Source organism: Pristiophorus japonicus, chromosome 1 (assembly GCF_044704955.1).
Source record: "Pristiophorus japonicus isolate sPriJap1 chromosome 1, sPriJap1.hap1, whole genome shotgun sequence".
In the NCBI taxonomy this organism is placed as follows: Eukaryota; Metazoa; Chordata; class Chondrichthyes; family Pristiophoridae; genus Pristiophorus; species Pristiophorus japonicus.
In genome coordinates this window covers 298,278,601-298,422,779 of record NC_091977.1, presented here as the reverse complement: position 1 = coordinate 298,422,779, position 144,179 = coordinate 298,278,601, and the positions used below count along the sequence as shown (strand labels likewise).

The following is a 144,179-nucleotide window of genomic DNA, read 5'->3' as shown; positions in this document are numbered from 1 at the left end:
ACAACATGTAGATGAGAAATAGGAGAAGACGAAGGATAGATCCTTGGAGGACACCAGAGGGAATGATACAGGGGCAGGAAGAGGAGCTGTTGCAGGTGATTCTCTGGCTACAGTTAGATAGGGAAGAATGGAACCAGGCAAGTGCAGTCCCACCCAGCTGGACAACTGTGGAGAGACACTGGAGAAGGGTAGGGTGGTCAACCGTGTCAAAGGCTGCAGACAAGTCAAGAAGGTCGAGGAGGGATAGTTTGCCTTAAAGGATTAATCACACTAATAGGGGTAGTCTGCAGACCACCTAATAGTGAAAGGGAGGCAAAAATATATTTTTTTGAATTTTTTTTGAATATGTTTTAATAGCGTGAAAAATAAACTTACCTTAATGGACAGAGTTTTAAATGTAAAAATTAGTCATCAATTTTATTTTTTCTATCTTTTAAAACACTTACACTGGTAAAAGCAGGCATTACGCTTGCTTTTACCAGGCATAAGTTTTAAGAACATTCTCTGGGTAGGAGTTGGGCAAATAGCCCAACTCTCCGCCTGCGAAGGCCTTTCACTTTCGCATTTGTACGATCAGTCAAAAATGTTTTTGACAGATCACAAGTGCCAGGTTTAGGCATATGTGCAGTGCACGTCAAAACCCGGAACTTGCGGGGCCTCTTCGGGCGCGTGCGCACATCGTACGCACCTGGAGAGGCCGCAATATACGGCCCATTATTAATACGCTTTAAAATAATAATTGGGAAGGACATAAGGACGACAAAGACCAGGGTAATAGATTGGAAAAAGGCTAATTTTGAGGGGCTGGGAATAGCACTTGGAAATGGACAACAATATTGGCCAGCAATGATGTAGAACAGCAATGGGAAGCATTTAAAACATGTTCAGCAGAATCCAGGAATAATCTATTCTGCTAATAAACAATAACAAGCTAAACACTAATGAGACACCATGGATGAATAAAACCATAAGGAATAAATTGAGGGTAAGAAAAGAGGCATACATTAAGTACATGGGCAACTGGGCAGAACCTGATAAGGGAGAATATGAAGGGATTAGGAGAGAAGTCAAAAAATAATTAGAAAGGTAAAGAGGAACTACGAAATTGAATTATCAAGGAACATAAAACAACATAGTAAAATATTTTGCAGGCACATAAATAAAAAAAGGAAGGTCGGGATGGGAATAGGGCCACTAAGGGATTGGATAATACCACAGGCAGCAATAGAAAGATGGCAGAGATTACGGGCTCAATTTTCCCCCACACTGTTTTTTGTGTCTTTGAAGAGTTACGCCCATTTTTTGGGGGGCCCAACTATGCCGAGAAAACTTTTAAAGTTTCCCCATTCTAATTTTTGAAATTGGCGCCGCGCAGCGTGCCCTTTAGCTTTGGGGGGTGGAGCCTAAGGTCTGCCCTGAAAAACGGAGGACCCCCCTTTTGCCCATGCGCAAAAAAAAAATGACGGTTTTTACGTGCCTAATTTAGGCACGCATGCCCAGTACACCTCCCGGTCTGCATTCCGCCATTTTTAGAGAGCCAGTTGTGCGTGAGAACTTTTATTCTGCGTGGAAAAAATTGGAGCTGCAATATGCAATGCGGCTCAAACAGGATGAGGTCCAATCAGCTGAGTTTAGGGAGCTAGGAGTTAAATTAAAAAGTAGGACCTCAAAGGTAATAATCTCAGGATTGCTACCAGTGCCATATGCTAGTCAGAGTAGCAATGGCAGGATAGCTAAGATGAATACGTGGCTTGAGGAGTGATGCAGGAGGGAGGGATTCAAATTCCTGGGACATTGGAACCGATTCTGGGGGAGGTGAGACTAGTACAAACCGGACAATCTGCACCCGGGCAGGACCGGAACCAATATCCTAGGGGGAGTGTTTGCTAGTGCTGTTGGGGAGGGGTTAAACTAATGTGGCAGGGGGATGGGAACCTTTGCAGGGAAACAGAGGGAAGTAGAATGGGGGCAGAAGCAAAAGATAGAAAGAAGAAAAGTAAAAGTGGAGGGCAGAGAAACCCAAGGCAAAAATCAAAAAGGGCCACATTACAGCAAAAGTCGAAAGGGACAAACTGTGTTAAAAAAAACAAGCTTTAAGGCTCTGTGCTTCAATGCGAGGAGTATTCATAATAAGGTTGACAAATTAACTGCGCAGGCAGCAATTATCGAATATGATATAATTGGCATCAAGGAGACATGGCTACAGGGTGACCAAAGCTGGAAACTCAACATCCAGGGGTATTTAACATTCAGGAAGGATTGACAGAAAGAAAAGGAGGTGGGGTAGCGTTGCTGGTTAAAGAGGAAATTAACGCAATAGTAAGGAAGGACATTAGCTTGGATGATGTGGAATCTGTATGGGTGGAGCTGCGGAATAACAAAGGGCAGAAAACGCTATTGGCAGTTGTGTACAGACCACCAAACAGTAGTAGTGAGGTTGGGGACAGCATCAAACAAGAAATTAGGAATGCATGCAATAAAGGTACAGGGGTTATCATGGGCGACTTTAATCTACATATTGATTGGGCTAACCAAACTGGTAGCAATACGGTGGAGGAGGATTTCCTGGAGTGTATTAGGGATGGTTTTCGAGACCAATATCTCGGAGAACCAACTAGAGGGCTGGCCATCCTAGACTGGGTGATGTGTAATGAGAAATGACTAATTAACAATCTTATTGTGCGAGGCCCCTTGGGGAAGAGTGACCATAATATGGTAGAATTCTTTATTAAGATGGAGAGTGACACAGTTAATTCAGAGACTAGAGTCCTGAACTTAAGGAACGGTAACTTCGATGGTATGAGATTTGAATTGGCTAGAATAGACTGGCAAATGATACTTAAAGGGTTGATGGTGGATAGGCAATGGCAAACATTTAAAGATCACATGGATGAACTTCAACAATTGTACATCCCTGTCTGGAGTAAAAATAAAAGGGGGAAGGTGGCTCAACCGTGGCTAACAAGGGAAATTAGGGATAGTGTTAAATTCAAGGAAGAGGCATATAAATTGGCTAGAAAAAGCAGCAAAGCTGAGGACTGAGAGAAATTTAGAATTCAACAGAGGAGGACAAAGGGTTTAATTAGGAGGGGGAAAATAGAGTATGAGAGGAAGCTTGCTGGGAACATACAAATTGACTGCAAAAGCTTCTATAGATATGTGAAGAGAAAAAGATTAGTGAAGACAAACGTAGATCCCTTGCAGTCAGAATCAGGTGAATTTATAATGGGGAACAAAGAAATGGAAGACCAATTGAACAAATACTTTGGTTCTGTCTTCACGAAGGACGACACAAATAACCTTCCAGAAATACTCGGGGACTGAGGGTCTTGCGCGAAGGAGGAACTGAAGGAAATCATTATTAGTTAGGGAATTGTGTTAGGGAAATTTATGGGGTTGAAGGCCGATAAATCCCCAGGGCCTGATAGTCTGCATCACAGAGTACTTAATGAAGTGGCCCTAGAAATAGTGGATGCATTGGTGATAATTTTCCAACAGCCTATCGACTCTGGATCAATTCCTATCGACTGGAGGGTAGCTAATGTAACAACACTTTTTAAAAAAGGAGGGAGAGAGAAAACGGGGAATTATAGACCGGTTAGCCTGACATCGGTAGTGGGGAAAATGTTGGAATCAATTATTAAAGATGAAATAACAGCGCATTTGGAAAGCAGTGACAGGATCAGTCCAAGTCAGCATGGATTTATGAAAGGGAAATCATTCTTGACAAATCTTCTGGAATTTTTTGAGGATGTAACTAGTAGAGTGGACAAGGGAGAACCAGTGGATGTGGTGTATTTGGACTTTCAAAAAGCTTTTGACAAGGTCCCACACAAGAGATTGATGTGCAAAATTAAAGCACATGGTAGTGGGGATAATGTATTGACGTGGATAGAGAACTGGTTGGCAGGCAAGAATCAGAGAGTCGGAATAAACGGGTCCTTTTCAGAATGGCAGGCAGTGACTAGTGGGGTGCTGCAGGACTCAGTGCTGGAACCCCAGCTATTTACAATATACATCAATGCTTTAGATGAAGGAATTGAGTGTAATATCTCCAAGTTTGCGGATGACACTAAGCTGGGTGGCGGTGTGAGCTGTGAGGAGGATGCTAAGAGGCTGCAGGGTGACTTGGACAGGTTAGGTGAGTGGGCAAATGCATGGCAGATGCAGTATAATGTGGATAAATGTGAGGTTATCCACTTTGGTGGCAAAAACATGAAGGCAGAATATTATCTGAATGGCGGCAGATTAGGAAAAGGGGAGGTGCAATGAGACCTGGGTGTCATGGTTCATCAGTCACGATGAAGAAGGCAAATGGCATGTTTGTCTTCATAGTGACAGGATTTGAGTATAGGAGCAGGGAGGTCTTACTGCAGTTGTGTAGGGCCTTGGTGAGGCCTCACCTCGAATATTGTGTTCAGTTTTGGTCTCCTAATCTGAGGAAGGACGTTCTTGCTATTGAGGGAGTACAGTGAAGGTTCACCAGACTGATTCCCGGGATGGCAGGAGTGACATATGAAGAGAGACTGGATCAACTGGGCCTGTATTCACTGGAGTTTAGAAGAATGAGAGGGGATCTCACAGAAACATATACAATTCTGTCGGGACTGGACAGGTTAGATGCAGGGAGAATGTTCCCGATGTTGGGTCACAGTCTAAGGATAAGGGGTAAGCCATTTAGGACCGAGATGAGGAGAAACATCTTCAGTCAGAGAATTGTGAACTTGTGGAATTCTCTACCGCAAAGAGTTGTTGACGCCAGTTCGTTGGATATATTCAATATGGCCCTTATGGCTAAAGGGATCAAGGTGTGTGGAGAGAAAGCAGGAAAGGGGTACTGACATGAATGATCAGCCATGATCTTATTGAATGGTGGTGCAGGCTCGAAGGGCCGCATGGCCTACTCCTGCACATATTTTTTATGTTTCTATGTTTTTGAACTAAAGAAGAATCATTTGCATTATTTATTCCATTATTAACACAACACAACATTACAGAACAGGTCCAAGCAGTAAACATGGTCCATTTGGAATTGTTGCCGCTGAGCCTTCAGGCAGCAAAGCATTCACGGCTGGCGCAAGACTTGAGCAATCGTTAAAGGGACACAACGGCCTGCTCTCTGACACTGTCATGCTCTGGGTTCAAGCAGTTGCATGACTTCCTCGTCCTCCTGCTCCTCCTTCTCCTCCTCCTCGTCATCTGCATCTGCCTCCTCATCATCAGCCACTCTCACCTCAGGTGGGTCTTCTACTATCAGCTGCTGCTGCCTTATGATGGCTAAGTTGTGTAGCATGCAGCAGACAACAGTGAACTGACCGACAATCTCAGGGGAGTATTACAAGTAGCCTCCGGAATGGTCCAGGCATTAGAAATGGTGCTTCAAGATGCGAATGGTTCTTTATATTATGCTGCAAGTCACAATGTGCGACATGTTGTATTCCCGGTCAGCTTCCGTCCGGGTTATGCATAGGGGCGTCATGAGCCAAGTGGCGAGGACGTACCCTTTGCCTCCCAATAGCCAGCTCTGCCCTTCTGTCTGCTGCTGAAACATGTCAGATATAGCGCTCTCGCATAGGATAAACACAGCATTGGTGCTTCCAGGGTATCTCGCATCAACTGACATGATGCGATGTATGTCGTCACAGGCGAGTTGCATGTTCATGGAGTGGAAGCCTTTTCTGTTTCTGTACATCTCAGAATCCTCCAAAGGTGTTCGCAAGACGATTTGGGTGCAATCAATGCAGCCCTGTACCTTGGGGAAGCCAGCAATCCGGGAGAAGCCCACAGCCCTGTCACACATTGCCTGGGCGGTCATGGGAACTTTATAAGAGCATAAGAACATAAGAAATAGGAACGGGAGTAGGCTATACGGCCCCTCGAGCCTGCTCTGCCATTCAATAAGATCATGGTGATCTGATCATGGACTCAGCTCCACTTCCCCACGCGCTCCCCGTAACCTCTTATCATTTAAGAAACTGCCTATTTCTGTCTTAAATTTATTCAATGTCCCAGCTTCCACAGTTCTCTGAGGCAGCGAATTCCACGGATTTACAACCCTCTGAGAGAAGAAATTTCTCCTCATCTCTGTTTTAAATGGACGGCCCCCTATTCTAAGATCGTGCTCTCTAGATCTAGTCTTCCCCATCAGTGGAAACATTCTCTCTGCATCCACCTTGTCAAGCCCCCTCATAATCTTATACGTTTCAATAAGATCACCTCTCATTCTTCTGAATTCCAATTAGTAGAGGCCCAATCTACTCAACCTTTCCTCATAAGTCAATCCCCTCATCCCCGGAATCAACCTAGTGAACCTTCTCTGAACTGCCTCCAAAGCAAGTACATCCCTTCTTAAATATGGAAACCAAAACTGCACGCAGTATGCCAGGTATAGCCTCACCAATACTTTATATAGCTGTAGTAAGATTTCCCTGCTTTTATACTCCATCCCCTTTGCAATAAAGGCCAAGATATCATTGGCCTTCCTGATCATTTGCTGTACCTGCATACTATCGTTTTGTGTTTCATGCACAAGTACCCCCGCTGTACTGCGGCATTTTTGCAATCTTTCGCCATTTAAATAATAACTTGCTCTTTGATTTTTTTTCTGGCAAAGTGCATGACCTCACACTTTCCAACATTATACTCCATCTGCCAAATTGCCCACTCACTTAGCCTGTCTATGTCCTTTTGCCGGTTTTTTGTGTCCTCCCCACACATTGCTTTTCCTCCCATCTTTGTATCATCAGCAAACTTGCCTACGTTACACTCAGCCCCTTCTTCTAAGTCGTTCATATAGATTGTAAATAGTTGGGGTCCCAGAACTGATCCCTGTGGCACCCCACTAGTTACCAAGCAGAGAATGAACCATTTATCCCGACTCTCTGTTCTCTGTTAGTCAGCCAATCCTCTATCCATGCTAATATATTACCCCCAACCCCGGGAACTTTTATTTTATGCAGTAACCTTTTATGTGGCACCTTGTCAAATGTGTTCTGGAAGTTCAAATACACCACAAGCACTGGTTCCCCTTTATCCACCCTGTTCGTTACATCCTCAAAGAACTCCAGCAAATTTGCCAAACATGACTTCCCCTTCATAAATCCATGCTGACTCTGCCTGACTGAATTTTGCTTTTCCAAATGTCCTGCTACTGCTTCTTTAATAATGGACTCCAACATTTTCCCAACCACAGATGTTAGGCTAACTGGTCTATAGTTTCCTGCTTTTTGTCTGCCTCCTTTTTTAAATAGAGGTGTTACATTTGCAGTTTTCCTATCTGCTGGGACCTCCCCAGAATCCAGGGAATTTTGGTAAATTACAACCAATGCATCCACTATCCTTGCAGCTACTTCTCTTAAGATCCTAAGATGCAAGCCATCAGGTCCAGGGGAGTTATCTGCCTTTAGTCCCATTATCTTACTGAGTACCACCCCCTTAGTGATTGTGATTGTGTTAAGTTCCTCCCCCGCTATAGCCCCGAGACTATCCACTGTCAGAATATTGTTAGTGTCCTCTACTGTAAAGACTGATTCAAAATATTTGTTCAGAGTTTCTGCCATCTCCATGTTCCCCATTACTAATTCCCCGGTCTCGTCCTCTAAGGGACCAATATTTACTTTAGCCATTCTTTTCCTTTTTATATACCAATAGAAAATCTTGCTATCTGTTTTTATATTTTGTGCTAGTTTACTTTCATAGTCTATCTTCCCTTTCTTAATCATTTTTTGAGTCATTCTTTGCTTATGTAGTCATTCCTCCGGGCATATAGTGCAGCAGTCACCTGCCGAATGCAGATATGTGTTGCATGTTGAGAAATGGTGCACACATTCCCAGTTGTGGCCTGGAATGATCGAGAGGAATAAAATGAAAGTGCAGCTGTAACCTTTACTTCAAACTGACAAAGCAGTCTTACTGACGCTTCTCGGGTGCAGGTCTGCTTTTATTAACTCACAGATCTCGGTTACAATGTCTTTGCGGAAACGTAGCCTTCTCACACAGTCTGCCTCATTCAGGTGCAGGTATGCACACCTGTCTCGATATACCCGATGTGGCGAAGGCCTCCTGCCCAGCATCCTACGTGCTTTGAGGTTCCTCAGGTGATGTTGTCTAATCTTCTCCTCCGCAGCACCATCATGCACCTGACTCGAGGGTCGGAGCGCCAGCTGGCAGAATCGCTCGCTCGCCCGGACAAAGGACCTCGGGGCTCGGCTTCTACACCCACTTCTTCCCCACCCCCTCCCCCGGACTTCTTTTGAAGCCGCAAAAAAATCATAGCCTAAGTGAATTACGCTGGTGCAGAAATTTTGGGGAAACTCGGAGATTTTTATTTACTCAAAAAAAATGGTGCACGCCAAAGAAACGGCGCAGATAAATTGGGGAATAATTGAGCCCATTATAATTACTTTGCTTCTGTTAAGTCTGTAGTGCACTTATGAATGACTCCATGAGGCAATGTGTTGTACTCAAACTGCAGTGACCTTGGTCCTTTACTCGTAATTCCAGGGTAAGGCACAAGCATGGTGGGCAGCCTTTTATACTGGGCCCTGCACAGCTATGCAGGTGACCTTCAGGTCTCCCACCGCAGTGCCCTCTGGTGGACAGCCTCTGCCACAGGGGCAGGAAACCCCGGTCTCCACCAGTTGCACCCTCTAGTGGTGCCAGCATAGTATATACACAGTGTAAACCTTATTGATAGTACATCAGATAACAAGTCTCCATCTTATGCAATTATACAGTGACTACACAGAGAGTATATCTCTAGTCTGCATATATAACATCACTCTCCCCCAAGTCCTTTGTGCCAATTACCTTTGCACTATGTGCTCTGGCTTAGCTCTCCCCAGACTTAAGTGCCAATGGCCCTTGCACCTTGGCTGTGCTTTGGCTTGGCTCTCTCCCTGTTAATCCCGAAGTCCTTTTGTCACAACGTTGGGTAGTGGTTACCAGTTTGGATGGTTCGATGATGCAGTGGAGATTCCAGTGGGTTCTGGGTGTGATCCATGTGTGTGTCCATGGCCACATACATCCAGTTCCCGCCCAACGCCCCCCCTCGCACAGCGAGATCATGCAGCTGGCCCGTTACATTAACATACAGGATCAGACACAGTGCAAGTATAAGGGGCCCAAGTTTCGGCATCTGTTGAATACGGCGCACCTCTGAGACTTACATGACCTGCCTGGGCTCGAAGGCGCGCCGGAATAAATTACAGCAATTCTCCGGTCCTCCTGGACCGTGGCGTGGCATGGCGTGGCGCAGCGTTGTCTTCCTGGGGCGGAGCAAGCCTATAGTACTCTGCAGGTGGGCGGGGCTAAGCACTTCCGTGTCTAAATATATCCGGCTTCGTTGCGCGTGCGCGTTGCAACGTGCGCGCATGCTCAATGGAAGCTCGACCTTGGCAATCGGCCATTTAAAGCGAGAATGTGGCACGCATTTAAAGCTGGCTGGGATTTTTGGTTGCAGGTAGGAAAAGGATTGAACATTATTTTATTGATTCTTGTGCAGAGGAGTGCTGAAAAGGTGCTGCATAGGTGCAAGCAAGGACATTTAAAGGGAAAACGTGGCAGACACTCATTTAAAGCTAGCTGAGATTTTTGGTTGCAGGTAGGAAAAGGATTGAACATTATTTTATTGCTTCTTGTGCAAAGGTGCCATATAGGTGCAAGCAAGGACATTTAAAGGGAAAACGTGGCACTTTGTTACAGCGAGCTGTGTGAGTTATGGGTGCAGGAAGGGAAGGAGTGAAAAGTCTTAACTGATTCTTGGAGTGCAAAGGGGTGCTGCATACGTGCATGCAAGAAAAGGACTGTGTTTTTAATAATCACTGAGTGGAAATCCAGTACCTGTACAGCAATGCAAGAACGTACAGCGAGAACGAAGAACTTCTTGCATGACGAAGTCGAGACACTAGTTAATGTCATTGAGGGGAGATGGCAGGAGCTGGACACCAGCAACAGAGGCCGCACAAAGGTGGCACCCAAAGAGATCCAAGCAGGGACCCCCCCTCTCGCCCCCCCGCCCCCCCCATCCTCTCTCTTCCCCTATCCACCCTTCTCTTCCCCTACACCCCTCTCCCCATGAGGCAGTGCACATGCACCGAGATGTGGATGAGAGCTGGGTGCAGCCTTTCTTTGCTGCTGGTGTTGATGTAGTAGATTTGATGCCACTGTTGGAAATGTTTACAAATTGAAATTGTGTACTAAGTTTTGTAACTGTACAAGTATATAAGTGATCATACAATTTTTAAGTGATCTTAGTAAGTTGTTTAAATTTACTGCGTTAAAGTTATCTTATGGTTGTTCAGTAATTTTGTTTACAGATTGAAATTGTTTACTACGTTTTCTAACTTTAGAACTATATAAATGTTTGGGGTTGTTAAGTGATCGGAAAGAGTCAAATCAAATTTGATATAACAATGATTTTATTGCAGTAAAGTACATTGTAAAGATTTCAATGAAATGTATTGTACATTGAGACAGAATCATGACAAGAATGGTTTTATTATTATTGCACTCAAGTAAAATACATTGTAAGCATATCAATAAAGTTCATTACTTAACATTACAACTGATTCCTGATCCATTAATATACCAAACATAATCTTTAAGGAACACCTGCAAAAGATAAACATCCCTCATCCCTTCAGTCATGCATGCCTCCTGCATCTAGCCATGACCGAGGGGCATGCTGGTGTGGTGTGTCGTGTCGTGGCTCAGAGATCTCTCCTGCTGCAGTGGGATGGGTGTCCGTGGACCGAGGAAGCCAGCGACTAATTGCACTACAGTATCTGAAACACACAGATTGGTCCTGCTGCTGGCTGCGAGGGGTTGGGTTGGGGGCTGGCGGGCTGGGGGATGGAGCGGGGAGGGGAAGAGTGCTGTTGGGAGTGCAGGAGTGAGGAGGGACACACGGAGCGAAGGGTTGGGACGTGGAAGGGGGGGGGGGGGAAGAGTGCTGCTGGGGGGAAGAGTGCTGCTGGGGGTGTGGGAGACAATGGTGGATTAGGGTGGCTTACAATATGTTACTCTAACAGTCAGTCCCTGACGGAGGCACAATGCCAAACAGTTAGTTTTACAAATGATGTGAGTCATTCAAGTAATAGGTTGGACTAATGGGGTATGATGATTTCCAAAGGATCAAATTAGCCATAATTAGGTGTTGATGTGCCTGCCTCAGCCGGGAGACTACACTTGTTTATTTATAAAAAGAGAAGCAACTATTCTCATTCAGCAGATATAAGGCAAGATATCATCAAAAGAAATTTTTGGACATTTTAAGTGATATGTTTAATGCTTCAGTCCTTTTTGTGTTTAATTCCCACTCCCCTCTCCGGCTGAGCCTGCACTGAGCTTACCTCTAGGTAAGGTTGTTCTGAACTTACAAAAGTGGGCACTTACTCCAGCCTAAGTTAGTTTGTAGTAAGTTTTCACTGCCGAAACTTGCAAAACAGGCCTGAGTGGCTGGACACACCCACTTTTGAAAAAAAAAATACCTTACCTAAAGCCAACCTAAACTAACTCAGTAGAACTGGAGCAAACTAATATCCGAGAATTGCAATTTCTAACATACTCCAAACTAAACTAGTTGCTCCAAAAAACTAGGAGCAACTCCACCCGAAACTTTGGCCCAAAGTGCCGATCCAAGCACCTTTTAAATGCGGTGAGGGTTTCTGCATCCACCACCCTCCAAGCAGTGAGTTCCAGACCCCCACAACTCTTTTGGAGTAAAACATAATTAACATTAAATCAAGTGCCCCCTAATCTGGGGAACACTCCAGCCACTTTTCAACTGCCCTTTTTTTTTGTGTTTTTAAAAATTTTGGGGGGGGGTTTTTTTGCGATTTTTTTTTGGGCAATAAAATCATAAATTTTACAAGTGCCGCCTATAAAAGGGGAGGGGGACACTAAAAATCCGGCAATTAAACAAATTAAACTTTAAAACATATAAAATCAAATTTAAATTTGGTTGCCGGGGGTGATAATGCACTCCAGTCCCTCCGGCGCCCACCTCTCGCGGAAGGCCGCGAGCGTACCAGTGGACACTGCGTGCTCCATCTCTTGGGACACCCTGGCCAGGATGTAAGCACGGAAGAGAGGCAGGCAGTCAGGCTGAACGACCCCCTCGACCGCCCGCTGCCTGGACCGGCTGATGGCATCCTTGGCCGTGCCCAGGAGCAATCCTATGAGGAGGCCCTCGGACCTACCCGCTCCCCTCTGCACAGGGTGCCCAAAGATCAGGAGTGTGGGACTGAAGTGCAGCCAGAAATTGAGGAGCAGCCCCTTTAAATAATGGAACAGGGGCTGCAACCTCGTGCATTCGATAAAAACATGGAACACGGACTCTTCCAGACCGCAGAAATTGCAGGCGGCCTGGGAGCCCGTGAAACGGCTTAAAAATTTATTGCACGGGACTGCTCCGTGCACCACCCTCCAGGCCAAGTCCCCGATAAATAGTGGGAGGACTCCAGCATAGAGTGTACTCCATCGGGGACCCCCGCCTCCTCCGGACGGCAAGATGGTACGCCATGGCGTGTCCGGACGGCAGACGAGGATGGCAAGGTTGAGAGTGTGCAGGAGCAGCCCGTACAGGAAACCCCTCCGCGCAGTCCAGACCCCTATAACCCTCTGCGTGAAGAAGCCCCCCCCCCAGCCTCTCAAATCCCCTCTGAACCTTCCACCAACCACCTTAAAGCTATGCCCCCTCGTAATAGACCCCTCCACCAATGGAAATAGGCCTTTGCTATCCACTATATCCAGGCCCCTCAACATTTTGTACACCACAATGAGGTCTCCTCTCAATCTCCTCTGCTCCAATGAGAACAAACCCAGCCTATCCAATCTGTCTTCATAACTAAGATTCTCCATTCCAGGCAGAATCCTAGTAAATCTCCTCTGCACCCTCTCTAGTGCAATCACGTCCTTCCAATAATATGGTGACCAGAACTGCACGCAGTGCTCCACCAGAGTATTATACAATTGAAGCATAACTTCCCTGTTCTTATAGTCTATGCCTTGGCCAATAAAAGCAACATTCCGTATGCCTTCTTAACCACTTATCCACCTGGCCTGCTACTTTCAAGGATCTGTGGACAAGCACTCCAAGGTCCCTTTGTTCATCTACACTATTAAGTGGCCTACTGCTTAATGTGTATACCTTTTCCTTATTAGCTCTCCCAAAGTGCATCACCTCACACTTCTCCGCATTATCAGCCACACTTTTAGCGTCATCTGCAAACTTCTTAATCATACTCCCTATATTCAAATCTAAATCATTGATATATACCACAAAAAGCAAGGGATCCAGTACTGAGCCCTGCGGAACCCCACTGGAAACATCCTTCCAGTCACAAAAACATCCATTAACCATTACCCTTTGCTTCCTACCTCCAAGCCAATTTTGGATCCAACTTGACACTTTGCCCTGGATTCCATGGGCTTTAACCTTTGTGACCAGTCTACCATGTGGGACCTTATCAAAAGCCTTGCTAAAGTCCATATACACTACATTGTACGCACTACCCTCATCAACCCTCTTGGTTACCGCCTCAAAAAATTCAAACAGGTTAGTCAAACACAATTTTCCCTTAACAAATCTGTGCTGACTGTCTTTAATTAATTGGGGAGGGGGGACGGGCGGGGAGGTGAGTTAGAGGATTCCAAGGCCCTAAAGACCTTCACAACATCAGCACAACATTACAACATCTTCAGCACAACAGCTGCACAACATCATCACAAATAAATGAACGATAAATCAGCTACTGAAAATATATTCCTACCTTGCCGACTGCAGAATGTACTGGCTAACCCTCCCACCAGGGCTAGGGGCAGCAGGCATGCATGACTGTAGGGGTAAGGGATTTTTACTTTTTACAGTTGACCCTAAATGTTGCATGGTCCTAATGGAGGATGATTCAGTTTTGATGCAAAATATCTTTTATTGTAAAGTTTACAGTGCACTACACGACACCAACAACAACAGCCACAACAGGAAAGAAAGTCTGCACCCATTCCTCACCCACATCTGGGGGAAAGTGCACATCCTCATAGGGTCAGTGATGGTGGTGGGGGGTTGGGAGCCCAGCTTGGGTCTGACCGGTGGTTGGTGCATGGAGTGAAGTGGGAGTGGCATGTGAGTCTCTGGCCTTTGTGCCCTTATTGCAGAAGCCAGCTCCCTCATGGCATCTGCCATCGTCTGCACACCCTCTGAAATGCCCGCCCTCACTTCCCATCTTAGTGCAGAGATTTCACCCGACAGTATCGCGACCTCATCACGCACCCCATTGACGGCTGCCACAAGTGATCCTGTGAGGGCATTAGTCTCCTCACCCAATGACAGAACCTGATTAACCTCTCCTGAGAGCTGCCTCTCAGGAGAGACTGGTCGGCTTCTCCTTCCCCTCGATATAGGTCTGCCTAGTGGCACCCCTCCAGTGCGAGGCGCAGGCTGGGACGGTGGAGGACTGGGTGTCCCAAGATGCATTTCCCGACCGCCACTCGGACCCACGACCTCGCAAGGTGTGAACCCATGGAAGGTTGCCTAGGAGCTCATGAAGGGTTCTGGCAGTGTGATGCCCTGTGATATGTCCTGATCCATATCACGGTCAGCATTCTTCTAAGCACACATTTCCATGGACCCCTCCTCCCCACACCTGCCTTGGTCTGGATCGCACGCATCTGGATCCTCAGGATCTTGAGGAGTGTCTTCTTCTTCTGCAAAAGACAACACAACAGTCAAATGGTTAGCAGCACTGGAGGGGGCCGGATGGGTGGCATGAGTAGTCTCACGCGTAGCAGGCCAGTCAGCAGGTTGATTTGAAGGGCGACTATGCATTTTAATGACTCACCCTCACCCTCACGTGTGGGTCCAGCTTGTGCAGAGCTGATTCTTTTTCTGCCGGTGCGAGTCAGCAAGGCAGCAACCCTCTGTTCCAGGGGTGTCAGTTGGTGCAGATTTGGCGGACCTCCTCCTGTTCTAGTTCTCGCCCTCTTGTTGTGGGCCAATTTCTTCTGCAAAGATGAAAATATTAATTGTCAGACATGGTGCGCTTCTGATGGGTGGGTCACATAAAGATGCTCACATTTTCCACTGCAATTCAATTTAAAGATGAAGATATTACTTACACTCACTACTTGACCAACGTCCTGCCATTTCTTCTTGCACTGGCTTCCAGATCTTGCGGTGTTGACCCCAGCGGAGAATTCTTCTGCAATGCGGTTCCATCTTTTTCTCATTTCCTTGGGGGAGATCTTTGACGGACCACTCTAGCTGATATCCAGCTCCAGCCATTTCCCCTCAATTACAGTCACTAATTTCTCCTCTTCCTCATGGAGGAGATTCTTAGTTCGTCTTGCACGCTCTTGTGCCATTCGTCTATTGGACTCAAATGCAGGTATTGTTCAAAGATCACACTTACACTTCTCTTACACCTATCCAGCACTCCTTTCCACTCCCTCAGCCACACAAAAATCAATATTCATACCTCACCATTATATATGCTCCATAACCAATGATTCAGAGGACGCTCTCCCTTTAATTGGCCAATTGCCAAACTTCCTGTTACTCTGCGGATGTGTGCAAACTGACCCGCTCAGTGCGCAGTGCACACTCAAACGGTCATGCGTGCCCCTGACGGCACTACACAACACGCTGGGCCCAAGCCCCGCTCACCCTCGCCCGCCCCCGCCCCCAGGCTCTGCAGCACGACGCCGATGGATCCAGACGACGAGGGAGCGGCCAAATTCAAAGGTAAATTTTTAGCGCTTTTTTCCCCCCCAGGAAGTCGGCGCACCACATCTAACTATGTCGCTCTTTGCGGCTGGGGAAATTTGAGACCCTGGTTTATTTCATCCAGAATTTCAAACTCCTCCTCGATAGCAGTATCTGCATTGCCCCTTTCCTTTCTGAAAACAGATTCAAAGTATTCATTAAGAACCATCCCAACATCTTCCACCTGCACACAAAGATTACCCTCATGGTCTCTAATAGGCCCTATCCTTTCTTTAGTTACCCTCTTGCTCTTAATATATTTATAGAACATCTTAGGGTTTTCCTTAATTTTACTAGCCAAGAATTTTTCATGCTCTCTCTTAGCATTCCTAATATTCTTTTTAATTTTACCTCTTAACATTCTGTATTCCTCCAAAGATTCTTTAGTATTTAGCCGTTGGTATATGACATAAGCTTCCCTTTTTTCTTTATCCTCCGCTGTAAGTCCCTAGACATCCAGGGGGCTCTAGAATTGTTATTCCCACCCTTTTTCTTTAAGGACTCATAGAAACATAGAAAATAGGTGCAGGAGAAGGCCATTCGGCCCTTCGAGCCTGCACTGCCATTCAATATGATCATGGCTGATCATGCAACTTCAGTACCCCACTCCCGCCTTCTCTCGGTAAGGGCCACATCTAACTCCCTCTTGAATGTATCCAACAAACTGGACTCAACAACTTTCTGTGGTAGAGAATTCCACAGGTTCACCACTCTCTGGGTGAAAAAGTTTCTCTCATCTCGGTCCTATATGACTTACCCCTTATCCTTAGACTGTGACCCCTGGTTTGGCCTGAGCCTTCCGGATCTCCTCCTTGAATGGTTACTGGCACTCAAGTGCTCTCCCACTAATATCCCCTCAACCTGCCCAGCTTCATTCCCCAAAACTAAATCCAAAACCGCCCCCTCTCATGCTGGGCTTTCAAGAGAACTAAAAAAGTTCTCTTGAAAGCATTTTAAGAATTCCGCACCCTCTCTACCTTTCACACTATATTTGTCCCAATCAATGGGCTCAAATTTCCCCAGCTGCCTAGAGCGGCGTAGTTAGCCCTGGTACGCCAACTTTGTGGGGCAATATATGCGCCGAAAATATACCTCCTAATTTGGCCGCTCCTTCATTGTTCTGGTCCCATGGCGTGGTGCTGCAGAGCCTGCGAGGGCGGAGCTTTGGCCGCGCTTGCTCAGTGCAGCTGGCGGGGGGAGCGGGGCTTGGGCCCAGTGTCTCCTCGAGTGCCAGCAGGGGAACGCATGTCCGTTTCAGCGCAATGGAGCAGAAAGCTTGGCAATCGGACAATTAAAGGGAGAGCATCATCAGTGCCTCAGCAGCATTGGCAATGGACCATATATAAAGGTAAGGTGTGAATAGTGATTTTTGGGTAGCTGCGGGAGTGGAAAGGAGTGCTGCTGCATAGGTGGAAGAAAGGTGAGAACTGTGATTTTTCAAGATTACCTGAGTGTAAGTCCAATACACCAATGATGCAAGAGTGTGCAACAAAAACAAAGAATTTCCTCCATGAGGAAGTGGAGAAACTAGTCACTGTCACTGAGGACAAATGGCTGGAGCTCGATATCAGCAAGAGTGGTCCCAGAAAAGTTTCACTCAAGAAAATGAGAAAAAGATGGAACCTAGTTGCTGACGAATACTCCGCAGGGGTGAATACCACAAGACCTGGAAGCCAGTGCAAAAAGAAATGGCAGGACGTTGGTCAAGTAGTGAGTGTAAGTAATATCTTCATCTTTAAATGGAATTGCAATTGTAAATGTGACCATCTGTATATGTCCCACCCATCAGAAGTGCACCATGTGTGAGAAGTTATATTTTCATCTTTGCAGGAGAAATTGGCCCACAACAAAAGGGAAAGACTGAGAACTAGAGAAAGGCCACCAAATCTACACCAACTATCACTCCTGGAACAGAGGGTTGCTGCCTTGCTGAGTCACACTGGCAGAAAAAGAATCAGCTCTGCACAAGCTGGACCCACATGCGAGGGTGAGTCATTAAAATGCATCATCATCCTTCAAATCAACCTGCTGACTGGCCTGCTACGCGTGAGACTACTCATGCCACCCATCCTGCCCCCTCCTATGCTGCTAACCATTTGACTGTTCTGTTGTATTTTGCAGAAGACAACACTCCTCAACATCCTGAAGATCCACCAGAAGATCCAGATGCGTGCGCTCCAGACCAAGGCAGGTGGGGGGGATGGAGGAGTCCACGGAAATGTTTTCACGGGAGAATGCTGATCGTGATATGAATCAGTCCATAGTACAGGGCATCACACAGCCAGAAACCTCCATGAGCTCCGCGGCGACATTCCATGGTTTCACACCTTCCAAGGTTGCGGGTCCCAGTGGCGATGGTAAAATGCATGTTGGAACACCCAGTGCCCCACCGTCCCAGCCTGTGCCTTGCACTGGAGGGGTGCCACTCGGCAGACCCACGGCGAGGGGAAGCAGAAGCCGACCAGTCTCTCCTGAGATGCAGCCTTCATCAGATGTTAATCAGGTTATGTCATTAGGTGAGGAGATCAATGCCCTTACAAGATCACACGTGGCGACCATCAGTGGGGTGCGTGACGAGGTAGTGACACTGTCGGGGGGAAATATCAGCACTGAGATGGGAACTGAGGGCAGGCATTTCAGAGGGTATGTAAAAGATGGCAGATGCCATGAAGGAGCTACCTGCTGCAATAAGGGCACAAGGCCGGATAATCAAATGCCACTCCCACTTCAATCCACGCACAGCCACTGGTGAGACACAAGCCGGGCCCCCAACCCCCCCACCGCCACCGACCCTATGAGGAAGTGCACTTTCCCCGAGATGTGGGCGAGGGATGGGTCCAGCCTTTCTTTGCTGTTGTTGTTGTTGTTGAAGTGCATTGTAAAGTTTCCAAGATATTTTGCATTAACACTGAATCATGTTGTATTATCACCACACATTTAGGAACAACTGTGAAAAAAAAACATCCCTCACCCCTACAGTCATGCGTGCCTGATGCCCCTAGCCTAGCCGACGGGCTAGCCGGTGCGTTCTGCAGTCGGCAGGGCAGAACTGCTCTATTTTCAGTAGCTGATTTATCTTTCTTTTATTTTTGATGATGTTGTGAAGATGTTGTGCTGATGCTGTGAAGGTGTTTAGTGCGTTAGAATCCTCTAACTCACCTCCCGCCCCCCTCCGGCGCCCCCCCCCCCCCCCCCCTGCCCCTGCCCCCAATCTCTGGCTACCTGCGCTGATTTCTTAAATGTAAGTAAGGTTTTTCTGTGCCTACAAAAGTGGCCATATACACTGGCCTAAGTTAGTTTGGAGTAACTTTTAGCTGGCTAAATTTACTTATATGGCCAAAAGAGGCGTAAGTGGCTGGTAACGCCCACTTTTGGAGAAAGAAACTAAACAAAAAAACACCTAACTAACTGACTTACACTGGAGCAAGTTAAATATGAAAATTTGCAATTTTTAAGTTACTCCAAAAAAGCTACTTGCTCCAAAAAAAGCAGGGTAACTCCTGGGGAAATTTGAGCCCAAAATTAGGACAGTTAAAATCCTCTACTATTACTAAGCTATGGTTTTTGGACTTCACAGTAATTTGCCTACATATTTGTTCCTCTATCTCCCTCCCACTGTTTGGGGGTCTATAATACATGCCCAGCAGTATGATCGCCCCTTTTTTATTTTTCAATTCGACCCATATGGCCTCATTTGATGATTCCTCTAACATATCAAGCCTTCTCACTGCTGTAATAGTTTCTTTAATCAATACATTGACCCCCCCTTTTTTTACACCCCTCTCTGGCTTGTCTGAAACTCCTGTAGCCAGGAATATTGATCTGCCAAACCTGCCCCTCTTTCAACCATATCTCTGTAATAGCTATAATGTCATACTCCCAAGTATCTACCTGTGCTCTTAGCTCAACCGCCTTATTCACTATACTCCTTGCATTAAAGTATATATCATTTAGCACAGGAAGACCTCCTTGATTACTATTTACTACCCTTATTTCCTCTATCTTACAGATTCGCTTTCTAAATCCGTGCATCCAATTTCTGCTTTACTTCTTTCACTATTGAATTTGTTCTCGGGGATTGGGGGTAATATATTAGCATGGATAGAGGATTGCTAACTAACAGAGAACAGAGAGTTGGAATAAATCGTTCATTCTCTGGTTGGCAACTAGTAGGGTGCTGCAGGGATCAGTGCTGGGACCTCAACTATTTACAATCTATATTAACGACTTGGAAGAAGGGACTGAGTGCAATGTAGCCAAGTTTGCTGATGATACAAAGATGGGAGAAAAAGCAATGTGTGAGGAGGACACAAAAAATCTGCAAAAGGACAGACAGGCTAAGTGAGTGGGCAAAAATTTGGCAGATGGAGTGTAATGTTGGAAAGTGTGAGGTCATGCACTTTGGCAGAAAAAAATCAAAGAGCAAGTTATTATTTAAATGGAGAAAGAGTGCAAAGTGCCACAGTACAGGCTGGGGGTACTTGTACATGAAAGGATAGTGTGCGAGTACAGCAAGTGATCAGGAAGGCCAATGATATCTTGGCCTTTATTGCAAAGGGGTTGGGGTATAAAAGCAGGGAAGTCTTGCTACAGCTATATAAGGTATTGGTAAGGCCACACCTGGAATACTGCGTACAGTTTTGGTTTCCATATTTACGAGAAGATATACTTGCTTTGCAGTTCACAGAAGGTTCACGAGGTTGATTCCGGGGATGAGGGGGTTGACTTGTTAAATGTGGATTCTTTTCCCTCAATCTGGTTCAGCTAATTCACTGAGTCGAATACTGTTACTGCTTATAACAAAGCAGACTTTATTACCGGCTGGGACTTTATCAGACAGAAGGAATGCTCTCTTGATAGAGCGCACCCACTTCCTACAGACAAAGTGAAATTACATTGTAAAGGCATAACAGTTATACATTTTCGGTACAAGATAACAAGATACAATTAGAGTGACATCCTAGTTCAGCCTATCCCTTTTGATCCCTCCTTCCCTTTGTCCACTCATAAGCCGACTTCAGTATGGTCTGTTTTTACACAAAGAACTTTCTCACACATTGCACAAAGAACTTTCTCACACATTGCTTGTAAATGTTACAATTTTACTGGCGTGACTAGTAACTAAGACTGTGAGAAAGTCTGTTAATGGTGCTGATGTTGTAATATTTGCAGTCTGACATTCTTTTAGTTATTTTCCATTATCCCTTTGTTCACTTCACTGTCTCTATTGCTTATACATTTTCCCACATTCTCAACTTCAATGTCTCTATACATTTTCAAACATTCACATTCCCCCCTTTTATCATTCCATGATAACCCTGGTGACTATTCCAGGAGTATCGCATTCAGCCATTCGCACTCTCTTTCCTGATCCTCCTTGTCGAGTAGGTCTTTAGTTTGCTGGATCATAACCCGGGAGCCCCTGGCCACAAGAGGGTTTGCTAACCTTGCCATCATGACTTTACAATAAAGGTTAAAGCAACCAATAATCAAGCAACAGGTAATTATTACTACGATGAGAATAATCGCTCCATGCATTAGATACGATCCCCAGGATCTACCTAACAGCCAATCAAACCAGCTAGATCCTCCTGCTGGCGTGGATAACTTCTTCACCTCCCTTCTTATGTGATCAGCGAGATTGGTTATGTTTTCTGAACTATCGGGAATGTAAGTGCAACATTCAGATCCTATCAGGGCACATGTTCCCCCTTTGGAATGTATGTGAGCACACCCAGCAACTAGAAAAGTTCCCATTTCGCGCTAAACATAAGACATGTACAAAAAGGTGTTTACATGGAGCTCTCGCTTCAGTCTCCCCTCCCATGTGCCGCACCTGTCGTACATCAACGCTATTATACAGACTGTGGCACACAGACACAGTTTCATGTTTCTTGTAGCGTCTCTATGGACAAGGATAAATAGTCCAAATATTTTGCTGATTAAAAGAGTTCGGTTTTCTCGTCTCTCTTCTCAGGTCACCATCGGTGTAGCTGGTTGTCTATCACTACAGGTAGAAGTTCAAACTGGTCTCCTCGGATCCACTTTTTAACCAGGACGCCGATGGCCTTGTTCAGCTATGGAGAAGAGGAAGTCTGGAACAGAAACAGGAGTTAGAATAACCAGTAAAATAGGTTCGTTAGAGGGTGGTGAGCTTGCAGTGGTGCAGGTGAACCCAGGCACTTTTCCCCTCAACCTTAGCTGCAGTGGGGGTAGTAAGTAACACCTGAAAGGCCCCTCCCATCGTGGCTCTAATCCCTTCCGAATCCATTTCTTAATCAGGAAATACTTCCCTGGTGCCACGAGGGACAATTCGGGTAAAACTGGGAGGTCGAGGTGAGCATCTCGAACCTGGTTGTGGGCTATTTGCAGAGCCTGAGTCAGAGAAAGAACATAGGTGGTCATCAGTCGAGCTGGGATACCACATCTAGGAACAATTTCCCTCATTAACACCTTAACAACAGTTTGAGCCTTATTGTCCAGGGTAGGGTAGGCTTCGATCCATCTGCTAAACACATTTACTATTACTAACACATATTTGTAACACTGAACTCTTTGCAACTCAATGTAGTCCAACTGCAATGTCTCAAAGGGACCTTCGGGTAGGGGCGTCTTATCCCAATCACAGGGGACTCCCTTCCCTGGATTATGCTGCTGGCAAACCAGGCAACGACTACTGATGTTCTGGGCCAGCGCCTGGAGTCTAGGGTGCCACCAAGTAGCCAAAAGTGTGTCACCTGTTGTCCTTGCTCCACAATGAGTAGCAAAATGCATACATTCAATAACCCATAAGGCCAACTCGTCAGACATGCAAGTCTGTCCCGCGGGAGTGGTCCAGAGTTTAGAGACATTGTCATAAGTACATCCATAACCTTTCCACAACAGTTTATCTTTTTTCAGGAGCGTCCTCCTGTGCTTTAATGACATTTTGGATGGTTGGCATTGGTTTTTCCGAGGCTAACTTATCCTTTGTAGGATTTTTAGTTTGACTCATCATTCTGGGCAATACCATCTGTTGTCCACGAGAGGCCTGTTTGACCTCTTGGTCAGCACAGCGGTTTCCTATATCAACCGGAGATTTTCCGGTAGTGTGGGCGGTACATTTGACAATAGCAATGCGCTTGGGGAGCATGAGGGCCTGCAATAAGTCAGATACTAGCTGCTTATGTGATATCTCATTCCCATTTGAGGTTAGGAATCCCCTATTTTTCCATAATTGTCCGAAATCATGGGCTACCCCAAAGGCATACCTAGAGTCGGTATAGATATTGACCTTGAGGTCTTTGGCCAAGATACAGGCTCGGGTGAGGGCGAATAGTTAGGCGGTTTCAAAGGCGGCAGATTCCAAGACCTGATTCTCCTGGTTTACTATGGCGTATCCTGAAATTCGTGCACCTTCTGGATCAATAGAAGAGAATACAGTCTGGGTCCTCCATTGGTACATCAACTAAATCTTCCCTGACTGAGGTGGCCTCTTGAATTAAAGATAAGCAGTCATGACTGGGTTCTTCCTCATCTTGGGGTGGCTCAGTAAGAAAACAGGCCGGATTAATGGCAGTACAGTGCCGAAAGGTCAGTTTAGGATTATTTAGTCTTTGCCTGGCCATATTTGAGTACATACAGGGTGCCCCAAGGCAACGGGGTCTATTTTGGAAGAGTAGTAGGCAACAGGCCTATACTTATCCCCGTGTTTCTGAGTTAAGACAGCGGTAGCACAGTCTTTCAGGATTGTACAATACAGTTGAAAGGGCCGGTCATAGAGGGGCCGGCCCAAAGCCGGAGCTTGCAGCAGGGCTGTCTTTATTTCCTTAAAGGCTTGGACGTCTGCGGTTATTATTTTAAAGCTGCCTTCCTTGTTTGTATACGGTGTGAGGTGCTTAGTCATCAGGGCGACATTAGGGATCCAGGATCTGCAGTAATTGATCATCCCCAACCACTGTCGCATTTGTTTAGCCGTGCTAGGGTCTGGAAACTGGCAAATCGGTTCGTCATCCGGGGAGGTTCTCTGTACAATCAAGCTACGTAGTCAATACGAATAATCGGGGGACGGTTGACCAAAGGGGTTGTTCTGGGAGAAGATTGTGTAAGATTCCCATCCTCTCCCCCCTTGCCTCCCTCCTCTTCCTCTTTCGTGCCGACGTGAGGGACATTCTCTACTCCAATGTCCTTCTTGCCTACAATTAAAGCATCCATCTCGTCTTCCCCAGCCCTGACGTCTTCCCATACCAGGTCGGGGACAATAGGGCGGTCCGTAATTAGCAGGGCCCGGGCCATTTGGGTGTTTGGTATAACCGTATCCCTGTTTATCCATCCAACCCTGCACGCAATACTGCGGTTCCATCTGGTATCCCCTTTGGGTCGGGTTTTGGTCCTTCCACCCGAGGCGGCTCTTCCTTTCTAGTCACGTATTCAGTCTTGACCCGGGTTGGGAGCGCACCTCCCCCCTCTCCTTTCTTTTCCTGCCAATAATATTTAACCGCCTTTTCCATCTGGGCTTTACTGTTATCTGCCCAATTCATATTATTTGTCCGGATAGCGTGAGCAACCGAATAGGGCAGGCACTGAAGTAGGATAGCGCAGAATTGAGGTGAATTCTCTCCCGACCTGAAGACATTATCTCCTGATTGACCTCCGTATATTTCAATTAATCTTTCCATGAATTCGTCGGCAGTTTCGTCTCGTTTGGGTTTAGTTTCTAATACTGCTGCCATACTGATGGGCTTCTGAAGGGTCGTGCCGAGGGCATTAAAGACAGCGTTTAGGCGGTCCTGGGCATTGTTAGGGTGAGCAGCCACCAATGCATCATGGGTTGCACGACCTAGGTGAGTTAGAAATCGGGCATGCTCAGTTGGGCTCAGGGTTTGCTGTACCAGGGCCCACAGGTCCCTTGATTCTGCATTATAAACTGCAATGGTAATTTGAAGATGACCTATAAACTTGACAGGTTCTCTTTTTCGATCAGGCATAGTGGCCAGAATGGACATAATTTCGTTCGGTTTCCAAGGCACATAGACATCTATGGTGGGGTGGTTTGGAGCTGTCTGACTGCACAGCACCTCCGCATCCCAATCGGTGGGAGTGTTTGTTTTGCCTTTCACGACTGGTAGTCTGACTCATCTTTTATCGATGCATGTCGAGGTCACTCCGTGAAATCGGAGGTCAGGGTTAAGCTGGGTTTGTGGATCTCTTTCTGCTTATTTATCTTAGCCTTTTAACTCTTCAATTTGTTTTGTTTGAGTATCTATTTCTTTATTGTATCAGGCAAGTATTATTACATAAGCTAGTTCTGTTTTTATTTTTATTCTGACTATCGCACCATTTCCTCTGTTAGGTGAGTCTTTTTTCTATTAAGAAATCCAAATTAATAATGTTCAGTATAAAACGGCTGTCAATGGAAAGTTTTAACTTCTTTACAGGTTTGTAAGAAGACCTGATGTCATTACGTGACTTCACGTAACCATCTGAAAAAAAAAGTCTTTGTGCCTTCAAAACTTGCTTAGAAATTAGGAATCCGTTAAACAGCAGAAATCATTAGTAAAGCCGTCATAATAAAAGTCTTATCAGGAAAGGCAGCATTTGATTAAACTCCAATTTTTTTTAAACTTCTAATTCAAGTACTTGCCAAAGATATTTTTTAAATTGATTTAAAATGAGACCACACATTTTTAATAGCTATTTATTTACTGAAATTCAATTTCTTCATCAGCATCGGTCAATGCAAAGCCAACCATTTGACTACGTAGTCTATCAATACCTTTCTCAGAGGTCCCAGTGGAAATCTTAGTACGTTTCTCGTGCGCGCACTCTTTCTTTAAGACGTCTATGGTTTTAACATGTCCTCCTTCCATTAATGAGAGCTCTAATTTAGTGGAGTTTTCCTGCCAACTCGACAGAAGTGATGCATCTTTTCAAACTGCAGTGGAATTTTCTCATAATTTAAAATCTCAGAACATTTTTTTTTCCCTTTCAGCACCTATGTAGTACGTTACGTCTTTTTTTTTAAGATCTCCTTTCTTCAAATTAGGTTTTGTATTTTACATAGAGGGCTCGGGTCTCGGTAACTTTGTTAATCTAAAATCTCAGGCAATCGAAGACACTTTTTCTTTCAAATTCATTCAATTTGTTTTCTTTGAAGGTTGCGTCTTTTTTCCGTCTTTTCCATAACTAGAGGGAAGTCTGGCACGTAGGCTGAGGGCTGCTTTTCGTTATCTCAATTGTTCCAGCCTCAAGGTCGTGTTATACTGTCTCTTTTAAACTGCAGATTTAATATAATAATTTTTTTTTTGAATTCACCTCAGTATTATGCTGTGCCTTCTCTGAATATCTCAAAATCCCAATTCAAACTTTGTAATTTCAATCTTTAGTTAAAACCTTTTTTTAGCTTAGAAGCTTTTTTTTTAAAAAAGGCATTCTTTATCTCATTCCGAGACTAAATTTATGTCTTTCAACCCAATGTAATCAATCATTGCATGTTTTCTTTCGACAAATAAGTGAGCGTGCCAAATAAAAAAAATTTTCAACCACCGGGACCATGTATTTTTTTTATCTTTTACTCAACAAACCTATCCTTTGTGAATTTCCTAGCTCCGTAACTTATCATCCGAATATATGTAATTCAATAAGGTTCACACTCTTAAAACTTCCCATATACAGGACAACACTACGAAGGGTTAAAAAAACTTTCACTCTGTTTGAAAAAGTGGGTGGAGCTAAAACAAACCACAACTCCCCGGTTTCCCAAACAGGCTTTCTTATCCACAGTCAAAATCACACAAGCACTTCTCATTTAAAACAGACGTTCACAAAGCTTTCATATCCACAATCAAAATCACACAAGCACTTCTCATTTAAAACAGACGTTCACAAAAGTCTCTCTTCTTTCCTATTAATTGTTTTGGCTGGCTCTATTTTTGGATCCATGATTGATCATTCCTAATTTGTTCAAGGCTCCAGATAACAGTCTAAATAGGGAATTCGTAGTTTTATCTAAATCTAGCCCTATCTTCCGCGTTGCCGCGCGGATCGCGTCGCCCCGCGATTTGATCTAGCCCTATCTAGCCCTACCTTCCGTGTCACCGCACGGATCGTGTCGCCCCACGATTTGATCTAGCCCTACCTTCCGTGTCGCCGCACGGATCGCGTTGTCCCGCGATTTGATCTAGCCCTACCTTCAGTGTCGCCGCACAGATCGCGTCGCCCCGCGATTTGATCTAGCCCTATCTAGCCCTACCTTCCGTGTCGCCACACGGATCGCGTCGCCCCTTGATTTGATCGAGCCCTATCTAGCCCTACCTTCCGTGTCATCGCACGGATCGCGTCGCACCACGATTTGATCTAGCCCTATCTTCCCTTTTCTAAGTTTAAAAGGTCTTCGCCAGATTGTCCTGGATCTCGTTCAGAATGCTACCTGAGAACCAGCGAGTGGCCAAACTTTCCTCAGATTTTTGAAACTGAAGGAAACTGCAGTGGTATTTAAAGTATACACACTCCAGTGGCCACTTTCCTCCCGTCTCGTCCAAGGCTAGTCTGGCTCTTAATTCGCAAGTTTTCAGCAGTCATCTGTTGAGATCCCACTTCTGACACCAAATGTTAAATGTGGATTCTTTTCCCTCAATCTGGTTCAGCGAATTCACTGAGTCGAATACCGTTACTGCTTATAACAAAGCAGACTTTATTACCGGCCGGGACTTTATCAGACAGAAGGAATGCTCTCTTGATAGAGCGCACCCACTTCCTACAGACAAAGTGAAATTACATTGTAAAGGCACAACGGTTATACATTTTCGGTACAAGATAACAAGATACAATTAGAGTGACATCCTAGTTCAGCCTATCCCTTTTGATCCCTCCTTCCCTTTGTCCACTCATAAGCCGACTTCAGTATGGTCTGTTTTTACACAAAGAACTTTCTCACACATTGCACAAAGAACTTTCTCACACATTGCTTGTAAATGTTACAATTTTACTGGGGTGACTAGTAACTAAGACTGTGAGAAAGTCTGTTAATGGTGCTGATGTTGTAATATTTGCAGTCTGACATTCTTTTAGTTATTTTCCATTATCCCTTTGTTCACTTCACTGTCTCTATTGCTTATACATTTTCCTACATTCTCAACTTCAATGTCTATACATTTTCAAGCATTCACAGACTTATGAGAAAAGGTTGAGTAGGTTGGGCCTCTACTCATTGGAATTCAGAAGAATGAGAGGTGATCTTATCGAAACATATAAGATTATGAGGGGGCTTGACAAGGTGGATGTTTCCACTGATGGGGGAGACTAGAACTAGAGGGCATGATCTTAGAATAAGGGGCTGCCCATTTAAAACACTTGAGGAGAAATTTCTTCTCTCAGAGGGTTGTAAATCTATCGAATTTGCTGCCTCGGAGAGCTGTGGAAGTTGGGACATTGAATAAATTTAAGACAGAAATAGATAGTTTCTTAAACGATAAGGGGATAAGGGATTATGGGAAGCGGGCTGGGAAGTGGAGCTGAGTCCATGATCAGATCAGCCATGATCTTATTGAATGGCGGGACAGGCTCGAGGGGCTGTATGGCCTACTCCTGTTCCTGTTCATATTTCTTGTGTTCTTATCCTCCACCAAGCTAGTTTAAATTCTCCCCAACAGCACTAGCAAAACTCCCTGCGAGGATATTGGTCCAGACGCTGTTGAAGTGCAACCCATCTGGTTTGTACAGGTCCCATCTCCCCCAGAAGCGGTCCCAATGCCACAAGAATTTAAAGCCCTTGTTCCAACACCAACTCTCCAGCCACGTGTTCATCCTCTCTATCCTTGTACTCATTAACACGTGGCACTGGTAGTAACCCAGAGATTACTACCTTTGAGGTTCTACCCTTTAATTTTCTTCCTAAATTCTGTCTATAGGACCTCATCCCTCTTTCTAACTATGTCATTGGTCTTGATATGGACCATGTCATCATCATAGGAAGTCCCTCGAATTGAGGATGACTTGCTTCCATGCCAAAAGGTTCAGAGGTGTTTCAATGAAGGACCTAATATTCCAGGTCCCGAGCTAAATCTCGAAGGGTGGCAGATGCCTGTGCATGGATTTTTTTAATGTGTGGTGACTGTTGCACACCACACGGGCTTGGCAGAGCTAGGTCTTGGTCTAGTGGCAAGGATTAACCAAGACAACTGGAGACCACGACCTCTAGCTGTTTACCCTCTCCCCCCAGAATGCCCTGCGTCCACTTTGACATCCTTCACCCTGGCACCAGGGAGGCACCATACCATTCTGGAGTCACGTCTGTGGCTGCAGAAACGCCTCTTTGTTCCCATAACTATAGAATCCCCCATCACTAGAGCTCTTTTATTCTTCGTCCCTCCCCCCTGTACAGCTGAGCCACCCGTGGTGCCTTGGAATTGGCTCTGGCTGCATTCCCCAGAGGCACCATTGCCCTCACCGATACTCAGAAGTGAATGTCGGTTTGAAAGCGAGATGGATTCACAGGGGGACTCCTGCACTACCTGCTTAGCGCTCTTACTTCGTCTGGTGGTCATCCATTTCCCCTCTGCTTGCACACTTTTAAGCTGTGGGGTGACCACCTCCTGAAATGTGCTATCCACGTAGCTCTCAGCCTCGGGGATGCACCGTATTGATCCAGCCGCTGCTCAAGCTCAAGCTCTGAAACGCAGAGCTCAAGTAGTTGAAGCTGGAGACACCTCCTGCACACATGTTGTCTAGGTCGCGTGAAGCGTCCAGGACATCCCGCATGCAGCAGGATGTGCACTCCATGGGACTGAGCTCCCCTGCCATCCCTCTAACAAGACTTATCTAATTAAAGAGAAAAGAAAGAGATATTTACCAATCAGACAGCCAACCACTTACCTGCCCGGACAAAGGGCCGTGAGAACCTCCTCAGAAGTGAATTCCTCGCCTACCTACGGGCCTCCTGCTCCTCGGTCTCTCGGACTCTGGGCACCACACTTTAGGAAGGATGTGACAGCCTCAGAGAAGGTGCAGAAAAGATATACGAGAATGATTCCAGGAATGGGGGACTTCAGTCTATCAATGTAACTAGAGAAGCTTGGGTTATTCTCCTTGGAGCAGAGAAGATTGTGAGGAGATTTTGAAGTGTTCAAAATCATGAGGGGTTTGGATAGGGTTTATAAGAACGTAAGAAATAGGAACAGGAGTAGGCCATTTGGCTCCTCGAGCCTGCTCCACCATTGAATAAGATCATGGCTGATCTGATCATGGACTCAGCTCCACTTCCCTGCCCGCTCCCCATAACCCTTTATTGCCTTATCGCTCAAAAATCTGTCAATCTCCGCCTTAAATATATTCGATGACCCAGCCTCCACAGATTTCTGGGGCAGAGAATTCCATAGATTTACAACCCTCAAAGAAATTCCTCATCTCAGTTTTAAATGGGCGGCCGCTTATTCTGAGACTATGCCCCCTAGGTTTTAGTTTCCCCATGAGTGGAAATATCCTCTCTGCATCCACTTTGTTGCGACCCCTCACTATCTTATGTTTCAATAAGATCATCTCTTCTGAACTTCAATGAGTATAGGCCCAACCTACTCAACCTATCTTCATAAGTCATCTCCGGAATCAACCTAGTGAACCTTCTCTGAACAGCCTCCAATGCAAGTATATCCTTCCTTAAATACGGAGACGAAAACTGCACACAGTACTCTAGGTGTGGCCTCACCAATACCCTCTACAGTTGTAGCAGGACTTCTCGGCTTTTATATTCCATTCCCTATGCAATAAAGGCCAACATTCCATTTGCCTTCCTGATTACTTGCTGTACCTGCATACTAACTTTTTGTATTTCATGCAGAAGGACCCCCAGGTCCCTTTGATAGAGAGAAAGTGTTCCCACTGACAGAAGGGTCGAGAACCAGAGGACACAGATTTAAGGTGATTGGCAAAAGAACCAAAGGCGACACAAGGAAAAAACTTTATGTAGTGAGTGGTTAAGATCTGGAATGCACTGTCTGAAAGGATGGTGGAGGCAGACTCAATTTTATCTTTCAAAAGGGAGTTGGAGAAGTATCTGAATGAAATAAATTTGCAGGGCTACGGAGAAAGGGCAGGAGAGTGGGACTAGCTGAGAATCAGCACGGTCTTGACGGGCTGAATGGCCTTCTTCCACGCTGTAACCACTCTATGATTCTATGTTCTCCCAGCTGATACCAACATTCTTCCTCACACAGAGCTACTCCAAAGTAATCACCACATTCCATCAAAATAGGGCCCATTTTAATCCTACCCGCCCAGAAGATACCACCATGACTTTCGTGCACCTCCGCTGATGCTTTGCCACAGATTGCAATCTTAGCCTGCTCTATTATGCAGGCATGCAGGGCACTTGCCAGATGGCGGGGGACATCCTTCATCATATATGTATATTGCGTGCCAATTACATCATTGGGATCCCACTGCAGTTGTAGACCAAGACCTGCGCAAGGAAGCCACTGAAGTTGCCCTGCCATACCAACCTGGTGCCAAGAGGAGTTGGAACCAGAAGATGCCCAGAAAGGAAGGTTTTTTTTTCTCCCACTAATGGGTCAGGAGGAGCAGTAGACCTTGGGCCTCCTCTGCCCCAGGTTTCCCTCCCACTCCCCTGACCACAATGCTCACCTGACTCCCCTACCAACCACTTACCTAATTCCGGGGACTGTCCTCGGGTCCCCAATGGTACCTCTTGCTGCCAGAAATACCACTTTTGATCACTGGTCAGCTGGTGCTTCCTGTCAGTTTTGGGCAGGACACCAACAGGGCCTATGCAGATGAAGCCTAGCAGTAAAAATCTCCATCTGTCTCGGACCCAAACTGCTCAACTCCTGCTGTGAGTTAAAATTAGTCCCAATACATCCAGCTAAAGCAAGGTGTCTTTCATTTTTTTTCTCAAATCACACTTTGCCTGGTTTCAGTTTCCCACATATAGAAACTGGGGCCCACCACTTCCACCTCATGAAGATTTTCCTTATTCTTCTTGAACCGTTGCAGTCCATGGTGAAGGTTCCTCCCATAATGTTATTACGTAGGGAATTCCAAGCTTTTGGCATAAAGGCCATATCTGTTTCATCATGAAAACATTTTCAGTACACGGTATACCCATATCCTTTTCTAAACCCTTCCCTGTAACCTTCTATCCAGATGTCCCTACATCTTATTCAGAATGTTTCTAGCAGAAACCTTACTTCATACAATTAGACGAGGGAAGAGAGAGTCTTATAACTAAATTTGCTGATCTTGTTAAGTTAGGTGGCACAGTAAATGGTGTGGATGGAAGCAGAAAGTTGCAAAGGGACACTGAGGTTAGTGAATGGGCAAAACTATGGCAGATGGAGTTCAATGTGGCAAAGTGTGAGGTCATCCACTTTGGATCCAAGATAGGTCAGAATATTTTGTAAATGGCGAGAAACTGGGAACTGTGGAAGAGCAAGAGCAGAGAGATTTAGGGGTTCAAATACAGAAATCATTAAAAGCTCGAAGACAGGTACAAGAAATAATTTTTAAGGTTAATAAAATGTTAGCCTTTAGCTCAAGAGGGAAGGAATACAAAACGGTGGAAGTTATGTTACATCCATACAGAGTTCTGGTTAGACCCCATCTGGAGTACTGCATTCACTTCTGGGCACCACATTTTAGGAAGGATATATTGGCCATGGAGCGGGTGCAGCATAGATTCACCAGGGGCTAGATTATAATGCCAGGTTGAATAAACATGTATTCCCTTGAATACAGATGATTAAGGAGTGAGATGTTTAAGGTGATTAAAGGAGTTTATAGGGTAGATAGCGAGAAACTATTTTCTCTGATGGGAGAGTCCAGAACTAGGTGGCATAACCTTAAAATTAGGCCATCCAGAGATGATGTCAGGAAGCACTTCTTCACACAAAAGTTCGTATAAATCTGGACCTCTTTCTCTCCCAAAAAGCTGCTGAGATTAGGTGAATTGAAAATTTCAAAACAGAGATTGATATTTTAACGATTATGGAACTAAGGCGGTTAGATGAAGTTAAGATATAAATCAGTCATTATCTAATTGAATGGTGGAACAGGCGCGAGGGGCTGACTGGCCTCCTCCTGTTTCCATGTTCCTTCCTATGTCCAAACTAAACAAACGTACAGTTCTTTAAGAACATAAGAAATAGGAACAAGAGTAGGCCACACGGCCCCTCGAGCCTGCTCCGCCATTCAATAAGATCATGGCTGATCTGATCACAGATTCAGCTCCACTTCCCTGCCCGCTCCCCATAACCCCTTATCGTTTAAGAACCTATCTATTTCTGCTTTAATTTATTCAATGTCTCAGCTTCCACAGCTCTCTGAGACAGCAAATTCCACACACTTACAACCCTCTGGGAGAAGAAATTTCTCCTCATCTCAGTTTTAAATGGACAGCCCCTTATTCTAAGATTATGCCCCCTAGTTCTAGTCTCTCCCATCAGTGGAAACGTCCTTTCTGCATCCACCTTGTCAAGCCCCCTCATAATCTTATGTGTTTCGATAAGATCACCTCTCATTCTTCTGAATTCCAATGAGTAGAGGCCCAACCTACTCAACCTTTCCTCATAAGTCAACCCCCTCATCTCTGGAATCAACCTAGTGAACCTTCTCTGAACTGCCTCCAAAGCAAGTATATCCTTTTGCAAATATGGAAACCAAAACTGCACACAGTATTCCAGGTGTGGCCTCACCAATATCCTGTATAGCTGTAGCAAGACTGCCCTGCTTTTATACTCCATCCCCTTTGCAATAAAGGCTAAGATTCCATTGGCCTTCCTGATCAGTTGCTGTACCTGCATACTATCCTTTTGTGTTTCATGCAGAAATACCCCCAGGTCCCGCTGTACTGCAGCACTTTGCAATCTTTCTCCAAATAAATAACAACTTGCTCTTTGATTTTTTTCTGCCAAAGTGCATGGCCTCACACTTTCCAACATTATACTCCATCTGCCAAATGTTTGCCCACTCACCTAGCCTGTCTATGTCCTTTTGCAGATTTTTTGTCTCCTCCTCACACATTGCTTTACCAGGTAGTTGTGATTAAAAACCAAATCATGCCTTTCTCTCTCAATTATGAATCATTCTGGACAGCATCAGCTTGCATCCCCCTGTTGAACTGTTGTTCAAGCAATGTCTATTGTTCGCAATGATTAGGAGCAAAGTAGAAGCTCTTGAGTAAGTCATAATAGTGTGAGAGTAATCAAGCGTATCGTTTGTAAGTGGAAAGGGTACATACAGTGAACCACAAAGGCCAAAGACAAAGATTAAATACATTTTCCTAGTAATTGGCATACTGGTGGTCATCCACAGGTCCAAGTTGGACGCGGTCATGGGGGTGGTCGCTCTGGTTGCATGCCTCTCTTCCACGGCTTTGGTCGTGCCTGGGTGGTCCTAAAGAAAGTGCAGACCGTGTCCACCGGTATGCTTGAGGCCTTCCGCGACCTTCCTTCTGTGGGCACTGGCATTAGACCATGGGCCAAAGCCTGTTTTCTTGCCTAGACTTTTAGTTCCTTAGTCTCCATGAGGGAACTAGCATGCTAAATATGTTAAACATATGTATTTGAAGCAAAAAACAAATGTTCCCAAGTCTCAACATTGAGTGTTAGAGAAATGGCCAAAAATAAACTCATAAAAATGTGTGTTATAGGTTTTCTTTTCCCTAGCAACAGTGACATATCAGTGCTACTGCTAAATTTTAAGCATGGGTAGTGCAAGAATTGGTAAAAAGTATTACCGAGGACATCGGAGGTCTGGATGCATCATATGGTGCAGTTATACATAAATCTAAGTTATGTTTTCATATCTGTTGCTAAGAAAGAAATTACCATAGCAACCATTTATTTCACACACTTATTGATATTTCAGGCGGACACTCATTTGTGAACCATATAATTATAATAATAAAAGTAATAAAAGTATTGATTTTGTTTTAAAAGATAGAAGTATTGAAAAAACAAAATAGATCTTTAAAAAAGTTTGAGACTGAAAAGGAATGCATATCTATGAATCATCATCAGAATCAAGGGTATCTGTTTCCTCAGCCCTAGAAGTCTTGGACAAAGATGCAATATTCTGACAAACTACACACAAGCAGATGTCGGTGCAAGTTAGTTTGTTGAGAAGACAAGAGCACCATCCTTGTGCACACTTTTTTTTTGCATGAACAATGTGCAAGCTCCATTACACTTGCTGGTGCTGGAGGAAGTGTCATCCAGTCTGTGACCAGTACATCATCATCTGACTGCCTCAACAACTTCTTCTGTTGCAAGATCTTCTACAAAAACAAGATCACTCTCATTACTGTGTGATGATCTGACAAATTTCAGGAAAGGATAAGATTTCTGCATTCTACGTTTAAGATTATACATTTTTTTAAGAAGCATCGATAACCTCTTTCCCAATAATGCATTTCTTAAACAAACTGTTCAGCGTTGTCATTTTAAGAACTTCATGGTTCTTTACAATCCTGCCCTCTATCACTGTATCACAAAAGTGCTTATATCCTGTCTTGTAGAGGTTGTCTTCTGGAGGATCTCCCTGCTCCTTTCTGGTCCGAAATCTGGTGTAGTTCTGGTCATAGCTAACCTTGCTTCAAGGACAACAAGATCGTGTCCACGGATATGCAACAGGATTGCCTCCTCTTTGTGGGTTTCTGCTGCAAGGAGTAGCTTACCTGTAGTTTTAGTCTCACATTGTACCAGCCTCTCTTTTCGTCTCTTTCTCCACAATGCTCTTGACTTCTTGCAGAGAAGGCACTGCATTGGAAGAAGATGGGAAGCCCTCACAGGTATAAACTTGGGGTCTGTCGTCTTTGAGCGAAGCAGTCGAACCTTGGTGGTGGCTTCACTCCTCTCCTTTCTATACTGGTTCTGCAATGGCTGCAAAGGAATGATAAAATGGATATTCTAATCAGTCCCAATGACAATGATCCTTGGTCAAAAAAAACTGTTTTTTCATGTGTTTGTGCATGTTATGACCAGAGTGAGAAGTTTAGAATCAGTCAGTCGACAGAAATAAGTATATGGGGCTAAAGCAGGCACACAAAATGGAACGTATCAAACGACATTTAACCATTGAACTAAGGAACGAAAGTCGAATATAAACATTTGTAGGCTAACAGTTTCATAGGAAATACTGTAAAATCACATGTACTCAGGTTCATAGTTGCGATTTTCCTTTTCTTGCTGCTTCTTGGCTCTGTCGATCTTGGATTTATCAGTGAAACGTATGTAGCACTGCCGATGATATCCAATTGAATGTGGGATTGTTGGGAGTCTTCCTGGTGCAATAACCAGCTCCAGATCTAAACTTTCGATGGCATTCTCTGCAATTTTAGCTTCTCTAGTACCAGTAAATTTCCACTGATGAACACTTGTGAAAAATGTTATCCAGCTAAAGTCCGAAAAATAAATTGTGTTGTCTTTGGCTCCCGCAGCTACGTGCATGCAGCACGTAATTGTTTTGGTGCATGCAGTCATTGATTCTAATCGATCTCGTACAGAGATCATGATTGGTTGAATTCGCGGTACTGACAATACAGCAGTTGTGATTCATCATTTAACTAACTCACCATTACATCATCACTCTGGGTTTTGACGAGATTTCTGCCTATTTTCTAATGAAAATTTCTGAAGATGGGAACATTGATTTTTGTGATAAGTCGTCCCTAAACTAATATTGATGTGAATATGAAGTACTTCGATGGGACTAAGAAAATCATGTTTTTGAGACTCGGCTCACGGTCTACATGTGTGGTGGAGAAAACAACTTGCATTTATATAGTGCCTTTACCATTATGAAACATCCCAAGGAGCTTCTCAGGAGTATTATGAGATAAAAAATTTGACACCGAGCTGCATAAGTAGAAATTAGCGCAGGTGACCAAAAGCTTGGTCAAAGAGGTATGTTTTAAGGAGCGTCTTGAAGGAGGAAAGAGGTAGAAAGGCAGAGAAGTTTAGGCAGGGAGTTCCAGAGCTTGGGGCCTCGGCAACAGAAGGCACAGCCACCAATCGTTGAGCGGTTATAATCAGGAATGCTCAAGAGAGAAGAATTAGAAGAGAGCAGACATCTTGGGGGGGTTATGGGGCTGGAGGAGATTACAAAGATAGGGATGGGCGAGGCCATGGAGGGATTGAAAATAAGCATAAGAATTTTGAAATTGAGGAGTTGCTTAACTGGAAGCCAATGTAGACCAGCGAGCGCAGGGGTGATGGGTGAACGGGACTTGGTGCGATTTAGGACACGGGTAGCCGAGTTTTGGATCATCTCTAGTTTACATAGGGTAGAATGTGGGAGGCCAGCCAGGGGTGCATTGGAATAGTCAAGTCTAGAGGTAACAAAGGCATGGATGAGGGCTTGAACTGAGGCAAGGTTGGAGACGGGCAATGTTATGGGGGTGGAAATAGGCGGTCTTAGTTATTCTGCGGATATGTGGTCGAAAGTTCATTTCACGGTCAAATATGACACCAAGGTTGCGAACAATATGGTTCAGCCTCAGACAGAAACTGGGGAGAGGGAGGGAGTCAGTGGCTAGAGAACAGAGTTTGTGGCGGAGACCGAAAACAATGGCTTTGGTCTTCCCTATATACAATTGGAGAACATTTCTGCTCATCCAGAACTGGATGTCAGACAAGCAGTCTGACAATTTAGAGACTGTGGTGGGGTCGAGAGAAGTGGTAGTTGTTATATATGTAAAACTGTAAATACCAGAGCTCATCCCCTGGAGTCCCACAATCCCTTGGGAGCATCTGTACATAAGGAGGCCTCACAGGCTGAAGAGGCACTCTGGAGACTTGAATAAAGGACTATGGTCACATGTTACTTTGAGATCACAGTATCTGGTCAGATTCTTTATGCAAGACATAACAGTAGTGAGGTAGAGCTGGGTGTTTTCAGCATACATGTGGTAACTGACGCTGTGTTTTCAGCTATCACCACCGAGGGGTAACGTGTAGATGAGAAATAGGAGGGGGCCAAGGACAGATCCTTGGGGGGACACCAAAGGCAACGATGCGGGGCAGGAAGAGAAGCCATTGCAGGTGATTCTCTGGCTACGATTAGATAGATAAGAATTGAACCAGGTAAGTGCAGCACCACTCAGCTGGATGACAGTGGAGAGGTGTTGGAGAAGGATAGAGTGGTCAACCGTGTCAAAGGCTGCAGCAAAGTCAAGAAGATGAGGAGGGACAGTTTGCCTTTGTCAGTCACAAAGGATGTAATTTGTGACTTTGATGAGAGCTGTTTCAGTACTGTGGCCGGAAACCGGATTGGAAGGAATTGCGGGAAAGATGGGCACTGATTTGTGAGGCGACAACACGTTCAAGGACTTGAGAGGAAAGAGGTTGGAGATGGGGTGGTAGTTTGCAAGGATGCTGGAGTCGAGGGTATATTATTTAATAAGTTTCTTTTTCTTTGTCTTTTTATGATGTTTTATTAATTATGCCCCTCTAACTTTTGTTAGATTTATTTAGCTCAAGCTGCTAATGTTACCAGATCTCAGTATTTTGGTTGAAGATTATTCACAATGACACAACACAGTGCTTAGAAGAGCCCTTTACAGAAATCCAAGTTTACAAAATTCACACAGGACAAACCAAAAATATAAATGGTGCCGAGTCGTTTGGGCTTTGAGAGTCGAGAGTCGGAATTGAGGATCGCAAATGGCAACAGCATTACTATGCAGAAACCACAAACATCAATTCTGCAATGTCTGGTGGTACATATATAACCCCTTTCTTTCTCTCTGGTCTCCAAGGCTCACCCATATCCAACAGTTTACATAGATACACAGATAGAGGGACGATACAGTTTAGAGATTGACTAATTATTTTCAAAAGATGAGTAATCATTTGTTTAAAAAAAAGACCGTGAAACCATTGCTTACGAAGTTGCTACTTAGCGCGAATACAAAATTGCAATAACTTTATAGCAAGCTGTATGGAGGGCCATATCTGAATTGAAATTGTACATGATGCAGATTAACGTGAATTACCCAAGTTTAGGTTAATTTCAAGTCTGCTGCGGCGAAGATATATATCAGAGTGACTATACACACACAGACAAAATCACGACAGCGATTCGTCGTTTCATCCAACTCAGAATTGTGTACTGGAGAGAAACAAGGACCAGTTGACAAACAAGTGAGCATCGCCCACACACTAATTTAAAAAATGTATTCACACTGGTAGCTGAAGCTATTTTTCACCCAAAATACCATTTCCAACCCACAGACCCGAATATAGACAAAAAAATCCCACCCCCAAGTCCTGCTGTGGCGCGTGATGGCGTGAACACGCCGTGGTACTGGAGCGAATATGAAGATACCGACAGATTTATTCTACTTCGCTGTCGGGACCAAACCTTCTCGGAGACTCGCACAAGCCGGCGCGAGGTCAGGCGGCTGTTGTGAGGTCTGGCTGCGTCAGTGCAGCCCAGGCCGCTCGGGCGGTTGTTGTGGTAACCAGGACCCCGGTGCGGAGGAGGAGCAGCAGCAGCATCCGGGTACTCGGACCGAGCCTATAAAAGTGCGCGCTAAGCGGGCGGCTGCTCCTTTTACATACTGTCTGCTGCTGAAATTGGATTGTACGCGTCGATCCTTCCACCACGACCGGGACGAGCTTTTTATGGCAAAGAGTGGTTGTTATCTTTCTCTTGTGGGTCCCCCTATTACTTTTTAAAAATTCCGCCTAAAAAGAGAAGACGCTTTACCAAATCTTTTGGGCCGTTATCTCACGTGAGTACATTTTGATTTCCCCCCACCGAGCACGAAGATGCCATGTTTCTTCACAATGTGTGAAAGCGTTCATTCAATGAGTCGAATGTGGGAAGAGTAGTGGGGGTGGGGGGGGGGGGGGGGGAGAGTTGGTCTGACAAAGGCCTCGGTTGTGGTCAAGACGGGCTGCGAACCAATGAGTGGGATCGACTTTTCAGTAATGTGAGGGTTTTGGATTACGAGCGGACAGCCAGCCGGACGTGTTGTTAGTGCTTGGTGGAGTGCGTGCGCCTCCACAAACACAGCTGGCCCTTCTGCTTGGCCTTCATCGTTTCAGCTTGAAGGCGAGCTCGGAGATCCCAACGTCCTTTGCGATACGGCCCGCCCCCCTCTTTGCTGGTTGTCCGGCGCGCTGATTGGCGGAACGGGAGAGCGTCCTTGCTTCTGTATGGCTGGAGCGGGCTGTCAGTCGGGTTACGTCAGCATGCGCTGAAGTTGGACTGAAGGGACGGTTGAGAACGGAATTCTATTTTTTAAAAATTCAAAAAGAACCGACAAGCAGCGTGAGATCCGCACATTGACAATCTCTGCTCCATGTCGTGTTCACAAATTTTGCTAACCTGCACTGGCATCAAGTGGGGAGATGGAAGGAGTGCCTTGCACCCCATTTCACTGCACCTTTTATTTTTATATCGCTGGTCCAAACTCGGGAGCTTCCAACCAAGGCTCTATTTTACATTTCCTATCGAGGTGCCGCCCAACAATTTCCACCGCTTTTTAATGTTTTGAGTTCGCGGCACCATCCGCTATGTTATCAATCAGAAAGTGGCGCAATGATGGCCGCCGTCCATGTGGCAGGGACACATTGACGCAACACCTGTCTTAGCAAACTTCCAGTCAAGGCAGCCCTGCCAGCTGCTTGCTCCGAGTTGAACTTCTTACACCCACTGCCCCCGAAGTCCCCTGTGATTGACCGGGAGAGTGGAGCCGCTGGGTTCGGCTTCCTGGGCTGTCAGGCCCGCCACTTGGAAACCCATCGCTGTAATACCCCCCCCCCCCCTTCCAAAAAAACCCAAAAAACAAAATGAACTGGAAACTCTGACATGGTTCTAAAATAACGCGAATGATGGAAACTTTGAGGCGTGTTGTCTTTTTAAAAAATACAATATTTAATGGCGACCTTCCTGCTCCGGTTATGTTTGTTTTGGCGACAAGAAACTTTCCAAGAATTGTAGCCCGAGAGGAAAAACAAACAATTTCCACCCGCGCCCATCAGCTCCCAATATTAACACGCTTCTATGTAGATATATATTTTCAGAAAATAACTTGTGAAAATCTCATCAGTACCCTACTTTCAAATCATAGAAAGGTGGGGATCGAATAATAAACTACGTTTTTTTTAAAATAGCGGTTTTTTGCTCCAATTAATTACAATAAACAGCCTTATGCAGCTTAATTGTGTGTTTTGTTTATTTGAGTTTCTCCCCCCGCCCATCCGTTTCTGGATTTTTTTTCTTTCAAAAAGGCGCGCCGGTCCGAGCAGAGTGTTAAGTGTGGGTGCTGGTGAGGATTGTGTCTGCAATAGTCGGTGGTGGCCCTGTTCCGCTGGGACTGGCACTGGCCGGATTGGCGCCATTGTTGCGCGTGGACAATAGCGCCGGCTGCGCGTGTGGTAATAATAGTGAAGCAGCGACAGCCGGAGCCAGGCATGCAGGAGTGTGCAGACAGCGCCGGGCCAGCAAATCACACGACAGCTGATTTCCACATTGTCAGGGAGTGGAACTCGGTTGGAAGCTTTCGTAAATGTTTCAAGTGACATTGTGTTAGCATTTAAAAAAAAATAATTTTAAGACCTTAGAGGGCTAAACCTTTGTGTGTTGAATTGGAAAACCCCTTGTTAACATATCCCACCCCCACACACACACCTGTTCTGTGTAATTGAAGTAATTTCTCCAGTTATAGCCTACAGGACCCTTTTGAGGGAGGTTGGACTTCCTTTGGTCACTGTTAACAAGACTGTAGAAATACATTCAAGCAATGGATTATCTGAATGGCGGCAGATTAGGAAACAGGGAGATGCAACAAGACCTGGGTGTCATGGTTCATCAGTCATTGAAAGTTGACATGCAGGTACAGCAGGCAGTGAAGAAGGCAAATGGCATGTTGGCCTTCATAGCGAGAGGATTTGACTATAGGAGCAGGGAGGTCTTACTACAGTACAGGCCCTTGGTGAGGACTCACCTGGAATATTGTGTTCAGTTTTGGTCTCCTAATCTGAGGAAGGATGGTCTTACTATTGAGGAAATGCAGTGAAGGTTCACCACACTGATTCCTGGGATGGCAGAACTGACATGAGGAGAGACTGGATCGACTGGACCTGTATTCACTGGAGTTTAGACAAATGAAAGGGGATCTCATAGAAACACAAAATTCTGATGTAATTGGACAGGTTAGTATCCAGAACCAGTGGTCACAGTCTTAAGGATAAGGGGTAAGCCATTTAGGACCGAGATGAGGAGAAACTTCTTAACCTGTGAAATTCTCTACCGCAGAGAGTTGTTGATGCCAGTTTGTTAGATATATTCAAGAAAGAGTTAGATATTGCCCCTTTGACTAAAGGGATCAAGGGGTATGGAGAGAAAGCAGGAAAGCATTACTGAGGTGAATGATCAGCCATGGTTTTATTGAATGGTGGTGCAGGGCCGAATGGCCTACTGCACCTATTTTCTATGTTTCTATGTCCAAGTAATCTTCCCCCCATGCCCCCCCCCCCCCCCCCCCCCATATCCAAACCAAGGGTATTATTTGAGTTTTAATGAAATGGATAGGTCAAAACATAAATGATCCGCCCGGCAGTGCTAAGTTAGATATTTAATGTGAAGAAGTGACTTGTGAAGAGGATTCAGTCAAGATTAACCATACTATACTCTTAATTCAGAATTATTTAATTCGAGTAATCTAGCACTTTGTACTTTTAACATCATCATAGGCAGTCCCTCAGAATCGAGGAAGACTTGTTTCCAATCTAAAACTGAGTCCTTCGGTGGCTGAACAGTCCAATTCGAGAACCACAGTCCCTGTCACAGGTGGGACAGATAGTCGCTGAGGGAAAGGGTGGGTGGGCCTGCGCTTGATTTCTGCATGCTCTCGAAGATGAGACTCAAGGTGCTCAGTGCCCTCCCAGATGCACTTCCTCCACTTGGGGCGGTCTTTGGCCAGGGATTCCCAGGTGTCAGTGGGGATGTTGCACTTTATCAGGGAGGCTTTGAGGGTGTCCTTGTAACGTTTTCTCTGCCCACCTTTGGCTCGTTTGCCGTGAAGGAGCTCCAAGTAGAGCGCTTGCTTTGGGAGTCTCGTGTCTAGCAAGTGAACATTGTGGCCTGCCCAGTGGAGCTGCTCAAGTGTGGTCAGTGCTTCAATGCTGGGGATGTTGGTCTGGTCGAGGACGCTCACATTGGTGCGTCTGTCCTCCCAGGGGATTTTCAAAATCTTGTGGAGACATCGTTGGTATTTTTCCAGCGACTTGAGGTGTCTATTGTACATGGTCTGTGTCTCTGAGCCATACAGGAGGTCGGGTATTACTGCAGCCCTGTAGACCATGAGCTTGGTGGCAAACACTCTTTTCCTCAGGTGAAATGGCTAGGTCAAAACATAAATGATCCCCGGCAGTGCTAAGTTAGATGTTTAGTGTGAAAAAGTGACTTGTGAAGAGGATTCAGTCAAGATTGACCATATTATACTCTTGATTCAAAATTAATTCGAGTAATCTGGCACAATTTTAACAGTGACTGTACAGTGGAATGTGGAACTTCAGTTAACTGCCATAAGGGTGGGGGTCCACCTGGTGAAATTGCAGCCCAAAAATGACAGCACCAAAGCCAACCTCTGTTCCTGCCCTAAAGGATTCTGTGCAGCATTCTTGAATTAATTTTATATGGGGCAGGAAAAAGGCATGAAGTGTGCTTGGAAGTTTAAAGTGCATATAATATCCACCCTGAAGTTCCAGCCAGACAGTTGAAGCCCTGACTTCCATTGGCCCAGTTAACACATACAGGGTAATTGCAAACATAGATCAAAGGATGACTGATAATTGGGGCATTATGACATTTCAAATGGAGCTAATAGCTTTACAGTATTATACAGCATTTGGATTCCTTTGAACAATTTTCTCCCTTTTAAAATTGGAAATATATGTAGACCTAGAGTTGCAAAATAAACTATTCTGAAGAGATTCTGAGTGTTTACAAGTCTACCCTTTCAAAATCGGGCTTACTGTTAAAAATAACTTTATTCTAAAATGGTCTGATACCAGTACTGCTAATTGGAATTCAGTAAAAGTGTAGTGGTGAGCCAGTGAAATCTTCTTACTTTTGAACTGTGGAAAATATTCAGTAGAGTTGTAGATTTTAGGCTTCCAAATGTCAACTGTGTACAGAAGAGCTTTTGAACTCTATAATAAAAGTCACTTAAGTGGCATGTGGATAAGGTTTAACAGGGATGGTTCCATGAGAGGAGTGGGATGAACTGAGAGTTGGCACGGGCTTGAGGGGCCAAATGTCCTTCTTCAGTGCTGCAACCATTCTATGATTTTATGGGAGCCAGTTTCTCTTTTTTTCTTATGGACTATCCAGTAGGGTTTAGCCTGATGACCAAATACAATCAATTATGCATTATTAAAACAGCTGAGTCTTGCATCTGACTGAAATGCAGGGCACGGAGTTTTGGAGCATTGCACAAACAGCAATCAGTTGTGATACTCATCTGATTGTTCTCTATAGCCATCGCAGCCGACCGACATTTCAGTCAGCAGAGAGATTCTGCTGTTTTACTGGCACAAAAATAGGTACATGTCTTGTACCTGAATTTACTACTAGTTTCTCTGTGTCCATTCCTGTGCACATTTTGGCGGCTGCTTTAACCTTAGCCCATCACTTATATTGCCCTTTTTCTCCTGTTTACCCATCTTAAGCCCTTCTCTGCTGCCATCATGCCTCCTTTCACTTCTGCCCTCTCAGGTACTCTGCCTCCTACCCCAACACTTCACTACTACTCAACCTTCATACTCTCCTGCTGCTGCCTCAGGCTTGGCTCCCTCTTGGATAGGTCTACAACTTCCCACTGTGCCTCTCAGCAACTTCCAAAGGACCCATCATGGCAGCCTTCCCGTTGCTGACCCTGTGGGTTCTGCCAGCAGACTACTCCTCTCCCCATTTCACTCCAGAATGTCTCTTCATTTGTGAAAAAGACCCTTACCAACCAAGACCTTATTGTGAATGATTGCACACAACTTGTACACACAACTGACATTTAGAAGCTTAAAATCGACAACTCTACTGAATATTTTCCGCAGCTCAAAATAGTAATCGACATCATGGTCCTGACTGAAACTTGGTGATGGTAATTCTCCTGGACTGAAGCCTCCCTGCATGGCTGTACCTTCCACCACCTGCCCTACCCAAACTTCCGTAGTGGCAGTGTGGCCCTCATTATCAAATCTCACCTTGGTCTCTACCTCTACTCCCCTAATGCCTTCTCCACCCTTGAGCATCTCGCCTCTCCTTTCAAATTGCTTGCTTTCCACTGCCCGCGCAAATATCAAGCCAACTTTCTCACTGAGATATCTTCATTGCTTTCCTCCCTCACCCTTTGTACTGAGCGACGACTCATCTTTGGTGATTTAGAAACATAGAAAATAGGTGCAGGAGTAGGCCATTCAGCCCTTCGAGCCTGCACCACCATTCAATAAGATTGTGGCTGATCGTTTACCTCAGTACCCCTTTCCTGCTTTCTCTCCATACCCCTTGATCCTTTCAGCCGTAAGGGCCATATCTAACTCTCTCTTGAATATATCCAATGAACTGGCATCAATAACTCTCTGCGGTAGGGAAATCCACAGGTTAACAACTCTCTGAGTGAAGAAGTTTCTCCTCATCTCAGTCCTAAATGGCTTACCCCTTATCCTTAGACTATGTCCCCTGGTTCTGGACTTCCCCAACATCGGGAACATTCTTCCTGCATCTAACCTGTCCAGTCCCGTCAGAATTTTATATGTTTCTATGAGATCCCCTCTCATCCTTCTAAACTCCAGTGAATAAAGGCCCAGTTGATTCAGTCTCTCCTCATATGTCAGTCCTGCCATCCGGGAATCAGTCTGGTGAACCTTCGCTGCACTCCCTCAATAGCAAGAACGTCCTTCCTCAGATTAGGAGACCAAAACTGAACACAATATTCCAGTTGAGGCCTCACCAAGGCCCTATACAACTGCAGTAAGACCTCCCTGCTCCTATGAAGGCCAACATACCATTTGCCTTCTTCACTGCCTGCTGTACCTGCATGCCAACTGAAAACCTACCTCTCAACTTGCCTTGCCCTCCCTCCCTCTTGAGTTCACTGCCCTTCTGTCCTTCCTTAATCTCTCCCTCCATGTAAACTCCCACAGTGCTGTTTGGTAGGGACTAATGGGATTTTAACTCAGCAAGGATGAAGGAACGGTGATTTTATATCCCAAGACAAGATGGTGTGTGACTTGGAAGTGATTGTTCCCATGCTCTTGCTGCCTTTGTCTTTTTAGGCGGCAGAGGTCATGGTTTTGGGAGGTACTGCTGAAGAAGCCTTGGCGAGTTGCTGTAGTGTATCCTAACGATAGTACATACTGCAGTCACTGTGCCAATGGTGGAAGGAGTGGATGTTTGAGGTGGTGGATGGATTGTGGATCAAGCCAACTGCTTTGTTCTGGATGGTGTCGGTCTTCATGAGTGTTGTGGCAGCTGCCCCATCCAAGCAAGTGGAAAGTATTCCCTCTCAATTCTGAGTTGTGTCCTGTAGGTGGTAGAGAGGCTTTGGGGAATTAGGAGATGAGGCACTTGCTGTCGCATATTCAGCCTCTGACCTGATCTAGTAGCTACAACATTTATGTGGATGTTTTTCTGGTCAATATCAACCCCTAGGATGTTGATGGTGGAGGATTGAGTGATGGTAATGCCATTGAATGTCATGGGAATGTGGTTGGTCTCTTTCTTGTTAGAAATCCCCATTGCCTGGTACTTGTGTGTTACTTGCCACTTAACAGCCTAAGCCTGCTTGTTGTCCAGGTCTTGCCACATATGGGCATGGACTGCTTCATTGAGGAGTTGCGAATGGAGCTGAACACTCTGCAATCATCGGTGAACTGAACATCTCCACTTCTGATCTTGTGTTGGCCAGGTCCAAAACCACTCCAACCTGTCGTTGAGCTACAATACGTGGACGACGCCTGCGTCTGTGCACATACACAGGCTGAACTCCAGGACATAGTCAACGTATTTACCGAGGCGTATGAAAGCATGGGCCTTACGCTAAACATTAGTAAGACAAAGGTACTCCACCAGCCTGTACTCGCCGCACAGCACTGCCCCCCAAACATCAAGATCCACGGCGTGGCCCTGGACAACGTGGACCACTTCCCCGATCTCGGGAGCCTCCTATCAACAAGAGCAGGCATTGATGATGAGACCCAACACCGCCTCCAGTGCGCCAGTGCAGCCTTCGGCCATCTGAGGAAAAGAGTGTTTGAAGATCAGTCCCTCAAAACTGTCACCAAGCTCATGGTCTACAAGTAATACCCGCCCTCCTGTATGGCTCAGAGACGTGGACCATGTACAGTAGACACCAAGTCACTGGAGAAATACCACCAGCGATGTCTCTGCAAGATCCTGCAAATCCCCTGGGAGGACAGGTGCACAAACATTAGCGTCCTCGTCCAGCATTGAAGCACTGACCACACTTGATCAGCTCTGCTGGGCAGGCCACATAGTTCGAATGCCAGACACGAGACTCCCAAAGCAAACGCTCTACTCGGAATTCGTCCACGGCAAACGAGCCAAAGGCGGGCAGAGGAAACTTTACAAGGACACCCTCAAAGCCTTCCTGATAAAGTGCGACAACCCCACTGACACCTGGACGTCTTTGGCCATAGACCGCCCTAAGAGGAGGAAGTGCATTCGGGAGGGCGCTGAGCTCTTCGAGTATCGTCACCGAGAGCATGCAGAAATCAAGCGCAGGCAGCGGAAGGAGTGTGCGGCAAACCAGGCTTCCTGCTCACCCTTTCCATCAATGACTATCTGTCCCACCTGTGACAGAAACTGTGGTTCTCGTATTGGACTGTACAGCCACCTAAGAACTCGTGCTAAGAGTGAAAGCAAGTCTTCCTCGATCCCAAGGGACTGCCTATGATGATGATGGTGGGAAAATAGTTGGGCCTAGGATACACCCTTAGCAGTGATATCCTGGGGGCTGGGATAATTGGCCTCTACCAACCACAACCATCTTCCTTTGTGCCAAGTATGGCTCCAGCCAATGGAGAGTCTTCCCCTGATCCCCATTGACTTCAGTTTTACTGGAGCTCCTTGGTGCCACACTTAGTTGAATGCTGCCTTGATGTCAAGCGCAGTCACTCCCCTCACATCAGGAATTAAACTATTTTGCCCATGTTTGGACCATGGCTGAAAAGAGGTCTGGAGCTGAATTGTCCTGCTGGAACCCAAACTGAGCATCAGTGAGTAAACGTGCCTTGATAGCACAGTTGATGACTTCCAAACTGAGCATCAGTCAGTGCACCTTCATAGCACAGTTGATGACTCCTTCCATCAATTTGATGATGATTGGGAGTAAGCTGATGAGACAATAATTGTCCTGCTTTTTGTGAAAGGACATGCCTGAGCAATTTTCCACGTGGTTAGGTAGATGCCAGTATTGTAGCTGTACTGGAACAACTTGGCTAGAGGCAAGGCTAGTTCTGAAGCACAGGTCTTCAGTACTCCAGCTAGGATGTTATCCGAACCCGTAACCTTTGCTGTGTCCAGCTGTATCTTGGAGTGATTCGAATTGGTTGAAGATTGACATTTCTGCTGGTGTGGGGATCGGGAGGAAGCCGAAAAAGATCATCTTAGCACATCTGGCTGAAGATGATTGCAAACGCTTCAAACTTTCAAATGTTGGGCTCTGCCATCATTGACTTTGGAGATGTTTAGCAGCCTCCTCCTCCTGTTAGTTGTTTAATTGTCCACCACCATTCACGACTGGATATGGCAGGACTGCAGAGCTTTGACCTGTTCCGTTGGTTGTGGGATCGCTTAGCTGTCTGTAGCATGTTGCTTCTGCTGTTTAGCATGTATGTAGTCCAGTGTTGTAGCTTCAACAAGTTGGCACCTCATTTTCAGGCAAGTCTGGTACTACTGGCATGCTTTTCTACACTCCTCATTGAACCAGGATTGGTCATCTTGTTTGATGGCGATGGTGGAGTGCGGGATATGCTGGACCACAAGGTTACAGTTTGTGGTGGAATACAATACTGCTGAAGGTCCACAGTGCTGCATGGGTGCCCAATTTTGAGCTGCCAGATCTGCTGTTCATCTATACCACTTGGCAAGGTGGTGGAAGCATAAAGGGAGCCCATTCAGCTTGTCATGCCTGTGCCGGTTCTTTGAAAGAACTGTCGGCAATTTGACCTCGCATCCAGCTTTTCCCCATAACCCTGCAAATTAATCCACTTCAAATTTATGTCCAATTGACTTTTGAAAGTTCCTATGGGATCTGATTCCACCACCCTTTCTGGTGCGTTCCAGATCTTAACAACCCTCTGGAAAAAATTTCTCCTCATTTCTCCTAGAGTTCGTTTGCCAATTATTTTAAATCGATGTCCTCTGGTTACCGACCCACTTGCCAAAGGAAATAGTTTCTCCCTACTTGCTCTATCAAAATCCCTCATAATTTTGAATACCTCTATTAGGTCTCCGCTGAACCTTTTCTGCTCCAAATACAATAATCCCAGTTTACCAATCTCTCCATATAACTGAATTCCCACATCCCTGGTATCATCCTGGTAGTTACTACGTTGACAAGTTTCGTATTGTCCGCAAACTTCAAGATTGTACTTCCTATACCCAAGTCAGGGACATTTATATACAACAAGAAAAGCAATGGCCCGAATACTGCCCTCTGGGGGACCCTACTGCATACTTATCTCCAGTCAGAAAAATATCCATGCACCACTGCTCTCTGCCTCATATTCCTTAGCCAATTACATACCCAAGTTACCACTGTCCTTTTAATGCCATCTGATTTATTTCTAAATAAGTCTGTTACGTGGTACTTCATCAAATGCCTTTTGTAATTCCATGTATACAACATTTTCTGCACTACCTTCATCAACCCACTCTGTTACTTCATCAAATAACTCAATGAGGTTAGTTAGACACGATTTGCCTTTAACAAATCCATGTTGGCTATCCCTTATTAACCCTAGTGAGAATTAATTTTGTAATTTCCCACTGCTGACATTAGACTGATTGGTCTGTAGTTACCAGGTTTATCCCTCTAACCTCGACAATACGATGGAGGGTGTCCTCGGTGTGGACGGGACTTTGTCTCCACAAGGACTATGCGGTGGTCACTCCTGCAAATACTGTCATGGAATGATGCTTCTGCGATGGGTAGATTGGGGAGGACGAGGGCAAGTAGGTTATTCTTCATGTTGGTTATCTCTCCTGCCACAATCCCATGTCTGCCAGCTGTGTCCTTCAACTTGGTCTGGTGATGATACTACCAAGCCACTCTTGCTTATGGACATTAAAGCCCCCACCCAGAGCATATTTTGTGTCCTTGCTCCCCCTCCGTGCTTCCTCTAAGTGGTACTCAATATGTTCATCAGCTGAGGTAGGGCAGTAGGTGATAATCCCTTGCCTATAATTCCTTGTCTACGTTTGATCTGCAGCCATGAGACTTTATGGGGATAATGTTGAGGACTCCCAGGGCTGTACCACTGTGCCCCCCACCCCCCCCGGCCACCTATTGTGGGGCTGAGATGTTGGCTAATGATATGATTCTGTGATTATGACTGCTGAACTAGTCTGTCGACAGCTCTGCCAATTTTGACTCCAGTCCTCAGATGTTGAAGAGGACTTTTTGCAGGATTGACTAGGCTGGAAGTGTTTTCGACATGTCCTTGCCTAGGTCGCATCCATCAAGTTTTATTCTTATCCTTTTTTTTTCAGCGGTTTGATACAATTGTGTAGCTTGCCATGGCATTTCAAAGGGCAGTTAAGAGTCAGCCACGTTGAAATCGATCGGGTAAGGATGGTAGGTTTCCTTCCCTAAAGGGTATTATTGAACCAGTTGGGTTTTTACGACAATCGGTCAGCTGATACCAGCTTTTTATTTTGAACTCATTTACCTTTTTTTTAAAAACTGAATTCCATTTTACAACTGCCCTGGTGGGATTTGAATTTGTGCTGGATTAATTAGTCCAGGCCTCTAGATTACTAGTCCAGTAATATAACCATTATGCCACCGTATCCTGTGGTACCAAGTTGACTGCATAGTGAATAAACCTCAACTATTATGGATGATTAAGAAATAGAGGATTTGTTAAATGTGTACTTTGTTTCTCCTTTCACAGTGGAGGAAGAGGACATTCCAGCAGTACAAGGGAACCTTAAATAAGACAAGGGGAGGAACTTAGTGGATTTAATGTTTTTAGAAATGGTAATGGAGAGAATGGGAGGTCTTAAGATAGACAGAGCTCCAGGACCTGATAGTTTTCACCCTAGGTGATTGAAAAAAATAGATGAGGAAATTGGAGATGCGATAAATTCCGGAATTGTGCATTTGGATTGGAAAATTGCAATGTCACTCCATTATTTAAGAAGTGAGGGAGGGATGGAGAAACCATGTAACTACAGACCTGTCCGTTTAACATCAACTGTGGGGAAGTTACTGGAATCTATTGCTATAACCCTGTAGACCATGAGCTTTGGTGGTAGATTTGAGGGCCTGGTCTTCAAACACTCTTTTCCTCAGACGGCCGAAGGCTGCACTGGCGCACTGGAGGCGATGTTGAATCTCCGCATCAATGTCTGCCTTTGTTGATGAGAGGCTCCTGAGCTATGGGAAATGGTCCACGTTGTCGAGGGCTGCGCCGTGAATCTTGATGATTGGAGGGCAGTACTGTGCGGCGGGGACAGGTTGGTGGAGGACCTTTGTCTTACGGATGTTAAGCGTAAGGCCCATGCTTTCATATTCCTCAGTGAATACATTGACTATATCCTGGAGTTCAACCTCCGAATGTGGGCAGACGTAGGTGTCGTCCGCGTACTGCAGCTCAACGACGGGTTGGGGTGATCTTGTACCTGGCCTGGAGACAGCGTAGGTTAATCAGCTTCCCACTGATTCTGTAGTTTAGTTCCACTCCAGCGGGGAGCTTGTTGATTATGAGGTAGAGCATGGTGGCGAGGAAGATTGAGAAGAGTGTTGGGGCGATGATGCAGCCGTGTTTGACCCCGGCCCGGACGTGAATTGGGTCTGTAATGGATCCGTTGGTATGTATCACGGCCTGCATGTTGTCGTGAAGCAGGTGAAGGATGTTGACAAACTTTTGGGGGCATCCGAAACAGAGGAGGACGCTCCATAGACCCTCATGGATCTGAGACATGGACAATGTATAGAAGGCTCCTCAAGTCGCTGGAGATATATCACCAACCATGCCTCCGCAAGATCCTGCAAATCCCCTGGGAGGACAGGCGTACCAACATCAGTGTCCTCGCCCAGGATAACATCCCCAGTATTGAAGCACTGACCACACTCGATCAGCTTCGCTGGGCAGGCCACATAGTTCACATGTCAGATACGAGACTCTCTAACCAAATGCTTTATGTGGAGCTCCTTCATGGTAAACGAGCCAAAGGTGGCAGTGGAAATGTTACAAGGACACTCTCAAAGCCTCCCTGGTAAAGTACATCATCACCACTGACACCTGGGAGACCCTGGCCGAAGACCGCCCGAGGTGGAGAGTCTCAACGCAAAGAGCATGAAGAGGTCAGGCGCAGGCAGCGGAAGGAGCGCGCGGCAAACCAGCTCCACCGACCCCTTCCCTCGACAAATGTCTGTCCCACCTGTAACAGGGTCTGTGGCTCTCGTATTGGACTGTTTAGCCATCAGAGAACTCACTTTGGGAGTGGAAGCAAGTCTTCCTCGATTCCGAGGGACTGCCTATGATGATGACTGGAATCTATCATCAGAGACAGAGTGACTGGGTACTTGGACAAATACGGGCTGATCAGAGAGGGCCATTGATATGTGAAGGGTCGGTCATATCTGACTAATCGAGTTGAATTTTTTTAGGTCAGTGACATGGTGAATAAGGGAGTGCCTATGGATATTGGACAGTAAATTGCAGCCCCTCCGGGTGTATACAAACGATGTGCGCAACCACCCGAAGAGGCCTTGTAAATGCCGGTTATCGGCGCGCAGTGTGCATCCGTTGAGAACCATGCATCCCCGGGAGAAGGACATTCGCATGCAGAGATTTGGGCCGTTTGCCCAGCGAATGTCTTTCAAACTCTTATGCCTGGTAAAAGCAGATGTATAGCCAACTTTTACCAGCGTAAGTTTTAAAACATAGAAAAATTAAATGTTACCACTAATTCTTATATTTAAAAACCCTGTCCATTCACGCAAGTTTATTTTTAACCCTATTACAACATATTTTTTTTTTTTAATCAAAAATAATTTTTTTTTCTAAAACATTTAATTAAATTCAATTGCAATTAATTTTAAATATGTGAGGTGTTTATTGTATTTATTGTGTTGTGTTTCTGTGTTTTTGGAGGTATTCTCATTGATAGTGCCACGAGCTAGTCAGAGTAGAAATCGCAGGATAGCTCCGATGAATATGTGGCTTGAGTAGTGGTGCAGCAGGGAGGGATTCAAATTCCTGGGGCATTGGAACCGGTTCTGGGGGAGGTGGGACCAGTACAAACCGGACGGTCTGCACCTGGGCAGGACCGGAACCAATGTCCTAGGGGGAGTGTTTGCTAGTGCTGTTAGGGAGGAGTTAAACTAAATGCAGGGGGATGGGAACCAATGCAGGGAGACAGAGGGAAACAAAATGGAGACAAAAGCAAAAGACAAAAAGGAGATGAGTAAAAGTGGAGGGCAGAGAAACCCAAGGCAAAAAACAAAAAGGGCCACTGTACAGCAAAATTCTAAAGGGTCAAAGTGTAATAAAAAGGTAAGCATGAAAGCTCGGTGCCTCAATGCAAGGAGTATTCGGAACCCAGGAGAGGGCTCTGAGCTAGTTAGAGTGGGTGAGAACTCAGATGAACAGGACCCCAAGAAAGAATGCAAAAGGCAGGAGGCAACAGAGCAGAGTAGCACTGGGGTAAGTGTAAACTACAAGGTGACAGGAAGGGACAATATGAATATAATGGGGCTGCAGGAGGGGTCAAAACTAAAAATCATGGTTTAAAAACTAGTATTAAAACACTCTACCTAAATGCACGCAGCATTCGAGATAAAGTAAATGAGTTGACGGCGCAAATCATTACAAATGGGTATGATTTGGTGGCCATTACAGAAACGTGGTTGCAGGGGGGCCAAGACTGGGAATTAAACATACAGGGGTATCTGACAATTCGGAAAGATAGACAAGAAGGGAAAGGAGGTGGGGTAGCTCTGTTAATAAAGGATGATATCAGGGCAGTTACGAGAGACGATATTGGCTCTAATGAACAAAATGTTGAATCACTGTGGGTGGAGATTAGAGATAGTAAGGGGAAAAAGTCACTGGTGGGCGTAGTTTATAGGCCCCTAAATAATAACTTCATGGTGGGGCGGGCAATAATCAAGGGAATAATGGAGGTATGTGAAAAAGGAAAGGCAGTAATCATGGGGGATTTTAACCTACAGATCGATTGGTCAAATCAAATCGCACGGGGTAGCCTTGAGGAGGAATTCATAGAATGCATACGGGATTGTTTCTTAGAACAGTATGTTACAGAACCTACAAGGGAGCAAGCTATCTTAGATCTGGTCCTGTGTAATGAGACAGGAATAATAAACGATCTCCAAGTAAAAGATCCTCTCGGAACGAGTGATCACTGTATGGTTGAATTTGTAATACAGATTGAGGGTGAGGAAGTAGTGTCTCAACCGAGCGTACTATGCTTAAACAAAGGGGACTACATTGGGATGAGGGCAGAGTTGGCTAAAGTAGACTGGAAACACAGACTAAACGGTGGCACAATTGAGGAACAGTGGAGGACTTTTAAGGAGCTCTTTCATAGTGCTCAACAAAAATATATTCCAGTGAAAAAGAAGGGTGGTAAGAGAAGGGATAACCAGCGTGGATAATCAAGGAAATAAAGGAGAGTATCAAATTAAAAACCAATGCGTATAAGGTGGCCAAGGTTAGTGGGAAACTAGAAGATTGGGAAAATTTTAAACGACAGCAAAGAATGACTAAGAAAGCAATAAAGAAAGGAAAGATAGATTACGAAAGTAAACTTGCGCAAAACATAAAAACAGATAGTAAAAGCTTTTACCGATTATATAAAACGTAAAAGAGTGACTAAAGTAAATGTTGGTCCCTTAGAAGATGAGAAGGGGGATTTAATAATGGGAAATGTGGAAATGGCTGAGACCTTAAACAATTATTTTGCTTCGGTCTTCACAGTGGAAGACACAAAAACCATGCCAAAAATTGCTGGTCACGGGAATGTGGGAAGGGAGGACCTTGACATAATCACTATCACTAGGGCGTAGTGCTGGACAGGCTAATGGGACTCAAGGTAGACAAGTCCCCTTGTCTGGATGAAATGCATCCCAGGGTATTAAAAGAGATGGCGGAAGTTATAGCAGATGCATTCGTTATAATCTACCAAAATTCTCTGGACTCTGGGGAGGTACCATCGGATTGGAAAGCAGCTAATGTAACGCCTCTGTTTAAAAAAGGGGGCAGACAAAAGACAGGTAACTATAGGCCGGTTAGTTTAACATCTGTAGTGGGGAAAATGCTTGAAGCTATCATTAAGGAAGAACTAGCAGGACATCTAAATAGGAGTAGTGCAATCAAGCAGACGCAACATGGATTCATGAAGGGGAAATCATGTTTAACTAACTTACTGGAATTCTTTGAGGATATAACGAGCATGCTGGATAGAGGTGTACCGATGGATGTGGTGTATTTGGATTTCCAAAAGGCTTTCGATAAGCTGCCACACAAAAGGTTACGGCAGAAGATAAAGGTACGTAGAGTCAGAGGAAATGTATTAGCATGGATCGAGAATTGGCTGGCGAACTGTCGAAATCTCGACCTCCGAAAAGAATGACTCCGACACTTACAGCTCCGGCAGAAGTTTCTTTAATTTACTTGCTAGCAAGGGGCAGGTCACACTCAGTCAAGGGCTAAGTGAACACCTCCGCAATGGTACAGTTTCATGAGATATTTATACAGTAAAACCCAAGTTATGGCCTCTCCCTGTGTATTGGCTCTGTCTCGTAGTCAGTGAATACAGATAAAAAGTTAATTACTACATCCTTGTCCTGACATGGTTTCCAGATATTTCCTTTTGTCAGGGTTATTAGTTGGCCAGCCGGCCATTACTCCATGAGAGTGTGGTAATGAGCTATTACCTGTCTTGCATTGTGTCAGGATTGTTCAGTTTCCTAGTCAGTTATCTGTTTGCATCAAATGGATGAGGTCTCTACAAGAGATAATGGCTGGTGGTTTGAGTACTTCGAAAAGGGTGTGGTGGCATAGAACTTGTGTCGTATAGACAATAGGAGAGCACCATTGGCGGGGGGGGGGGGGGGGGGGTACTTGTCTCAGCATGACTTGTCTCCTAGCTGTCTGATGGCCATCAGCCATCTCAAACCAGGTTTAGCTGTTTATGCAAGCTGACTGTTTTTATGCAGAAAGTTCTGGAAGGACCAGGACTCCATTTTGTTATATACCATATATACTCGCGTATCCTACGATCTCGCGTATCATGCGACCCCTAAATTTCCGTCCCCAAAACATGATTTTATCATATATCTCATGTATCATGCGAGTCACTTTTTTGAGATACCAGATGCCACTAGGCTAGGCTTTCAAACAAGTTTAACAAGTACCCAACACGTAACAAGTACCCTAACACATAACAACGATCGAATACAGACCTTAACAACCGAATCATGAAACATCGAGTGGATTCTGTTGTGAAAGCTGTTCGCGAATCGAACACCGATATAGCAATCATTCCAGCTGGCTTGACTAGCGTCGTTCAACCACTTGACGTATCCATTAATAAGCCATTTAAAGACAATATAAGAAAGAAATGGAATGACTGGATGATGGAAGGAGAGAAATCATTTACAAAGGGAGGGAATATGAAGGCTCCGGATTTGCCTCTACTGTGTTTGCGGGTAAAAGAAGCATGGGCTGAGATAGATGGAGATTTGATTGTTAAAGCCTCTAATAATGCAGCAAACTTCAGAGAGAGTTGTGGGTGGCGATCTCTAGACCACAGCAAAGATACAGTACAAGTGACAATAGAGGCTGCAATCCAGCCCAGGAGATACCTGCCGAGATTCAGCGTGGATACGGTCTGCTTAACAGCCTAACAGCCTAATCTTGGCCAGCACTTCACACCCGCAAATTTTGTATCTCGCGTATCATGCTACCCCCCAAATTTAGGTTACAATTTAGGTCTTCAAAAGTCGCATGATACGCGAGTATATACGGTATATATATTGCAAAGGGCACACAACTACCGTATGGTATCAGCTTAGATAAAAATAGATTTCCACATTCCCCCATTTTGTCCTTCACAAGGACAACTTAATCCATTCTGATCTTGTACAGTCTCTCCATTCCCATTTCCATTTCCATTTCCACACAAGAGCCTTCAGCAGTTGTTGCTACCATAACTCTAGCCGTGGTCTCGGTAGGTAACATAGTTTTTCCCACCCTGGCACAGCAACACTTAACAACGACAAATAATAGATACAGGGCGAAGACTATCAGCAGGAATATGATCAAACCCTGTACCACAGATTTCCCTAGGGATCCCAACTATCCCGATGCCCAACCCCACAAGGTGATACCGTCCTGGCCAACTGTCTGTTTATACTCTATTACCTTTTTCCTGATATATTCAGCTAGACTGCCGATTTCTTCTGATTTATCTGGGATATACATACAGCATTCTTCACCTATTAATGCGCATGTCCCTCCCTCCTTGGCTAGGAGATAATCTAAGGCCATACGATTTTGGAGAGCCACTGTTCGAATAGCTACCATTTCATCATTTACCCCTTCAAAGGCTTGGGAAGTTGCGTTGTCTACTGATTCGACTAAGTTAGCCAGTTCCCATAACTGCCATTCAGTTGAAGCTATTCCATCGGGTGGCACCATTACCTTGAATATTCCATTTAGCCATGTCAAATCCCGTTTAAATCTATGACTTCCTTGGCATCCCTTCGAGTCTTTATTGATCTGATAAAGGGTACCACATACAAACAAACACAAAATCATTAGTCCATATTTCACTGATTACTCCATTCGTTGGGTAGGTCCTGAAAATGTTCTGATTCGTGGAATGGGATTACTTTTGGCATATAGGTCCACCCCTTAGGATAATAAAACATAGTATCAATTGCTCTCCTTACGGAGTAGGTCTTCTCAATCTCCTCGAACCCGGGGCAGAGCCAGGCAACAGTATTAGATGGTTTCTAGTCCAAACGACTGCGTTCCTTTCTCTCTCTGGGAACCGTCGTCCTCGTTTCTTTTTCCTGGCCGGGGTGGGTGGCTCGAGGTGTGAGACTCATAGATCTTTGAAATTCTGTGACAAGCTGTCCATTGGACTTGATGCCGTTTCATTGTGGGGGGGTGGCGGGGGGGCTTCGTCAGGTGTCCCTGGGGCGGGTACCTGGTCATCTTCTGAATTACAACCTCCTTCTGTGATGGCTTCCTCTGAACTACTTGCGGCCTCTAAATTTTGGGTAGGCGGCAAGATGGGTATTTTATACCTTGGGCTGGGATCAGGTTAGCTGCTGAGTCGGGTGGGACGAACTCGGTCTCCCCTGAATCTAACATGACGTGGTCCATGTGACTTTATTTTCCCAAAGGGTTTTAGCTGGTTAAGGTGGTGCCACTTGTACTTCCCTTGGTCATCCATGACCTTGAACACTGAGGCGCTAGCCTTTTCCATTATACTAAATGGTCCGGCACATTTAGGGGCAAGAAAAGTTCCTTCGTACCTTGACCATTACTTGGTCCCTGATTTTTAGTTCCCATGGATGTACCTTTCCATCAAAGCAGGCCTTACTTTGTTTATGTTTGTTCCCCAATTTCACTGCGGCAGCTATTCTAGCAGCTTCCAAATACTTGATCAAGTTTGACATGTATTTCTCTGAGGACAGGGAAGTTTTCTGGATCTCATTCAAATCTAATACCATGAAGGCTTGAACACCTCATGACTCTTCCGGTCATTGGCTCGTGGGGTGAATAGCCTGTAGAGGCTACCACTGTGTTTTGGATGGCCATTAATACATAAGGGAGGACCTTGTTCCAGGACGTGTGGTTCTGCTGTACTAATTTTCGTAACATTGTAATGTTCGATTCATGCGCTCTACCACTCTGCTTGATTCCGGGTGGTAGGCGATATGGAATTTCTGTTTTACCCCTGCCAATTGCATGACCTGCTGCATAACTTGTCCCGTGAAATATGTTCCCTGGTCAGAATCGATGCCCTCTGGCAATCCCCATCTGGAGAACACTTCTTCCATAAGTATTTTTGCAGTTGTGGCGGCCGAATTATTGTTAGTTGGAAATGCTTCGATCCATTTGGAGAATACGTCCACCACTACTAGGATGTATTTCTTACCACCGGGACAGGTGGGTAAAGGTCCTACATGATCTCTGAAGTTGAGTCAAAGGGCCCTTGCCCTTGCCCTGTCTAGTATGTCCTAATTCTGCCTGGTTTTTGTATTGTTGGATTGTTCTGAGCACATATCAGGCAGTTTTTGACATACCCTTCCACTTCTTGCTATATTCCAGGCCACCAGCATAGCTCCTTCAATTTGGCTGTGGTCTTATCTATTCCTTGATGCCCATTAATATCGTGGCATTGGTCAATCAATTCTCCACTTTCTGACACCGGAACTACATATTTGCCGTCTTTAAGACTACTCCGTCATAAAGCTGTAAATTTGGGATGGTTTGGGACTTGGGTTTCCTAATTGTATGTTTTTAAGATCAGGGTCTGTAGCCTGACTAGCTGCCAAGTCCAGTATAGGGCGGGTAACAGCAACTGGTGCTTTTGGTTCGGTTTTTACATTTTCCAAGGGGTCCCATAGGAAACCTGTATGGGCTGCTTCTTTTGCTAGTTCATCCGCCATTCGGTTTCCTAAGGGGGTATTCTTCGCATGTGCTTTGACTTTGGTTATGACGTACGGACCTTGGTTTGAGGGGTGGCTGTATCAAAAATCAATTTTAAAAGTGGGGCTGTATCTAGCGGCCTTCCGTCTGCGGAGGTGAAACCTCTAGCTTGCCAGATGGGCAGGAAGTCAGTCAGACTGTTTACATGTGTAACTGCTGTCAGAATAAATTTGGACAGGTGTCGGGTAGTCTTCTGGGTGTATGACTACATAGGCGATCACGCTTAGTTCTGCAATTTGAGCTCCTTTACTCACTTCTAATTTAATTGCCGCCTGTTCTAAAGCCTGCTTGCCGTCTGGGGTCATTTTTATTATTGAGAATCCTGTGCACTGCTGCCCGTTTATAATTGCGGACGAGCCGTCCACGTAAACGTGGGTTTTAAATTCGACTTCGTGACTGTTGTCTCTTTCTCCCTCCCTTTCTGACTGAAAGGGACCATCTAAGGTACCTGAAGTCAGAATCTCGCACTGATGTGGGTCACCGGGATACAACATGTTTTGAGCTAGATTAGTGGTCTTGGGCTGGTACTGGATTGCAATGTCCTGTCCTTGGAGAAGTAGGGTCCATCGTGCGATTCGTTGGGAACTGACTGAGCCATCCTTGAGATTTCCGTCCATCAGCATTCTGATGGGGTGTGTGGCATTAAGATAATGGGCCCAAGTTTCCACAAGAAAAAAAACGAGCGCCCCTCCGAGCTGGGCGCCCGTTTTTCGCGCCTAAAACGGCGCCTAAAAAAATCCTCGGTATTCTCCACCTACTTACAGGTCCTCTGGCCCTCGGCGCAGCCAGCATGAGCTGTGGGGGGGGCGGAGCCAGGTCCCAGCGCTGAAAACAGTGCCGGGACCTCTGCACATGCGCGCTACAGTCGGCACGCGTGCAGCAGCTCTGGGCGCCGAACTGTGTGGGAGGGGCCCGAAGCACGCAGCCCCTAGCCCTGGCTGAATGGCCTCACTGGGGCTCCTCCCACGACCAGCTCCTGCTCCCCACCCCCAACAAGACCCGGCACCCGCTTCCCCCCCCCGCCGACCAGACCCGACCTGACACCCGCCCCCCCCCCCCCCTCCCACCGACCAGACACCCGCTCCCCCTCCTCCCCCCACTGAACCTGACTCCTGGACTGGATCCGATCCGACCTGGCCTCTCCCTTCTCCCCCCCCCCCTCTCTCTTTCCCCCCCCCATCTCTCTTCCCCACCCCCTCTCTCTCCCTCCCCCTCTCTCTCTCTCTCTCTCTCTCCCCCTCCCTCCCCCCTTTCTCTCTCTCTCTCTCTCTCTCTCTCTCTCTCTCTCTCTCTCTCTCTCTCTCTCTCTCCCTCCCTCCCTCCCTCCCTCCCCCCTCTCTCTCTCCCTCCCTCCCCCCCCCCCTTCTCTCTCTCTCCCTCCCTCTCTCTCTCTCTCTCTCTCTCTCTCTCTCTCTCTCTCCCCTCCCGCTCAGCGACACGAACGGCTGCAGAATTCTCCCTGGCTGAAGCACTTTCACACAGGTAGGAAGATGGTTTATTTAATCTTTTCTTGGCTTATAAATGTTTATTCAGGTTGGATTTATTTGTATAATATTTGTAGAAGTATAAATAAGGATTTATTGTCGAATTTAATGAGTTCCCTTCCCCCCCTCCCCCCCCCACCTCGTTCTGGACGCCTAATTTGTAACCTGCGCCTGATTTTTTAATGTGTAGAACAGGTTTTTTCAGTTCTACAAAAATCTTCACTGGCTCCATTCTACTTTAGTTTGGAGTACATTTTCACTGTGGAAACTTTCAAATCAGGCGTCAGTGGCCGGACACGCCCCCTTTTGAAGAAAAAATTCTGTTCTAAACTAGAACTGTTTTACCTGACTAGAACTGCAGAAAAAAAAATGTGGAGAATTGCGATTTCTAAAATAGTCCGTTCTCCACCAGTTGCTCCTAAAAAATCAGGCGCGAATCATGTGGAAACTTGGGCCCAATAAGAGGGCTAAGTCCAATTATGGGGGAGAATTTATGTACTGCCCAAAAGACACTGAGAAGATTCTTCTCACAGGGCTGGAAAGTTGCTTCCACTGGTCGTATGACGGGTGAGGCGTAAGCAACGGGCTGGAGTTTATCATGATGGTGCCTGTGTTATCAGCTTAATTCCAAGCATTTTTTTAAAAGCAAAGTCTTAAGTTCAATTTTTCACCATCAGTAGTCCTGCTTAGAAGGAAAAAAAACTGAAACTCCATTGTGGCTTTTCGTGCCAGTCCAATGGTGATTCTTTTTCTGTTACTGAGGGAAATCTCCACTCAAAATCGAAACTTAAAATTTTACAATGCTCAAAATATTTACATTCAACTCTGCAAAAAGGTGTTGCTTTCTGAAGTCTGGTGCAGAGAGTTATCTTCCTTTTTTCGCATTTTAAAAGTTTGACAAACACTTGACACTGGTACCAGCAATCTATAAAGCAACACCATGCATACCAATAGCATTCATTGCAATCCTTCTGTACTCCACGCATAATAGCATTCCCTCCCTTTTCTCCACTGGTCACAGATTCTGGAATTGATCGTAAAGTTTTTATTTTAAAATACCCAATATATGTGATTGCCTCATGTCCGGAACTGGAGGTTTTTCACACAGTTTAAACCAACCAAAATTCCACCATGGCCAAAATGACAGTTTGGTTTTCACAGGTTAATTAACCTCAATAAGTTCAAATTAATTCAAACCAATTTCAAACTAACCAGTGCCAGTTGAAAAACTACAGACACAGACAAATAAACATCGACGTGGTTTTTAACTTTTACCATTCACACTGACGCATCGCACACAATACATTTCATAACTTTTCAAACATCCATAGTAGCAAATTCTATGTTCTATCTTAGATTCATAGACATGCTTTTCTATTTTTTATGTCTCTTAAACAAACAGCTTATTACCGTAAACACAATGCTTCTCTGAACCACAAATATACATTGCCATGCTTTGTACTTCCTTTTGGATCCCGCAGGGTCCTTCTACTCACCTCCTTTCATTGTTTCCTGAAAACTCTTGCTGTCAGCTTTCAGATTTTTAAAACGGCTTTTGCAGCTACTGAGGATCTGCTCCAAGTTCACATCCCCCAACTCCGGTTCAAAACTGCTTTTGCAGCTATTGAGGTTTTGAGCCTCTGTGCACTTTTGCCTCATTTTAGAAACATAGAAAATAGGTGCAGGAGTAGGCCATTCGGCCCTTCGAGTCTGCATGTCTTCTCTTCATGTCGCTTGTTATTTTCTACCATAGTCTTACAAGAGGTCAGATGCAACGTATGGAGTTTTTTATCGTTTTGGAGAGTCTCAATTTGATTAGCTTGCTCTGCCAATTTCAGCCTCAATCCCATAACTTCCTCTGTCAGTTTTCCTACGTCTGCCTGAAGTCCTGATTTTTTGTGCTCCCATTGGTTTTGTAAAGTTTTGTTAAGGTCTCTCTGCTGAAGTAATTCTACATAACATGCTGCCATTAAGACACATTTAGACTCTCTTTGCTTTTTTAGTTTTGTCAAAGAATGAGTCTCCTCTGGGAAATCCGGGTGAGCTCATTGTTTCAAGCCACCCCCTGACATTTTTGATCAGGGTCTGGTTAAACGGCTCTTCCCACGACTGGGAGGTTTCACCTTTTCCTGTCATTTCTCTTCTGTCTTTTTTCTTTTAATTTATTTTAACTCAAAATCGTCCCATCTGGGTCGCCAATGTTGCGCAAGCGGCAGTTTCGCTAGTCGTGTGACTAGTAGTTGCCTGCGACCATTCCTGAGTTAAATACCAAATTACACACCAGACAAATGACAGTATCGTTAATGTTCGTTTAATACAGGAAAAGTACAAGACTCACTACTTATACTCTATAATTCTTCGATACAGGAAAAGTACAAGACTCACCACTTATACTCTATAGTTACTTAATACAAAAGAAGTACAAGACTCACTACTTATACTCTATTTAACTCTGCTTAACTCTGCAAAAAGGCGTTCCAAAAGATGTTCCTTTCCACTCAAAATACTAACTATTCAATTCTGTTTAACTCAGCTCTGTTTGGAACGCCTTTTCTGCAGAGTTAAAGGGTGTTCCTCTCCGCTCCAAATACTCTGTCTGTTCAACTCTGTTTAACTCAACACACTCTTAGTTACCCAAAATGTCCCGGGTGATCAATCCGGTTCTGACACTGTTCCTTCAAGGGGTTGCTCCTTGGTCCCGAGTTCTTGCTCCGGACTGTCCCAACGTGCCCATTTTTTATACGTTTTTTGTCCCTTTGTTAGCCGTATAGGTTGCTACTAATTGCCTGCTTGTTTCTACAAGATAGAGATATTCTGCTGTTATCTCAACTTGTGTCTCGCCTCCAAAAGTTATTACCAAGTTTGGGAGTCTCCCTTTTCGTGTGCGACCATTAATTTGATCTCTGGAATCTTTCTTATCGCCCCCCTGCTGTGGCCACAGCTGGTCCTGTAGTGGTTGGTGGGTCCGTTGGTCTTCAATTTGTTATTCCTAGCCTGACTTTTTGTTCGGTCATTAGCAATTGCTGGAACTTTGTTAATTGGCATTTGGCGTTATTATCCCATGACTTTCCCTGATGGTTACAACTCTAACTCATCCCTTATCTCATTGACCCTGAGGTGAACGCCTGCTTGTTTTTTGTGCAAGGTTTTTTTTAGACCCCAGGTCTGAACTAACTTCTTAATCCTTTCTGATATTTCCACAGTTCTCGATTGGAGAAAGGCCAATTTTACTAAGCTGAGATGTGATTTAGCAAAAGTGGACAGGAAGGTAAATCCATGTCCAAGCAGTGGGAGGCATTCAAGGAAGAGATAGTGAGGGTTCAAAGCAAACATGTTCCCGCAAAGAAAAAAGGTAGGACTCCCAAATCTGGAGGTCCCTGAATTTCAAGTGTTAAAAGGACAAAGAGTGTTTTAAAAAAAAACAAGCCTAAAGGCTCTGAGTCTCAATGCGAGGAGCATTCATAATAAGGTGGATGAATTAACTGCGCAGATAACTGTTAACGGATATGATGTAATTGGGATTATGGAGACATGGCTCCAGGATGACCAAGACTGGGAACTCAATATCCAGGGGTATTCAATATTCAGGAAGGATAGACAGAAAGGAAAGGGAGGTGGGGTAGAGTTACTGGTTAAAGAGGAGATTAACGCAATAGTAAGGAAGGACATTATCTTGGATGATGTGGAATCTATGGCCCCAAGTTTCCACATGATTTGCTCCTGATTTTTAGGAGCAACTGGTGGAGAACGGAGTATCTTAGAAATCGGAATTCTCCACATTTAGTTTTCTGCAGTTCTAGTCAGGTAGAACAGTTTCACTTTGGAACAGAATTTTTTTTTTCAAAAGGGGGCGTGTCCGGCCACTGATGCCTGATTTGGAAGTTTCCACAGTGAAAACGTACTCCAAACTAACTTAGAATGGAACAAGTGAAGATTTTTGTACGCTTGAAAAAACCTTGTCTACACATTAAAAAATCAGGCGCAGGTTACAAATTAGGCGTCGGGAACGAGGTGGGGGGAGGGGGAAGGGAGCTTATTAAATTCTACAATCAATCCTTAGTTATACTTATACAAATAGTATACAAATAAATCCAACCTGAATAAAAATTTATAAGCAAAGAAAAGATTAAATAAACCATGTTCCTACCTGTGTGAAAGTTGAGCTGCAGGCCTTTCAGACAGCGGTGTGGTGTGGCGTCGGTCCCAACGGGAGGGGCTTTAGGGGCGCCGTCAGTGGCTGGCCGGCAGCCAAAGATACAGCAGCAGCCTTCGAGCTGTGAGGGGGACTGAGGCCATTTGGACAGGGAGAGGCAGCCACATAGACAATTTTATATTTAAATTTGCAGAATGGGTGCTGCATTGTCAACACCACATATTATGCAATGGTTTGCAGTTGTTCCTACGTTGTGTTGTGTTAATGGAACATGAAACAGTTTTAATGAAAAAATACTTTATTGAAAAGTTAACGTCACTCTAATAAAATATTTGTTGTATCAAACTATACTTTTTAATATGACTCTTGAAGATCACTTAAAAACTTTAAGATTACTTATAAACTTGAAAAGTTACAAAACACTTTCTATGTGAAAAATTTTACACTCTAAGATCACTTTTTAGATGCAAAATTAAATAAGATACAGAATGTGAGAGCATTTACGCTCTAAGATCACTTGAAAACCCTGAGATCACTTATATGTTGTAAAGTTACAAAACTTACAAAACAGTTTCATTGTGAAAAATCTTACACTCTGAAGAACACTTAAACTTCAGGATCACTTTTTAGGTGCAAAATTAAATAAGATACAAAAAAATGTGAGAGCATTTACACTATAAGATCACTTAAAAACCATAAGATCCCTTATAAGTTGTAAAGTTACAAAACTTACAAAACAATTTCAATTTGAAAAACGCTACTACAGCTACATCAAGAACAAGAACAAAAGCAGCAAAGAAAGGCTGCAACCATGTCTCATCCATATCTCAGTGAATGTTCACTTCCTCATGGGGGTGTCATTTGATTGGCTGGGCTGTGTGCCCTTATTGCAGCAGCTACCTCAACCAGGCCCTCCCTGACGGCCTGTGCCGTAATTTGCATGCCCTCCCTGATGGCCTGAGCCGTCGATTGCACTCCCTCGGACATTCCCTCCCTAAGTTCCCGTGTCATTACTGCTATTTCTCCCGTCAGGACTGTCAACTCTTCACCTACTGCATTGACGCTACCGATGAGTGATCAGGTAAGCTCATTGGTCTCCATACCCAATGCCACAACCTGAGCCGCATCTGTTGCACGCTGCATCTCAGGAGAGCGTGTCTCCAATCTCCTTCTCCTCTGCCTGGGTCTGCCTCGTGGCACCACTACACTGGGAGGCACAGGCTGGGACTGTGGGATACTCTGTTGAGGACGGCTGAACTGGAGGGAGAGGCTCGGGCTGGAATGGTGGGATGCTCTGTGTTGCAGACGGCTGAACTGGAGGGAGAGGCTCGGGCTGGAATGGTGGGATGCTCTGTGTTGCAGATGACAGCACTCGAGTGCGAGCCGTGGGCTGGGATGTTGGACGAATGGGTGTAAACTGCTCCATGATATCAGCAGCAACACTCGGAATCAAACCCATAGTAGGTGGAAGCAGAACCTATGCGAGAGGGAGGCGCAGGCTGGGACGGTAGTGCACTGACTGTAGAAAGCTGCACTGACTGTAGAAAGCTGCATTATACCAGCAGCACCACTGGGACCCGCAACATCGGAAGCAAAAGCATGGAAGGTGGAACCAAGACCTATGCTAGGGGTTGAAACTCTGATGCCCCTTGATGGGGGCTCATAAACATGAAATTGGAAGCTCCCCCCTGCAGACATTTCAGTCATCGCTGCCATCATCCAGTCTGGATCGTCCGCAGCTGGTTGTACTGGTTCTTGTTCTGTACCCTCAGGATCCTCAGGGTTGGCAGCAGCAGCAGCAGCATCATCATCATCATCATCATCATGTTCTGCAAAATACATCAGAACAGTCAAATGCTTAACAGCAAGGGAGGGGGCTGGGTGGGTGGCATGAGTACTCTCACACATAGCAGGTCAGGCAGCAGGTTGATTTAAAGGGCCAATTTCTTCTGCAAAGAGTAAAATATAACTTTTTACAGAGTGTGTCAGTCTGCAAGGTGGGACATACAGATAGCCAGGTTACAATTACGATTAAATTAAAAATGGGAAATATTACTTACATTAACTACTTGACCAAGGTCGTGCCATTTCTTTTTACACTGACTTCCAGATCTCCTGGTATGCACCACTGCGCAGTAATCTTCTGCAACTTGGTTCCACCGTTTCTTCATTTTCTTTTGGTGGCACTTTTATGTGACCTCTGTTGCTGGTATCTAGCTCCTGCCATCTATGCTCAATTACATTGACTAATATCTCCACTTCCTCATGCAAGAAATTCTTTGTTCTTGGTGGACGTTGATCCATTGCAAATTTGAATTGCCACTTTTATTTCTCCAAACACACAGTCCTTAATTTGCAGGCACTGGTTCTGCAAGTTTAGCAGTGAAAAGCTGAACTCACTGATTTCAGCAGGTGATTTATTCAGCAGTGCTGCTAAAAGCACTCCCTCACACACAGAAATATCAAGAAAATTAAAATTCAAGCCTTTGCAGGGGTCATAGAAACAAATCCTCACGTTTTCTGCAGCACTTTCAAAAATGGCCGAGTGCCAATGTTTACTTCAGACTGCGCGAACGCTCCAACGCGCACGCGCAGGGTTGCCAGCACGAAAAAAAGTCATTTAAATAGTACTCGCCCCCTCCCACTTACAAAATCGGCGCGAGTGGTAGGCTCCGCCCCGTGTGCCACGCCAAGCAGACATCGGGCTGCAAGGCGCTGGAGAATACCGCGTTTTTTTAGGCGCCGTTTTCGGCGCGAGAAACGGGCGCCCAGCTCGGAGGGGCGCCTGTTTTGCCACGTGTGGAAACTTGGGGCCCATATGGGTAGAGCTGCGAAACACCAAAGCGCAGAAAACGTTAGTGGGAGTTGTGTACAGACCACCAGATAGTAGTAATGAGGATGGGGATGGCATCAAACAGAAAATTAGGGATGCGTGCAATAAAGGTATAGATAGCAGTTATCATGGGTAACTTTAATCTACATATAGATTGGGCTAACCAAACTGGTAGCAATACTGTGGAGGAGGATTTCCTGGAGTGTATAAGGGATAGTTTTCTAGACCAATATGTCGAGGAACCAACTAGAGAGCAGGCCATCCTAGACTGGGTCTTGTGTAATGAGAGAGGATTCATTAGCAATCTTGTCGAGCGAGGCCCCTTGGGGAGGAGTGATCATAATATGGTAGAATCCTTCATTAAGATGCAGAGTGACATAGTTAATTCAGAGACTAGGGTTCTGAACTTAAAGAAAGGTAACTTCGATGGTATGAGATGTAAATTGGCTAGGATAGACTGGAGAATGATACTTAAAGGGTTGACAGTGGGTAGGCACATGGATGAACTACAACAATTGTACATCCCTGTCTGGCGTAAAAAATAAAACGGGGAAGGTGACTCAACCGTGGCTAACAAGGGAAATTAGGAATAGTGTTAAATCCAAAGAAGAGGCATATAAATTGGCCAGAAAAAGCAGCAAACCTGAGGACTGGGAGAAATTCAGAATCCAGCAGAGGAGGATTAAGGGTTTAAATTAGAAGGAGGAAAATAGAGTATGGGAGTAAGCTTGCAGAGAACATAAAAACTGACTGCAAAAGCTTCTATAGATATTTGAAGAGAAAAAGATTAATGAAGACTCATGTAGGTCCCTTGCAGTCAGAATCTGGTAAATTCATAATGGAGAACAAGGAAATGGCAGACCAATTGAACAAATACTTTGGTTCTGTCTTCACTAGGAAGATACAAATAATCTCGTGAAAATACTAGGGGACCGAGGGTCTAGCGAGAAGGAGGAACTGAGGGAAATCCTTATTAGTCAAGAAATGTGTTAGGGAAATTGAAGGGATTGAAGACCGATAAATCCCCAGGGCCTGATAGTCTGCATCCCAGACAACTTAAGGAAGTGGCCCTAGAAATAGTAGATGCATTGGTGCTCATTTTCCAACATTCCATGGACTCTTGGATTGGAGGGTAGCTAATGTAACCCCACTTTTTAAAAAAGGAGGGAGAGAGAAAACAGGGAATTATAGGCCGGTTAGCCTGACATCGGTAGTGGGCAAAATACCGGAATCAATTATTAAAGATGCAATAGTAGCGCATTTGGAAAGCAGTGACAGGATCGGTCCAAGTCAGCATGGAATTATGAAGGGGAAATCATGCTTGACAAATCTTCTGGAATTTTTTGAGGATATAACTAATAGAGTGGACAAGGGAGAACCAGTAGATGTGGTGTATTTGGACTTTCTAAAGGCTTTTGACAAGGTCCCACACAGCACATGGGATTGGGGATAATGTATTGACGTGGATAGAGAACTGGTTGGCAGACAGGAAGCAAAGCGTGGGAATAAACGGGTCTTTTTCGGAATGGTAGGCAGTGACTAGTGGGGTACCGCAAGGTTCAGTGCTGGGACCCCAGCTGTTTACAATATATATTAATGATTTAGACAAAGGAATTGAATGTAATATCTCCAAGTTTGCAGATGTCGCTAAGCTGGGTGGGTGTGAGCTGTGAGGAGGATGTTAAGAGGCTGCAGGGTGACTTGGACAGGTTAGGTGAGTGGGCAAATGCATGGCAGATGCAGTATAATGTGGATAAGTGTGAGGTTATCCACTTTGGTGGCAAAAACAGGAAGGCAGATTATTATCTCTATGGTGTCAGATTAGTAAAAGGGGAGATGCAACAAGACCTGGGTGTCATGGGATATCAGTCATTGAAAGTCGGCATAAAGGACAGCAGGCAGTTAAGAAAGCAAATGGCATGTTGGCCTTCCTAGCGAGAGGATTTGCATATAGGAGCAGGGAGGTCTTACTGCAGTTGTACAGGGCCTTGGTGAGGCCACAACTTGAATATTGTGTTCAGTTTTGGTCTCCTAATCTGAGGAAGGAAGTTCTTGCTATTGAGGGAGTGCAGCGAAGGTTCACCAGACTGATTCCTGGGATGGCAGGACTGACATATGAAGAAAGACTGGATCGACTAGGCTTATATTCACTGGAATTTAGAAGAATGAGAGGGATCTCATAGAAGCATATAAAATTCTGATTGGACAGGTTGGGTACAGGAAGAATGTTCCCGATGTTGGGAAGTCCAGAACCAGAGGTCACAATCTAAAGATGAGGGGTAAGCCATATAGGACCGAGATGAGGAGAAAATTTTTCACCCAGAGAATTGTGAACCTATGGAATTCTCTACCACGGAAAGTTGTTGAGGCCAGTTCGTTGGATATATTCAAAAGGGAGTTAGATGTGGCCCTTCCGGCTAAAGGGATCCAGGGGTATGGAGAGAAGTCAGGAGTGGGGTACTGAGGTTGCATGATCAGCCATGATGTAGTCATGATATAGTCAACATGGATTTTAGCAAGGCCTTTGACAAGGTCCCACCTAGCAGACTGGTCAGAAAAATAAAAGCCCATGGGATTAAAGGGAAAGTGGCAAGTTGGATCCAAAATTGGCTTAGTGGCAAGGAAGCAAAGGGTCATGGTCAACGGATGTTTTTGTGAATGGAAAGCTGTTTGCAGTGGGGTTCCGCAGGGCTCCATACTAGGTCCTTTGCTTTTTGAGGTACAGGTTGAGCATTCGGAATGTTCCGGTCACCGGGCCGATCTGTGGCAGGGTCATCCAGAATCTGGAAAATGGTCCAAAATCCGGACATTTTTTTTTAAACCGATTACCGCTGCGAAGGAGAAAAACACCACCAAAAATTCCAAAAAATAAAAATTCACACAACATTCACAAAACTCTTACCGACTAAATCACTGAAAAAGAATTCAAAAATAAAAACTTTAACGTACCTTTTTTGCAGGTCTTCAACAGGTTTTTCCCGGCTGCCTCTCCTCCTTCCCCCCCCCCTTACCTCTGCTCAGACGTTTCTGGATTCAGGACGTCAGAAAGATGTTCCGAAATCTGTAGCGGCCTCGATCCCGAGGCTTCCCTATTTTCAATGCTCGACCTGTATATATCAATGATTTAGTTGATTCAGACTTCAATGTAGTGGGTATGATTAAGAAGTTTGCAGATGATACAAAAATTGGCCGTGTGGTTGATATTGAGGAAGAATGCTGTAGACCATTCTGGTCACCACATTACAGGAAAGATGTGATTGCACTAAAGAGGCTACAGAGGAGATTTACGAGGATGTTGCCAGGACTGGAAAATTGTTAGCTATGAGGAAAGATTGGATAGGCAGGGGTTGTTTTCTTTGGAACAGAGGAGGCTGAGGGGAGACTTGAATGAGGTGTATAAAATTATATGGGGCTTAAATAAAGTGGATGGAAAGGACCTATTGCCCCGAGCAGAGATGTCAGTGACCAGGATGCACAGATTTTAAGTACTTGGTAGAATGATTAGAGGGGATTTGGGAACTTTTTTCACCAGAGGGTGGTGGGGTCTGGGACTCACTGCCTGAAAGTGTGGTAGAGGCAGGAACGCTCATAATATTTAAAAAGTACTTTGATATGCACTTTGAAGTGCTGTAACCTAAAGGGCTAAGGACCAAGAGTTGGAAGTGGGAGAGCTCTTTTCGGCCAGACACGATGGTTAAATGGCCTCCTTTTGTGCCATAAACTTCAATGATAAAGGGATTCAATAAGGTAGTTACAGAGGGCTCAAGTTTCGGCTCGAGTTGTTCCTATTTTTTTGGTATGGAGTATCTTAGAAATTGCAATTCTTGGCATTTAGCTTGCTCCAATTCTAGTGAGTTAGAATAGTTTCATTTTAGAACAGTTTTTTTCAAAAGGGGGCGTTACCAGCCACTTACACCTGTTTTGCAAGTTTAGGCAGCGAAAACTTACTCCAAACTAACTCAGAATGGAGTAAGTAGATTTTTGTACGCTCAGAAAAACCTTGCCTACATTTTATAAATTGGGCGCAGGCAGCGAGAGATGGGGGGAGGGGTGGGGAAGGGAAGTTAGATGGAAGTTAGGGGATTTTGCAAAGCATTAAACGCTTCACTTTTAACCATAAAGATGCATAGAAACCAACATAATTTTAAAATAAAAATAAATGAACATTAAATCAAGTAATAAAAATTAGATGTCCTATCTTGCTGACTGGAGCACGCATCGGAATTGACGTATTTTGTACCTAGACGCTTATTAATTTAGCTGTTTATTAATTTGGTGCTTCCAGATTGCAAGATTCCACTTTTAGAATTCCATCCAGTCCAGAATAAAAGCAGGGCGTTTCTTGCCCCCAGTCTAGGCACACTCCCCGCGGATACGGTCTTGAAGTGTCATCTCCTTACTTTGCTGAAATCTGTGGTTGTTAGAAAATGTTCAAAGACGTGGATCCTGAGTCCAGGTCCGAGTCATCCGTGGCCTGAGTGCCCATCTTCTGAACGGAGCACAGACTGACTCCGAACACGGGCTTGTGTAACAGCAAGTGAGTGGGCTCTCCCTCCAACTTACTTTCATCGGGTGATTTGTCAGTCAGTCTGTTAATGAAACCAGCGATTTCCCTTCCAGGCATCTCAGGCAGACGTTGCTTACTGGGTTCCTAGTTAATCGTATCATCCCAGCGACAATGAAACACTAGCACAAAGTTCTTGAATATATGCTCTCCATAAATTGAAAATTCTGAGCTGATGTTATTTCTAGATAGTGTTAAAATGCTGGGTGTAGGTGTTTCTCGGAAGCCCGAGTCCCGATAACTCAGCACATTTTCAATGCCCGAGGAGCCCATTCGGACAAAGCTAGGGGCGGGGTGCTTTGGGCCCATCCCACACAGCATCGCAGAGATTCGGGCTGCGAGGAGCTACTGCACATGCACGCACACTCTAGCGCGCATGTGCAGAGATCAGGCACAGTTTTCAGCGCCAGGAACTGGCTCCACCCCCCACCCCTTGTGCTGCACTACGCCGAGGCCAAAGACATTCTGAGGAGCTCGGAGAATTACAAAGTAACTTTTCGGCGCTCTTTTTATTCTAGAAAGTCAGCGCATCTCATGGAGGTATGCCGTTTTTACAGGGGGCGGAAACTTGGGCCCAGAGAATCTTTCCTATGGAGGGGAATCCAGAACCATGGGACATCATCTTAAAATTAGAGGTAGGCCATTTAGGAGTAAAATGAATGAAGCATTATTTCACACAACGGGTCGTGGAAATCATGAATTCTCTCTCCAAAAGGTTGTTGGATGCTGTGTCAGTTGAAATTTTCAAGAGGTTGATAGATTTTTGTTGGGCAAGGATATCAAGGACTATGAAACAGAAAGCAGGTAAATAGTGTTTATGCACAGATCAGTCATGATCTAATGGTCTCCATGCTGTCAAAATTGTAAAGGAGACTTTGTGCGCAGATCCTGTTTTGGCCAGTCCATATTATACTTGGAAGTTTATGGTTCTCGTGGATATCTCCGAAGAGGATGTTGAAGCAAGGTCGATTTAGGTAAATATCCCAGTGGTCACTTACTTGAGCTGGATGCTACTGCCATTAGAAGTGGGATACTCTCTGAACATGTCGCTGTTTGGACATTACACCCTATGGTGTGCATTAACAATACATTCTGGTCAAAATTCTCTAATATGGCTCAACTGGATGGTAAATAGCTGCTATGTTGGCGTATTGGATTACAGGTGTATAATATGGTGTGGCAAATGATGATGCAGACAGGTTATCTCAACATGAAAGAACACCTGTAATACACTTAGTGATGTCATAAATGTTGAAATATCTTCATGAATTTTTATTTTAATAGAAATCAAGCAACTGACTTATTAGATCTGAGAGATAGAAGGTCCTCCTTATTTCTTGGAGCATTTCACTTCCTGAATTTAAGCTGCTAGTGACCACATTGATATACAAGCTTAGATTTCCTGTTTTCCATAAAATTGATTATTTTTAGTTCATTGTAAATTTATTAACACCTTGTAGCTAATAATTGGGTAGATCGAAACAGTTGTGTATTTGAACTCACGACCTTGTTTCTCCGCAAGACTGAGTCAAGGCTGACACGTGTCATTGGTTTTAACTCCTGTTGAACTAAAATTTGCATGTATATTATTCAAATTATTACATAGGATTACATAGAATATACGGCACAGAAACAGACCCAACCTGTCCATACCAAAGTTTCTGCTCCACTCAAGCCTTCTCCCATCTTTCCTCATCTAATTCTGTCAACATAACCCTCTATTCCCATCTCTCTCTTATGCTTCTCTAGCCTCTTCTTCTATACTATTTGTCTCAACTACTCCCTGTGGTAGCAAGTTCCACATTCTCTGGGTAAAGAAGTTTCATCTACATTCCCTATCTGATTTCTTGGTGACTATCTTGTATTGATGGCCTCGAGTTATGCTCTACCCCACAAATGAAAACACTCTCCCTGTATCCACTCTTATCAAAAACTTTCATGATTTTAAAGACCTCAATTATGTCACCCCTCAGCCTTTTTTCAAGCAAAAAGAGACCCAGCCTGTTCATCCTTTCCTGATAGGTATACCCTGCATTTATGGTAACATCCTTGTAAATCATCTCCGCAGCCTCTCCAGTGCCTCTGTATCCTTTTTATAATATGGCGATCAGAATTGTACGCAGTACTTCGTGTGGTTTAACCAAGGTTCGATACAAGTTTAGCATAATTTCTCTACTTTTCAATTCTATCCCTCTAGAAATAAACCCGAGTGCTTTGTTTGCTTTTTTATGGACGTCTTAATTTGAGAGAGAGACTTGCATTTATATAGCGCCTTTCACGACTACCGGACATCACAAAGCGCTTTCCAGCCAATGAAATGCACTTTTGGAGTGGTGTCACTGTTGTAATGTGGGAAACACGGCAGCCAACTTGCGCACAGCAAACTCCCACAAACAGCAATGTGAAAATGAACAGATAATCGTTCTTTGTTATGTTGATTGAGGGATAAATATTGGCCAGGACACTGGGGATAACTCCCTTGCTCCTCTTCGAAATCGTGCCATGGGATCTTGTACGCCCACCTGAGAGAGCAGATGGGGCCTCGGTTTAACGTCTCATCCGAAAGACGGCATCTCTGACAGCGGAGCACTCCCTTAGTACTGCACTGGAGTGTCAGCCTAGATTTAAGTGCTCAAGTCTCGAGAGTGCGACTTCAACCCCACACCTTCTGACTCAGAGGCGAGTGTGCTGCCCACTTGACAGTGTAATTTGCAACTCCAAAAGCTCTGATTAGACCCCCTTGATGACGAGTCCTGATTGCTGATTGGTCCCCTTGGAGGATAAGACCGCACCCAGCAGTTTCTCTTTGGAAAGTGTAATTTGAGCCATTGTGACTACCAACTCCAGACAACAGAGCTCACTTGGAACAGACAGGGCTCACTTTCACGGTTTAAGATCTTCTTCCACCTCCCACACTCCCCCAAGAATTTCTTGCCCCCGCCCCCAAGTTCATGACCTCTGCCTCCTCCCAGTGTCACTCTCTGCCTCCTCCCAGTGTCCTCGCGCCCGCTCTCTCGCCGCCTCCTCGCGCTCTCGCTGCCCCCGCTCTCGCCAGCCCCGCACCCTCTTTTTAAATGTGATTGAGGGTTTCTGTCTCTACCACCCTTTCAGGCAGTGAATTCCAGACCCCGGACACCCTCTGGGTGAAGAAACGTTTCCTCATCCACCCCGAATCCTTCTAGCAACTACTTTAAATCTATGCCCCCTGGTTATTGACCCCTCTGCTGAGCGAAATAGGTCCTTCCTCTCCACTCTATCTTTGCTCCTCTTAAATTTTATATACTTCAATTAAATCTCCCCTCAGCCGCTTCCTCTGTTCCAAGGAAAACAACCCCCGCTTATCCAATCTTTTCTCATAGCTAAAATTTTCCAGTCCTAGCAACATCCTCGTAAATCTCCTCTGCATCCTTTCTAGTGTAATTACATCCTTCCTGAAATGTGGTGACCAGAATTGCCGTAGTACTCAATCATGTTTGACAGTTTTTTAAGGTTGTATCTAGCAGAATAGATAAGAGGGGGGACCAGTGGATGTGGTGTATATGGATTTTCAGAAGGCATTCGATAAGGTGCCACACGAGATTATTGAATAAAATTAGGACTCATGGGATTGGGGGTAATATACTAGCATGGATTGAGGATTGGTTAACAGACAGAAAACAGAGAGTAGGAATAACTGGGTCATTTTCGGGTTGGCAGGCTGTAATGAGTGGGGTGCCGCAAGGATCGGTGCATGGGCCCCAGCTATTCACAATCTATATCAATGATTTGGATGAGGGAACCAAATGTAATATATCCAAGTTTGCTGATGATACAAAGCTAGGTGGGAATTGTAAGTTATGAGGAGGAGGCAAAGAGACTTCAAGGGGATATAGACAGGCTAAGTGAGTGGGCAAGAACCTGGCAAATGGAATATAATGTGAAGTTATTCACTTTGGCACTAAAAATAGAAAAGCAGAGTATTTCTTAAATGATGAGAGATTGGGAAATGTTGGTGTTAAGAGGGACCTGAGTGTCCTTGTACACAAATCACTGAATTTTAATATGCAGGTACAGCAAGCAATTAAGAAAGCAAATGGTATGTTGGTCTTTATTACAAGAGGATTTGAGTCCAAGAGTAAAAACACCTTACTGCAATTATATAGGGCCCTGGTGAGACTGCACCTGGAGTATTATGTACAGCTTTGGTCTCCTTGCCGAAGGAAGGATATAATTGTCATTGAGGGAGTGCAACGAAGGTTCACCAGACTGATTCCTAGGATGGGGGGATTGTCCTATGAGGAGAGATTGAGTAGACTAGGCCTATATTCTCTAGAGTTTAGAAGAATTCGAGGTGATCTCATTGAAACATACAGAATTCTTACAGGGCTTGACAGGGTAGAAACAGGGAGGATGTTTCCTCTGGCTGAGGAGTCTAGAACCAGGGATCACAGTCTCAGGATAAGGGGTCGGCCATTTAGGACTGAGATGAGGAGAAACTTCTTCACTCAGAGGGTAGTGAATCTTTGCAATTCTCTACCCCAGAGGACCGTGGTGGCTCAGTCTTTGAGTATATTCAAGACAGAGATCAATAGATTTTTGGATATTAAGGGAATCAAGGGATATGGGGATAGTGCAGAGAAGTGTTGAGGTAGAAGATCAGCCATGATCTCATTGAATGGCGGAGCAGGCTCGAGGAGCCAAACGGCCTACTCTGCTCCTAATTCTATGTTTTACCCCACTCAGACTTGCACCCTATTCTTCCTACTAAAATGTAATACCTCACATTTATCTGTGGTTGAACTTCATTTGTCAATTATATGCCCAATCTGCAAGAGTATTAATAGCTTCCTGTAATTTGCTGCAGTCCTCCTCAGTATTAACTATTTCTCTCCCCGCCCTCCGCAATTTGGTGTCTTCTGCAAATTTAGAAATTGTATTTTTGATTCCAAATTCTTAATAGTTAATATAAATTGTGAATAGCAGTGGTCCCAGCAGTGATCCTAGTGGAATACCACTACCCACCTTCTGTGGGTACCTTTTACCCCTACTCTGCTTTCTGTCCTGAAGCCAGCTAGCTATCCATTCTGTTACTTGTCGCCGGACTCTGCATTCTCTGACCTTGTTGACAGTATTATGGAATACCTTTTGAAAATCTAGTTAAATTGCATCTTCTGCATTACTGTTGTCTACTCTGTTACCTCTTCAAAAAAATCAATTAGATTGGTCAAGCAAGACTATAACTTTTAAAATCCATGCTGACTATTCATTATTATATTTTTGGTTTCTAGATGTTCTTTTATTTTCTCCTTCAGTAGGGATTCCATTATTTTTCCTCCCACTGATGTTAAGCTGTCTAGTCTATAGTTCCCTTGACATGTTCCATCTCCCTTCTTACATATAGGTATTAAATTAATCCTTTTGTATCAATGAATTGTAATCTCTAATTTGGATGGAACAAAAACATGAGGGAAATAAAGCAGCTGGTCCATAAGCTTATGTAAAGGGAAAAGACAGCTTAATGTTTCAATGTCGGCCCTTTGTCAGAAGTCTGCATTCCCTACATTTTCTCTCTTTATTTCAGACTGACAAGTTTGGTTAGACCTTTTATTTGTAGTGTTTGGATGGAAATATGACTTCAATGGAAATTCATGGAATGACAACAGGAATTTGCAGTACTTCAGCTCAAATTTAGAAACAGGGAGCTCTCTAACATGAGGATTGCTTTATGAATGTCATAATTTAAATCACAGTCAGCATAAAGATCAAAAACAGGTCAATAAAATGGACGGGCTATGCCAACATTGAATGCTCTGTAAATTTCCAAAGTAATTTCTTAAAATGAGTAACCAATCAGTCTCTTTCTCATTATTTTGATGTGTCATTTGGTAATTGCTGAATTACTTTTTTCATTTCATTTTAATTGTAAAATATTTGACTTTCGTGTATACAAATTATGGTCTACATTTAATGTGTTGATTTGAAGGATTATATTGCAGGACAAGACTACAGCTAATTTAGTATGCAGACTATTTCAAATAGGGTACTTGTTAATTCTGTAGATCACGCAAATTACAGAAAAGGTCGTTTACAGATCATAGGACACAGATGGACATAGGACAGTTCTGTTATGTGAATTGTAGTGATACTTGCTCGCGAGAAAACCCGTTGTGTAAACATCCAAAATTGCAATAATGTGACGTGGTTTAACTTCAAATTCATATGGTCTTTGTGTGGGGAATGATATTCATTTATTAAGAGGCCTGCCATGTAAAAGGGCACAAAAAATCCATCAGTTCAATGAGTCAATAATGCAAGACAGAAACTAAAGCCACTCAAATAATTTTCTATCAGGAAGGCAGAATATTATCTGAATGGTGACAGATTAGGAAAAGGAGAGGTGCAACGAGACCTGGGTGTCATGGTACATCAGGCATTGAAAGTTGGCATGCAGGTACAGCAGGCGGTGAAGAAGGCAAATGGCATGTTGGCCTTCATAACGAGAGGATTTGAGTATAGGAGCAAGGAGGTCTTATTGCAGTTGTACAGGGCCTTGGTGAGGCCACACCTTGAATATTGTGTTCAGTTTTGGTCTCCTAATCTGAGGAAGGACATTCTTGCTATTGAGAGAGTGCAGCGAAGGTTCACCAGACTGATTCCTGGGATGGCAGGACTAACATGAAGAATGACTGGATCGACTAGGCTTATATTCACTGGAATTTAGAAGAATGAGAGCAGATCTCATAGAAACATATAAAATTCTGACGGGATTGAACAGATTAGCTGCAGGAAGAATGTTCCCGATGTTGGGGAAGTCCAGAACCAGGGGTCACAGACTAAGGTTAAGGGGTAAGCCATTTAGGACCAAGATGAGGAGAAACTTCTTCACTCAGAGAATTGTGAACCTGTGGAATTCTCTACCACAGAAAGTTGTTGAGACCAGTTCGTTAACATATATTCAAAAGGGTGTTAGATGTGGCCCGTACGGCTAAAGGGATCAAGGGGTATGGAGAGAAAGCAGGAATGGGGTACTGAAGTTGCATGATCAACCATGATCATATTGAATGGTGGTGCAGGCTCGAAGGGCCGAATGGCCTACTCCTGCACCTATTTTCTATGTTTCTAAAATACATTTTTGTACTCTAAGTTTTGTTTGTGTGAATATGTATACAGCTTTGTGACCACAGTGCATACAATGTTGAAGGTTAATTGTCTTGTAGACTACTGAAGCACATTTTCAAATATTTTTAAAATTTATACTGTAAATTTTCATTTACCAAAAATTAATTAAACTTTTATCATGGTAAACTTAATCCTAAGTATTTTAGAGAAGCTGTCAAGTTGGTTAAAGAGAGTGGACATAAAAGATAAAATGGAAAAAATAAATTGTAAATGGTTGGCGATGGAGCAAGGATTTGCAAACTATTAATTGAGCAACTTACCCTGTGCTATCCTGGCCAAATGAAAAGAAAAGCTTACTATTTTATTCCAGTGAAGGATCTAAAGGTGGTATCATAATCGCACTGCAAACCTGATCTTCAATTCAGGTTGTCGCTGTTTTATTAGTAACAGGAAATTTGCTGCCAAGTGTTTAATAATAACATTGCCAAGTGTTTAATAATAACATGGTGCACATGGCAAGCATTCACCATCATTGACAGTAGATTTTGTGTCTAATGCTTCAAGTACCATATTAGTATCATTTGTGGCATTTGTCTTAATCAAAGACTAGTTCTGTGGTAATTAAACCAGATTATGTTTTATGATAGGGTTATACACTTGTATTAACTTTGAACTCCTGTTCTGCTTTCTTAAACCTGTGTAAGGTGTCATTTTTCAATCTAATTTGATTACTCCATTTAAATGTTCTGTAGTAATGGGCGAGAACTATTTGATTCCCAAAATTGGGCATGGCTGTATCTTCCATAAGTACAAGTTATAGTAATAGGAGAATAGAGTTAGAATGATGGGTACTTTTCAGCTTATGCTATATTAATATATGATTATTCCCAGACAAGATAAATAAAACATTTGTTTGATGTAAAGTTTTCTGTACCCAACATTTGCACCAGTATGAAACTTTCTACTCCGCATGCTTGCTATTTCTGTGATCCATCTTGAGTGAGATGTTCAATATATTACCAATTTATAGGTTGTGCTGGTTGCCATGCATATTGAGAATTGGTTGAGATGACCTAAATCTATTTTATGCAAGGCCTTTACACAAAGGAGACGGGAGACTTTCATTTAACAGCACACAGATGAATGGGCAGTACATTAAACCACTTTAATCACCACACAAAGTGTATAATAATCCATTTTCAGAGGATTGATGGCATCTTACTGTTTTTTTCACATGGATTTAATATGCGTTTAATACAGATGATGCCCTGTAATATGCCACAATGCAGCATAATGAATATAACAATACAGAAATCTGGTTGTTGTAGATCATTTATAAATGTTTCAGCTTCATAGGAACAGGAGGAGGCCATTCAGACCCTCGAGCCTGTTGTACCATTCTATTAAATCAATACTGATCTGTACCTTAACTCCATCTACTACCTTTACTCCACATCCCTTGATACCCTTGCCCATCAAAAATCTATTCATCTTGGGTAATTGGCCCAGCATACGCAATCTTTTTTTGGGATGTGGAGGAGAAGGAGAGAGGACGAGTTCCAGATTTACACTATCCTATCGAGAAAAATTGGTTCCTTCTAAATGACCTAGCTCTTATTTTAAGATGGGGCTCTCTTCTGGAATTCCCCACCAAAAGAAATAATTTCTCTCTATCTACCCGATTGAATCCCAGTGTAAGCTGTGGCTCAGTGGGTAGGACACTCGCCTCTGGGTTGTGGATTCAAGTCCCACTCCAAGAACTTGAGCATATAAATCTAGGCTGACACTCCAGGGCAGTACTGATGAGGGAGTGCTACACTGTTGGAGGTGCCGTCTTTCGGATGAGACATTAAACCGAGGCCCCGTCTGCTCTCTCACGTGGATGTAAAAGATCCCATGGCACTATTTCGAAGAGGGGTGTTATCCCCGGTGTCCTGGCCAATATTTATCCCTCACTCAACATAACAAAATCAGATTATCTGCTCACATTGCTGTTTGTGGGATCTTGCTTGTGCGCAGTTGGCTGCCGCGCTTCCCACTCCAAAAGTACTTATTTGGCTGTAAAGCACTTTGAGATGTCCGGTGGTCGTGAAAGGCGCTATATAAATTTATGTCTTTCTTTATCATTTTATCTAAGATCACCCCAGAACTTTCAAATCTCAACAGAATACAAACCAAGTTTATGGAATCTATCCTTGTAAATTAAGCCCTGGTACAATTCTGGTGAATCTGCACTGTGCCTCTTCCAAGGCCAATTTATCTTTCCTGGGGTCAGTGCCAAAAGTGAATGCAGTGTTCCAGGTGGGGTCTGACCAAAGCTCACTTGAATTCCAACCATCTTGACATAACAGCCAAAATTCCATCAGCCTTTTTGTACCTGAGTACTAGATTTTAGTGATTTGTGTACATGGACACCTAAATCCATTTGCTCCTCTGCAGCTCCTAGTTTCACAGCTTGAAGAAAATATTCCAATTTGTCTTTCTCTGTTGAATTCCATCTGCCATAGTTTTGCCCACTCACTTAGTTGGTCTGTGTACCTTTGTAACTTTCTGTTCCCATCTACACTGCATACGGTACCTCCTAACTTGGTGTCATCTGCAAAGTTGGATATATAACTCTATTGCTTCATCCAAATAATTAATATATATGGTGAACAATTCAGGCTCCTGTACAGATCCGTGGGAAGCACCAGTGGTCACATCCCACCAATCAGATAACGTCGTCTCCGACCTCCAATAACTCAATCAATCAAATAAAGTTTGGAATGAGAAATGCTCATCAAGCTTTCAAAATTTTGTAGTTTGCAGTGTAGGTGTTCGCATCTACATTTTATTTCATCGAAGGGAAATTAATGACAACAGGTAAACCACCTGGAACATAACAAACTTCTTTCTTACTCCAAAGCTGATTAAGTGAAAATTGGTATGTAAAGTTTAACATAATAGACCGTATCTGCCTGGTAAAATGGGAGATGCTTGTTTGTCTCAATCCAACCAACCAACCAAAAAAAAATCCGAGAGAAAAAGAGAAGAGATTGTAGGAGGTAAGTATAATGACTGTTCTCCAGGTGCACCCACTCACCCGGGTTTCCCTTTTGTTTTATATTGTGGAAATGAATAGAGCTTGCAGCCTCGCAGTTAGGATACTGATTTTGAACTATGGAAGGATTTTTTAAAACAATTTTGTTGTATTTAGCTGTTTACATGTACGTTAACATTATTCTTCTTTGATCACTTTTTACAGGGCAGAATTTCTGTTCGGGTGTATAACAATTATCCAGAAGGTCTGGGAGTAACACTCTACCGAGAACAGTTCGACTTTAACGCCGAGCCACCTTGGGACCCCAGCTGATAGTGGTGGTGTTCCATCTCCCGACTTGTCCATGTAAGAATAATCAGTTGGTTGGGATATGGAGAATTAGATGTTTTTCTTTCTTTGCTTTTACCATATTTACTATTAAGAAATAGTTTACAGAATTCACTTGCATACTAAATTCGAAGTGGTTATTGTTGGGAATTATTATGGATCTATTAATGAACTAGCAAAATGGACTATCAAATAAATACTTGTCATATGCTTGGGTTATCAGCTAGCAAAGTGTTTTTTAATAGTGCCTCATGATGCATTCCACATAACATAATTGTCAAAATAGAAATAATTATCTGTTGAATAAATTAGTGAATTGCAGTTCAGCAATTATAGTATATGATTCAGGCTATTTAAAAGAATTCACAACTTGTTCTGGTGTGATTTTGTTGTCGCTAAATCAATGTTTTTTCTGATCAGCCATGGTGGACTTCTTTCACTGTTGTAAGTTGCTCGGTATTGGCCAACCTGTGGATGAGTTGTGTTGTGTGGCAAGGTAATATTTTGGGGGAAACAATTTTTGTGACTCGAGTCAAATCTGAATTTCAGTCATGGGTCTAATTGTACCCTACACTTCCATTCAGATTTGTTGATCTACAGATAGAACTACTGAGTTACGATCGACTGTCTTTTAGAAAGTTGTACTTCTCAGTCAGTGAAAGCTCTTGGCCTGAGTGCTGGACAGACCTTTTAAACTTGGTTGGTGTGCCAATGGCAAGCAGGCTGTTGGAGCTCAAAAATTGTGTATCCAGGTTATGAATTTCAAACGTGTGTGTATATATACTTTATAAAATTGTGCCAGTTTGCATTCTATCTAGTTCCATTAAAGTAAATAATGCGACATTAACACATTTAGCAACACACAGGAAAACTCACTCCAAACTTGTGTTGTATTTTAACATAGAAACATAGAAAATAGGTGCAGGAGTAGGCCATTTGGCCCTTCGAGCCTGCACCGCCATTCAATAAGATCATGGCTGATCATTCACCTCAGTACCCCTTTCCTGCTTTCTCTCCATACCCCTTGATCCCTTTAACTGTAAGGGCCATATCCAACTCCCTCTTAAACATATCTAACAAACTGGCATCAACAACTCTCTGCGGAAGAGAATTCCACAGGTTAACAACTCTTTGAGTGAAGAAGTTTCTCCTCATCTCGGTTCTAAATGGCTTACCCCTTATCCTTAGACTGTGACCCCTGGTTCTGGACTCCCCCAACATCAGGAACATTTTTCCTGCATCTAACCTGTCCAGTCCCGTCAGAATTTTATATGTTTCTATGAGATTCCCTCTCATCCTTCTAAACTCCAGTGAATACAGGCCCAGTCGATCCAGTCTCTCCTCCTATGTCAGTCCTGCCATCCCGGGAATCAGTCTGGTGAACCTTTGCTGCACTCCCTCAAGAGCAAGAACGTCCTTCCTCAGATTAGGAGACCAAAACTGAACACAATATTCCAGGTGAGGCCTCACCAACGCCCTGTAGAACTGCAGCTAGACCTCCCTGCTCCAATACTCAAATCCCCTTGCTATGAAGGCCAACATGCCATTTGCCTTCTTCGCCGCCTGCTGCACCTGCATGCCAACCTTCAATGACTGATGTACCATGACACCCAGGTCTCGTTGCACCTCCCCTTTTCCTAATCTGCCACCATTCAGATAACATTCTGCCTTCGTGTTTTTGCCAACAAAGTGGATAACCTCACATTTATCCACATTATACTGCATCTGCCATGCATTTCCCCACTTACCTAACCTGTCCAAGTCACCCTGCAGCCTCTTAGCATCCTCCTCATAACTCACACCGCCACCCAGCTTAGTGTCATCTGCAAACTTGGAGCTATTACTCTCAATTCCTTCATCTAAATCATTGATGTATATTGTAAATAGCTGGCGTCCCAGCACTGTGCCCTGCGGCACCCCACTAACCACTGCCTGCCATTCTGAAAAGGACCCGTTTATCCCAATTCTCTGCTTCCTGTCTGCCAACCAATTCTCTATCCATGTCAATACATTACTCCCAATACCATGTGCTTTAATTTTGCACACCAGTCTCTTTTGTGTGGGACCTTGTCAAAAGCCTTTTGAAAGTCCAAATCCACCACAACCACTGCTTCTCCCTTGTCCACTCTACTAGTTACATCCTCAAAAATCTCAAAGATTTGTCAAGCATGATTTCCCTTTCATAAATCCATGCTGACTTGGACCGATCCTGTCACTGCTTTCCAAATGCGATGCTATTTCATCTTTAATAATTAATTCCAACATTTTCCCCATTACTGATGTCAGGCTAACCGGCCTATAATTCCCTATTTTCTCTCCCTCCTTTTTTAAAAAGTGGTGTTACATTGTAAATACGGATTCTTTTCCCTCAATCTGGTTCAGCGAATTCACTGAGTCGAACACCGTTGCCGCTTATAACGAAGCAGACTTTATTAATTGTTTCACCGGCCGGGACTTATCAGAAAGAAGGAATGCTCTCCCTTTAGAGTGCACCCACTCCCTACGGACAAGTCCTGTTACAATGTAGGTGCGCAACGGTTATACATTTTCAGTACATGATACAATTTGAGTGACATTCAGTTCAGCCTATCCCCTTATGATCCCTCCTTCCCTTTGTCCACTCATGAGCTGACATCTGTATGGGCTGTTTTTACACAAAGAGCTTTTCAGAGCCTTTCTCACGTTTGTTATTGTTTCAAGTTTACTGGTGTGACGTAGCAAGACCTTGAGCCAGTCTGTTATTTGTGCCAATGTTGTAACATTTGCAGTCTGACATTCTTAAGGCTATGAATCCTTTGTTCAATTTCACTGTCCCTATACATTTTCCCACATTCTCAACTTCAATGTCTGTATACATTTTCCCACATTCTCAACATTAGCTACCCTCCAGTCCATAGGAACTGATCCATAGTCGATAGACTGTTGGAAAATGATCACCAATGCATCTGCTATTTCTAGGGCCACTTCCTTAAGTACTCTGTGATGCAGACTATCAGGCCCTGGGGATTTATCGGCCTTCAATCCCATCAATTTCCCTAACACAATTTCCTGACTAATAAGGATTTCCTTCAGTTCCTCCTTCTCGCTAGACCCTCGGTCCCCTAGTATTTCTGGAACGTTATTTGTGTCTTCCTTAGTGAAGACAGAACCAAAGTATTTGTTCAATTGGTCTGCCATTTCTTTGTTTCCCATTATAAATTCACCTGATTCTGACTGCAAGGGACCTACGTTTGTCTTCACTAATCTTTTTCTCTTCACATATCTATAGAAGCTTTTGCAGTCAGTTTTTATGTTCCCAGCAAGCTTCCTCTCATACTCTAGTTTCCCCCTCCTAATTAAACCCTTTGTCCTCCTCTGCTGGATTCTAAATTTTTCCCAGTCCTCAGACTTGCTGCTTTTTCTGGCCAATTTACATGCCTCTTCCTTGGATTTAACACTATCCCTAATTTCCCATGTTAGCCACGGTTGAGCTACCTTCCCCGTTTTATTTTTACTCCAGACAGAGATGTACAATTGTTGAAGTTCATCCATGTACTCTTTAAATGTTTGCCATTGCCTATCCACCATCAACCTTTTAAGTATCATTCACCAGTCTATTCTAGCCAATTCACGTCTCATACCATCGAAGTTACTTTTCATTAAGCTCAGGACCCTAGTCTCTGAATCAACTATGTCACTTTCCATTTTAATAAAGAATTCTACCATATTATGGTCACTCTTCCCCAAGGGGCCTCGCACAACAAAATTGCTAATTAGTCCTTTCTCGTTACACATCGAGGATGGCCAGCCCTCTAGTTGGTTCCTCGACATATTGGTCTAGAAAACCATCCCTAATACACTCCAGGAAATCCTCCTCCACCATATTGCTACCAGTTTGGTTAGCCCAATCTATATGTAGATTAAAGTCGCCCATGATAACTGCTGTACCTTTATTGCATGCATCTCTAATTTCTTGTTTGATGCTGTCCCCAACCTCACTACTACTGTTTGGTGGTCTGTACACAACTCCCAATAGCATTTTCTGCCCTCTGGTATTCCGCAGCTCTACCCATACAGATTCTACATCATCCAAGCTAACGTCCTTCCTTACTATTGCGTTAATTTCTTCTCTAACCAGCAACGCCATCCCACCTCCTTTTCCTTTCTGTCTATCCTTCCTGAATATTGAATACCCCTGGATGTTGAGTTCCCAGCCTTGGTCACCCTGGAGCCATGTCTCCGTAATCCCAATTATATCATATTCGTTAATAGCTGCCTGCGTAGTTAATTCGTCCACCTTATTACGAATACTCCTCGCATTGAGGCACAGAGCCTACAGGCTTGTCTTTTTAACACACTTTGTCCCTTTAGACTTTTGCTGTAATGTGGCCCTTTTTGATTTTTGCTTTGGGTTTCTCTGCTCTCCACCTTTACTTCTTTCTATCTTTTGCTTCTGCCCCCATTTTACTTCCCTCTGTCTCCTTGCATAGGTTCCCATCCCCCTGCCATATTAGTTTAACCCTTCCCCAGCAGCACTAGCAAACATTCCCCCTAGGACATTGGTTCTGGTCCTGTCCAGGTGCAGACTGTCCGGTTTGTACTGGTCCCACTTCCCCCAGAACCGGTACCATTGTCCCAGGAATTTGAATCCTTCCCTCCTGCACCACTCCTCAAGCCACGTATTCATCTTAGCTATCCTGCAATTCCTACTCTGACAAAATTGAAATCCCCAATTGTTAAGACTCTCAACTTGTACCTTGTGCAGGGAAATGTCTCAGAGCACTTTACAATAAGGAGGAAAAGGATCGGGGGCAGTGGTTTTGAAGAAAGTGAGGTGGGTGGGGGGGGGGGGGGTGCGTTGGAGGCAGATATGGGAAGCCAAGGCACTGTTAGAGTAGTTGGGGCGGGGGTTTGAAACCAGGGAGCAAGATGTTATGGTGGAAGGAACTAGATCAAGAGTTCATGGTGTCTGAGTGAATAGCCAGCACAGATGAGAAGTCTGATTTTAGAGGTGTAAAAGGTGCGTATGGTGAGGTCAGCACAAAGATTATAACGGTGGGGCAGGACAAGGCCATGGACCAATTTGAAAACTAGGATAAGAATTTTGAAGTCAGTATGCTGGGATGAGAGGAGCCGTTAAACTTGGAAGTGAACAGGACTGTGGCATTTGGCAAGTTAAAGCTTGTGAAGGGTTGAGGTGGGCGTGCCAGTTAGAAGGATAATGGTCAAGTCTTCAGATGATAAAAGCATAGGCTACTTTTGGCAGTGGAAGGCGAACAATTATTTTAAAGGTGTAATAAAAATTCGTGTCAGTAAATTTTTGTGTTTAAGGTGAAGGTTGTTAATGCTGGAGAATGAAACTCCATGTCGGGTATCAAATGGACAGATGTAGAATAAGTTCTCTTTAGTCTACTGAAAAATGTGCCGTGTCCTCAGCTCAAGATTGTGTTGGTTTAAATGTTTCTGTTTTCCCACAACAGATCTCCTCATGGTCTGTCTGAAAGAGTTTTTCATTTTGTGCTGAATTAGAGGCAATTTGATGCTGTGCCACTAGGAACTGAGCTGAGACTGCCCAAACTTATTTTGGACCTTTTCAGGATCATTGACGTCAAGAAACTTTTATCCCATTGTTCTGAGTTAGATTTGAACTTGGATAGCAAAGTTAAAAAGACAGTTTGTTCATCCAAGGAACTACCCAGTTTTTCTCCCCACTTCTCAACAAAAGGAAAGTCGGCTTGTGTTTGTAGTTTGCAGCAAACCAAACCATGGTAATGGGCAGAATTGGTGGGGGTGGCGAAAATTGGGAAGAAAGGCGAGATCGCTTTAGCATGACCATAAATAGTGAGTTCCGTAGGAAACTGCGGTGCCAATGAGAAAGGAACACTAAATGTTTTTAATGCAAAACATTAAAAATAGAGTACACTAAACCAATTACTGAAGACAATCACCCACCTGTTGGACTCCACAGAAGAGCTTAATGGACAAATTAAAATCTTTTTAATAAATTAACAAAATAAAGTGATTTGAACTTAAGAACTTGACATTAATACTATTTGACCATCTCCTGTAATGTTTAAAAAATGCACCATAGGCCAGTATAGAGTTCTCAACGGAAGTATTACTTCATGCCTTCAAAAAGAGTAAATTCCGAATAGAGATATTTTTCATTTTGTCTAAATTCATTCAACTTTAATTTTATGAGTTGTATGAATATACATGTTTCTTGTTTATTCACATTTTGAAAATTTCCTCTGTCACCATTTGTAAGTTAAATCGCAAACGCACATATGGAGAATATGTTTTGTCAACAGAGTAATTTTTTCCCTCCGCAGTCGGTCCCAAAGATGTCCTAAAAAATAAATCTATTAATTGCTGTAGAAAATATTGGCGATGAATGTTAGATGGTTAAATGTATATCTGCATGAACCTGAACCAATACCTAGAAAATTGTAGTTTACTACTAGTGGATTGTCATGACATTGCTCATAGTGAATCTCTGAATACGCTGTTTTCTAACAATAGAAGAATTATCAACCTGTAATGGGGCAAATGTTACAGGAAATAAGTGACACTATGTGCAGGACTTCTAATCTTTCTAGGTTTTCGAGAAATTTGTTTCGATGCAGTCACCTTTTTTTGTAAAGGGTATAAAATCTTTCGTAATACGAGACCTGGTTTTCTTTTGCAGTTTGTTGCATATTTTAAGAACCCCGATATTGAAGGCTCGGTGAGGCCCTTCACTTGGTGTTTGGTTTAAAGCGTTGGCTTTGTGGATCACTAAAAGATGAAAGGATTTGTTGAACTAGAAGAAAGCTACCCCTTTGACCTTCTGGAAGAAAAAACCACTCTTAACGATGTTATTGACAACCATATTCGTGAGCATACGCTTGAGGTAAGCATATTTTGTTACACATAATTTAATAATGCTAAGGTTGGGAAAGATTCATGGAGGTTGATGCAAAAGTAATCTATAATAGTTACATGCAGTGGCGATATTATTCTGCGCTACATTGTAGTATGTTAAGCTCTAATTGTGGCACTCACTGGGAACATAGGCAGCATGCAAACCCCAGTATGAATGTGTGTATTGACCAAGATATCAGTGTTAAAACTGAGACTGACCAAGTTATACACAATCTACCAGTGCACCATGTTTGAAAAAATATTTATGATAAGCCAATTACAACTCTTAACTGGCAGCCAACTCTCTAATCCTTTTTGGATTTATTTATCTCTGCCTCATTTCTAGATTGTAGCCCAACTATTATGAGATTATTTTCCACAAACTAATTGTTTTTGTATTTGTTTTTGGTACAAGAATTTACATGTTTTAATTCTATCTAAAGTAACTGAGTAATTGTTTTCTTCTCTGTAGCTGCAACCTTAATCTAAATTTAGTATGAAAAGGAAGGGATGTTATCTTATATCTCAGGAACATGTCAAAGTGCTTCATTTTGAAATGTACAGTTAAATTGATTGATAGGCAGGTGTGGTAGCTATTTGCATGCAGCAAGATTCCATCAACAGCAATGAGATGAACTCCCTGCCCCTCTTCAAATGGTGCCATGGGATCATTGATGCCCCAAAATTTGCAGAACAGGCAGGTGGGGCCTTGATTTAATGGCACATCCAAGGGGCAGTACCTCTGACATGCTCAGTCCTGCATTGGAGTGTCAGCCTGGATTATGTACTCCGCTTACTTTAACTCAATTCAAGTACTTGAGTATTGTGCATAGTTTGTCTCCATATTACAAGCATATAGAGGCACTGGAGAAGTTGCAAAATAAATTACATGTATGGTACCAGAACTTTGCTGATAGAACTTTCAGCAAAGATTGAATAGGCTGGGGGAGGTGACCGAATAGAGGTCTTAAAATTATGAAGCGGTTTGATACGGTCGACATAAAGAAAGGGGCTGAAATTGCCCCTTTTGTTAGGAGCAGTTACCACCTCAAAGGGGAGGGCATGCCGCCATTTTATTTAATTGTCCGACGACTCTGCAATAGGCCCGACAGTGGTGGCCACAGGTTTGGCCAAGCCGCCAATAGGCAGCCTAGCATCCCCTCTTGGGTGCTAGCCCAGCTGAAGCCTTCCCTGGTGGCCCAGTGAGTGCCAAGTAGCCATCGCAACATCCCTCCCCTTTAAGTGAAGGGGAGGGTCGTTGCTAAGTGTCAGCATGGCGCTGATGACACTGCCTGGCTTCTGCCCCTCTGCCTCTCCAAACACTGCCCCAAGGATTTTTCTGAAGAAATGAGGGCAATTTCCCTCTTCCCCGCCCCATCGATTAGGGCGGTAAATCACAATCTAATTTTAATTATCCACCCCAAACGGGGGCGGAGGGCAATTTCAGCCCCAAGATGTTTCCACTTGGGGAGTCCAAAACTAGGAGTCATAAATACAAGATAGTCAGTAATAAATCCAATAATGAATTTAGGAGAAGATTCTTTACCCAGATAGTGGTGAGAATGTGGAACTTGCTAACAAATTGAGTAGTTGAGGCGAATAACATAGATGCATTTAAGGGAAAGCTAAATAAGTACATGAGGGTGAAAGGAATAGAAAGCTATGCTGAGAGGGTTAAATTAAAGTAGAGTGAGAGGAGCATACACCAGTGGCCTGCTTCTGTGGTGTAAATTCTATGTAATTTCTGGAATGGGGCTATAGCCCACAACCTTTTAACTCTGAGATGAAAGTGCTACCAATGGAGCCAAGTGAATACCTATAATAAGTAGTTGTTAAATTAGAATTTATCGGAATATTCATTTTTCTGAAGCAAGTGCTCACGAGTGCATTCAAGGTGGTTTTCTGGAGTAATATGTTATAGAACCAATGAGATCAGACCATACTCAATTTAGTAATATAGTTACGAGCTAGACTTGGATATATGTTCTCTTACTTGTTAGATTATCATCATATGATCGATTTCAATGTTGGTTTAAAAAGGAGAAACGTATCAGTTACAAAGAGGCCAAGTGTCCACCGACCCTTAGAACGGCGCACCAGTGTGAGGTGCGCCGAATTTCTGGGACAAAAAGCGCACCTAAACCTTACCATGGTAGTCTCCACGCTCATCAGGCCTCCTTCGGACTCGGCGGAGTACAGCAGAATCAGTGGTGGTGGGGGAGGGAGGGGGGCGGAAGAGAGTCAGGTCCCGGCGCTCATGTGCAGTAGCTCCTCACCCCCAGAGTCTATGAGCATGTGCTGCAGGCTGTGTAGGAGGGACCCAAAGCACGCCGCCCATAGCCCTGGCCAATTGGGCTCCCTGCCACGATCTGCAAGGGAACAGATGGCAATGTCAGTCATCGGAGACAGGAGATCCCGGGAACAGCCAAACAAGAAAGAAAGAAGCGACCATCAAGAAGGAAGGTGAAAGGAGGAGTGTTCCTTGGGACTGTCTCAGAGATGCTCAGGGGGCCGGGGATAACAGGAAAGCAGAGAGATTGGGGACAAGACGTGAATAGGATGGGACCTGGGCAAGCTTGTATGTTCCTCCATCCCCACCCGCCTCTTGTTACCCTCCCCTCCTCTCTCTCCCCTCCTCTTTCTCCCCCCGCCTTTCTCCCCCCCCACTTTCTCCTCTTCTCCCCCCCCCCCCCTCTTTTCACACATCCCCTTTCACCCACCACCCCTCTTTGAAACCCATCCCCCCCCCTCGCTCCACGCCCCCTCCCTCCTCCCCGCGCTCCACGTCCCCTCCCCCCCCCCCCCGCTCCACGTCCCCTCCCTCCCCCCCAGCACTCCACGTCCCCTCCCCTCCCCCGCGCTCCACGTTCCCCCCTCCCCCCCAGCGCTCCACGCCCCCTCCTCCCCCCCAGCGCTCCACTCCCCCTCCACGCCCCCGCTCCACGTACCCTCCCCTCCCACGCGCTCCACGTACCCTCCCCTCCCACGCGCTCCACGTACCCTCCCCTCCCACGCGCTCCACGTACCCTCCCCTCCCCCGCGCTCCACGCCCCATCCCCCCCCGCGCTCCACGCCCCCTCCCCCCCGCGCTCCACGCCCCCTCCCTCCACGCCCCCTCCCCCCGCGCTCCACGCCCCCTCCCCCCCCCGCAATCCACGCCCCCTCCCCCCGCGCTGCACGCCCCTCTCCCCTCCACGCCCCCTCCCCCCCCGCGCTCCACGCCCCCCCCCCATCTCTCCACGCCCCCTCTCTTTCCCCTCCCCTCCCTCATCGACGGCCCACTGCCTTCCTTTCACATAAAGGTAGGACTTCTATTTTTTATCTGTTATTGATTGCTTATTACTTTGGTCTTCGTGCTTTAGGTGCAGGGTTCCTTTTTTTTTATTAATGAATTGCTTATTACTTTTTGTGCTTTGTTTGGTGCTTTGTAAGTTGGAGCTTTCCTTGTACTTTTTATTACTGAATGCTTATTTTTGTGCTTTGTTTAGTGCTTGGTGCTTTAAATGTTCTGCTTTGTTTAGTGCTTCGTGCTTTAAATGTACTTCTGCTGCTTTAATGTTGTTGTGAAGGTGTTTAGTGCTTTGGAAAATCCTCTTAACTTCCCTTTCCTACCCCCCCGCCCCCAATCCCCATCTCTGGCTACCTGCGCCTGATTTCTAAAGTGTCCGCAAGGTGCAAGGTTTTCTGAGCATACAAAAGTGGGCACATACGCTGGCCTAAGTTAGTTTGGAGTAACTATTGGCTGTCTAAACTTGCTTAAATGGCCAAAACAGGCGTGAGTGGCTGGTAACGCCGCCTTTTGGGATTAAAAAAACTGAACTAAAAAGAAACTAAATTAACTCACTGGGCCCAAGTTTCCACATGATTTGCGCCTGATTTTTAGGAGCAACTGGTGGAGAACGGACTATCTTAGAAATCGCAATTCTCCACTTTTTTTTCTGCAGTTCTAGTCAGGTAGAACAGTTCTACTTTGGAACAGAATTTTTTCTTCAAAAGGGGGCGTGTCCGGCCACTGACGCCTGATTTGAAAGTTTCCACAGTGAAAACATACTCCAAACTAAAGTAGAATGGAGCAAGTGAAGATTTTTGTAGAACTGAAAAAACCTGTTCTACACATTAAAAAATCAGGCGCAGGTTACAAATTAGGCGTCCAGAACGAGGTGGGGGGGGGGGGGGGAAGGGAAGTCATTAAATTCTATAATAAATCCTTATTTATACTTCTACAAATATTATACAAATAAATCCAACCTGAATAAACATTTATAAGCCAAGAAAAGATTAAATAAACCATCTTCCTACCTGTGTGAAAGTGCTTCAGGCAGGCCTTTCAGGACCGAAGGCTGAACGGGCCCGTCCCCAGCACCAGATTTACAGGTAAGTGGCGTTGGGTCGGGGAGGTTCGGGTCGGGGGAGAGAGGAGAGAGAGAGAGAGATCGGTCAGGTCGGATCCAGTCCGGGAGCAGGAGTCGGGTCGGGTCCGGCGGGGGGGGGGGGGGGGCGGGATCGCGGGTCGGGTTGGGTCCAGGCGGGGAGCGGGAACAGGAGTGCGGGTCGGGTCCAGTCGGGGAAGCGGGAACAGGAGCGCGGGTCGTGTCGGATCCAGTTGGGGAGCGGGAACAGGAGCGCGGGTCGGGTCGGGGAGGCGGGGAGCGAGAACAGGAGCGCGGGTCGGGTCGGGTCCAGTCGGGGGGGCGGGAACAGGAGCGCGGGTCGAGTCGGGGAGCGGGAACAGGAGCGCAGGTCAGTCGGGGGGGGGGCGGGGGGCGCGAGTGTTGGGTCTGGTCCGGAGGCGGGGGGGGGGGGGGCGGGGAGCGAGTGTAGGATCTGGTCGGGGGGCGGGGGGGGAGCAGGAGCTGGCCGTGGGAGGAGCCTTATTCACGCAGCCCCAGTGAGGCCATTCAGCCAGGGCTAGGGGCTGTGTGCTTCGGGCCTCTCCCACACAGTTCGGCGCCTGGAGCTACTGCACTTGCGTGCCCACTGTAGCGCGCATGTGCAGAGGTCCCGGCATGTTTTCAGCACAGGGACCTGGCTCCGCCCCACCCAACAGCTCGTGCTGGCTGCGCCGAGGGCCAGAGGACCTGCAAGTAGGTGGAGAATACCGAGGATTTTTTTAGGCGCACTTTGTGGCGCGAGAAACGGGCGTTCAGGTCGGGACTGCGCCGTTCTCGGCGCGTGTGGAAACTTGGGCCCACTGAAACTGGAGCAAACTAAATGTGGAGAATTGCGATTTTTACGGTACTCAAAGAAAAAAACTAGTTTGCCAATAAAATTGGAGCAACTCCTGTGGAAACTTGGCCCCTTCATAGGGCTCAAGTTTCGGCCTGAGTTGCTCCTATTTTTTTTGGAGCAACTAGTTTAGAATGGAGCATCTTAGAAATTGCAATTCTCGGCATTCAGTTTGCTTCAGTTCTAGTGAGTTAGAATAGTTTCATTTTAGAACAGATTTTCTTTTCCAAGAAGGGGCGTGTCCAGCCACTGACTCCTGTTTTGCAAGTTTCGGCAGCAAAAATTTACTCCAAACTAACTTAGAATGGAGTAAGTGTAGATATTTGTACGCTCAGAAAAACCTTGCCTACACATAAATCAGGCGTAGGGAACGAGAGATAGGGGGGAGGGAGGGAAGTTTACAAACATTAAACACTTCACTTTTACAAATAAAGAGCCATCATCAATAATAAATGATAAATAAATCAATAAATCAATCCAAACAAATTAAAAAATAATAAATTAAAAAAAATAATGTTAAAAATCCATCAATAAATAATAAAATTATTTCTACTCACCTACTGCAGCATCGGGAGCCTTCCAACTGCGTGCTGGGATGGGGTCCCCCAGTGTCTCTCTCTCTCTCTCTCTCTCTCTCTCTCTCTCTGTCTCTGTCATAGAGTGTCTCTCATTCTGTCTCTCTCTGTTTCTGACGGGGGAGGGGAAGGGAGGGGGAGAAAAGAAGAGAGGGTGAGGGGGGAAAGGGAGGAGGGTGCGGGTGGGAAAAGCTGAACAGGCCCTGCCAAGGACTTCAGGCGGGGCACGCACGCAGATGATGCTGGGCCGCCGCCGCTGACACTTTGGGCGGGGCCCGCCCCCAGCGAGATGCCGGGCGGATGGGCCCCACCGCCAATGAAGAAACCGGGCCCCCGCCGAGGACTTCAGGCGGGGCCTGCACACAGAAGACGACTACGACACTTCGGGCGGAGCCGGCCCCCAGCAAGATGCGGGGCGGGCAGGCCCCGCCAACAAGGTAAGATGTGTCAGGCCACTCGGCCCAGGATAGGGGCGACGTCCCTTTGGCCTGGGATAGGGTTGTCGCCCGGAGACAGGACGCGCTAGGAGGGCCAGGAGCTACTGCGCACGCGCACAACCTCCACTGCGCATGCGCGCAGCTGCCGCCAATGTTTTTGGTGCAGGGCTGTAGCTCCGCCCCCAGCAGCTCCTGCTGCGCCACGCCGAGCTGGAATTGGGCCTACAGCTATCGGAGAATCGCGAGGTAAGTATTCGGCGCAATTTCTGTTCTACAAATTAGGTGGGCCTCTCCGATGTGCGCCGTTCTAGCGGGGGTCTGAAACTTGAGCCCAATAATAGGGCATTTGGGGGGATGGGATGGAAGGGGAGGGGGAAGACCTTAATTCAGGTTTATAGAGCTCTGGTCAGATTTTATAATTTTTGTCATTTTAATGCACAGATAACATTTGTGTTTAAATTTCAAGAAACCTTAAGGTCCTTTGCTGTTGCTGTAATAGAATCTAATAGTGGATTTATATTGGCAGTGTGTTTACTGAAGCAGATCTGAAATTTTGACGTCCATTCCTAGTGCTGTAGAAACGATACCATTTATATTGTTGTCATGCTCCTTTGTAGAAGTGCTTTTTATTTTTTAAACATTCCTGTGATGATTGGAACTTGACATACTGCCAGTAAACGATAAGACGTTTCTAAATCCACTGCACCCAATTGGAGCATTTGTCACTTTATTCACATATAAGCCCCCCCCATTCTGAAAACTGCACTTCCATGAATAAAAACGGTTTATTAAAACAACCATTTTAATGTATTCACCCATTTAAAGTTGTTTCAATTTTTATGCAACTGTTGTAGAAACTTGTGCACTAAAGGATCATATGTCTAGACAATCAAGTGACATGCTAATTTGATATATTTTGATTTGTTCAGCTGCTGCATTTGTGAGGGAACCTTTCCATGAATAGTATGTTGCCTCAACTTGCTTCTAAACATTTTCAATCAAAATAAATTTTTAATTGACAGTTTGAGAATAATGTTTTATTACCTGCTGAACAAATGGAAGTCTTTAAAGATAAATTTGTATTCTTTATAATTTAAACAATTAAAATAAGATGTTTGTGTCGATGGTAACTTTTATTTTCAGAAGTGGATTTGGGCTTAATTTGATTCCTGAACTCAACAAACCTTGTTCAATAATACTTTGTGCCCAAGCTCATTAATTGAGAACATTCATATTATTCCAGTTCTCTACTCTGAACTAGTAATTTCACTTCACTGCCTATGTCCATGTTATAAGGTTATAAACAAACTTTCCTTTTCTATTGATTTTGTTTTCTTCCATCTCCTTGGATATAAGGGTAAATATTTGGAGACTCTATTCCTGGTGCATTATTAATGGACAGATAATTGGGAGCGTCATAAATTGGACACACTGACCTCCATGCTCAGTTGACTGACTGGCGCCATTGTCAAATGAAACTCTGGGCTGGGAACCGTGTATCCGAAAAATTAACTGGCTGCCCTTTATAGTTCCTCCACTAAGGAAGCCTTAATGTGTAAACCTCCACTTGCTTTTCTGTGAATGTTGGTGTGCTATTTGACTGCAGGGAGCATCACAGTTTAAGCAGGGTCCTGACCTCATCTGGCGTTCACATATTCATTTCCAGAGAGTTGCTGGATGTCACTAATTTGGCCAGCCGAAACCAACTAACTAGCACAGATTGGGAAGCAAACCTGGCTGGGATCTTCATGTTTATGGCTAATCGACTCATTGCATTAACCAGTTGAGCCATCAGAGAGCTTTATTTCTGTTGTCACTGTACAGTAGCCATGGAGTAATGTTTCAGGTAACTAAAGTGAGATTTAGCATGCAGTTCTTTCTAATTTTAATTAGACACTAAATATTTTTCTAATCTCTCATTTATAGCAAACTAAAAGAAATGCCTTCTTTGTTGCTGATCTTGGGAATGTTGTGAAGAAGAACATTCGGTGGCAGAATGTGATGACACACGTGAAACCATTTTACGCTGTTAAGTGTAACAGCAGTCAATCTGTAATTGAAGTTCTGGCAGCTCTTGGAACTGGTTTTGCTTGTGCAAACAAGGTGACAGTTGCTATAGTCTGTATTTATGTTCTTTTGCATTGATTCTAGAGATCTATGTATTCCATAGTTCAGTAATTTTATTTAAATTCTTAACTAATATTATGCAGAGAATTGGAGCATATAAAGCTTGTATATCTGAAAACTTATGTATTTCCTCACACAGAATGAAATAACTCTTGTGCAAAGTTTGGGTGTAACATCTGAAAATATCATCTACACAAACCCATGCAAGCAAGTCTCCCAGATTAAGTTTGCAGCTAAAAAGGGAATAAATGTCATGAGTTGTGATAACGATGCTGAACTTCTGAAAATTGCACGTAACCATCCCAATGCCAAGTAAGTGTATAAAGCTAACTAAAATATGTTGTATAGATTGTTTAACATATAACTGGAATATTCTCTTCCTCCGTTCTGGTGCTGTGAGATTGAACAGTATATTGCATTGTAAAACCATCAGTACACACTAGCATTCTCTGTTGAAGAAGTTACCAACTTAGTGACTAAATTCTACTTGATCTTAACCAAAAGCTGGGTAATATCTTGTTCCTTTAAATCGTCGGTTGCCTTTTCATGAATGGATTTGTCTGTCTTGAGGAGCAGTGTTAAGAATTAGGTTCTTCAAAAATGGATGCTTGTCTGTGCATCTGTAAGAAGTGATGTCTCCTCTAATTTGAATTACTTCAGTTTTAGATTAGATTTTATGTGAATTTCTAAAATTCCCCTGGCTACACTTGGTTTCTAATAGTAACCTTTTAAAAAGAAATTGGGAATATTTTCTTAAATTAAAAACAGAAAATACTGCAAGTACTTAGCAGGTCAGGCAACATCTGTGGAGAGAGGACCAGAGTTAATGTTTCAGGTCCATGATTTTTTGGTAGAACATTTTCATGTTCACTGGTGGTCTCTAAATCCTTAAAGCTCCTATCTCCCTCTCCTCCATTAAGGCATTCATTAAAACCTACTCTTTTGGCCAAGCTTTTGGTCATCTGTCCTAAAATCTCCTTGTGTGGCTTAGTGTCAAATTCTGTTTGATAACACTCCTGTGAAGCACCTTGGGAAGTTTCACTATGTTAAAGGTGCTATGTAAATGCAAGTTGTTGTTGCAGTGCACAATTAGCTGTTTTTATAATTTTGTTATAATATCATAAGAGCTTATCCAACTGCAGAAACAGAAAAATTACAGGATGCTCATCCCTCAAAAGAACATCACTGATCTTTTTAATTACAGAACTCAAATCTAAAGACAAAAAACCCCCAGATTTCTTCAATTTCAGAACTTACCCCTCCACCCAAACCACTGATTTAAATGTAGTGCTGAAAATAAAGATCAGCCTATTAGATCCGCATTTTTTTCCCCCAAAAGCTGGTATTCTTTTATGTATCGCAGTTCACAACTTCTCTGAAACCATACATGCAGATAAAACAAAGTCACCATTTGAAGCTCAGTCTGAGCAGCACAGTGTTGCTGTTTATCACTATTCGTGTTACTATAAGCCTTTATTGAATTGATATAATTGCTTGGGTGCCAGTAAATAGCTGTTATCAATGTACTGTAAAGTCTAGATTCTATGGTCAGACAGGCGGATCTTTGTGTTCAGTATTTTGATGTTAAAAATTGTCCAGAGCAAAAATAATCCAAATGGGGAAAATATCATTAATACTTTACTTTTAAATCAAAAAAATTGCAACAATTATTTGATCTTCACAAAAAATATAAAGGATATACTCCAGGAAGCTCTTGTGTAGTGCAGGCTTGGTTCGGATAGTACCTAGAAGGGGCGCACACCCATGTTTTTTTTATTGGATGGTTGATCCATCCATGATATGTGTAGTATAGCTTAATTTAAAGAGTAAGGACTAACATATGTCGTGGACCTCTTACAATGCTACCTTTTTACTATCGGTACCATTTGTGCAATCTGTGTCTCCCCATTTACATTTTTTGCTCATTTTAATTCACCTTTTCCTGTAAATTCTGCATTTTCTATGAGAAAGACCTGAGTGATGCTCACAGATGCTGTTAATAAGTTAAGAGTTGCGTACACCAAAAGAAGAAAATCCTAGATGGAGTTCACTTCGATACTATTAAAAATACAATCTACTGCAACATTCAGGATATGATTTAATTTAAAAATTAGCATCTTTTTTTACCTGATTTGTTTAAAAAAAAATGTCTGCAGTTTATTGTTCTCTGCATCTTATTGCCACTACAATCATTATTGTCTGGGATTGATAAAGGCGCCAAAAATCATACCTTTTGCTCAAGACTTTAAGCTATACTACATGACAACTGATAGGAAAAGGTTGGAATAGGAACAGGAGTAGGCTATTGAGCTCCTCTAGCCTGTTCTGCCATTCAATGAGATTATGGATGATCTGTGACCTAACTCCATATACCTGCCTTTGGCCCATATTCCCGAATACCTTTGGTTAACAAAAAGATATCAATCTCAGATTTAAAATGAACAATTGATCTAGCACCTGAAAGGTCTGGCTCTAATTATTAGACTATGTCTCATAGTCCTAGAACCCCCAACCAGTGGAAATAGTTTCTATCTATTAAAGGGAACAGTTAGGGTTGATATTTTGAAACCTTCAACCAAATCACCCCTTAACCTTCTAAATTCTAGGGAATACAAGGTACGATCATAATTTGTGTAATCCGGGTATCATTCTGGTAAACTTACATTGCACTCCCTCCAAGGCCAATTTATCCTTTCTAAGGTGTGGTGCCCAGAACTGCTCACAGTACTCCAGGTGTGGTCTAACCAGGGTCTTGTGTAGCTGCAGCATAACTTCTACCCCCTTGTATTCTACTCCTCTTGATATAAAGGCCAGCATCCCATTAGCCTTTTTAATTATTTTCTGTACCTGTTCATGACATTTTAATGAATTATGTAGCTGGACCCCCAAGTCCCTTTAGACCTCCACTGTTTTTAGCCTTTCACCATTTAGAAAGTACCCTGTTCTATCCTTTTTAGGTCCAAAGTGGATGACCTCACATTTGCCTACATTGAAATCTATTTGCCACAGTTTTGTCCATTCACTTAATCTATCAATATCCCTTTGTAATTTTATGCTTTCATCTACAGTGCTGCCCTATCTTTGTGTCATCAGCAAATTTGGATATGTGACTTTCTATGCCATCATCTAAGTCGTTAATAAATATTGTGAATAGTTGAGGCCCCATCACACATCCCTGCGAGACACCACTAGTCACATCCTGTCAATTTGAGTACCTACCCATTATCCATACTGCCTGTCTCCTGCCGCTCAGCCAATTTCCAAACCAGGTCAATATTTTGCCCTCAATTTTGTGGGCTTCTACCTCAGTTAACAGTCTCTTATGTGGGACTTTATCAACTGCCTTCTGGAAGTCCATATAAATAACATCCATAGACATTCCCCTGCCCACTACTTTAGTCACCTCCTCAAAAAATTATATTGGGTTTGTCAGGCACAACCTACCTTTCACAAATCTCTCTGATCAATTGAAAATGTTCATGGTGTTCAGTCACCCTATCCTTAATTATAGACTCTAGTAATTTCCCGACAACATATGTTAGGCTAACTGGTCTATAATTCCCCTGCTTTCCCCCACTCACCATTCTTAAATAGCAGAGTGACATGCAATTTTCCAATCTAAAAAAACAGTTCCTGAATCGAGAGAACTTTGAAAGATTATAATTAGGGCATCTGCAATGTGCTCACCTACTTCCTTTAAAACCCTGGGATGGAAACCATCTGGTCCTGGGGATTTGTCACTCTTTAGCGCTGTTATTTTCTTCATTACTGTTACTTGCATTAATTTTATTGAGGCCATGTCCCTGATTCAATATTAGTTTCCTTGGGATTTCCGGCATGCTATCCACTTTACTGACGCAAAATAGTTATTCAATATGTCCGCCATTTCCTTATTCTCATTGACAATATTACCGCTTTCAGTTTTTAAGGGGCCAGCATTGCTCATGACTATCCTCTTTTTCCTAATATAATTGTCAAAATTCTTTGTTCATTTTGATGTCCCTTGCAAGTTTCTTTTCATCCCTTTTTGTAGCTCTTACTGTCTGTTTTGTGACTCTTTGTATCTTTCCCATTTGCCAGGATCTGTGCTTTTTTTGCATTTTTGTACACTTTTTCTTTTAGTTTTATGCTTTAGTCTTTAGTCGTCCATGGCTAGTTTTTTTTGGCAAGTAGAGCTCTTGCCCCTCAGGGGCATAAACTGGTTCTGTATCACCTTGAATTCTTTTTTAACAACTCCCACTGATCATCTGTCACTTGACTTATTAACAGATTTGCCCAGTTTACTGTGGATAGTCTCTGTCTCATCCCATTGAAGTCGGCCTTACCCAAATCTGGAATCTTAGATGCTTCATCTTTCTCTCTTTAAAATGTTATGTTGAACTCAATCGTGTTATGATCACGATTGGATAAATTTTCATGCACAGTTAGGCTGTTAACTAAATCTGGCTCATTACTCATTACTAAATCTAATATTGCCTGCTTCCTTGTTGCCTCTAGGACATGTTGTTGAAAACTATCCCAGACACTCAAGAAATTCACTACCTTGCTGACAGGTGCTAGTCTGCTTATCCCAATCTATATGAAAGTTAAAATCCCCCAATAAAACCACTCTGCCTTTGCTATACGCTTGTCTATTCTCTGCATTTATACGATCTAATACTTCACAGCTGCTACCATAGGGCCGATACACAATTCCCATAAATCATTTCCTATTTCTGAATTCTACCCATAAAGTCTCCAGTGCCTGCTTACCTCTCGTTATATCCTCTTATCATTGAAGTGATTTCATCCTTAATCACGAAGGCTACTCCTCCCCCTCTGCCATTTTCCCTATCTTTCCTAGATCTAAATAATCTGATATATTTAATTCCCAATCCTGACCGTCTTGCTGCCATGTCTCAGTAATGCCATACCCTCCAATTTGAATTTGTGCCTGCAATTCATTCAGATTATTCCTTATGCTCTGTGTGTTTGTATAAAGAACGCTTATTTGGGCCACACACCGAGCCTGTCCTTCAGCTCTAATGTTTTACTCAACTTGTTTCTTATTTCTCTCTCCTGGTTTAATCACTTTACATTTTTTTAGTTCTCCCTTTACTTGTAGTGCCTAAAGCACAATTTCTGACTGTTAATCTACTCTCTTCCCTTTCGTTTGTTTTTGAACTTATTTGTACTACAATTTTCATCTGAGCTTCCCCCCCCCCACCACCCCATTTACTAGTTTATAGGAATTGTTTGCAAGTGGACATTCACAAGAAATGTCTTTGTTAGCCACAGACATCCTTAAATCTTTAGTATTATTGCTTGCACAGAACAGATCTTTCATCCTTCAGGGCAAACATAGTGCATATATGTAAACAAGATTAAATGAAGAAAAAGTCTATGGCCTAGAAATTGGATTGCATTTTTCAGGCGACAAACGGCCACTGAAGGTACCAGTACAGCTTGTGACAGTTAGGTTTGCGCCGTATACTAAATTGGTTAGAACACCCGGGAATCGTACAGGGCACCTGCTACAAACCATTGCCTATAGAGGACTGAATGCTCATTTCAGGCTGCTTTAGGAAACTGGATCAGGATTGACTGCAGCCTGTGCCATGCAAGTTGCAGTCAGTTTTCTCTGGCTAAAGCAGCCAAGCCAGCAGTCCTTAAGGGACCTCTGCAGGCTGTCACCAAAAAGCTAAGTAAAAATATTTTTACATCCTGAATATGGAACCAGGAGGAGCAGGAGTCAGATTTTCTGATACTGGGTTTACTTATGTATTTTGAGTGCACTCCTATGAAAATATTGTTAATTTCATTTTGAATTGGAAGTTAATCATATTGCATGGAAATAAATTGATCATACTCGTGGTGCTCAGTTTGCTTCATAATACCCATAACTGGCTGCACTGTAAAGTTCTACAGTTTCACTGGATGTCCTTGACACTTCTTAGTAAAACTATGTGTAACTGTGGCCTGTTCGTAGCAGATAAATGTTTCAGAATTGGATAGTGGGTTGGTAGTTAATACTGAAAACCTAATGTGCATTGTAATATTGTAAAATAATTATAGTTCCAAAGCCAACAAAAACAATCTTGGGTGAGAAGAGATCTGTCAAATTTTCTTGTAGAAGTTACATTTTTGCAAGACATTCAAAACACATTCAATCAAAGTAGTACAAAATGTGGAAAAGAAACCACTTGTTTTCCTCTCCTGAAGGGCATGGCTCGTGCTGAGATACAGTTCCAGAGGCAAGGTACCAGAGGGCTGTTGACACCCATTCTACATGTAGAGCCTGAACAATACATATTGACATGCTGTTCTGCCATTGGTGGGAAATCACAGGCGACTTCAGTGATGTCCACACTACATGTTCATAAAATCACACTTTCCATCATGAGTGTGGCTAGTTGTTAGGAGTGGAACCTTTCCTCCCCCCGCCCAAACTTTTAAGACCCAAATATAATGTTGTAGTGCCACCTCAGCCAAGATCAGCAAGAGTTTTAAGTGGGAGGGGGAGTAATTAGGTCAGTAATCATATTATTAGCTAAAAAGTATTTGTCTTGTTATCCAAAAACAATTTTACTCCAAGCACAGATTTTTGTTGTTGAAAGAATTGTGTTTTAATTGCATGACTTAAATGCTGTTCTTAAATGGTCTTTTGTTACAGCACCCAGTCAACTCTTTTGATGAAACAATTGAGTCTTGGCTTGCTGCATTTTTTTTCTCCCCCTCATGTCCTTTACAACATATGTAGCTACACATCTAGGCCCTAATCACCAGTTTTCTCTCCTGTGCAGGATTTGTTTTTATTTAGGTTCACATTCCGAGCTTGGAAGCGGGAGCTCCTGCCAACATAATCTTCATACTTCTGACAGTCTTCAAGCTACACATGTGATGATGATGTAAACCAACTGTGCCCCAATCATCTTCCTCTTCTCTTAGGCTCTTGGTAGACATTGCAACTGCTGATTCAGGTGAAGAAAATGAGATGAGTATGAAGTTTGGAGCTACTTTGAAGGACTGCAGGCACCTGTTGGAATCTGCAAAAGAACTAGGGGTTCAGGTGGTTGGTGTCAGGTGAGCAGCATAATCTCTCTCAAATCAGTTACATAAAATTCTAATGGGATATCTTGAAACTAAGCAATGTAATACTTCCTGATTGAAAGTTATGCATTAAACTACAATTTGAACATCTGCCATTCAAATTTGGTACAGGCACACATTCATATTGATTTTTATGATCTGTTCACCTTGCCCATTGGTGCAATTTTTATATTTAGCTGGTGTAAAGATTCTAGTGTGTTTTTTCAGTTGAACACCAAATGTCCAGCACATTTTTTTAGGCAATTCAAATCAGAGAAATTGGGACACCGTACATGTGTTACAGAAGAGGTGTACAAATGGTGACTCTCTCGCTCCTTTAAACTGGATTATTTCTGGTTTCTGGCTTCCATTTGTGGTTTATGTTCTTATGTTCAAAGTAATGTAGCTGAGCTTGGAAAATATCAAGTGGAGGCCAAATAGTTGGCCACAGCAATGGAAATGGGGAATTCTCGATAGCCCACTCACATACTTCTTAGAGCCTGGTATGAAAATACCATTGGTAGAGAATGAAGAACAGGTCTTTTTGATTTGGTATATGACCCCATTTTGGCAAAATGGAAGATAATTAAAGAGACGTTCTATCCAGGGTGTGTTTTTCGGGGGAGGGAAGGAGAAGGAAAGTGTAAGCTCCATGTGTATGTTTAGAACACTCAGTTTTGGTTCTTATGGTTCATACCAGATGTAATTTAAACTTATTCCCGTGCCGGTCAATTGCTGGAGCTTAGACGGTCTGATTAACTCATTTTTGTCTCCTGTTAGAATGCTATCTTTGGCTTGCATGTACAGTGAGATGCATTTTACTAGTCATGTTTTTCCACAAGGTGATTTCTGGGATGAGGATGGGGGCTCGAGCTAGTCAGGAAGTGACGTTTAGTTATAAATCCATCTGAGAATTAATTACATGGTGAAGCTGAGACTAATAAAGTGCTCAAATGCTATATAATTGTATTCTGCAAACCTAAAATTATTGTGGCTGTGTGCCCTCTATACAGATGGTATAAAATCTAGGGCAGAAGATTTTGCCATCACTTAAGTGCAATCAGTTGAACATCCTCTTTGAAAATGCAACTGTAGAAATTATCCCTTAAAGTAGTTTGTGATATTTAGGTCAATTTAATTCTATTTTCTTTCATGGTTTCTTTTTAAAGACGATGATGAAAATATAGCATCGAAAAATGTGGACAACATTTTGTTTATTCTGGACACCTCTTTCTTTGCACCCACCCCACTCTAAAATATGCTAAAGAAAAGAACAAAAATTAGGTTATGGAACCTAGTGTGGTAAGGGAAGTTAGAATCATCCAGTGGATATTCGGAGCCCACAGAATTGCTCAAGTATGTTTGCTTAGGGTTTATTGCACAAAAGTCTAAATTTGCAGTCTGTGGTCAAACCATTGCAATAGATCCAAACCTTACTGTTCATACACTGGAAAAAGGACCCATAAACATAACTACAAATCAATATTAATAACTTGGCTAACATGTAATCGTCGCTTCCACATTAGCACAGTGAATTAAAATTGTAGGCCTGTAGATTTCTAGACACTTAGTTTTATAATATCTGGCACGAGGGGGATGCGGTTTCAGAGATTTAGCACCCATATCACTTGTATGTAGATAGCTCAGGTTCCAGATTTCTAGCCCTTTTATGTAATTATTGCTAGCAATAATAGTGTGTCTACTTCAGTCATTTATTTATTGGTGGAAATTGCTATAAATATTAAACATAAAATGTCAACTGTTTGCTTTAGTCACCTGGTACACAGCTCTATTTTTGTAATTTTTTTCACACTTGCCTCTGAAATACGTAGCAATTGGATCTAGTCTGCCAGCCAAATTAGCTGACTTCAGATGTCATTATCTCTTATAATGAAATATAATTAAATCACAGTTATTCAAGATTAATTAGTTACTATGTTGAATTGTATAGAAAACTTTACAACATGTAGGCTGAAAATGGAATGAGGAAACTAGATAATGATGCAGCTGTTGAAACCATTAAGTTTAGTAAAGGCTAAACTTGCAAAGTCTTCTAGACTTGTAAAGTCTTCTAGACTTGTCAGTGACGAATGCTAGGTGATCACAAATGACGGCATTCATTTTTTTTCAACATCTTTGCTAGGTTTCATGTTTCAAGCTCAAACAGCAATATGGAGGCATATTTACATGCTTTAGCTGATGCTCGATGTGTCTTTGATATGGCTGTAAGTATCCTATTGGATTAATGAAATCTTTGATTTACTATAATAGCATACAATTTGAAGTATCATTTGTTTGCATCACAATACAGAATTTATCCAATAGAGGGTGCTACTCTCATTGATTCCTATTGGTTTACTGCATTTGGCTATTGTGGATCGACGGGTTGATGGGTCATCTGCTCCGATTTCAAGACATCTAGAATCATAGAATAGTGCCGCTCAGCAGGAGGCCATTTGGCCCATCGAGTCTGCCGGCTCTTTTGAAGAGCAATCTATTTAATCCCACTCTTCCACCCTTTCCCCATGTCCCAACGATTTTTTATCCTTCAAGTATTTATCCAATTCCACCACCCTATCAGGCAGTGCATTCCAAATCCTAACCACTCATTGTGTAAAAATGTTTTTCTTCATTTTGCCTCTGGTTCTTTTGCCAATCACCTTAAAATCTGTCCCCTCTCGTTATTGACCTTTCAGCCATTGGCAGTTCAACAGTTTCTTTTTATTTACTCTATCTAAATCCTTCATGATTTTAAACATCTTTATCAAATTTCCTCTTAGATGTATCTGCTCTAAGGAGAACAACCCCAGCTTCTCCTTAGAGAAGATACATCTAAGAGGAAATTTGTCTTATCAACGTAACTGTAATCCCTGGAACCATTCTCGTAAATCTCTTCTTTCCCCTCTCCAAAGTCTTCATGTCCTTCCTAAATTGTGGTGCCCAGAATTGGAAACAATACTGCAGCTGGGACTGAACTAGTGTTTTATATGTTTAACATAGCTTCCTGGTGGTTGTTCTCTTTGCCTCATAGGCTTTATTAATTGTTTTGTTAACCTGTCCTGTCACCTTCAAAGATTTGTGCACAAACACTTTCAGGTCTCTCTGTTCTTTCACCCCCTTTTTAAAATTATACCATTTAGCTTGTATTCCCTTAACTTCTGCTGAGTTCTTCTACGAGCTTGCACAAGAAAAGAGCAAAGATTCAGTGGAGGCCTGGAACTCTACCAGCAAATACAGTAGCAATATGCTTCGTCTATGTAGATTCATACTCCTCAGAGGATCCACATTCAAATCTCATCCTTCACTGATACTCAAATTCACCTGCTCTCCTTGGAGTAAATTACAGCAGCTTGGGAGACAGAGAGTGCCCCTCACACCAACCAATCCCACCCAACATAGTACAGGAGGGGGGGCCATTTGGTCAATCGTGTCCATGCTGCCATTGTCAGAGCAATCCAAAACTAATCTCACTATCCTGTATCTTTCTTGACTTCAAGTATTTCATTGTATTCAAAAGATTTGTTCAAAACTATTTTCATTTTTAACTTTTAATGGTGATTTATCCATAGTTTAATTTTCCACCCTTGTATGTCATTTTACAGGAAATGCAGTTTACAAAGCAATGTAGTTATTTCAAAGCAAAATTGAATAAATCTTCCTGATTCCTTGTGTTCTATGTTGTAGGAAGAGTTTGATTTCAACATGAATCTGCTTGACATTGGAGGTGGATTTTCTGGAGCAGATGGTGAATTACAACTTGAAAAGGTATGAAAAAGGCTTGGTTCTAAGTACTTTATGCTACGTATGGGGTAAAATATCCAATATACTATGTCACAGAATAATAAGATATGGGTAATTTCCCCAATCTGTGAATCTCTGTTTCATGGTCAAGTGGTAAGCACAGGAGAGAATGCAACCTGGACTGCTCTTGCACACTTGATAATAGCTGTAATGGCTGGTTGCAGAGCTTCATTGGCAAAGGCCTGACAACAAGTTGCCTCTTCTGCTATCTATCTTCTCCCCAAATGTTCATCTGGTGGTTTATTCATTTCTCCCACAGAATAGGAAAGATTAATAAGCTGCTTACAAAATAAACTTTAAAAAAAAAAGGGATTTGACTCTTTTAGTTTGCTGTTTGCACATACGCTGACACTACATTTGAAATGATTTATATTGTTTTCACTGTGTAGATAGTAGTAGTGAGTTTGTTCTTAAATTAAGCTAGCTATTCCAAGTGGGGCCTCTGTTTAGTGAGCCTAAGTTTTAAGTGTGTTGCTTTCTGTATAATATAAATATCTTAATATGGTTGGTATTTGAGTCATGAATTTGTCTCCCATTCTAGGTTTTTGATGCCATTAATCCACTCCTTGATATTTACTTCCCTTCTGAAAGTGGCATTAAAATCATTGCTGAACCTGGTAGCTACTATGTGAATTCTGCATTCACTCTAGCAGTTAACATTGTAGCCAAGAAGACCGTTGCAAGAGATTCACAGGATCAATCCGGAGGTAATCCCAAGTGTTCCCATCAAATTTCATTATTAGCAGAATAGTATGCTATTGACTCTATATAAAGCATTAATATGTTGGCTATATAATACATTCATAGGATACATTGTATTGTTATCTCAATAATTGATTGGAATGGCTAATTTCTGATCATTTTATTTACTTTTTAATGTGTTAATGCCTTCCGTTCTTTTTATCAAAAAGAATCTTATCTTTCTTCCCCCACCCCCACTTTGAACAATTCATTGGTGCCATGAAACATTTCTAGCTCAGATGAACACGACCAGTTTTTAAGTAGTTACTTTTATTCTATCCCATTTACATACTTTTGTTACCAACCTGAAAAGAATACTCCTAATCTCTATAGGTTCACTTTCAGTCCCCCTCTTCCTCAAGCCTTGTATTGCGTGCAACCCATTGTTGCAGTTGAATTAGAGTGCCACATTATAGCTGGGTTTATCATGTGGACTCTTAATTCACTAGTAACTGGATTGAAGCTAATAGAAACTCAAAGGTAAGTACAGATGAGGGAGATCATTTGGCTAATCTATCTCCTCTTTCCATAGAAACTTACAATTTATTCCATAACAGCATCCAATTGTCTCATGTCTTGAGTTTGTGCTTCCATACCTTATCAGAAGGCAATCCCAGGTATGAATCACTCTGGAAAAAGTGCTTCCTGGCTTCATTCCTGAATTTCCCAATATCAGTTTGTACTTCATGTTCCCTCAACATGCATTTGTGGTTTAACTTGAAATAGTGCTCAGGATTAATCTTATTCGCATTCCATGTAGTATCTTGCATATCTGTAAAGTTTTCCCCCTCGTGTTTCTTTTCAAAGCTGAAGGAGTTTTCTAACCTTTCCTTTAAAAATTCATCTTCCCTAGAATCCTTAAACTATTAGAGACCATCATCCCATCAGTCTGGGCTGAATTTGACCTCACCCAAAGGATAGTATACAAATCCACTGACCATCCAGTCCAAAATGGCTGTTGTTATGGTTTTACTAAAGAAGTAACAAAAATTGAGTTCTGAAAATTAATCATGATTTCCTTATCCCTTACAGTGGTTATGTCCTCCATGAATGATGAACCATTTTTCATATATTACATAAGTGATGGTGTTTATGGCTCTTTTGCAAACAATTTGTATGGAACTGTGAATACTATTCCAATTCTTCACAAGGTGAGATTGTTATTGTTTGGAGGGCATCAGAGAGAGAAACTGTTGTAAATTCAATTATTCTAGATTTTAAGTTTTTTGACTTCATCAAATGCGGTTAAGCATTTACATGAAGTGTAAGTGTAATTTTGTACATCAACCAAACAAAATCTGAACTGATAATGGGGCTAGTTGTTATGATGAGCGGGCAGGGAAGTGGAACTTGAGTCCATGATCTGATCAGCCATGATCTTATTAAATGGTGGAGCAGGCTCGAGGGGGTCAAATGACCTACTCCTGCTCTTATTTCTTGTGTTCTTATAGAAGTACTGTATTATATTCCACAGGTGAAAATTAACACAAGCAATCTCTTCAGTTAGCTTTGCCCGAGCTAAAAATAAGCATATTTTTGCAGATACTACCTGTGTAAGTTACCTATTTGAAGCCCGAGAACATCTTTAAAGTTCTATAGTTGCTTTCTTTTCCTGGGTAAATGTGGGATAGTCCAATGCATTATCCAGTGAAGAATCATTCTAATTTTTTCCCTTTTTTCCCATTAGAAACCTAATTCAGGAGAGCCTGTATTTGCCAGCAGCCTGTGGGGACCATCCTGTGATGGGCTTGATCAAGTTGTGGAACACTGTCTCCTCCCTGAACTAAGTGTTGGTGATTGGGTCATCTTTGAAAACATGGGAGCATACACATTGGAGCAGTCTGCTTTTAGTGAGTTCCAGAGGCTACCAGTTTACTGCGTGATGTCAATAAGTGATTGGTAAGTAACCCAAAATTTAGTTTGTTAAATAAGCATGAAGATAATTAACGACCAGTTGATTTAACAAAAGTGGGTGGAAGGATTAGATGCTTTTTACATGTTCATCTTTAATTGATTTTTTTTTTGTGTCTCAGGTATTGGATGCAGGAAGTTGGTTTAACCCTGGAAACACCTGTGAAGAGCTTCTCTTGTGTGCCTTCTTGTTTTAAGCTGAGCCAGGAGGAAGGCTTTCCAGCTGCTAGTTTGTCTGGCATCAGTGCTTAAGTTACTGAATTTTGCAGTTCTGTTCAATCGCATGTCTGGTTGACATTCCAACGTGGAAGAAAACCAGTGGAACAATCCTGCTTTGTTTTTAATTTTTTTTTGTTAAATTTTAACTCGAACACTTGAAATAGTTAATCGGGACCAGGCAGAAATCAGCTAGAATAACTACAAGTGGTCATGTGGAAAAATTAACATTTTAACCATCTGAAATGAAGCCTGCGAGTTGATGTAACTTTTTACTTTCTCTTTCTCCCTTCCCCGCCCTCCCCCCACAAACCAACAATAAAATATGCAACAAAATGGATGACTTGGAAGAGGTGGAAACCTATCACTGGGTTCCCTGCTTAAACAGTTTACATGTTCACAATTTTTATACAGATATTCTTGTTATAGATGTCTTGAGGTTTTTTTTGCCCATTTAACAGAATAACCAGAGCAATTTGACTTGATGTGTAAAATGTTTAGGATGTGTAAAATATGTGCTTTGTTCTGTAGTTTAATAAATGTAAAATTGCAGCAAACTTTATATGATCTATTGTCCCTGTTTTGATTTCCAATAAAATTATATAGCTTCATTTTGGCTTTTTATATTAATTGAGCATTGAGTGAGTTAAAAGCAAAATGCAGAACAGACTAGAGCTTGTTAAAGATGAGAAATCATATTAGTTACATTTACATGTCTACAATTCAACATAAAATATATTGCGATACAAGATGTTACTTGATATTTACAAAAATGTCAGTTCCTTTTTTTGGTTTTTAATATTGCTTGGCACCTAAATTTTCTTCACATATACAGTACCAACATGGTTGGTTTCTCTTTAGTTACCCTGTCTGTTTATTAATAAATGTTTAAAGTCCAACTGGGTAAATTTCAAGGAACCTCAAATGGGGGAGGAGAACTCAAGCTGGCTAACGCATCCTGCTTGCATTTTTCTTGAACACCAATAATACTTGAATTGCTAGAGCATCTTATCACATCAAAACATCTCAGTGGTTTACTTTTGTAGGCAAAATAGATTTCACTTCACTTCCTACTGCCTTATCTGGAACTTTTTGCAGTATTTAAAAACTATAATTTCCATGGCTGTTTTGTTATGAAATAAATTGTTTTTTATTATTCGTTTGTGCAACTATTCAGTTGGCTGCATATGTTGAAAAATTGACCCCCTCCACACTCAAAATCCCAGCCCTGATGCACTGGAAATTCCAGTGCTCTACCCACACTAGAAATCTACAGCCGCTCAATTTAAATAATTCCCCTATTTAAAATCCAAACCCTCACAAAAATTCTATGCTCAGCTATGCAGACCAAAAAATTGTGCACACACAATAACTACCTCATCTTTTTGCTCTCACGAGCCTGGTCTGTTCCCTTGCATCTTAAGTGCAGCAGTTCGACAAGTCCTCGAGGCTGGAGAGTTTGAACTGCTCTATGTTCAAACAAAAGAAAAGAAGTGGGCTTTTGAAGGAGTTCTCCGGCCACATCTTGCGCACTGCTACATTACCCAACTGGGGCAATAGATGTGACCCGGCCCTTTCAAGACTTTAAGCCTTGATAGTTATAATTTGGGCTTCTAATACTTTTTTTTTTCTTGCTGTAAATGGCAGCTTTCATAGGAAGGCATTTGACAAGCTGCCACATAAAAGGTTACTGCACAAGATAAAAGTTCATGGGGGTGGGGGTAATATATTAGCATGGACAGAGGATTAGAAACATAGAAAATAGGTGCAGGAGTAGGCCATTTGGCCCTTCGAGCCTGCACCACCATTCAATAAGATCGTGGCTGATCATTCCCTCAGTATCCCTTTCCTGCTTTCTCTCCATACCCCTTGATCCCCTTAGCCGTAAGGGCCATATCTAACTCCCTTTTGAATATATCCAATGAACTGGCATCAACAACTCTCTGCGGCAGGGAATTCCACAGGTTAACAACTCTGAAGAAGTTTCTCCTCATCTCAGTTCTAAATGGCCTACCCCTTATCCTAAGACTGCTCAGGCTGGACTATCATATGAGGAGAGACTGGATCAACTGGGCCTTTATTCACTGGAGTTTAGAAGGATGAGAGGGGATCTCAGAAATGTATAAGATTCTGATGGGACTGGACAGGTTAGATGTGGGAAGAATGTTCCCAATGTTGGGGAAGTCCAGAACCAGGGAACATAGTCTTAGGATAAGGGCTAGGCCATTTAGGACTGAGATGAGGAGAAACTTCTTCACTCAGAGAGTTGTTAACCTGTGGAATTCCCTGCCGCAGAAAGTTGTTGATGCCAGTTCATTCGATATATTCAAGAGGGAGTTAGATATGGCCCTTACGGCTAAGGGGATCAAGGGGTATGGAGAGAAAGCAGGAAAGGGATACTGAGGGAATGATCAGCCATGATCTTATTGAATGGCGGTGCAGGCTCGAAGGACAGAATGGCCTCCTACTGCACCTATTTTCTGTATGTCCCCTGGTTCTGGACTTCCCCAACATCGGGAACATTCTACCCGCATCTAACCTGTCCCGTCCCGTCAGAATCTTACATGTTTCTAAGAGATCCCCTCTTATCCTTCTAAATTCCAGTGTATAAAGGCCCAGTTGATCCAGTCTCTCCTCATATGTCAGTCCTGCCATCCTGGGAATCAGTCTGGTGAATCTTCGCTGCACTCAATAGCAAGAACGTCCTTCCTCACATTAGGAGACCAAAACTGAACACAATATTCCAGGTGAGGCCTCACCAAGGCCCTGTACAACTGCAGTAACACCTCCCTGCTCCTATACTCAAATCCCCTAGCTATGAAGGCCAACATACCATTTGCCGCCTGCTGTACCTGTATGCCAAATTTCAATGACTGATGAACTATGACACCCAGGTCTCGTTGCACCTCCCCTTTTCCTAATCTGCCGCCATTCAGATAATCTGTCTTCGCGTTTTTGTCCCCAAAGTGGATAACTTCACATTTATCCACATTATACTGCATCTGCCATGCATTTGCCCACTCACCTAACCTGTGTCCAAGTCACCCTGCAGCCTCCTAGCGTCCCCCACACAGCTCACACCGCCACCCAGTTTAGTGTCATCTGCAAACTTGGAGATATTACACTCAATTCCGTTATCCAAATCATTGATGTATATTGTAAAGAGCTGGGGTCCCAGCACTGAGCCCTGCGGCACTCCACTAGTCACTGCCTGCCATTCTGAAAAGGAACCGTTTATCCCGACACTCTGCATCCTGTCTGCCAACCAGTTCCCTATCCACGCCAGTATATTACCCCCAATACCATGTGCTTTGATTTTGCACACCAATCTCTTGTGTGGGACCTTGTCAAAAGCCTTTTGAAAGTCCAAATACACCACATCCACTGGTTCTCCCTTGTCCACTCTACTAGTTACATCCTCAAAAGATTCCAGAAGATTTGTCAAGTATTATTTCCTTTTCATAAATCCGTGCCGACTTGGACCGATCCTGCACTGCTTTCCAAATGCGCTGCTATTTCATCCTTAATAATTGATTCCAACATTTTCCCCACTGCTGATGTCAGGCTAACCGGTCTATAATTACACGCTTTCTCCCTCCCTTTTTAAAAAGTGGTGTTACATTAGCTACCCTCCAGTCCATAGGAACTGATCCATAGTCGATAGACTGTTGGAAAATGATCACTAATGCATCCACTATTTCTAGTGCCACTTCCTTAAGTACTCTGGGATGCAGACTATCAGGTCCCGGGGATTTATCAGCCTTCAATCCCATCAATTTCCTGAACACAATTTTCCACCTAATAAAGATATCCTTCAGTTCCTCCTCACCAGACCTTCGCTCCCCTAGTACTTCCGGAAGGTTATTTGTGTCTTCTTTCGTGAAGACAGAACCAAAGTATTTGTTCAATTGGTCTGCCATTTCTTTGTTCCCCATTATAATTTCACCTGAATCAGACTGCAAGGGACCTACATTTGCCTTCACTAATATTTTTTTCTTTACATATCTATAGAAGCTTTTGCAGCCAGTTTTTATGTTCCTGGCAAGCTTCTCATACTCTATTTCCCCCCTCTTAATTAAACCCTTTATCCTCCTCTGCTGAATTCTAAATTTCTCCCAGTCCTCAGGTTTGTTGCTTTTTCTGGCCAATTTATATGTCTCTTCCTTGGATTCAACACTATCCTTAATTTCCCTTGTTAGCCACGGTTGAGCCACCTTCCCCGTTTTATTTTTACTCCAGACAAGGATGTACAATTGCTGAAGTTCATCCATTTGATCTTTAAATGTTTGCCATTGCCAATCCACCGTCAACCCTTTAAGTATCATTTGCCAGTCTATTCTAGCCAATTCATACTTCAAACCATCGAAGTTACCTTTCCTTAAGTTCAGGACCCTAGTTTCTGAATTAACTGTGTCACACTCCATCTTAATAAAGAATTCTACCATGTTATGGTCACTCTTCCCCAAGGAGCCTCGCACAACAAGATTGCTAATTAGTGCTTTCTCATTACACATCACCCAGTCTAAGATGGCCAGCTCCCTAGTTGGTACCTCGACATATTGGTCTAGAAAACCATCCCTAATACACTCCAGGAAATCCTCCTCCACCACATTGCTACCAGTTTGGTTAGCCCAATCAATATGCAGATTAAAGTCACCCATGATAACTGCTGTACCTTTATTGCATGCATCCCTAATTTCTTGTTTGATGCTGTCCCCAACCTTACTACTACTGTTTGGTGGTCTGTACACAACTCCTACTAGCGTTTTCTGCCTCTTGGTATTCCGTAACTCCACCCATACCGATTCCACATCATCCAAGCTAATGTCCTTTCTTACTATTGCATTAATTTCCTCTTTAACCAGCAATGCCACCCCGCCTCCTTTTCCTTTCTGTCGATCCTTCCTAAATGTTGAATACCCCTGGATGTTGAGTTCCCAGCCTTGGTCACCCTGGAGCCATGTCTCCGTGATGCCAATTACATCATACCCATTAACTGCTATCTGTGCAGTTAATTCGTCCACCTTATTCCGAATACTCCTCGCATTGAGGCACAGAGAGACTTCAGGCTTGTCTTTCTAACACACTTTGCCCTTTTAGAATTTTTGGTGTAATGTGGCCCTTTTGGCTAACTAACAGAAAACAGAGAGTCGGGATAAATGGTTCATTCCCTGGTTGGCAACCAGTAACTAGTGGGGTGCTGCAGGGATCAGTGCTGGGACCCCAACTATTTACAATCTACGTTAACAACTTGGAAAAAGTAACATAGCCAAGTTTGCTGACAATACAAAGGTGGGAGGAAAAGTAATGGGAGGAGGACACAAAAAATCTGCAAAAGGACATAGACAGGCTAAGTGAGTGGGCAAAAATTTGGCAGATGGAGTATAATGTTGGAAAGTGTGAGGTCATGCACTTTGGCAGGAAAAAAAAATCAAAGAGCAAGTTATTATTTAAATGGAGAAAAATTGCAAAGTGCTGCAGTACAGCGGGACCCGGGGGTACTTGTGCATGAAACACAAAAGGATAGTATGCAGGTACAGCAAGTGATCAGGAAGGCCAATGGAATCTTGGCCTTTATTGCAAAAGGAATGGAGTTTAAAACCAGGGAAGTCTTGCTACAGCTATATTGGTGAGGCCACACCTGGAATACTGCATGCAGTTTTGGTTTCCATATTTACAAAAGGATATACTTGCTTTGGAGGCAGTTCAGAGAAGGTTCACTAGGTTGATTCTGGAGTTGAGGGGGTTGACTTAGGAGGAAAGGTTGAGTTGGTTGGGCCTCTACTCATTGGAATTCAGAAGAATGAGAGATGATCTTATCGAAACGTAAGATTATGAGGGGTCTTGACAAGGTGGATGCAGAGAGGAGGTTTCTAGGGGGAGACTAGAACTAGGGGGCATAATCTTAGAATAAGGGGCCGCCCATTTAAAAATGAGAAAAGGAGGAATTTCTTCTCTGAGGGTTGTAAATCTGTGGAATTCGCTGCCTCAGAGCTGTGGAAGTTGGGTCATTGAATACATTTAAGACAGAGATGGACAGTTTCTTAACCGATAAGGGGTTATGGGGAGCGGGCAGGGAAGTGGACCTGAGTCCATGATCAGATCAGCCATGATCATATTGAATGGCAGAGTAGGCACGAGGGGCCTTATGGACTACTCCTCCTATTTCTTATGTTCTTATGAAAGGCTACACTACCTATGATCAGAAACTTAACTGTGCTTAGCAAGCAGTTCTCCCTTTATTGTAAATTTACTTTTGGAGTAGTACTCGTACCACTTCAGAATGCATGTCGTATCTCCATTCCAAATACTTTTTGTAATAGACTAAACGATTTAAAAGGTTTATTCATGTGCAGAATTATTTACAGAAGTTTTGAATAATAAAAATGCAGCCAGTTCACAAAGGGTTAATTAAACAATCCTACTTCAAAATTTCTTCGCAGAACTTGAGATAATGTACTCCGAAGCAAATGGGCAGTCTTGTTTCTCCAAGAAAATAGCATAGAATCTTTGAAGAATTATTAAATTGCACTTACGAAGCCACCTCCCATCCCTGTGCCATCTCACTGCAACTCATTCACAGCAGTCAATCCTGATCGGATTTACAAGATGAATACACTACTTGCAAAATAATCTTGGGTAATGAGCTTTAGTCTTAACACATTAAACTAATGCATAACCTGCAAAAATAATTAAATTGATCCTCTTGTCAACCGTTTGCCACCTTCAAAGGGTCTTGTCATCTTAGGCCAATTTTCTAACCATTCACATAATTCTGGTACATTTATTTTAAGGCAATCCACTATGTCCCTATTATTTGACCCACAAAGAAAAGAGAAAAGCTGGTTTAAGACTGCTTTTGAGCCATGGCTTACAAAACTTCTACATCAGCCATGAACAATTGTTGAGCACAGGTGCAATGAAGTGCATGGAGCTACTAGAATCATAGAACACACAATAGGCATGTTAAAGCAGCATTTTGGATATCTTGACTGATCGCACACATTAACAACTTGTATTTATATGGTGCGTTAATGTCCCATGGTGCTGCCCAAGCACGCAAAACGTTTTCAGACAAAATTTGAACTGAGCCACATGAGATAATTGGACAACGCCTCATTTGATGGAGGTGAAAATTGGAGAACCTCAGACAGAAATCAGTGCACCTGATTTACAGTGATTATTTTTTGTGAAAATTGGGATTGCTGTGAGTGTCCCTGTCTTCCCTGTCTTTTCCTTCATCGGGGAGCGGGACTCTGCCAGGAGCAAAGCCTCACAAAACTTAAACTATTATTCAACACTGCCAAGAGCACTTTATGGATATACAGATGAACTTTAGAACAACCAAATTGTGTTTCCCTAAACGTAACATGAGTGTATCTAATTTTTTACCTCGTATTTTAATTCTTGAATTCCACACTCAGTCATCACTAACACTCAAGGGTATTTCTGGTTGTCCAAGACCTATTCATTAAGAGCAGAAATGCCTTGAAAAATAAATTATCCATGATGTTTCCTGGACTGGAGAATTTTAGCTCTGAGGAAAGATTGGATAGGTTGGGTTTGTTTTCTTTGGAATAGGAGGCTAAGGAGAGACCTAATTGAGGGGCCTGGATAGGAAGGACCTATTTCCCTTAGCAGAAGGGTCAACATCCATGGGGCATAGATTTCAAGTAATTGGTAGGAGGTTTAGTGGGGATTTGAAGGGAAATTTCTTCACCCAGAGGGTGGTGAGGTTCTGGAATTCACTGCCTGAAAGGGTGGAAGAGGCAGAAACCCTTGCCACATTTAAAAACTACTTGGCTGTGCACCTGAAGTGCCGTAACCTACAGGGCTATGGACCAAAAGCTGGAAAGTGGGATTAGGATGGATAGCTCTTCATCAGCCGGCGTGGACATGATGGGCCGAAATGGCCTCTTTCCGTGCTGTAAATTTTGATGAAATAATGATGGAACTTGTTTGACTGGTGTAAGTAAATGCATTGTAAATTCCAAGGTACCTGGCATCCACTTGTATGATGTAATACTAATTGTCACATATAAACTGGATATTGATGGTGGAAGCCCCTCCTATTCATATACATAATTTAATTGCTGAAAGGATATGACCACATGGAATCCAACAATGAGGCAATCTTGGGGAAACCAGTCACTATTTTTTAAAAGTGAAAAGCCCTCTCTTGCTGATGATTGTGTCTTCAGGAGAAGTGATGAAGGGTCCTTCACCCTGCCGAACAATGTTATCAGTGACCTGATGTATGCAGTGGTGCACTACAGACTGGCGATTCTGACAGTTGGCACTTGAGGCAGCTTGAAAGGAGCCAGTAACATAGAAGTTTAAGGCAGCAGTAACCTTCACCATAACTGGCAGTCTCAGCTCAGTTGTGGACAAGCTTTGGAGGTCTGACTGCAAAGATATTCCCTTGATGAAAAGCAACTGGAAACGACACTAATCCTCACACCTGTCCAGTAACTGACATTGCACATCCGAATCCATGGGAAGGAGCAGGTTGTTGCGCCCGCCTCTGATGCAAGTACATCTCTTCATGTCTGTAGAATTCCTCATCCTCTAGCTCCCTGAGGGCAAGAGGAATTATCAAAGAAATGCCTATCCCATGTTGCAAGGCTATTTCTGGGCAGAGGACAGTTCCCTACAATAGTCGAGGCAGATACAAAAAAAACAGCAGCAAAATGAGAACAGGGCTAAAACAAATGAAAACTCTAGAAAGGCAGCAATAACTAAATAAATGCTTCTTACAAAATGCTAACTCACTGTCACTTGCAATGGCAAAGGACGTTACAGCTTTAACAATAGTTGTGCTGCAGACCAGAAGGTCCATTTCCCTTGGTGTACCAAGTGATATTGAAGTAGTCTGTTTTGTACAGGCCCACAGCAATGAAATCACGTTGGGGCAGTGAGCCAGCGGGAAATCTGGGACAGAAAATAATGAGCAGCACACTCCTGTCACATCTCTGGTGTCCAATTTTTCATCTTCCCCCTGTACTAGCGATGGGGAACAAAAAATCTCATGATTTTAAACAAGACAGGTCTATGATCCTTCACAAGACTTTTCTCCCCCTTGATAAGGTTTCTAGTCAGAATTATTACTGTAAATTGACAGGAATTGTATATATGGTGTCTTGTACCAAAGCTGTGGGTGTCACCTGACTGGCATCGCATTGCCCGTGTTGGTCTTTTGGACTAACAGGCTCACACAATCAGCTCTCCCTGGTGACAGTGGCTGAACATTAGTTGACAGGCTTTGCCATTGGCTTGTCCCACTTGTCTGAGCACAGCCAGAGCTGAAGTAATCATACCAGAAGAAGTTTGTCTTTTTCCCAGTTGACATGCTAAATATGTAACATCTTATCCTGGAATGGGACTATTAGCACACAACCTACTGACTCAGGCGAGTGTGCTAACCACTGAGCCATGGCTGACACTGTGGCTCTGTGGGTCGCACACTCTCAAGTGACTCCCTCATGATACTGAACACCTCCATCAAATCTCCTCTCAACCTTCTCTGCTCTAAGGAGAACAACCCCAGTTTCTCCAGTCTATCCACATAACTGAAGTCCCTCATCACTGGAACCATTCTGATAAATCTTTTCTGCACCCTCTCTGAGGCCTTCACATCCTTCCTAAAGAGAACAGTGCCCAGAATTGGACACAATACTCCAGTTGAGACTGAACCAGTGTTTTATAAAGGTTCATCATAACTTCATTGTTTTTGTACTCTATGCCTCTATTTATGAATCCCAGGATTCCATATGCTTTTTTCACCACTTTCTCAACCTGCCCTGCCACCTTCAACAATTTGTGCACATACATCCCCAGGTCTCTCTGTTCGTACACCCCCTTTAGAATTGTACCCTTTAGTTTATATTGCCTCTCCTCGTTCTTGCTATCAAAATGTATCACTTCGCTCTTTTCTGCATGAAATATCATCTGCCACGTGTCCGTCCATTCCACCAGCCTGTCTATGTCTTCTTGAGTGTGCTACTCACTGAGCTATAGTGTCAGCTGTGGCTCAGTGGATAGCAAACTCAGCTCATTGGATAGGAACTTCACCTCTGAGTCAGAAGGTTGTGGGTTCAAGTCCCACTCCAGAGCCTTGAGCACGTAAATCTAGGCTGACACTCCAGTGCAGTGCTGAGCTAGCACTGTCGGAGGTGCCGACTTTTGTATGACACTTTAAACCGAGGCCCCGTCTGCTCTCTCAGATGGACGTAAATTATCCCATAGCACTATTTCGAAGAAGAGCAGGGGTGTCCTGGACAATATTTATCCTTCAATCAACATAACAAAAACAGTTATCTGATCATTATCACATTGCTGTTTGTGGGACTTGCTGTGCGCAAATTGGCTGCTGCATTTTCCACATTACAAAATTACTTCATTGACTGTAAAGCACTTTGAGACTTCCGATGGTCATGAAAGGCACTATATAAATGCAAGTCTTTCTTTCTTGAAGTTAATGACAATCCTCCTCACTCTTCACTATACTTCCAAGTTTTGTGTCATCTGCAAATTTTGAAATTGTTCCCTCTACACCAAAGTCTAAGTCATTAATATATATCAAGAAAAACCGTGGTCCTAGTACCGACCCCTGGGGAACACCACTATATACCTTCCTCCAGTCCAAAATACAACTGTTCACCACTAGTCTGTTTCTGACCAGCCAATTTCATATCCATGCTGCCACTGTCCCTTTTGTTCCATGGGCTTCAACTTTGCTGGCAAGATTATTTGTGGCACATTACTTTTGGAAGTCCATGTACACCACATCAACCACACTCACCTCACCAACCCTCTCTGTTATCAAAAAACATAATCAAGTTAGTTATCAAGATTTGCCTTTAACACATCCATGCTGACTTTCCTTAATTAATCCATACTTGTCAACGTTACTGTTAATTTTGTTCCCCACTACCGAAGTTAAACTGACTGGCCTGTAGTTGCTAGGTTTATCCTTACACCCTTTTTTGAGCAAGGGTGTAACATTTGCAATTCTCCAGTCCTCTGGCACCAGCCCCGTATCCAAGGAGGACTGAAAGATTATGGCCTGTACCTCTGCAATTTCCACCTTTACTTCCCTCAGCATTCTAGGATGCATCCTATCCGGTCCTGATGACTTATCTACTTTAAGTACAGCCAGCCTTTCTAGTACCTGCTCCTCATGAATTTTTAGCCTGATATCCTGTATCTCAGCTACTTCCTCTTTTACTATGATTTTGACAGCATCTTCTTCTTTGGTAAAGACAGATGCAAAGTACTCATTTAGTACCTCAGCCATGTGTAGGTGTTTTTGGTCCCTAAATAGCCCCACCCCTCCTCTTATTTATGCCTATAGAAGATTTTGGGATTCCCTTTTATGTTAGCTGCCAATCTATTTTCATGCCCTCTTATTTCTTTTTTCACTTCCCCTCTGAACTTTATTCAGCCTAGTTCTTGTATTCTCAACCTGACATCCGTCATATGCCCCCTTTTTCTTCTTCATCTTACTCTCTATCTCTTTCGTCATCCAGGGAGCTCTGGCTTTGATTGTCCTACCATTCTCTCTCGTGGGAATGTACCGCGACACTACCTGAACCATCCCTTTAAAGTTCGATTATAGTTTTGCCTGCCAATCTTTGATTCCAATTTACCCAGGCCAGATCCATTCTCAACCCACTGAAATTGGCTTTCCTCCAATTAAGTATTTTTATGCTAGATTGTTCTAGTTTTATAATCTCTTTCCTAGCTCCTTAAAATCTGACTGCAGGACCTCTTTCTACCTTGTGTCATTGATACCGATATGGACCACGATCTCTGGCTGTTCACCCTCTCCCCTCAGAATGTTCTGCAGCTGCTCAATGACATCTTTGACCCTGGCACCAGGGAGGCAACATACCATCTTGGAATCATGACTGCGGCCACAGAAACGCCTGTCTGGCCCCCTAACTATCAAATCTCCTATCACTATTGCTTTCCCGATCTTCCTCCTTCCCCCCCCCACCACCCCCCTTCCCTCGCGGTACAGCTGAGTCACCTGTAGTGCCATGAACCTGGCTCTGGCTGTACTCCCCAGAGGAACCATCGCCCTCACCAGTATTCAGCACTACAGCCTTAAATCTTCAGAACAACTGCAGTAAATGACTTCTTAACATTAATTGACTTAATTCGATATAACAATATAATTTACCCTTCTAACTATACCTGTCAAATAATCTCCAACTAAGTTGCCATTTCTCTGTAAATATCATACGGAGCTTTCTGCGATTTTTTTTTACACTTTTGCCAGCACGCTTCAGGGATCAAGTACGAAACAGTCAGAAATGCTTGCTTTACCATTCCATAGTCCACATTGCCCAAACTTCTTCATCTAGTTTATGGTCGTTTGCAAATAGTTCCAAACACCCTTAAGAATCTATTTATATTGTTCCCTTCTTATAAATTTGGTATAAAATTGGACTTAGTAAATTTATTCCGATCAAGTTATTAGCCGGAGCAACTGGAGACCCTTTTTTCATTCTCGAGGTGTGGGCTTCACTGAGAAGGCCCATCCCTAATTGCCTTGAGGTGAGCTGCCTTCTTGAACCGCTGCAGTCTGTGTGATGAAGGTACTCCCACAGTGCTGTTCAGGAGGGAGTTCCAGGATTTTGACCTAGCGACAATGAAGGAACGGTGATATATTTCCAAATCATGATGGTGTGTGACTTAGAGGGGAAGGTGGAAGTGATGGTGTTCCCATGCGCCTGCTGCCCTTGTCCTTCTGGGTGGTAGAGGTCACAGATTTCTGAGGTGCTGTTGAAGATGCCTTGGTGAGTTGCTGCAGTGCATCTTGTAAACAGCACACACTGCAGCCACCGTGTGCCGGGAGTGAATGTTTTAGGTGGTGGTTGGGGTGCAGGCAACCGGGCTGCTTTGTCCTGGATGGTATCAAGCTTCTTGAGTGTTGTTGGAACTGCACTCATCCAGGCAAATGGAGAGTATTCCATCACACTCCTGACTTTGGGGAGTCAGTAGGTGAGTCACTCATCGTAGAATAACCAGCCTCTGACCTGCTCTTGTAACCACCAGTTCTTATTGCCACAATATTTATGTGGCTGGTCCATTTAAATTTATGGTCAATGGTGACCCCCAGCATGTTGATGATGGGGGATTTGATGATGGTAATGCGATTGAATGTCAGGGGGAGGTGATTAGACTCTCTCTCATTGGAAATGGTCATTGCTTGGCACTTGTATAGCGCGAATGTTCCTAGTCATTTATCAGCCCAAGCCTGAATGTCATCCAGGTCTTGTTGAATGTGGGCATGGACTGCTCCAATATCTGAGGAGTTGCAAATGGCACTGAACACTGTGCAGTCATCAGCGAGCATCCCCACTTCTGACCTTATGATGGAGGGAAGGTCATTAGTGAAGCAGCTAAAGATGGTTGGGCCTAGGACACTGCCCTGAGGAACTCCTGCAGCGATGTCCTGGGGCTGAGAGGATTGGCCTCCAATAACCACAACCATCTTCCTTTGTGCTAGGTATGACTCCAGCCAGGGGAGAGTTTTTCCCCTGATTCCTATTGACTTCAAATTTACTAGGCTCCTTGGTGCCACACTTGATCAAATGCTGCCTTGACATCAAGGGCAGTCACTTTCACCTCACCTCTGGAATTCACTCTTTTGTCCATGATTAGACCAAGTCTGTAATGGGATCTGGAGCAGAGTGGTCCAAGTGGAACCTAAACTTAGCATCGGTGAGCAGGTCGTTGGTGGGTAAATGCCGCTTGATAGCATTGTCAACGACCTCTTCCATTACATTGCTGAAGATTTAGAATAGTCTGGTGGAGTGGTAATTGGCCGGATTGGATTTGTCCTGCTTTTTGTGGACAGGACATATCTGGCCAATTTTCCACTTCTTGCTGTACTGGAAAAGCTTGGCTAGAGGCGCGGCTAGTTCTGGAGCACAAATCTTCAGCACTACAGTCGGGATGTTGTCGTCTTTGCTGTATCCAGTGCGCTCAGCCTTTTCTTGATATCACGTGAAGTGAATCGAATTGGTTGAAGTCTGGCTTCTGTGATGGTGGGTAACTCAGAAGGAGGCTTCACTTACTGGACTCGCTATCATTAAGCCTTATTCTGCCAGTTCAAGTGCTCATTGATGCTGCTAATTTTCATTCATCACAAACTGTGGAGAACCTTCACATGTTGTCATTGATGTTCCTTTTCCTCCTCATGTTTCTTACATTCCCTTTCCTCCTCATGCTTTTGCTGCTTTTTGGCAGCCTCCAGTTTAAGCACTGTTAATAACCTCTTGTTTTTGTCGTTTCATCACCACACTAAGCCCTGCTCACCTATCACTCCTGTCCTCGCTGACCTACATTAGCTCCCTGTCCTCCAAGCCTCCAATTTAAAATTCTCATCCTCGTGTTTAAATCCCTTCACATCCCCCTCCATCAATGTGACCTCATCCAGCCCTAAAGTCCCCACGCCCCCACCTCTAACTGTCCGGTCCTCTGATTCAGGCCTTTTATGCTTCACCTCTTCCTTTCCCCACATTAGCAGCCATGCCTTCAGACCCCATGGTCTGGAATTCCTGGCTTAAGCTCCTCTGCCTCTTCACCTCTCTCCTCCTTTAAGACCCTCCTTAAAACCCATCTCTTTGAATTGCTTTTCACTACCCATCCTAATATCTCCGTCTTTGGCTCGGTGTCCAATTATTTCTGATTACACCTATGAAGCACCGTGGTACATTTTTCTATGTTAAAGGCACTATAGAAATGCAAGTTGTTGTTCCCAGTTTATTTCAAATTAGCTCTTGGTCTATCATTTTGCTTCTCCAATGTTCTCATTTCATGCACCTTCTTTTCCCTTCTCTGTCTCTCTTTCTCTTGGCTGCTGGACTTTGGTTATTGATTAAATTCAAACTGTGGAAAGTCTGGCGGCTACTTTTTCAATTGAACTTTGTTGAAACTAATGAATCCTTTTGCTCCCTCTCTACCTCAATATACTCCAAAGAATAGGAAAAGTACTGCTCAACGTGCACATCTGTGCTAATTTCCATGATGGGCATTTAACGCTGTGTTACAAACACTTTGGCACATTGTATGTAGCTACTCATTCATTAATCTTGTGCCACATCATTGTATTTTCATAATGGTGACATTGTAAATGCTCCAATTCTACCATTGTTAAAATGTCATATCACATTGAACTCATTACTATAACTTCTATTCCTCTCAATCATCAGCCGAGATTTTCCATACCTCGGCGGGTCCAGTGCTGACTCCACTCTGTTAAATGAATTACCATTGATAGGACTTGTAAAGCCCGCCCAGGGTGTTCCCCAGTCCAATTAGAGGAAGTGGGTCTGGTGACGTCATTCATAGAAGTTTACAGCACGGAAGGAGGCCATTTCGGCCCATCGTGTCCGTGCCGGCTGACCAAGAGCTAATCCTAATCCCAGATTATCCCAAGACCCAGCCTAATCCCACTTTCCAGCTCTCGGTCCGTAGCCCTGTAGGTTAGGCCACTTCAGGTGCACATCCAAGTACTTTTTAAATGTGGTGAGGGTTTCTGCCTCTACCACCCTTTCAGGCAGTGAGTTCCAGACCCCCAAAACCCTCTGGGTGATGAAATATCCCCTCAAATCCCCTCTAAACCTTAACAATTACTTTAAATCTATGCCCCCTGGTTGTTGACCCCTCTGCCAAGGGAAATAGGCCCTGCCTATCCACTAGTACTCTATGCTTCTATTTATTAAGCCAAGGATCCCGTGTACTTCTTTAAACAGCCTCATCAATTTGTCCTACCATCTTCAAAGATTTGCATACGTCAACCCCCAGATCTCTCTGTTCGTGCACCCTCTTTAAAATTTGTACCATTTATGTTCATACTGCCTCCCCTCAGTTTTTTTCCCAAAATGCATCACTAATCTGCATTAAATTGTATCTGCCATGTGTCTGCCCACTTCACCAGTCTGTCCATGACCTCCTGAAGTCTGCTACTATCCTGCTCACTATTTTCTATGTTGCCAAGTTTTGCATCATCCGCAAACTTCGCAATTTTATTCCCTATACCCACGTTCAGATCATTCACATATAACAAGTAAAACAATGGCCTTAATACTGACCCCGGGGGTGAGGGTGGCTTCTAGTTGATTTCTGAAAGCTTTGACTGTGCATCTGCTGCACTTCCTGACAGTCTGTTAATGAGGCAGCCGCTAATTTAAAGTGTGAAGTTATTCCTCAAGGTTATCCCGATTTTTGGCCTTTATTGCAAAGGGGATGGAGTATAAAAGCAGGGAAGTCTTGCTACAGTTATACAGGGTATTGGTGAGGCCACACCTGGAATACTGCGGTGCAGTTTTGGTCTCCGTATTTACGAAAGGATATAGTTGCTTTGGAGGCAGTTCAGAGGAGGTTCACTCGGTTGATTCCAGGGGCGAGGGGGTTGACTTATGAGGAAAGGTTGAGTAGGTTGCGCCTCTACTTATTGGAGTTTAGAAGGATGAGAGCTGATCTTATCGAAACGTATAAAATTATGAGGGGTTTGACAAGGTGGATGCAAAGAGGATGTTTCCACTGATAGGGGAGACTAGAACTAGGGGGCATAATCTTAGAATAAGGGGCCGCCCATTTAAAACTGAAATGAGAAATTTCTTCTCTCAGAGGGTTGTAAATCTGTGGAATTCCCTGCCTCAGAGAGCTGTGGAAGCTGGGTCATTGAATATATTTAAGACAGAAATAGACAGTTTCTCAACCGATAAGGAAACAAGGGGTTATGGGGAGCAGGCAGGGAAGTGGAGCTGAGTCCATGATCGGATCAGCCATGATCTTATTAAATGACGGAGCAGGCTCGAGGGGCCATATGGCCTACTCCTGCTCCTATTTCTTTTGTTCTCATTGTGCATGATATCACAGCATGTGCATATCATAGCTTGCTCCGTGATATTGCTCCCGTGAAATTGTGGTGTTTGACTGTGGCGATGGAGCGGTGTTTAACCTGGTCACTGTTCAGACGCGCCCTGTGTGGAAGTGTTCTAAATGGCGCGGCATCGGCTGGTTTCCTTAAAGGGACCACGGCAAACTTTCTTTTAACATTTGTGCTGTCTGTATTCTACAGCATTGAAGTGCTGCATACACTGACAAGCACTGCACAGAGGTGCAAGGCTGCACCCAGGCTCTTCCAGGACTCCTCCATATACTTATGGAGGGATGTGGTCAGGAAGACCTGGGTGCAGTGCCGCAAACATTTCAGTGATCTCATTAGATCATGAAGCGTTAGTACAAAGCCACACTCACCTTCATCCTGCTGTGCCTCTCATCACATCCCCATCACTCTGTCTTCCCTACCCTACTTCTTCACATCCTTACTCACAGCCTTACACCTCCACCCATCCTTCTCTCTCGATCTGTCAGCTACAACACCAACAACAACACCAACCTTCTCCACAATCAACTTATACTGCACAGGACAGAGGGCATCAGCACCCAACCACACTGCTGCCCAGGAGGCCAGGGATGGCCTCACTATGGCCAGATTTACTTCACTTGATGCTGTACACCCTGACTGCCACATGATGCACCAGGTTGGCACCATTTCACACCACCATAAAGCATCCCTACAATGCCCAAGCCATTCCTTTCACACTCACCACTATTGCAGGGGTACCATTATGTCTCACCATTCACTGCAACTCAGTAAGTGACTTCCAAAGGTAGTGATCTGTCCAAGAATGCAAAGTATTGAAAATAAAGGTTTCAATGTTTGACACCACAGTAACAGAAACTTTACATGAGCATTGTATAAAACACCCAAGTGCCTACCCTTGTGTGTTGTTAGTTGGTATGATTGCACTAGGATGATGGTGAGTGTGAGGGGTGCTAGTGAGATGAGGAAGTAATAATGTAGATAGAGAGGGATGGGTGGAGGTGCAAAGTAAGTTGGTGTGAGTAAGTATGTGCAGGAGTAGGGTAGGCAAGACAGAGAGATGGGGATGGGATGAGTGGCACAGCAGGGTGAGGTTGAGCGTGGCTTTGCAGTAACGTTTCGTGATCTACTGAGATCATTGAAGGGTTTGTGCCACTGCAACCTGGTCTTCCTGACGACATCCCTACTTATGTCTGTCACGTATTCAACCAGCATTGTAACCCATGTATAATCTGACCTAAATTGTACACTGTGAGAACAATGACCACTAGGTGGTGAACTTGTGGGAGACACTCCTAACCTGGACCTTCAGGTATAAAAGGGGAAGCTCCACCCACTTCCATCACTTGAGTGCTATGGAATAAAGGACAGGTCACAGACTGACCTTCTCTCAAGCATGGGCCTCGTGTGCATTTATACTGTATAGTAAGGACGTATCAATGGCGATGAGAAACTGGGAGTTAAACCACGTGAGCATGGCCACTAGCAGAACAGACAAGAGGTACTGTGTTAAGGAATGGTTGGAACAGAGATTCAACATTGTTAAAGCAGCACACAGTTCTCCAGGCAGACAAGGGCAGTCGGGCATGCCCCAACATGTAGTCGAACCCAGAGGGGGAGTTCGACAGAGACAATGGCAAGCTGAACGGCGATTCATGCCATTGCAAGGGACAATGCGGCCAGTAATGGGGCCATCAACACCTGTTAATGGCGCACTCAAGGACAATAACAGGGGCAGTCAGGGACGATCGACTGGCAAGGGACCTTTTGTTTCCAACAACAGCTCATGTTGGAGGCATGGAGGCACACACTCAGCCGGAGTTTGCAGAGATGAGCAAAATACCTGCAGAAATTGCAGAAATGAATGCTGGGGGAAATCGCTGGAAGCTGAAGTTCAGCAAGTTCATTTGGAGCACGTATACAGTTCATACACCAGGACGCCACCGATAATGATGAAAGTGCTCCTCAATGGCATCCCAGTATCAATGGAGCTAGACACGGGGGCCAGCCAGTCCCTGATGGGTATCAAACAGTTCAAAAAGTTGTGGGCGTCCAAGGCCAGGAGGCCAAAATTATCGGCGATTGACGCACAGCTACGGACTTACACAAAGGAGATCATTCCGGTGCGAGGCAGCGCCACGGTAGTCGTGACCCACAAAGATTCGGAGAACAGGTTGCCACTTTGGGTTGTCCCGGGGGACGGTCCCACACTGCTGGGGAGGAGTTGGCTTGCTGTCATGAACTGGAAATGGGGTGATGTCAATGCAATTTCCTCTGTGGAGCGAGTATCATGCTCACAGGTCCTGAACAAATTTGACTCATTATTTCAACCCGGCATTGGCACTTTCATGGGGGCCAAGGTAGTGATTCATATAAACCCGGACGCCAGGCCAGTACACCACAAGGCCAGAGCGGTGCCGTACGTGATGCGGGAAAAGATAGAAGGCGAATTGGACCGCCTGTTGAGGGAAGGCATCATCTCCCCAGTCGAATTCAGTGACTGGGCGAGCCCGATTGTGCCGGTGCTCAAGGCGGATGGGTCGGTCAGGATATGTGGTGATTACAAGGCCACCATCAATCGGGTGTCACTCCAAGACCAGTACCCACTACCGAGAGCGGAGGACCTCTTTGCGACGCTATCCGATGGCAAGCTTTTTCAAAATTGGACCTGACCTCAGCTTACATGACCCAGGAGCTGGCGAGTGAGTCGAAGAAGCTGATCACCATCACGACACACAAGGGGTTGTTTGAGTATAACAGATGTCCGTTCGGGATACGCTCGGCCGCCGCGATCTTCCAACGAAATATGGAAAGCCTCCTCAAGTCAATTCCAGGGACGGTGGTTTTTCAGGACGACATCCTCATCACGGGTTACGATACTGAAGAACACCTCTACAACCTGGAAGAGGTGCTATGCAGACTGGACCGGGTAGGGCTGCGACTGAAAAAGGCGAAGTGCGTCTTCCTAGCTCCAGAGGTAGAATTCCTGGGGATGAGGGTAGCAGCAGACGGGATCAGCCCGACTGTGTCCAAGACGGAAGCGATCCAGAGAGCACCTAGACCCCGTAACACGACGGAGCTGCGTTCATTCCTGGGGCTCCTGAACTATTTTGATAGCTTTCTTCCCAAATTGAGCACGCTGCTAGAGCCGCTACACGTGCTCCTACGCAAAGGTCGTGAATGGGTCTGGGGGGACAGCCAGGAAAGGGCTTTTAATAGAGCACGCAATTTGTTATGTTCCAACAATTTGTTAACACTATATGACCCATGTAAGAAACTTGTGTTAACGTGCGATGCGTCGTCCTATGGGGTCGGGTGTGTGTTGTAGCATGTCAATGCCAAGGGTCAGTTACAGCCGGTAGCTTATGCCTACAGAAGTCTGTCCGAGGCAGAAAGGGGCTACGGGATGGTAGAAAAGGAGGCGCTCACATGTGTATATGCGGTAAAGAAAATGCACCAGTACCTGTTTGGCAGGAAATTTGAGCTGAAGACAGATCACAAACCCCTAATGTCCCTTTTGGCCGACAACAAGGCCATAAATGCAAACGCATCGGCGCGCATACAGAGGTGGGCACTCACGTTAGCCACCTATGACTACACAATTCGGCACAGACCGGGCACCGAAAACTGCGCCGACGCACTCAGCAGGCTCCCACTAGCCACCACTGAGGGGGCTACCGAGCATGCTGCTGAGATGATCATGGCTGTTGAAGCTTTCGGAAGCGAAGGCTCACCCGTGACAGCCCGTCAGATTAAAGTCTGGACAAATAGAGACCCGCTATTGTCTCTAGTCAAGAAATGTGTCCTGAATGGGGACTGGGCAGCCACGTACAGGGCATGCCCTGAGGAATTTAAACCATTTCACAGGCGCAGGGATGAACTCTCGATTCAGTCCGATTGCCTACTGTGGGGAAACCGCGTAGTCATGCCCCAGATGGGCAGAGAGGTGTTCATCAGAGAACTCCACAATGAGCACCCGGGCATTGTCACTATGAAGACAATTGCCAGATCACAAGTTTGGTGGCCAGGGATAGACGCAGATCTGGAACTTTGTGTTCGCAGATGCAACACGTGTGCCCAGCTGGGCCACGCGCCCAGGAAAGCCCCTGTTAGCCCCTGGCCATGGCCCGCCAAGCCTTGGTCACGCATCCATGTGGACTACGCAGGTCCTTTCATGGGAAAAATGTTTTTGGTTGTCGTAGACGCCTATTCCAAATGGATCGAGTGTGACATTTTAAATTCAAGCACATCCTCTGCCACGGTAGAAAGTCTACGGGCAATGTTCGCCGCCCACGGTCTACCAGACATCTTGGTCAGCGACAATGGCCCGTGCTTCACAAGCACTGAATTCCAGGACTTCATGGCAGGCAATGGAATTAACCATGTCAGAACGGCACCATTCAAGCCGGCCTCAAATGGCCAAGCAGAACGAGCAGTGCAGATAATCAAACAGGGGATGCTCAGAATCCAAGGGGGTTCCCTACAACGCCGCTTATCACGCCTCCTGTTGGCCTATAGGTCCCGACCACACTCGCTCACAGGGGTTCCACCCGCAGAGCTGCTCATGAAAAGGATGCTCAAAACCCGGTTATCCCTTATACACCCCACCATGAAAGAAATTGTCGAGAGCAGGCGCCAGTCACAATATGACTACCATGACAAGAATGAGAGGGCGTGATGTATTGATGTAAATGACCCTGTTTTTGTCCTCAACTATGCTGCAGGGCCCAAATGGCTCGCAAGCACTGTGGTTGCCAAAGAGGGAAATAGGATTCTGGTAGTTAAACTTACCAATGGACAAATCTGCCGCAAACATGTGGATCAAACAAAAAGGAGGTTCAGCAACCCCATAGAAGAAGCAGAGGAAGAACACAATATAGAGTTCACTCCTCCACAGGTGACCGAACACAGGAACCAAAGGGAAGAGAGCCCAGTCACTGTAGGCAGTCTGGACAGGCCTGAGGCACCGCAAACAGCAGACACTCAAGCCAGCGCCCAACAACCGGAGCCCCAACTCAGGCGCTCTACAAGAGAGCGTAAACCACCAGAGAGACTCAACCTGTGATCCCAATAAGACTTTTGGGGGGGGGAGGTGATGTCATGTATTCAACCAGCATTGTAACCCATGTATAATCTGACCTAAGTTGTACACTGTGAGAACAATGACCACTAGGTGGTGAACTTGTGGGAGACACTTCTAACCTGGACCTTCAGATATAAAAGGGCAAGCTCCACCCACTTCCATCACTTGAGTGCTATGGAATAAAGGACAGGTCACAGACTGACCTTCTCTCAAGCATGGGCCTCGTGTGCATTTATACTGTATAGTAAGGGCGTATCAGTGTCCTTCTGTGCAATGTGCAACCAGGCTGCGTTGGTCTCCTGGGGAGGTCTCCTCCGCCCATCGGAAGGGAAGAGGGCCTCCCTGCATGCTGTGACTCCCTCCACAAGCATATGGAGGGAGGCATGGGAGATTGGGTGCAGTCGTGCACCTCTGTGCAGTGCTTGTAGGTGTTTACAGCACCTCAATGGTGTAGAACACTGACAGCACAAATGTCAAAATAAATTTGCACATGGTCCCTTTAAGGAAACCGGCTGATGACATGTCATCAAATGACATCATCAGACCCGCTTCCTTCAATTGGCTGGTAAACACATTGGGTGGGCTTAACAAGCCCAATATGGCGACAATCATTTTATACAGCGGGCTGGAGCCAGCAGCGAGTCTGCAACCCACCACTGACGTTGCCTGCTACGGACCCGCCGAGGTTGGCGAAATTGCGGCTGATGTGTCTGCTCACCTATCAAATAAGAGATTACTTTCAGTGCATTAAAAAGCTGGAAGAGTGAAAACTGAAGGCTACAGCACTATATTAAGAATGGAGTCAGATTAAAACAGCAGTGGATAAGAGGGACTGAGCAGCACCTCCGGGAAGAAAATAAAGAGACTTGCAGTTATATAGCACCTTACATATCTCTCAGAAAAGTCTCAAAGCATTTCACACGCCATTAATTACTTTGATGTGCAGTGACAGTTATTTCGTAGGCAAATTATGAGTTTAAGGGCTAGACTTTCCATTATTGTGCAGATTGCCCAAAAATGGGCCTTCTTTCCAGAGTTGGCATTTATTATGGGTTTTGAGATCGCCAGATTATCACCCTTTTTCAAAACCCCAACTTTCCACTTTATAAAATGAGCGTTAGCGGGAGTGATGTGAAATGGGCGTTAGAGGTCATTTTCTTTTTCTTCTGCCGTAAAATTTTGCCGTCCATAGCAATGCCATGGCAACAGTCTTTTCCCGCGTTTCAGGAGGTCAGGGGTCATCAATACATGCGCAGAAGAGGAGAGAGAGAGCAGAGAGGAAGTGAAAGCGTGTGTGGGTGTGTTGTCTGGTTCTTTGTGGTTTGTTTGGCTGTTGTGGGAGATAGGAAAGATTTTTTTGGAGGAGGAAGAAGAATTTAGAGCACTATTTAGTTTGTTAACACCGAAATTTTGGCAAAAAAAATTACTTACATGGAAGGCACTGAGGAGGCGAGACAGCACGATGTGGAGGGGGAGGAGGCTGGTGAGAGCAGTGAAATTGGAGAGTAAGTCGAAGTGGAAGGACAAAAACAAGCTCAGAGATTCTCCGACAAGGCAAATGCTGCCCTCCTGCAGGAGGTGGAGTCACGCTGGGGTCAATTGACCCGGGGTGGGCGTGGGAAGCCCACCCTGAAGGTTTACCAGAAAATTTGGGTCGAGATAGCTGAGGTGGTCTCGTTAGTGATGCACAAGGTGCGTGAGGGCAACCAGTGCCGCAAGTGCTGGAACGACCTTGTCGGATCTGGCAGAGTAAGGATTACATTTATTTACATTTATTTATATATTTATATAATTGGAATTGTAAGTGTAATGAGTGAAAATTCAAATCTGATGTATTGCTGTTAGACTGGGAATGTTTAACTCAAAGCCTACGTTTACGGTGTACGTCTTTAGGTTAATAATGATAATAATAATAATAATTATAACATCCGTCAGTTATGTGTGGTCTCAGTATCTGTGACAGTACCTAGCAATGATCTCATGCAATAATCTTATGCCATGTCATGCTGTTGTTACCTTTTGCAGAAGAAGCATTCAAGCAACGGCGCACGGATGGCGGCCCACCAATTATCAGTGAGCTGACCGACCTTGAGGAGCGGGTGCTGGCATTAGGGGGAGCCACCCCCGGTCAGCCATGCAAGCAGAAGCAGAACCTGATGTGATGCCACGTGAGTAAAGTATACACCACTGCGTGATGTAAAGTCAATAGATGCCACACTCACTCATATCTGAATAATATGATAGATGATTGATGAAAGTGTTTTCTAATTAATGATGGGCTCATGCAAATCATTATAATGCAGAATTTGGTTATGTTCATTAAATGTGATGTCTGTGATTATTTTGATAGCATTATTTGTGCTTTTGTCGTGCATATGCTGTGTGTAGCGTTTGAATCACCCTGTGACCCTAGCACCCCTTCTCCTCTAATAACCTCATTTATGTTTTGTAGCTCAGCCAAGAGTGCAGTCCCAGGCAACACCACCCAGGCAAGGTGCGGATCTGGTGGTGACCGCAGCGGGGGATCGTCATTCTGGCGGTGAGGAGCCCTGAATTTCGCCCATGGAGCTGCAGGGTGCCTTCCCCACTGACGACAATGTGGAGTTTGAGGAGCCTGCAGCAACAAGCTCCATCATGTCTATAACACCAATGACATTTAGTGCTCTTGCGGCCATGTCCTCCTCCATCGTGGAGGTAGCAGACCCAAGTACTTTGCCGCGGGGCACCCCAAGTGTCTCTATGCCGGCGCCGACCCCGCGGAGGTTGGTTCGATGCAGCAGGACTGCTCCATGAGCAGAAGATCTAAGCGGGGCATGGTTAATTTGCCCAGGAGGAGTATTAAAATAGGTCAGCAGATCCTCCAGACAATGGGGGGCATATCCCAACAGTTGGCCACCATATCCGTGACCATGAAAGAGTGCATGCCATGGATAGCGGTGGCCCTGGAGGTGATAGCCAGGAACACTGGTGTCACAGGGCTACCAGTGGTCCTGGAATGCAGCATTGAACCCCAAGGTGTCGCACCCCCATTGCCAACGCCACATGTGAGCCAGGGGGAAGCTCTTGCTTATGGCTCGGAGACCGTTCCCTCCTCGGGACCGTCCTCTCCAGCATCTGGCCAACCAGCGGATCTGACATTATCCCCCCCAATGAAGCAGCGCCTGAGGAGCACTTCGGCAAGGCAGCTTGGAGTCGGGAGGGGAAGGGGTAGAGGTGGGGAGGAGAAGCGAGGAGGAAAAGGAAAGTGAGGTGCATGGCCACAGGAGTTGTATTTGTGACAGTATTTTGATGTTGTTGTTGCTATTTGGAAGGTTTGGGGGAAGTGGGGGGGTACCTTGTTTTTTTGCATTTGTGTTCTCTGTGTTTGAAGTCTTGTTGGAAGCATTAAAAATGTAATAGATGATTTAAATATTTTAATTTTGTTGTAGGGTGGGGCGGGGTGTTTTGTACAGTTCTCAGTATGACTTAATACACATATTAAATTTATTTTATTTTGCATAACATTGTTGCGCATTTTCTCAGATAAGACCGCTTCTCCCGGTAAGTGCATCAGGTGTACATTCTCGTCCTCGTCCTCCTCAGTCTGCCACCTCTTCGATTGGGCACATAATGCTCTTCAATAAACCTTCTCCTATCTCTAATCTGCAGCATGTATGTAGTGATCAAGACAGGCTGAGAAATTATAGGCCCCATTACAATAACTATCAGTATTAGACCTATTGTTCACAAACAATAAATTTACGCACTAAAACAAATAAAATAAATTCAATTCACCCACAGTATGATAAGATGTTTGTTCAGATGTTCAAATCACTTTAAAATAACTCCAGATTACATCAAAACTCCTCAGAAGTTGAAGAAGCCTTTTTTATGAAAACTCCTCTGATTTACAACATGACGTCCATACCGCTGGGTTTAGTTCAGGTGAGAGGAACTTTTTCTCAGCACTTGTTTCGACGAGTGATATTTTCGGCGATATGTGGGCGAAGTGCCAAAAGTAATGTTCGGTGATATTATGGGCTTTAGTTTCCATTTTTCTGATGTTTATGAGCGGGTGGTATTATTAATTCTCGCGTTAACTAAATGCCGAAAGTAACGCTGGGTGATAAGTAAGTGATAAATGGGCATTAGTTTCCAGTTTTTGCGAAATGTGCGATATTTGGGCAGTATACCACATCTCAGCGTTAAAATGGTCGTTAAGTGGGCGGTAGCGATGCAAAACTAATGGAAAGTCTAACCCTATGTCTTGTGGGCAGATTTAGGAAACTCATCCATCGAGTCTGGGTGTCCAGGACATGTGAACAGCAGCCAATTTGGAGGCTTACTTGTACCACACATGACTAATCTTGGATGTCACATCTCAAACTATTTTTGAATATTACCATACATGCACCATTTTCTTCCCACTTACAAGCCAGATGAAACATAAGCATATTCTTCATGACCACTCTGTGTCCTTCTCGACTTATTCTTCTCCTGTATTATGAACATACGAACAATGACAGACAGGTAAAGACCCTGTGGTCCATCCAGCATGTCCCACACAATTGTGATACTTTCCACGCCACCCAAAACCATGTGATCTCCTGGGAGAGGTGAACAAAATCGGTAAAACCCCAGGCCAATTAGGTGGACAAAATCTGGGAAATGCCTCTCCAATCCATCTAAGCGATTGAACTGAGTCCAAGAAATCACTCGAGCCCTGAATTCCCTGCAGTGTCTTTTGTAAGAGGTGATCTCCGCCCCAACCTGAAACAGGTCCAGCTCTTGCTTCAAAGAATTCAGCGAGTCCGCGTCCACCACACGAGACGGCAGCCTTTCCCAGAAGTCCACTATTGTCTGGGAAAAGAACCACCTCCTGATATCTAACTGAGATCTGGCCTTATACAACTTTAAAGTGTGACCCGCTAATCTATTCCCTTCATTATTTTATAAACCACAATCAGATCACCCTTAAGTCTACGCTTCTCTAAAGTGTAGAGTCCCAGCTCTTTTAGCCTACTTTGATAACTCAGATGGTTTATATTGGGAATGTCCATGAGATCCACTTCCTGCTCCCTCAACCCTATTCCCACTAAACTGCTGACCAGCCAACTTCCCTTCCTAGCCCCCATGTTAGCTGACATTGTTAATGGTTTCCTCTCCTCAGCTACCGTGTCTCTCTAATTCAAATCTGCCATAATCACTCCTCTCCTAAAAAAAAACCCTTGACCCCTCCATCCTTGGAAACTACCACCCCATTTCCAAACCCCATTCCTCTCCAAAGTCCTTGAATGTATTGTCGCCTCCCAAATCGATACTCATTTTTCCCGCAACTCCGTTTGAAACCCTCCAATCAGGTTTCCGCCCCTGCCACAGTACCAAAACGGTGCTTATCAAAGTCACAAATAAAATCCTATGTGACTGTGACCATCATAAACAATCCCTCCTTGTCCTTCTCGACCTGTCTGCAACCTTTGACATGATTGACCACACCATCCTCCTCCAACATCTCTCCACCGTCGTTCAGCTGGGTGGGACTGCACTCGGCTGGTTCCATTCTTGTCTATCTAATCGTAGCCACAGAATCGCCTGTAATGGTTTCTCTTCCCGTACCCACATCGTTACCTCTGGAGTCCCCAAAGGATCTATCCTTGGCCCCCTCCTATTTCTCATCTACATGTTGCCCCTTGGCGACATCATCCGAAAACACAGCGCCAGTTTCCACATGTACGCTGACGCCACCCAGCTCTACCTCTCCACCACCACTTCTCTCGACTCCCCACTGTCTCTAAATTGTCAGACTGCTTGTCTGACATCCAGTACTGGATGAGCAGAAATTTCCTCCAACTAAATATTGGGAAGACCAAAGTCTTTGGTAGGCAGAAACTTTAAAAAGTATTTGGATGTGCACTTGAAGTGCAGTAATCTGCAGGGTTGCAGACCTAGAGCTGGAAAGTGGGATTAGGCTGGATAGCCTCTTGTTGGCTGGCGCGGACACAATGGGCCGAAATGGCCTCCTTCCATGCTGTAAACTTCTATGACTGCTCAACAAGAAATTCAACACCACCTCCAGTGCACCAGTGCAGCCTTCGACCGCCTGAGGAAAAGAGTGTTTGAAGACCAGACCTTCAAAACTGCCACTAAGCTCATGATCTACAGGGCTGTAGTAATACCCACCCTCCTGTATGGCTCAGAGACATGGACCATGTACAGCAGACAAAGTCACTGGAGAAATATCACCAACGATGTTTCTACAAGATCCTACAAATCTCCTGGGAGGACAGACGCACCAACATCAGCATCCTCGGCCAGGCCAATATCCCCAGCATTGAAGCACTGACCACACTTGATCAGCTCCGCTGGACAGGCCACATTGTTTGCAGGGCTGACAAACGACTCCCAAAGCAAGCGCTCTACTCGGAACTCCTTCACTGCAAACGAGCCAATGGTGGGAAGAGGAAATGTTACAAGGACACCCTCAAAGCCTCCCTGATAAAGTGCAACATCCCCACTGACACCTGGGAGTCCCTGGCCAAAGACCGCCCTAAGTGGAGGAAGCACATCCGGGAGGGTGCTGAGCACCTCGAGTCTCATCGCCGAGAGCATGCAGAAATCAAGCGCAGGCAGCGGAAAGAGCATGCGGCAAACCAGTCCCACCCACCCCTTCCCTACTCTCTGTCCCACTTGTGACAGAGTCTGTGGCTCTCATATTGGACTAAACAGCCACTTAAGAACTCATTTCAAGAGTGGAAGCAAGTCTTCTTCGATTCTGAGCACTGCCTTTGATGATGAAACTTCTATGATTCTATGATTCACACTAGCCCAAGATTTGGTTAGTTTTGCAAACCTAACCCCTTCCCGATTTGTATTTATTTTACGCACCTACTCCTATAATATACTCGTGATTGTTGGATTCCAAATTAAATCAAACACTATACTAACCATGGTTACCAGTTAGTGATGTTTGTTTGCCCAAATGAGACTTGAAGTGCCCTCCCTGACCAGCATTCCCCTCCACCAACGAGGCAACTTACTCACTTGGTATATGCTGGTTTTTTTTTGCATTAACCTTTGTCAGCAGTCCTCACATTTTCTCAACTCACTCTCCTGAATCAAATGGAACATTTCACATCACATACAGAAATGCAAGAACAAAACAGACCAAAAAAGTCCTGATAGGGTTTCGTTGCACTTGGAACTTTTAATCGGACTTCATCACTGTGTGCAATTTTTTTTAATGGTGTTTGTTTGAAGGGTGCATCGTGACTGCTGAGTCACGCCAAGTGCGGTAAGTATGTGAGTCAGGAATGGGGGGCAGATTTTACCATCAGCGCTGGAGTCACACACACTCCCAACATTAGCCCGGGCTCTGCGCGCCACGCTGCCTCCAGTAGCCAATCACGCCTGCCACCAGCCGCTGATCACGCAGCTCGCGCCCTCCCATTCGCCGCCGGCCCAACACACCTTTGCGTCTGATTGGTCGGCACTCGGCAGCCCCGGGCCCCGCCCCCGCGCGCGCTCCACCTGAATGGAGCTGGGGCGGGGCTTCTGAGCTGATGTCAACAGCTGCAAAGTGGCTACAGTGTAGCGGAGCGGCGCTTTCTTTGTGTGAGTATCTGCACCTAATCCATTGCTGCAAGCCAGCCTGCGTGAGTATCCGTGTTTTTATTACATTTCGTTTTGTGAGCAGTGTGCAAAATAAAGCGTCTCTTCTCCCCCCTCTTAATCCCATTCAATTGATCCATTTTGCGATTGTACGTGAATTGAGGTTAATACATCATTCTGTACTTTTTAAAGAAACGCCTATATTTCTTATTAAAATCTTTACATTTTCTTCCCCCCGCGAATGAACAATATTAATTTAAATAAATGCTATTAATTCCATCATATTGTGTTACTCGCTCTGCAAAATCTTTTATATTCTGCATGCATTTAGTGAATCAATGTGAATATTTCATTCGAAGGGAACTGGTTGTCAGTAATTGTTTCTTTACTCCTCTGTGAACGGAAGTATCCCTTTTGTTGGTTATATATTACTGTGTGATTTAATCCTTCATTCTCCCCCACCCAATCTCAATGGTGACAAACTGTGGATTGTTTTGGGGGGGTGTAATGCTAGCCAGTGCCGTGCCAGGTTTGAACACCATTGCACTGCAAGTCGATAGATGGAAGTTTAGTTGTGTTGTATTTTACACCTTCCTATCCCGGGTTTTCTCAGCGAACCCTTTGCACGGGTGCGGAGTGAGGCTGCTGCCGTTGAATGTGTGTGTCGGGGGGAGGGGAGTGAGGGAAGGAGGCTGTGTGTTGAAGCTTGTTTGGAAGTGGGTGAAAGGTTGCTGCGGTGACTGGTTCAAGTTCGTGCGGCGGCTCAGCATGCAGTGTTCACATGGGGAGAGCCTGCACCAATCGTGCCGCTCCCGCTTGTGCTGCAACAGTCCAAGGCTGTGGGCTGGGCTGAGCCGACCGAGGCAGAGCAGAAGCTGGGTTAATGAGTGCATACATTGGACCGTCTTCCTTGGCACTGACATCTGCATTTTTTATATATCTAGGAACCTAAATATATCTCAGATCTATGTTAGTGTCTTAGGCCTGAACTAAAAGCAAAATCACCCTGACTTTATGTGGAGACACTGTAAATAATGCTTATTTAAGGACTCCCAGTAGCCTGTGAAAGTAGAACAGAAATAGATGCTTGTAATGTGAAGCAGGCAATGATCAGCCAAGTGTGAGTGTGACAGCTTCTGGACCAGTTATTTTGTAAGTGTGTTGGAAAGGTACATGAATTTTGGATTGCAAGACACTAAGTATAAAGGCAAAAAAATTAAAGCACCCATCAATATGTTATTTGATATAGGAGAGGGAATTTGATGCTTTTAAACTTTACATATTTAGCAATAAATATTTAATGACCATTATTATTATCCTCTGTCACTGTGGCCATAGTGGGTTATCCCTCCCTGCTTTCATTGACCTCTACACAGTTGGCCACGCTCCATGGAACTGCTACTGCATGGTACTACTAGGGACTTGAGCACAAAAAATCTCGGCTAACAGTCCAGTGCAGTACTGAGGGAGTGCTGCACTGTCGGAGGCGCAGTCTTTCGGATGAGACTTTAAACCGAGGTCCCGTCTGCTCTCTCAAGTGGATGCAAACGATCCCATGGCACTATTTTGAAGAAGAGCAGGGGAGTTATTATCGGTGTCCTGGTCAATATTTATCCCTCAATCAACATAACAAAAAAAAATTATCTGGTCATTATCACGTCGCTGTTTGTGGCAGCTTGCTGTGTGCAAATTGGCTGCTGCGTTTCCCAAAATACAATAGTGACTACACTCCAAAAACTATTTGGAAAAAAATATTCAGTCAGGCAGAGTCAGCATGGATTTATGAAGGGGAAGTCATGTTTAACAAATTTGCTGGAATTCTTTGAGGATGTAACGAACAGGGTGGATAAAGGGGAACCAGTGGATGTGGTGTATTTGGACTTCCAGAAGGCATTTGACAAGATGCCACATAAAAGGTTACTGCACAAAATAAAAGTTCACTGGGTTGGGGGTAATATATTAGCATCATCATCAGAGGCAGTCCTTTGGAATCGAGGAAGACTTGCTTTCACTCCTGAAGGGAGTTCTTTGGTGGCTGAACAGTCAAATTCGAGAACCACAGACTCTGTCACAGGTGGGATAGTCGGTGAGGGAAGGGGTGGGTGGAGCTGGTTTGCCACACGCTCTTTCCGCTGCCTGCGCTTGATTTCTGCATGCTCTCAGCATTGAGACTCGAGGTGCTCAGCGCCCTCTTGGATGCACTTCCTCCACTTAGGGCGGTCTTGGGCCAGGGACTCCCAGGTGCCAGTGAGGATGTCGCACTTTATCAGGGAGGCTTTGAGGGTGTCCTTGTAGCATTTCCGCTGCCCACCTTTGGCTCGTTTGCTGTGAAGAAGCTCTGAATAGAGCACTTGATTTGGGAGTCTCGTGTCTGGCATGCGAACTATGTGGCCTGCCCAGCGGAGCTGATCAAGTGTGGT

At 44.1% G+C, this 144,179-nt stretch overlaps 2 protein-coding genes and 1 long non-coding RNA gene across 8 annotated transcripts in view; 2 read left to right on the top strand and 1 right to left on the bottom strand.

Moving 5' to 3' along the window:
* Positions 1-34,586: 34,586 nt before the first annotated feature.
* On the bottom strand, positions 34,587-39,594 carry LOC139271333 (uncharacterized). Its single transcript, XR_011594878.1, has 3 exons — positions 39,010-39,594; positions 35,427-35,631; positions 34,587-35,027 (listed from the first exon to the last, which is right to left on the bottom strand). It is a non-coding gene; the product is annotated as an uncharacterized lncRNA (long non-coding RNA).
* Positions 39,258-112,794, top strand: LOC139271285 (antizyme inhibitor 1-like). Of its 4 annotated transcripts, XM_070888503.1 has the most exons (14): positions 39,258-39,485; positions 64,388-64,536; positions 73,253-73,369; positions 83,077-83,217; positions 89,867-90,070; positions 98,246-98,422; positions 98,586-98,758; positions 105,374-105,508; positions 107,658-107,739; positions 109,199-109,279; positions 109,857-110,022; positions 111,089-111,207; positions 111,744-111,955; positions 112,090-112,794. In XM_070888503.1, the coding sequence occupies exons 5-14, from the start codon at positions 89,963-89,965 to the stop codon at positions 112,217-112,219; spliced, it is 1,383 nt and encodes a 460-aa protein (XP_070744604.1). In that variant the 5' UTR covers positions 39,258-39,485; positions 64,388-64,536; positions 73,253-73,369; positions 83,077-83,217; positions 89,867-89,962; the 3' UTR covers positions 112,220-112,794. The 4 variants fall into 4 exon arrangements, with proteins under 4 accessions (XP_070744604.1, XP_070744606.1, XP_070744605.1 ...); XM_070888505.1 differs by lacking the exon at positions 64,388-64,536; XM_070888504.1 differs by lacking the exon at positions 73,253-73,369.
* A 28,911-nt stretch (positions 112,795-141,705) lies between these two features.
* LOC139250854 (Krueppel-like factor 10) overlaps positions 141,706-144,179 on the top strand; it is a 14,283-nt gene continuing 11,809 nt past the window's right edge. Inside the window, exon 1 of one of the 3 annotated variants that reach the window (XM_070873140.1) lies at positions 141,706-141,803. In XM_070873140.1, coding sequence (XP_070729241.1) covers positions 141,711-141,803 — 93 coding nt within the window. In that variant the 5' untranslated portion in view covers positions 141,706-141,710. The remainder of the gene's footprint in view (positions 141,804-144,179) is intronic. The other 2 variants (XM_070873157.1, XM_070873147.1) reach the window with 2 other exon arrangements.

Coding starts and splice junctions, on each gene's coding strand:
- LOC139271285 (XM_070888502.1), top strand. CDS start 89,963: ATGAAAGGATTTGTTGAACTAGAAGAAAGCTACCCCTTTGACCTTCTG. Junction 98,759..105,373: donor CGTAACCATCCCAATGCCAA/GTAAGTGTATAA, acceptor CTCTTCTCTTAG/GCTCTTGGTAGACATTGCAA. Junction 111,956..112,089: donor GTGATGTCAATAAGTGATTG/GTAAGTAACCCA, acceptor TTTGTGTCTCAG/GTATTGGATGCAGGAAGTTG.